This window comes from Sciurus carolinensis, chromosome 8 (assembly GCF_902686445.1).
Source record: "Sciurus carolinensis chromosome 8, mSciCar1.2, whole genome shotgun sequence".
Lineage (NCBI taxonomy): Eukaryota > Metazoa > Chordata > Mammalia > Rodentia > Sciuridae > Sciurus > Sciurus carolinensis.
The window spans coordinates 47802628-47916574 of NC_062220.1; the positions used below are offsets into that span (position 1 = coordinate 47802628).

The 113947-nt window shown below is 36.2% G+C and overlaps 1 protein-coding gene across 6 annotated transcripts; it reads left to right on the forward strand.

Annotated features, from left to right (window-relative positions):
* Positions 1–22129: 22129 nt before the first annotated feature.
* Positions 22130–91197, forward strand: Sgce (sarcoglycan epsilon). Of its 6 annotated transcripts, XM_047561852.1 has the most exons (13): positions 22130–22299; positions 37433–37540; positions 47281–47403; positions 49233–49390; positions 52980–53052; positions 57251–57449; positions 73393–73555; positions 75905–76116; positions 77054–77080; positions 77827–78015; positions 88067–88110; positions 88983–89017; positions 90917–91197. In XM_047561852.1, exons 1-13 carry the CDS (start codon positions 22191–22193, stop codon positions 90965–90967), a joined length of 1491 nt encoding a protein of 496 aa, XP_047417808.1. In that variant the 5' UTR covers positions 22130–22190; the 3' UTR covers positions 90968–91197. The 6 variants fall into 6 exon arrangements, with proteins under 6 accessions (XP_047417808.1, XP_047417810.1, XP_047417809.1 ...); XM_047561854.1 differs by lacking the exon at positions 88983–89017; XM_047561853.1 differs by lacking the exon at positions 77054–77080.
* Positions 91198–113947: the final 22750 nt, after the last annotated feature.

The window sequence follows — 113947 nt, forward strand, 5'->3', positions numbered from 1 at the left end:
TAACAACAGTGATGTGTTGGTGTGCAAGGGCTATCATAACAAAATACCTTAGGCTGGATAGGTTAAACAACAGGTATTTATTTCCTCCTGTCTCTGGAGCCTGGAGTCCAAGATCAAGGTGCTGGCATGCTTGGTGTCTGAAGAGGACTTTTTCCTTGGCTTGCAGATAGCTACCTCCTTGCTATGTCCTCACATGGCCCCTCCTCTGTATGGGTGTTCCTGGTGTCTTTTTTATTTTTTCTTAGAAGGATAACAGTCCTCTTGGATGAAGACCCCACCCTTCTGACCTCATTTAACCTGAGTTACCTCCTGAAAAGCCCAAACTCTAAATAAAATGACTTTGGGGGTTAGGGTTTCAATCTACAGATTTGGGAAGCAGGGGGAACAATCCTGTCTAAAATAAATGTATTAGATAAATTATATAGCTTGACTCTATATGGAATGTATAAGTGTAGAAAAACTATCTATTTCATCTAACCTACATTTTTTTTTTTTTCTGTCAACAAATACACCATATGCTACACACATTCTTTGGGGTAGAAGTAGAAGTCTACCTTTCAACTCTTGGGTGGGTGTCTGTGATAGTCCATCTATCATCTTATGGGTAGGAATGAATGCTCTCTTCAAAGCAGACCCCTAGGTCATCACAATGGATAGGAATTATTATGGGGGACACTGTCACAGTGAAACCCAGAATCACCAGCTCAGAAGCTTCATCTCCCAGTGTTAGGGGAACAAAGGGACAGCAGGTACTCTGTAGCAGAGCAACTTTCATCAAGCTCTGAATGACCAGGACTTTTACACATGGTGAGCCCTAATAGGTGGAGTGCACATGTGTTTCTGCTATGCCCTAGACACCTGGTTATAAATTTTGCATATGTAAAAATAAGTATGATCTAGTATGTCTCTTTTGATAAGAGCTATCCCTGCAATAGAGACTACTCTTTCATATTGGTGTTGATAATGTCCTGAGGACAGACTGGAGCTTAAGTTTCTTACTCAACTCATATGCAATCTACATAAGCTTTGTCTTAGACAGGTGGACTCCTATGCACATCTGCTTTGCTTTTGCCCTCTAAAGTTCCTGATGAGCATGAAGTAACTCATGTGCCTCTCCCAGAGGCACAAATCTGTTCATTTCTCATTGTCAGAACCAAAGTTGGGGTAGAGAAAAGGAAAAGGAAGGATAATTTTAACATAAGGCCCAAATTGCATTCTAACATCGCCTGGTTTCAATAAAGATGAATTTTAACTCACACCTAACTTCTTGTGTTCCTCAAAAGAGGAGAGAGGTTATTAGTCAACACTTGCCAACCTCAACACTGGGTTTGATGAGGTTGAGATGGTTGTAACAAGTTTAAACCTAGTTTTCAGAATTGGACATTATTTCAGGTTTGGACTGACAGGGTACTTTGAGGTGACAATCTTGTGGCCCTGTAGCTAGTAAAATGTCACTTCCCCTACTCTTAATCAAATCTTAAGAATTCCGGGAGGCATTTAGAAACTTGGGGTGGCACCAAATTTTGAATAATGCACCATCTTGAAATAAACCTAGGTCTAGAAGGTAGAATGTTGAACTATTTTATTAGACTCATTCTAATATCACGTTGAAGTAAATGCGGTTTAAATAATGTTAAACTGGTTAGAAATAGTGTAACAATGTGTTTTTGTTTACTTGTTTTCAGAAACAATTTTGTCTATGATGAATTTTCATGAAGGGTTGCCTCTAAATATAACTTCCACCTAATTTTTTCTTGGTTTTTGACATGGACAACTTAAGAAAATTAGCCAATGATATAATGTAAATTATAATTAATTTTTATTTAGGAATTTTTCTCATGTGAGCACTATAAGGCTATGTATAAAACCATAATTAATGATCTTCCCTAGGTTCACTTGCTATCTCTTTAGAAATATTCTCTTGGATCATAATGTTATTCTATAAAGTTTTATGAATTACTAGGTCCCAAACTCTAAATATACAAGAGTCTAAATCTGGGGATTATCTGGGTACAGAATTAAGGAATTTCATGTGCTAAAATTGTTGCTTGGGAGGATAATTTGGGAGGAAAAAGCCACCCAACCTTTCACTTGTTCATCCTTTCTAATCCTCAACTGAAAAGTACTAGTAAAAATAAATGTTTATGAGCTTTAGTGTATTCAAGAAAAATAACTCAAATGTCAAATATTATGCAATATCCTTTAGACAATTAAAAAGTGCCTGATCATAAATGATTCAGGTAAGTATTTTGCCTAAAAGCAGTTTGGGTAGTGCTTTTAGGGGTACTAGATAATCTTGGGGGTGCTCACTCTTAACTGCATTAGGTATCTCCATTCAAGATCTGTGTCCAGCATCGTTTCCCAAACCTAGTCTAATATCTTGTACATTGAAATAAATCAATACATTATACTGAACATACCCATCCATCTATCCATCCATCCATCCATCTGTCCACTCATCCAATTCTTCTCCACATAGTATTCAAAAAAGTAGGAAATTCAGTAAAGGGTAGGGACTATAACTTAATCTATCCAGGAAATTATTAGATATGGTGGTTGATAAATTAGTACTATGTTTGAATGTGGTTGTTCCCATTAAAACTCATATTTAGACTTAATTCTCTAATATAACAGTATTGAAGTGGTGGGGCCATTAAGTAAGATCATTAGGTCATAGGTCACCATCCTCAGAGAGGATTAATGCCCAACTGGAGGAAGTGGGTTAGGTCTCAAAGGACTGGAATAGTCACCCAAAGACTGGGGTTTTACAACACATGGCCATCACCACATTTGGTCTCTTTTTCACATAATCAATCCCCTTTTGTTTCTTTGCCATGTTAACTATGTTATGATATACTCAGTGGTCCCTCACCAGATGGCAGTGCCATGCTGTTTAGACTGTTCAGTCACCAGAATCAAATAAACCTTTCCTTTAGAAAGTGTCCAGCCTCAGGTATTTTGTGACAGCAACACAAAACAGACTATGATAGTTGTAAAATATTTTATAGGTACATACTGAGTATTTTTCATTCAGTTGTGTGTACTTTATTTTTATTAATTTTTATTAATTCAAAACCATTTACCTAAGTTATTGTTATTGTTATTTTGTTTACCTTCTTCATACTGATAAGTTCTTCCTTTTCATAGTTCTTGATTTATCTGAAACTTATTAGTGTACTTGTTGAGGTATGGATCAAAAGTGATTAATCACAACAGATATTTAATTGTTTTATGTTTTTAAAACAGTTATTTTTCCATATTGTGTTGCTTCTACATTGCGATGTTAGTATAATTTATTCAAAAAGGCAACTGAGCACTCTAGTCTGTGAAACATAGGCTTCTAATGAGGTTGATGAATGTACATTTATGTGTTTAAATTTAACACAGTGTAAATCTCATGTAAGAAATTATTTTGATTAATTAGTGGCATTCACTAGACTGGATAAGAGAAATTTCTTTCATAATTTTTTTAAAAATTCCATTTCTGTTTAAAATAAGTTAAATGTTAGGAACTAGCCCTGTGATCCAGCTACATAACCTAATTTGATAAAATCTTGAGGTTCAGCACCTTTCTTGTGGTTAAGTTTTGTTTAATTGTGTCAATTATGAAGAGGAGTAGGAGTCTAGATGGCAAGCAGTGTAGGTGTAACAAAACAGGAACGAATAATATGATCTCAATTTTCTTTCCAAGTGATTTAGCTAATCATTTTACACTGCATTATTTCAATTATCAGTAACTCACCAAGCAGGCATTTGATAGCTAAGTGGATCTTAGCCAACAACCTCCACTCCCAATTTCTCCAAGTTCACCCAGCAGCCTGCACACCATGGGAATCTGAGGATGCTGGGTGGATGGACAGCTAGCTCTTCAGAGCAGCCTTCTTCTGAGAGGACACAGCTCATAGTTGTATGTTTGTCATTAGTCTCAATTTTTCTTTTTGATCACCATCTTTCTGATAAACCAACCATGTTTATGTGACTCCCATGTCATGTGAACCCATCAATACTTTAAAAGTGGCAAACTAAGAGTGTCTCTTCAGATTTTATATATGCAGCCCATTACCTCAGACTGATGTCATTACATTTGAAAATCTAATGAAATGAGTACCTTGTGACTCCATTTGTCACTTTTTATTTAGATGAAAATCACTGTCATGCTGTTTTTTTTTAGTGTTCATTGGTATAAAAATAAATCTGCATGTTAGTTTTTGACACATCTCTACTGCATTTAGTATGTCTTCTTTTACTCCCTCACTAATGTTTTATAAAACTTTCTATTAATAAATTTCAATGTACTAGGTAAAATTGGTACTAAAAATAAAGTTTGCTTTATCACTGGAGTTGCTATTAATTGGTGGTTACTTGAAATCTTGCAATTTTGCTGCTGGAATAGATCAGTTGATTTCCTGGAGTGTTCTGGGTATACCATTGATACGGGATTCTGATTGATACATTCCTCATACACTACTCCCATCCCCAAATTGCCCCTCTCCCTTGCCTCCCACCTTCTCTGCCTATCTTCCCAGGTATCCCACTCTCCCTTCTTCCTATCCCTGAACCCCTTAATCCTATTAATAAATCTCAAGTATTCAAATCAAGTTGGTATTAAATGAAGTTTGTTTTATCATTGGAATCACTATTAACAGGTGGTTTTATTTATGTGTTAATAAAGTTGGAATAAATTAATTGATTTCCTGGGGTATTCTGGGCATATAATTGACATTGAGTTATGTGATTGATGTGTGTCCTGTATACACCACCCACATCCAAACTCATCCCACTGCCCGCCTCCTCATTTCTCTTCCCATCCTCCACCCTCCCCATTCCACTCCTCTCTACCTTCCACTCTCCCGTGGCTCCTCCCACCCAGATCCAATTAATAAATCTCAAGTATTCCAAGAAATACTAATACAGAATAAAGTTTATATCACTGGAATTGCTGTAATTGATTTTATTTTATATGTTAACCTTTCGTAACTGGAACATATTAGTTGGTTTACTGGAGTATTCTCAGTGTATCTTTGATACTGGTGTGTGTGACTGATGTGTTCTTCCTATACCACTCCCCACCCTAAACTCACACCATCCCATACTCCCCCCATTCTCCCATCCCCCTTCTCGTGGTCCCATTTTGCCTCAACTCTCCACTGTCTCTCCCTCCCTACTTCAATTAATAACTATCAACTATTTCAAGTAATTTTGTCAGAAAATTTATTATGTCACCAGAGTCACTATTAATTGGTTACCTTATTATTATATATGTTAATGATTTTTCCAGTGCATCTGGAATAAATCAGTTGATTTCTTGGGGTAGTCTAGGTATGTAATTGATGCCAGGTTGTGTGATTGATGTGTTCTTTATAAGTCACTTCCATTCCAAACACCCCACCCCTACCTTTCCCCACCTTTTCCCCACCCCCACCCTCTCCATTCTACCCACTCTTCCTACTTCCACTCTCCAACTGTCCCTTCTGCCCCATTCTAATTCATAAATCTTAAATATTCCAGGTAATATTGATAATAAAAATAAAGTTTTTATGTCACTGCACTAGAGTTGATATTACTTGGTGGCTTTACTTTATATTTCAATGTTTTAGCTGGAATATATAAGGTAATTCCTGGAGCAGTCTTGGCATGTCATTGACACTGAGCGGTGTGACCGATGTGTTCCTTACACTCCACCTTCATCCCAGACTCACTCCTACTCCCATCCTTCCCACTGCCTCTATCCATTCTTCCACCCTTTCTTGGGACCCCTCCACCATCTCCCAACTCTGTCACCCTCCCAACTCCAACTGACAGTCCTCAAGAATTCTAATATTGATATTAAATATAAAGTTTGTTTTGTCACCAAAACAATTGATGGCTTTATTATTAAACATGTTAATGTTTTGCAGCTGGAATGAATTGATTTCCTGGGGTATTCCGGGTATGTCATTGATACTGGACTGTGTGATCGATGTGCTCTTTATATACCATGCCCAAAGTCATCCCCTCCCACCTTCCCCACCCTCTTCCCATCCCTTGCCCTCCCTGCTTTCCCTCTAAATCTGTTCCTCCCTCCCCCTCCTTTTAATAAATCTCAAGTATTCCAAGTAATATGATATTAAAAAGGTTATGTCACCAGAGGTGCTATAAAAGTGTTACTTTACTATTATATATGTTAATGTTTTATAACTGGAATAAACTGACTGATTTCCTGGGGTATTCCAGGTGTATCATTGATACTGGATTGTGTGATTGTTATGTTCTTCATACACCACCCCCATCCCAAAGTCACCCCCTCACACCTTTCTGAGCCCTCTGCCCATTACCATATTCCCCACCCCCTCTTGTGATACATTTGCCTCTACTCTCCCCATTTTACACTCCCCATTCTAATTAGTAAATCTCAATTTTTCTAAGTGATATTGATTGACATTATAACAAAGTTTATGTCACTGGAGTTGCTATTGGTTGCTTTATTATCGTATGTTAATGAGCTCCTGGTGGAATAAATGAATTGATTCCCTGGAAGTGTTTTGGGGGTACATAAGTGACCCTGGGTTGTGTGATGTGTGCTTCATACACCACCCCTATCCTGAAGTCACCCCCTCCTACCTTTCTGACCCCTCTGCCCATCCCCCACATCCCCTCTTGTGATCCATTTGCCTCTACTCTACCCCATTTCACCCTCCCCACTCTAATACCTCTTAATTATTCTAAGTAATATTGATATTAATAATAAAGTTTGTTATGTCATTGGAGTCACTATCGGTTGCTTTAATGTTGTATGTTAATTAGCTGCTGGTGGAATAAATTAATTGATTCCCTGGAGGTGTTTTGGGGGTATAAGTGACCTGGGTTGTGTGATGTGTGCTTCATACACCACCCCCATCCCAAAGTCACCCCCTCCCACCTTTCTGACCCCTCTGCCCATCCCCCACATCCCCTCTTGTGATCCATTTGCCTCTACTCTCCCCATTTTACCCTCCCCACTCTAACTAGTTCATCTCAATTATTCTAAGTGATATTGATGGATATTAATAACAAAGTTTATGTCACTGGAGTTGCTATTGGTTGCTTCATTATTATATGTTAATGAGCTGTTGGTGGAATAAATTAATTGATTCCCTGGTGGTGTTTTGGGGTACATAAGTGACCCTGGGTTGTGTGATGTGTACTTCATACACCACCCCCATCCTGAAGTCACTCCCTCCCACCTTTCTGACCCCTCTGCCCATCCCCCACATCCCCTCTTGTGATCCATTTACCTCTACTCTCCCCCGTTTCACCCTCCCCACTCTAATACATCTCAATTATTCTAAGTAATATTGATATTAATAATAGTTTCTTGTGTCATTGGAGTTGCTATTGGTTGTTTTATTATTGTATGCTAATGAGCTGCTGGTAGAAAAAATTGATTCTCTGGAGATGTTTTGGGGTATGTAAGTGACCTGGGTTGTGTGATGTGTGCTTCATACACCACCCCCATCCCAAAGTCACCCCTCCCACCTTTCTGACCTCTCTGCCCATCCCCACATCCCCTCTTGTGTCTCTCTACTCTCCCCTATTTCACCTCTCATCTCTAATTAATAGATCTCAATTATTCTAAGTAATATTGATATTAATAATAAAGTTTGTTGTGTCATTGGAGTTGCTATCGGTTGCTTTATTATCGTATGTTAATGAGCTCCTGGTGGAACCAATGAATTGATTCCCTGGGGGTGTTCTGGGTGTATAAGTGACCCTGGGTTGTGTGATATGTGCTTCATACACCACCCCCATCCTGAAGTCGCCCCCCTCCCACCTTTCTGACCCCTCTGCCCATCCCCCACCCCCTCTTGTGATCCATTTGCCTCTACTCTCCCCATTTTACCCTCCCCACTCTAACTAGTTCATCTCAATTATTCTAAGTGATATTGATGGATATTATTAACAAAGTTTATGTCACTGGAGTCGCTATTGGTTGCTTCATTATTATATGTTAATGAGCTGCTGATGGAATAAATTAATTGATTCTCTGGAGTGTTTTGGGGTACATAAGTGACCCTGGGTTGTGTGATGTGTACTTCATACACCACCCCCATCCTGAAGTCACCCCCTCCCACCTTTCTGACCTCTTTGCCCATCCCCCACATCCCCTCTTGTGATCCATTTGCCTTTACTCTCCCCCGTTTCACCCTCCCCACTCTAATACATCTCAATTATTCTAAGTAATATTGATATTAATAATAAAGTTTGTTATGTCATTGGAGTCACTATCGGTTGCTTTAATATTATATGTTAATGAGCTGCTGGTGGAATAAATTAATTGATTTCCTGGAGGTGTTTTGGGTATATAAGTGACCCTGGGTTATGTGATTGATGTTCTTCATATACCAACCCCAACCTAAAGTTACCACCTCCCACCACTCCCCATCCCCTTCCCACCCGCTAGTGCTCTCTTCATCCTTCCTTCCACTCTCTGCCCTCCACAGTGCCCACCCTCCCCATTATTAATAAATTTAAAGTATTCCAAGTCATATTCAGATTAAAAATATATATGTTGCTATTTTGTCACTGGAATCTCTGTTAGTTTGTAGATATATTTTATATGTTGACCTTTGCAGCTGGAATATATACTTGATTTCCTGGAGTGTTCTTGTTATGTCATTGATACTGGGTTTTGTGATTGACATGTTCTGTGAACACCAACTCCTTCCCAAATGCACCCCACTCCCACCCTTCCCACCCTCCCTCTACCACTGTGACCTTTCTCCACCCTCCCCATCTCCCCACCTTGTGCCCTGGAGGTTGACGCTGAAATGATCAGGACACAGTTTGCACTTAACCACTAAATCTTTATTTATTGAATTTTTATTATAACATCAATGCAACATTAGTAAATACAGAGAAATATAGAGTAAAGAGAATACAGTAATGGTTTGAAGGAAGGGTAGGGATTGGGAGGTGGGGTAGGGTAAGGAGTGGGGCAGGGTTAGGGTGAAGGGGTGGGGGTAGGGAGGAGGGCTACTGACAGGGGCAAAAGCAAGGGTTTTTATTCATCACTTTCCTGAAACTTTCAAGAATATTAACCATCATCATTATCAATTTCATTCTAGCAACAAACGGTCAAAGGGCACATATCTGTCCAGTAACTCTCTTAAGATTTGCCTACAAATTAATCCCTGAAGTTAATACCCAGGGCCTTTATTAAATAATTAATCCAATCAACTGTGAACTTTCACTAGGGTTTAATCCAAGTCCAATTCATTCTGAGTAGGTTGATCTCCCTGCAGTTCCCTCTGAATTTATTTGAAATCTTTAGAGGTAAGAGGGATGGGGTAAAGGGTCATAAGTAAGTACACGTGTCCACTTATAGAGATATCTAATACATAATATTATCCTAACTTATCCTAAATAATCCCACCCACTTAAGATTAATAGTCCCTCCCACCCTAGACTACTATGATTATATATCCCCTACTACTTAAACTGATTAAAGAAATAAAAACAATGCAAAATTCCACAGACCAATTCAACAGCATTCTACAATCTGAAACAACAAAGAACTTTCAGTCCCATCAGACACGTGATCTCTCTAGATGAAAATGTCACATGGTACTTCTTTTCCTCAGGTGGTCCTTCACTGCTGCGGTCTTTCCAGCAGGGTGCTCTCTGTTGCCAATCTTGGAACTGGATCTGATGTGAGATGTCTGTGGTGGATGACGACTGGATCAATTCAGGAGCCCAAGAGGTACCTACAAACTTAAACAAAATTCCAGACTGCACCATTTAGATGTGTTCCTCTTATCTTCACATGATCGAATCAAATACGTCACTGCTCAACTAAATTGACCCTTTGTAAATGTATGTAAACCTTCTCTCTTTCAATATCCTAACATGATGACCTTACTTACTTATCTTCAGCCTTGCCTAACAATGGGAGCTTAGATCTTCTTCCTCGATTTAATTAAAGAATGCGAATTCTGATGTTTCATTTATCTATCTCCTTCCTTTTTTTATTTTGCTCCCTTTCTAACTTCTTTTCCTTTTCCTATGAATAAAGGCATTTTTGTTGGAAATGCCAAAAGAAAGTTTTAAAGTATCCAATTAACATGAATTTGATTAACAGAAACAAAATAAATCAATTGAGAAAGGAAACTTACCAAATTGAGAAAGGAAACTTACCAAATTGAAAAAGGAAACTTACCAAATTGAGAAAGGAAACTTAACCTAATTTCAATACTATAGAGCAATAAATGTAAGATTACTTATCCTTAACATCTAATATTGATAGTATATATAAGAGTAGAGCATAGTACACACTGCCAGAAAGTCAATCGCAAGCTTTAGTAAACAGTCTGACGTGTCAGGGATGTTGTGGGTCGTGAACCCAGCCAGCATGCTCTCCCTGATCGCTCTGCTGTTGGCCAACTTCTCCAGGCTTCTGCTTGCAGTGGTGGCAAATGTCCGTGTGCACATGCCAGGGCTGCAGAAAATGGCCCATTTCTAGGCACTCTGCAGCTTGAAGATCAATCAAACTGTAAATTTGACACACAACAATTTGAATTCAAATGTATGGAAGATGGATTGAGATTTGAGGTAAACTGAAGGGACGCTTCACAATAGTCCAGAAGCACAAATGCACCATTTTTAAAAGTAATCTAAAACACACGAGTGATTGACAAGCTTTCTGATTCCATTGAAGAAAATTAGGAAAAATTGTTTTAGACTCAATAGCCAATTAGGTTTGCTTTTGTGCCATTTTTTAAAGAAAGTCCAATTGAGAGAATTAAAATTCTATGTTAAAATTCAAGATTTAGGATGAATATGATGAATTATTGTATAAATACTCCAGTTCTGAGGAGCCTCTCATTCACAGTATTGTAAGTTCACAGTAAAGATATATCTTATGCTATATTTTTTATTTTTACTTAGTTTAACAGTAAGAATTGAATAGTACTTTGTCATTCAATGGAAACTTTTGAAAGCATAGCCACCACTTTAAAACACTGTTAAAGAACACTACTATAGATAGAAGTTTAAAGTATTTAAACATGCAAGGATAAGGGGTAGGGGTAATAATGAATATGTGAAAGAAGATGCTGATGAAAAGGAAACTTCACCATTAAGACTCCTCTTCAGGCAATTTGGAATATAAATCCTAGAGCAGGGTTAATGGCAGTAGTAGAGAATTAAACAGAAAAAGAGAGGTTAGAGAAGTGGTTCAAGGTAGTAGCAAGGGACCAGGCTAAAAGAAGTCAGGCAGTCCCAGGTTAGCACAGAGTCCAGGAGACACCAGAGGTGTCACTGGATTGAAGACAACTTTTGTGTTGTCAGTTGCTTTCTGAGGCCTTTCATCCATTGGCAGCTTGATCCTTTCAAAGTGATTACCCTCAGGTCATCTTCTCATTAAAGAAGTCCATATCCTCAAGACAGTGCCCAGTGCTCTACTTCCTCTTCCCTCCCATGCACAGGAGTGTGGGTCTGGGTGCGAAATCATTTCCCCTCTCCAATCATCCTAATGCTACAGTCTGATGAGGGGACTGATGATGGAATGCCCAGATGCATATGGAGGCAGAGATGTGGACAGATGCTTCCAAAACTTCAGCCAATTAACAACATTCATGAAAATTCTTTCTGAGGTCCCAGCACAAGTTGGTAACAATTAACTCAGAGCCTCTTGTAAGAGTTGGGTACGGGATTTAGGAGTCCTTTGATTTGCTACTCTTTAGCCCTCACGCATGGTTGAGAGGTGGTCACAACAGTACACAAACACCTAACACACCTGGAGCCACCAGCAGTCTCTGGTTGCCAGGTTGAACATTTTATGGAAGCCATTACTGGCATGATGATGGTAAGATGTTGTTTCAAAGCCAGAGTTCTTGGGTACACGTGATTTGCACCAGGATGTGAAGGCACACTCTTAACATGCAAGAGTCTGTCTGAGAGCACTTCCTTTTCAGGCCTGAGGTGTTACATGTCGCAGGGGTGTTCGCCTGCTTCTGAGAGAACCAGTCAACTTGCTGCTCCTTGAGAATTAACGGAACCATGAAAGTGGAGTTTGAAGATGGTGAAGTTTCTAAGGGTGCAGCAAGAGGATCACGGAAGCCTTTCTATACTGCACCAAAAAACTGTGGCTTCCTTTATAAGGCGTCGGTCCTCCAGTGGTGTATAGAGTCCCGAACTGCAAAAGGGTCATGTCCTCCTCCTCCTTGTCTCCCCCTCCCTTAAGAAAATCAGCATTTCCTGTGTTTGCATCAGCTTCTCTGTAAAGAAATTTGGCAGCCTATAATTTAGATGGTGACAGAGGTTTCAGCAGGTAAAACCCAGGCTTCCTTGGAAAGTAAACTTTTTAATTGGCAGTCAAGGTGGAAAACAGATAATTTGTGGGTAAATATTTTGAAGGTCTTCTGGTACTTTAGAATGTGTGCCAGTTCAGGGTAGCCCTGACCTTCTGTAGCCTTTCAGAGAGGATGTGGCTTGAAGATACAGTAGCTCAATTTAGCACACAGTCACTGGTTGAGAAGCTGCACAGGAGTAAACTTTGAGGGTGGAGATCCTGAAGGGGCATGACAGGAATTCACATGGTACTGTAAGAAGGAGGCGGTGGTGGCGGCGGCGGCGGCGGCGGCGGCTGCGGCGGCGGATACTGAGGTACCGGAGGCTGGCGGTACCAATGTGGATTCCAAGTGATCATGACAGGTACGTAGAGAGATCTTCCTTGTCCATCTCGTCCCACTGGGTACCACGCAAATCCTACTGGGTAGGTCGGGTACGTGGTGTATGTGGGGTACGACTGGTATCCAGGTACTTGAGGAACGTATTCGGTGTACGTTGCCAGGTGCGCTTGGTCGTCCAAATTTGGAATAGATAGGCGAGGATACTGATTCTGGATGGTGAAATTGTTTGGAGCTCGGCAATCATAAGAAACTTGCAGCTTCCACCCCCTCTTGACCTGGAGAACTTGGGCTCCGTTCGGTGCGATCGTGGGGGTGATGAGGCCATCCTTCACGTTTCTTGCCACGAAATCTCGGAGAGCTGCCATTTCAGGTTCAGACAGTGAGTACACGTGTCCACTGGGAATGCTGTGCGCTCCAGGTATCATCTCTATGTTGGGGTCAACCAGACGGTGATCTGGGTAGACGTGCTCATCGACTGGAGTGTACACATTCTGGACGTAGTAATACCTCACTGGTTGGTAAACTCTGTATCCGTCTACTGGGTAGTAAAGCGACGGGTGTGGTGCTGGTGGTGGCAGCGACGGAGGTATCGGAGAATACATCCGGCAGTGGTATCGGCAGTATTCAGAGTCGAAGACGATTGAGCGAGTGCTCCAAGTGATGTTGGGGTCATGTGTGCTCAGCCAGCGAACCCCCAGGACGACGGGAAAGAACGGAGACTGAGTCACGTCAAATGACAGCACCTCTCGGTGATCTCCCAGGTCAACTATCAGGTCGTGAGTTTCGTGGACTACTGGGCCCGATGCGATGGGGCGCCCATCAATCGCTTCCACGAGTATTGGCCAGTCCTTGACTCTCAGAGGAATTCCATTTTGAGCAACGTATTCGTGATCAATGAAGTTGCCAGAAGCACCAGAATCGATCATGGCTCGGACGAACAGGGTGTGTCTGCCCGGAAGATGGATCTGGAGCATCACTTGCAAGTGTGGAGATGAAGCATCATCTTGTGGGGACCTTATTAATTCCGGCCCGGTCGCTGAAGGTCCCTCTACAGCGGGGCCGGGGAGTTTCCCGCCGGTGAAGACTTTGAGGCCTTGGCAGGACAGTTGTCGGCGTAGTGCCCTCCATTCCCACAGTAGAGGCAGAGATTCAGCTTTCGGCGTCTTTCCTTTTCTTCTTGGGTCAGGCGCATGCGGGCACCTCCCACGGGCTCAGTGGGATCTACCTGGTGGTGGCTTGACACGTGAGGCAACACCAGCGCCCGGGGTGGGGAGCGTGGCTTGCGAGCAGCAGCAGCCCTGGCCAGCCTTCTCTCAATGTGAATGCACTGGCCGATCAGTGCGGACAGCGACTTGGCGACCTCGAGGTGAGAGAGCTCCTCCTGAATGTGGTCGCTGAGGCCCTCGTGGTACTGGTCAATCAGAGCAGGCTCATTCCAATCCAGGTCCTGTGCAATCATCTGGAAAGCGTTGGAATAGTCGATGACAGACCCCATGCCCTGGCGCAGACGTCTGATCTTGCGTTTGGCGGCCTCTCGCCTCTGAGGGTCTTCAAAGACGTGCTTCATTTCCATCATGAAGGCTGGGTAGTTGTGCATCAGGTAGTGGGATCGCTCCAGTTTCGCAGAGGCCCAACGGGCAGCACGGCCGGTCATCATGCTTGTCACGAAGCAAACACGGACACGATCAATTGAGAAATCTCTGGTGCTCTTTTCCATGAAGACTTGGCACTGGGACATGAAAGGAGCCAGCATGTCTGGGTTGCCATCAAACTTCTCTGGCAGGTCTTCTGGGCACTCTTCCTCGATGGGAGCAGGTGGGGCAGCAGCCGCTGCAGCACCTTGGAGCTCAATGTCGTCATCATCATCCTCAGGGATGGGTTCCACTTGCTCACGGAGAGTCGTGTTCTCCTCTGTGAGTTTCTGCACCTGGTTCTGCAGGTTGTTGTTTTCCTCGGACTGCCTGATGACCTTCTCTCTCAGGTTGTTGATCTCTTCGGAGAGCTCATCCCTCCTACGCTCCGTCATGTTTGGGACGCAGGGGCTCTTGTGGCCGCTGGGTTTGTTGTTGTTGTTGTTGTTGGGGGGAGGGGGAGGGGGAGGCGGTGGGCAGTCGGGACCCAGGGTGACGGTTGGTGTGGGAGGAGACCTCCCAGGTGTTGCTTCACTCCTGTGGGGATGGAGGCCTGGATCCTGGCCCCCTCTTCCACCCCTTCTTCTCTTTGTTTTCAAAACCCGCTTATTTCTGTAAATGAAGATAAGAGTACACATTCAACATATATATATATCCAAAGGGGCACAATGCAAAGAAGATTTAGTATTTAATGCATCTCCCTGTTCTACTTGTTTATATTAATAATTAGTCAACAAAGAAAACAATGCTCAAAAGAAAATGATGTCATCGATCAGGACTATAGATAATGAAAAGCACTCTTCTCATATGCAAATAACCTTTTCCTCCTCAAAAATCACCTTTTCATTGTGATCATCAATATGTAAACTTTAACATCAGCATGCTTACCTTTGTAGGTCATAAAAGAATGCTAAGACACAGCAAATAAGTAATTTTGTATGGAGGGAAGGAAGCAAGAAACTTTCAGGCAAAGATAGATACCAAATAAATTATGTGAAACAATTCCAAAATAACTTTAGCTATTAGGGAAATTAGGCGAAAACCAGTTAATATTCCAATCAATTAAACAACAACAAAACCACAAAAAACCAAAACACCAAAAAAAAAACCAAAAAACAAAACACCACCACCAACAACAAAAATAAACCCCACACAGCAGAAGAGATGCCTGTATTCATCAGCCCTGAAAAAGGAGAACACATGCTAGCCAATCGTCATGACCTCTGTCTACCTCCACAAAGCAGGTAGCTGATTATCAAATCAAACAACAACCACCACCACAAAAACCACAAAACTGTTTAATTAATTTTCTGACCATAATAACTTCCCAAAGAGTATTCTCTTTGGGTCAGAAATGGCACTTAATAGTAACGTGTATGTCAGTTTCCTTCCTCATTATGCAGTCATTCAACAAATATTAATTGATGCCTCCTAACATGAGCTGGGCTAGAAAATGGGACTTTTTTTCAAAGATGACCAATAATAGTTAATTATGATTTAATTATAATTTAATTACTTATTTATTAAAATTCAATTTAATTATATGGTGCAGATAAACCACATAGTGAATGTCCAACTGACAGTTGATACTAATAAGGTTAGTAATTGGAAAACAGAAAGATAACTTTCTGTTTAAATAGGGAGGAGCTGCAACTATAGCAACCTGGGGACATTTACATATTAAAGCTATTCATTTTCTTTCTTCTGTTTTTTTTTTCCCCCTTAAATACTGTGTTGGTCAAACAACTCTAGGGCTTTATTGGTCCTTCAGGTCACCAATTTGCAATCCCTGTTCTTAATCAAGATTTGTCAGCATAGCCCCACCCAAAGGTTTGTAATATTAAGGTGGGATAAAGTTATACTGGGGTGTGTGTGTGTGTGTGTGTGTGTGAATGAATGGATGTGTCTGGAGGTGGGATAGGGGGATCAAATGTTCTAATTATGAGTGTGATGATAATAAATCACACAATAAGTCATAATAAATTATCTTCCTGAAAAATAGGGTTAAATGCATTTAGTTATTTAATCATTTAAAATTTCAATAATTTCAAATTTCAAATCTGGAAAATTTAAATACATAATAAGTTTAAAACTTAATACATAACATATTAAAGTTTAAAAAGTTTTTAAAACTTTTTAATTAGAAAGTTTAATAAGTTTTAAAGAGTTTAACTTTTTAATTTGAAAAGTTTAAAACTTCAAAAAGTTTTGAAAGTTTTGAAAGTTTTAAAAGTTCAAAACTTTACAAAGTTCAGTTTTTAAAAAAGTCTTAAGCTTTTTAATTTAAAGTTTAAGGAAAGTTTAAAACAGCAGTCACAGCATGGCCTAGTTTTAAAGTTTTAAACTTTTAATTTAAAGTTTAAGAAAAGTTTAAAACAACATAAAAGTTTTTAAAATAATTTAATTTAGTTTAAAAAGTTTAAAACACTAGTTTAAAAGTTCAAAACTTTAAAATAAAACATTTTAAAACATAACTTGTTTCTCTCTGACCTATCAAAGCAAAAGTGGACATTAAATAAATTACATAAGGTAAAAAAACAAACATTTATTAAAGAAGTTAGGTGGAAAATAACTTATATTTCAACCTCTAGGGTATAAGAAAAAAGGGGATATGGTAATAAAACATCAGTCCTGGTGTCCCCGCCTCCCCCCTTTCCTAATACCCCTCCCTTCCCCTAGACCCCTAATGCCACCTCAACTCATCCATAACCTTTCCCCCTACATTCTTTGATGTTGATATGGCCTCTCTAAGGCGTGGCAATGGAGCAGGCAAGGTCCTTAAGGGACAAGGATTAGTGCGTCATTTGAATAATTTTAACCTAATTACTTTAGTAACTTAGGCTACAAACGCAATGAATAACTGACATTCAAGATAACATATTATCAAACTTAGAAAAAATTAAAGATAATAAACACATCATAATCTATGACAGTCTTATTTCCAGCTCTTCAAAAACAATAGATTAAGATAACAATGGCAAGCAAAATCACAATGTAATGCAACTTTTATTTATTAAATTAAGAGTTTTAATGTCCCATAAAAAAACAACTAATAAACAAAGGTCATGGGACTAAGAGGTCACTTTGGTTGTGTAGGCTAAAATATTTTAATTAAAACAGATAAGACTTCCTACAGGGCAGTCACAGCATGGCCTAGTGCAGCTTGACACAGGTCAGGAAGGTTAACCTACATGTCAATAACAAATGCTGGGGTGGGCTATATTTAAGCTGAGGTCTGATGATTTTAACATCTATAAAAAATAATGATGGGACATAAATTACATTTGGAAATCAGCAAATAATATGCTGTTTAGGGAAACAAAATCAATAAGAATTAAAATTTCAAATGCTTTTATTATTATAGGAAGGTAATTTATTAAGTGAGGAGACTGGACTTAAGATAATAGGGAGGGGCTACAATTATGTATTTGGGGATACATGACCCTCCACCTCTCCCTCTCAAGACATTAAGGTTTTTTGTTTGCTTTTAAAAAAAAATTTTTTTTTTGAGGCCTTATGTGGCTTGCAAAGTCACCAGTTTAAGACTTCTGACCCTTACCAAAATTAGGCCTCAAGCCCCCACTAGAGTTTGCAATTTTGGGGTGGGACTCTTAAGTCCAAGCAAAGTAGTTAACCCATTAAAAGTTAATAAAGTAGGAGGCAGGTGGTTAATAGTAAATTTAAGTATAAAAATGTTTTAACAGCAACTGGTACAGTACAAGTTCACGTGATGCCAGGATCATTTCAACTTGATTTGATTAATAAAACTCTGGCTCCTTAAAGTCCCTCTGACAGGGACTGGATTGGAGAGGTGGGGTCAAAGGTCCCATTCCTGAAAACTGAGAGGTCACACTGCAAAAAGCCAAGCTGCCTGGAATAGATATCATCTTAATTTATGATAAATATTTCAGTTTTAGTCAATTTAGTAATTAAGTACATTTGATTAATTATCAACTCTTCACAATTACTTCTAAAAACTTATTCCCCAAGTCCACCAAAGAGCAACAGTAGCCAACCCCCCCCAAAACCCATACACATATATACATCCCATTAGAAAACAAAACACCATTAAGCAACTCTTAATTGTTTTAAATTTTCAAATGTCCAATTTTTTAAAATATTATGTGCATCACTTGTAAAATGCAAATTCTATTAATATGCACATTTTTAACCAAAGTTCTGAACCTCTTTAATATGCAGACACAGAATTCCCAAAGAAGCAGACTTAAAGCTGTAATTATATGTACATACTTTCCATAGATTGTATACTTTTAGGGAGCTGAGGGACTAGGAGGGTGATAATATTTTGGAAGCCAAACTTTTATTTCTCCCCTTAAAAAAAAATCCTGGCTCATAGTTTGTAATATAGAACCAGGTTTTGAATTTCTTTATTCAATTAGAAATATTTTTATATGGTACACCTGACTGGCAATAAGTAATACAGATGTTTAATTATGCCAGCTGAACAGTCTATATTTTGTAACTATTTTATGTTACATTACACAAATTTTAAATGACAATGTGTACCATTAATAAACTATTTGCCCAAAATTTAAATTAGTTTTTTATGAAAAAAACTAATTACTTGGGATAACAAATAATTAGCTTTTTATGAAAAAAGCCAATTATTTGGGATAACAAATAATTAGCTTTTTATGAAAAAAGCCAATTATTTGGGATAACAAATAATTAGCTTTTTATGAAAAAAGCCAATTATTTGGGATAACAAATAATTAGCTTTTTATGAAAAAAGCCAATTACTTGGAATAACAAATAATTAGCTTTTTATGAAAAAAGCCAATTACTTGGAATATTTAAATAATTAGCTTTTTATGAAAAAAGCTAACTATTTGGAATAATTTACATTAAATTAGTGGCTTTATAATTACAGCTTTCATTGTTGAATTTCAAAAATACAAACTTTTTTTTCTTTTTCTTTTTCTTTTTTTTTTTTTAAGAAACTTTTAAATGTGTGAGAGGCTAAGGTACAACCCAGGACAACAATGCACCACAGTGCAATAAGAAAACAGAAAAGACCTGCAGACACCAAGCAAGAGGACAAATAAACCAATTTACTCTGGTCATTTAATACATGTTTAATGAATGCCTACCATGTGCCAGGCACAATTTATTGCAGGTAGGCAGGTTAGCCAGGGCTAATCCCTCAGTTTCCAAGGGGGGATGAAACCCCAGTTTCATAGACACACACTTCATCCTTGCTCAAAGGCCAAATCAGCAGCAGCCAAAATGCCACTTAAAACTCCCATGAAACAAACACAGTCCAAATTGTTCCTTGTTTTGTATTCACCAAAGCATTCAATTCCAGTAAGTCCACTGGTGTCTTTAAAAACAGGTAATGTGAAAATAATTTTTAATTTTATTTTTTATTTATAATAAAAACATTTGGCTAAATTGCCTTTAAAGGAACAGCCAAGTCAGTTTAGATGTTCCCACCATAAATATCAGTTTAAACTGTGGGATTGTTATTTAATATATGCAAAACACTTATAGAAAGTGCTTACAAATGCCAGGCATAATTGTTATTAATTGTTCTTATTTATTATTCTTGTATTTATTAGACACTAGTGGACAAAAAGCAAAACCGCGCAACAGAGAAACCGCAGGGGGGCGGGTCTGTGCAGCCAGGCTCAGGCAATGAAGGTGCGCAGGCGCATAGAACTAGGCTTAAAGGGAGGGGCTGGGGGCTCACACTGCGCAGGCGCAGGCAAGCTTTAGGGAAGGCGGGGCCGTAGGCCAGCTCAGAGGAGGCAGGCTCAGGGTGGAGCCAAGCTTTGGAGAGGCGGGGTGTCTGGGCAGGCCACTTCAGAGGAGGGGCCTGAGGGAAAGGCGGGGTCTGGGCAGGCCACCCCAAAGGAGGGGGACTCAGGAAGGGGCGGGGCCTGGGCAGGCCACCTCAGAGGAGGGGGCTCGTGGAGGGGTGGGGTCTGGGCAGGCCACCTCAGAGAAGGCAGGCCTTGAGGCGGGGTCTGGGTAGGCTGGCTCTAAGGAGTCAGCGCTGGGGAGGCGGGGCCTGGGGAGGCGCGCTCTGGGAAGGCGCGCTGCAGGGGAGGCGCGCTCTGAGTAGGCGCTGGGAGGGAAAAAGGGAGGCGCTAAGCGCGTTCTGAGCAGATACTGCAGAGAAGGCGCGTTAGGATGGGCGGGGCAGGCCTGAGACTGGCTGCTACAGGGCTGCAGAGTGTCTGCACGCCACTCCCAAGATCCCTCCCCCCACAAACCCCTCCCACCAGCCTCCAATAGCCAGATTCATTTCATGCAGCAAGAGCAATCACCCCCAGATCCAAAACCCGCCCCCCCCATACTCAGCAAACCGACAGTTTCCACAAACTGTTGCTGGACGCCAATTCGCGCCACCACGACAACTACACCGCCACTTCAATCAACATAACTAGGCAGCCTGCTCTGCCATCACCAAAAGTCAGCGCCCCTCCACTCAACTGCAAAAGCAGGAATGGTGTGGGCAGAATGTTAAACACTAATTTTTGCCCAAGGCTCCATTTTGTCTAACAGCACCATCATGCACAGATCCATCCTGCAGAGAAATACAGTGGGAGCCATTCCAAAAGGTGAAAGGGTGGGGTCCCCATCTAAGAAGCAGAGTAATTGTACTCTGCAGCCCTTGTCCCTCTATAGCTGGCTTATTTGTAGCGCCAAACAGCCTGCAGCTCATGTACCTCTGCAGCAGTTACCACTTCGCAGCGCATTTTAGGTGTAAATTGTTCTGCAGTTCATGTACCTCTGCAGTTCATGTGCCTTATAGCGCAGTGAAGCGCTATTGTAGAGCTAATGTCATTTTTGTAGCGCTTTTGAAGAGCTAATCTTCGGCAGCTCAGAATTTGAAGCGCATTTAAAGCGCAAGTCAGTCTTTAGTCTGCAGCTCATATATCGCTGCTGTCTGTACAGGTCTGTAGCGCATGAAGCGCCCATAGCGCATGAAGCGCCAGTCTGTAGCGCATGAAGCGCCAGTTTATAGCGCAAGAAGCGCCAGTCTGTAGCGCATTGAAGCACCCATCAGTTTGTAGCGCATGAAGCGCGAGTTTGTAGCGCAACTGAAGCGCTTATCAGTTTGTAGCGCATTGAAGTGCCAATTAGTTTGTAGCGCATATCACTTTGTAGCGCATTTGAAGAGCAATTTGCAAATTAGTCTGTAGCTCATGTGCGTCTGCAGCTCATTACTGTCTGCAGCTCATGTCTGTCTACAGACCGTATCTGGACTTGAGTCCTGAAAACCAAAGCCCTGAAGGCTTGGTTTCCCCACTCAGTTTTGGGGTTCTGCCAGTGAAGGCGTGGCAAGGTTTGCGTGGAGACATTCTGGGGCGCTACTCCATCTCCCGCAGCTCCCGATAAAAACGGGGAATGAATGTGATCTTAAAAAAAAAAAAAACATCCTCACCGCATACTCACCACGCGAGGACTCCTCTGCGAAGACAGGAAGGAAGGGGTCCCACACCTGGCCAGGCGTGGGCTCCACTGGGTGCTCCGCAGCCCGGAGTGGCTCCGGACGCGAGCCCGCTCAGCGGACCTTCGAGAGGCTCAGTGGACCCTCTCCGCTGTTCTTCCCAGGGCGCAGTCAAGGTTTCTTCGACACACACCAACCGAAGTTGAAGCGCGTGTACCCGGAGCGCAGACCGCCTGCCTTATATAGGCTGAACAGAAGAGGGGGGCGCCAAATCCCAGCGTGCTCTGCGGGCTGGGGGGCGGAGGGGGGTGCGGGGGCGGGAGGGATGGGGGGTGGGGGAGGGGGCCATGGCCACGCTTCGGTGGCCCGCCGCTAGAGGGAGTACGGGATTAGGGAGGGGGTGCAGGATGCTGATGCTGAACTGGCCAAGCTGGGAGGAAAGAAGAAAGGGAGGGGAGGGGAGAATCGAGGACGGCCGGCCTAGCCAGGCCAAGAATGCTATTGCCCTGGTGGTGGGAGCTGGGAGACCCCTGTGCTTGGACTGGACAGGGTCGGGGGACACGCAGGATGAGCCCCGCGACCACTGGCACATTCTTGCTGACAGGTTAGTGGCCTGCGCGCGATGTGGAGGTCTTGGGCCAAATAGGCCGCCGCCTCCCCCTCCCCCACTCGGGTTCGGGTACCCGGCTCGCCCTTTGGGCGCTAGCCCCTCTTGATGCCCCATTGTATTCCTCCTCCAGGACGACCTGTACCCTACTTTGGGGGCCCGTGGGTCCCTCCCCAGGATTGACCCCTGGCCTTTTCTTTTTCTTAGCACCCTGCCGGCCCCTCCCTGACCAGCGGGAGCAGAAATTCCAGCTCCAATTTCCATTCCCAGCACCCTCTCCCCCCAACCCTAGCCCCCTAGTTGGACCTCTCCTGATCTTGCAGCAAAGACCTGGGGGACCCTGCCCATTTTGGGGGGATGTTACCCCACTATTGGGGCTCCTTGGCCTAAATAGGAGCCAAAGGAAATAGGTGTCAAGCCGCGTCCCCCTCTACAAATAACATGTTTTCTGCTTTTCTTGAATCGGATTGAGAGAGAACACTAAAATCCGACATTTAAAACACCTAATTCACCCTTCTTCCTAAACGCATTTCTCCGCGGCGGAAATCCCATTTTTCTTGGGTTTTTACCGAGCAGGGAAGCGAAATCATGAGATGCCGGGCGCCAAACAGGGCATTCAGGTCAGGGTTAACCCGGGTTTGGGGGCCAGAGATGCAGCAAACAGCACCGCTTGCCCCTCCAAGTGCACTATTTTGAGAAAGCAAAAACAATTGAAAACATCTGTGGATGCTTCCACTGTGCTTGGCGGGCTTTGTAGGCTCTCAGCTACGGACTTTTGGTGGTGGTTAGGAGGTTTACGCAGAGACCTCGCTCTCCCTAAACATTGCATTTTTCTAAATCTTTTAGGGTGAATGAATGCATTTGGTCATGGTTACCGCACACCTAATCCTTTGAAGCGGGTTGCCGAGATTCAACCCCAAATATTTGCGTGAATATATACCAATAAACTTATTTTTTACGTTGGGGAAGACTGTTGATGAGAAAGGATGCTAAATAAAAACCTTAATGCAGGTTCCCATGTAAGCCGCCTCAAAGTGTTATGCATTAAGAAAACTGACAATCTGTTGCTAATCTTAGTAAAAGAAGTTTAAGTTAAGTGGGAAAATCAAATTGTCTACAACTGGTATTTCTGAAACACAGATGGAATATATTGGTCTTTGGAGACTAAAATTGAGACTACTTTAGTAACATTGTTGCAACTTATTTTATTCTTAGAGGACAAATGAGAATTTTACCCATTGTACGTAACGAGGTGGCAGGGACCACGCTTAAAAAGCGACCCTTTCTAGGAATAAACTAAACAGTCCATTAACTGAGATTTATTAGAAATAAAATGTTCACCATCAGGAATATGAATGAATAAAGTGCAGATTTCCAACAATGAAAGGTATTTTTCTAGGAAGTTGGGTGAACACAATTATACTTTTTAGAAGTGTCTTCTAATTTAATCTAAGGATGTTCACCCTCTTCTATACATAATAGGAGGATTTCTTATGTTTAGTAGAGTACTGTTCTGGTGACCACCCGACTGTCAAATTCTTAGCAGTTTGTTTTTTAATCTAAAGTTACTTCACCCAGTTGTTAACTGATAGAATTTTTTTCCTAAAAACCGAGGTTAAAAACTAGTATAGTTGAAAAATAGGGAAATTCAACTTTTAAAAAAACCCACCTGAGACTTTCAAAGTTAACCAATTTGATTATTTAATTTCAAAATGTTAGCCAGGATTTATTTTTGTAAAATAAAAAAAGTCATCAGCATTTTTGTCATAATAAAATAATTTCCACTCATCGTCTAAAATTCAGGGAAGAACCCCAGGAAATTGTAAAGAAGAAAATCAAGATTACCTGTAACCTTCTCATCCTGCAATAATACTAGTAAATACTATAGAGTCTGCTTTTTCAGACTTTCTCTATGCTTATATAGGTATATAAAGAATACATATTTTTCATGATTACTTTCTGAAAATTAAAAAAATGGGATCAAATTGATTTTTCTTCAGTGTTTTCCTTCCAAATAGCCTTTAAATATTAAATAATATTAAATTTGCAGTTTTTTGAATGAGATATATTAATTTTCTAATTAAATATTTTAATGAACATCCTTAGTATGTAAGTATTTAAAACCAGGAAACAGTAGAAATTCCTCTGTTTTCACTAATCTAACATATACACAATTGTTATTTTGGTGCATTTTCTTCTCTTGTTTCTCTACATTTGAAAATAATTTTTTTCACTTTGCTTAGAAATATATTTTTCCAAGGGAAAAGGCATATCAATAGATAACTAGTTTAGATAAAACTTTCTTGCTATCTAAACCAACACAACAATATTAAAAATAACAGACATCAATAGATACTTCAGATATTTTTGTGTTATCAAAAACTATTTTAAAATAAAAAACCCAATAAATATTAGTAGATAAGAACTTTAAAGACTGTTTTGACATTTAATATCTAAATGACTTTTAGATTTTCTCATTTATTCCCGACGTTGACTGTTTCCTACCCATTTTTACAAGGTTAAATGTAAAGTGAAAGAGGTGTTAGTAGTTATTATTTACTTGACCAAATAATAACTCAACTTTGTATATGGACATTTTATCCATTTTTATAAGAATTTGCTCTGGACGTATCAAGCTGTTGATTGACCATCTACATTTAACTTCCAGTATGGTAGGAAAATAGCATTTCAAAACAGAGGGATTTTCACTTGTCAAATAATAATCATATTTTCTTTTTGGGCATTTTACCTATGTTATGACAATTTGCCACATATCTATGAAGCTGTTGATTTACTGCATGTATTTTAGTTCTAGAGGAGTGGGAAAATCGTGTTTCAAAGGAAACTAGAAATTTCACATGTCAAATAATCACTGGACTTTCTATTTGGACCTTTTATCCATTTTTAAGTAGCAATTTGCTATGAATCTATGAACCTACTGATTTGTCACCTGTATTTGTCTTAATTTCTATTACAATAGGGAAAACTTATTTCTAAGCAAACTAGAGTTTTCATTTGTCAAATAGTAACTGGACTTTATAACTCTCATTTTATCCATTTTTATAACAGTTTGCCATAAATATAACAGCTATTGATTTATCTCATGTATTTAGCATAACTTCTAATATGGTAGGCAAATTGTATTTTTAAGCAAAGTGGAATTTTCACTTGTCTCACAGACATTGAAAATAGCAATGAATAGTATCAGAAAAAACTGGTTAGAGACAACCTCAAAGAGATAAAGATAACATGTTTCCAGTTTCTAACACTCTAATTTTCCACTGATGAAAATGGTCTTCTAAACAAAATTCTGAAGCAGTGAAGAAATTTTGTCTTGTTAAAAATTCTCAAGTCAAATATTCAGATTGTTTGTGATTCTGATAAGAGCAGTGTTTACAGAACACATTTTCTCCAAAATAATCAGCCTCTTTTTCTTTCTCGTTCTTTCTTTCTTCTAATTGTCCACACTTACTTTACTTCATCTCCTTTCTTAAAATTTACTTTTCCAAATTCTCTAAACACCTAATTGAATATTCTATTATTTATCTTTATTTCCTACTCTTAGTATAAAAAATGACTCTAGGTAAATAGATGATAAGGGTTCATGTGTCCGTTAGAGATTCTTGGACTTGAAAGGGAAATCTCTACACTTTGCTCCATTTTAGTATAGAGCTTCAGAGAACTATCAATGTGATAACTCTTTTCTTTCCATATTTTCCTAACCTCTGCAAGAGACAGACAGACAAATGGACACAAACATATAATATCCAACTGTTCTAAATTTAGGATTCAGTTCTTCAGTCTGTCTCTCCAATTTCCAGAAACATTAAGTAAAATAGTAAAATAAAATTTAAAAAAAGAAAGCCAGTGTTTCTAAGGATCAACAAGTCATTTCAAATGACTGTTTTTCTGCTTGGAGTTTTCAGGTTGATAGGAACAGATAGTCTCAATGCTCTTAAAACTATTTCACATGGTTTGCTTCTAAGCTAAATTCTCTCTACATAATTACCATGTTTAAATTTTTCAAATAATGTGACTGTATAAAATTTTAAAACAACCATGTATAACCTCCCCCCCCCAAAAAAAACACACACACACACACAATATCCACACCCTGACACTAGAGTAAACATTTCCAGTTATGTTCCTTTCCTTCTGGTCTTTGGTCTGTGCCCATGCATATTTTGATACAACTATAATTTTAATATGTATAGGTCTTTTACACTTTGTTTTGAAAGATAAGCAATTCTTGCTTTCAGCGAAGCAATTGTCAAGGCTGCTGGCTGCTCTTGTGTGTGGACTAATTAGCAGAATTGCTGGGTGAATGGGGAAGGCAGTTTGGAACCAGTACCAGTTAGGTGTGTGGGTTACTGGGTTTGGGTAAAGAGTAACCCTAGTAGGGTCACAAACCTTTGCCCCAGGTCTTCTTTTCTTTAGCTTTTGCATGAATGATTTTGACAAAGATCTAGGAGGCTTACTTTAAAATTCATGGATGACTAGAGAAAGGATAGCTGTTACAAATAGATAACAGAATTTAAAGTTAAACACCATTTAAATATGGTGCAATGCTATGCTGAAAGCAAAAAGATGTTATAGCAGTAAATGCATCATAATTGATATGGAAGGAAGGAGATGACTTAGTATGGTGGATGTTCTTTAGGGGAAAAAAAAGGCTAAATATGAATCAGTGACATGATATGGTTAAAAATATATATGAATACACACACACACACACACATATATATATATATATATATATATATATATCAGAGTTAGGCTATGTTAATAGTACAGTGTCCATATGTCACAAAAAATTAATAGTACCTTGGTCTAATCAACCACATCTGTAGTATTGTGTTCATTTCTGGCTGTCACATTTAAAGAGAGACGTTGACAAATTAGACAACTTCCAGAGCAGTCTGTGGGGATGGTGAGGGGTCTGGCAATTCTGTCATAGGAGGTATTCTCAGAGGGTCTGGAAGTGTTTAGCTCAAGCGGAGTAAAAGTAGAATGAACTCCCTTCTGTTTGCTTGGGAAAGCAGAACCAGCATCAGTGGGTAAAAGGTACAGATAGATTTCAACTTGAGACCTTTCTAACAGTTTGTGCTGCTCAACAAGAAAGTCAACTTTACTTGTTCTATTCTTTTACAATTGCAGAAGTATTCACCTTGCTTGCAATGAATATTTTCTTTGAAGGCCATGATAACATTTTCGTGTAGCTGCCATAGATACTTGTGGTGGAAACATTTTATTTGATTTTTCTCATCAACTGTGTAAAAAGAATGGTCTTATGTGTTGCAAGTTGATCTCTTACAACCTGAAAATAGCACCGACAGGGTAATTTAACACATTGTGTCCTCTCTCTTCTATTCCATTTTCAAACATGAAAATCTGAGAAGAAAATGAAAGATTCTTTTTCCCCTGCAAAGTGCCTTAGCTTGCGATCCAGAGTCAGTGCTTTTCTGTTATTTCTTGCTGTCTGTTGGAGCAGAGCAGGCTTCTCAGGCAGAGTGGCTGCAGATGCTGGGGTCGCCTAGGGGTACAGAGGAGCAGGCGAGATACTGGCTGCTGGTCCAGGACAGCTCAACCCTTGGCTGTTTCTTCCCTAGAGGAAAATATGGGGCAATTCTCCCTTCAGTAATTGCCCCCTCTTGTGATATATTTCCTTGCAGGACTTATGGTTATTGTTTTTTAGCTTTACAATAGCAAAACAACTTCACGTTCATATCAGAGTTGGTTTCTGACCACCTCAGGGGGCACATTCTTAGTGTCTCCAGCATGTCTTGGGACAGATTTTTCTTTTGTGTCTTCCTGTCTGCCTATTGATTGTTTATGTTGGTGATGTGATCTAACTTTGAAAATGTGATTGCTAAAACTTAATCTGTGGAGGATGCAAGGCTTCCTTCCAGGACCCCTTTTCCGAGTAGCACTCTGATTCTATAGGAACCATTTTTATGCCCGGGAGTCTTGCAAACTATGGAGGACTCTGATGAGAAATGTGAAGAAAGGAGAGACAATTCTGTCATCTTTGCTAACCAACTTTTATCTGCTGCTTTCACTCCTGCCTCACACCCAGAACTTTCTCCCCCACTTCAATTGTTAGATTATAAATACACTCTCACTCTGTCTGTGTGCAGTGTATTTTTAATGTTGAACAACTTTCTCTTCTTTTTATTCCATCTTTTGTGAAAGTGCCATGCACTTTTGTGGGGTTGTAATAATGCAAACGGCAGCTAGAGATGGCTTTCTTCCCAGTTGTTGAAGATGCCACAGGCATTCTTGGGCTGAGCTCATATTTCCGAGAGAGAAATGCTCAAAGGTGAGGTTCTGGCTTGTCAACATTCACCTGATCCACAGGCGGCTATTTGCAATTCCTTGAATGCAAGGGCTGTCTCCTGCACCAGAGCTTGGGAAGTAATGATCCACAATGTTTAAGTTGTGAAACTTAAGTTATCATGGGAAATACATAGGTAGTTTCAAAATATTCCTTAATGGCATAAATACTGTTAAATTCTCAGAAACATTAATATGTTGGTAAAACCTAAAGCATTCTTTTCTTCATGGGTCCCTCTCTGTTAGAATTTTTATTTTTTGTATCATTACCTAAGAATTTTAACACAATATTTATGCAATAGTGGTTTAAATTCATTTTAGTATTTAAAAATCACTCATCTTTAGCACATCTCACTTTCTATCTAATTACCTTAGGCTAATCAGATTTTTAGAATAGATCTTTGGCAGTCCGTACCACGGGAATCGCCACGGCATCTGTTGTGACATAGAAGGACAGACTTTCTTTTCTGATAAATGAAGCCGCTCATTTCAAAAAATGTTTAGGGTTAGGCAGCTTCGGTGTGAATTCTTTCTCATTCTTTAGCTTTGCACTCATTCATCTGGTCACCACTTCGATTATTATGGAGATTTGGGGTTCACTGCGAATTTGAAAGAAGAGATCACAGTTAATTTTTCAATAGCAGCTAAAGTGAATACTTTAGTTCCCTATTTCTTTAGTATAGGTATAGAAATATAATTGCTCTTTTACCTTGGAATGGAAAAGAAAAGAAAAAATCAGTCCCATGTTTTTTGGTTTTCCTTCTTAACAAATTAGCGTTTTTCCCTCTGCAGTAAAGTGACATCCACTTTTCTCTCTTATGAAATAGTTAATCAATGTAGCACCTTTAACATCTTTCATTTTCTGTAGTTACAGAGTTGATTCTACTAATCAAAGACCAGTACTGCAGAAGTGGAAACAGGGCAGGTTGCTACATGTTCATATCAGAATCTGAAATGTACGTTATTTTGTGTTTAGCCATTTTCCTTCTAAAAGTTCAGCTTACAGATACACCGATGAAAGAGCTCAAAGATGCAGATAAGGAGGTTTATTGTAGTATTGATAATGATAATGAAAACTAGGAAAAAAATCTTGATTATATTTTTGAATTAATAATTCTTTTACTTATTCTTTTTTGGAGGCGAGAGTGCTGAGTGTTTTTGAGATCCAGTTGTTAGAGGCTGGGGAATACACGGTTGCAATTATCACAGAACTTTTTACACTAGTGGAGCTGACAAAGATTAATCAAGTAACTTTTTCAAGATTAATTTTTGTAACGAATCATCAAATAATTGCACATGTAAATGTGCTGCTAGAACTGTGATAAGTGCTATAAACATTATTAGAACACCTAAGTAGAGGATTTGTTTGGATTTGGTGTCGGGGCTGCGGGGTGGTGGGGGGGGAGTAAGGCTTTTCCAAGGAAGTAGAGGAGTTGTGAAGGATGAATCAATGCTATGCTAGAGAGGTGCAGTGGGGAAGGTATATTTGAGGCAAAAAAGAAGAGGTCTGTAAGAGGCCCTGGGGCAGGTAGAGCATATCAAAAAGAAAGTGCTGAAAAAGTCCAGCCATGCTGGAGCAGAAAGAGAAGGGCGAGAGCAGTATGAATGAGCCTAGAGCCGAGGTCAAGAACAAGTCGTGTGGGACCTAGGAGACCACCTTAAAGGGTTTCATCTTTAGACTGAGGCCAACGGGAAGTCTTCCCGAGGGCTGTAAGCAGGACAAGATTAGATTTGCATTTCAAAAGGAGTACTTCAGCTTCTTTGTGAAGAGGTTGGAGGAACCCAAATAGATGCTGACCAGCCAGCGTTTTGAAGACTACAATAACCCAGGATAGAGACCATGACATTGTGGGTTATAGTGGAAAGAGGGAAATGAAGATAGGAGGAACACTTTGAAGTGTAAAAATCGATGCAAAAGGGTATTGGATTGAATTTGGGGAAGAGTGACCAGAAGTCAGGGATGATTTCTAGATTTCTGTCATCTGCATACGTGTAGATGTAATATCCTTCAAGGGAAGAATGCTGAGAGAGGGTCCAATTGTAAGGGAACAATCAGGGGTTCTTGTTTGGTCAGGATGAGTTCAAGGGGATGGTAAATAAATTGTGATTGAGACAACAGAAAGCTATGCAACCTTAAAAGATGGCGTCATGTAAATGGGTTCAAGATACATAATCTAAGTGAAAAAAAAATGTGAATCACATTATTTAAAGAAGAGCATGGTGTGTATTTATGTGTACAAATATATGTTGCATATGCATAGAATATTAAAAGATGCAAAAACTATTAAGAGCATGTACTGTAGGCAGTGGCATTAGTAGGACAGCCATAAGGGCGTTAGAGGGCATTTTTATAGTTTATACCTTCCTGGTTATAATATTGGAATGTATTACAATTAGAATGTATGACATCTATGATAAAGATAGTTAATGACAATATAAAGCAAACACCCAACATGAGAATCTCTTTCTTTTAGATGTTTCTTAATCAGAAATGTCACATAAGCATTATTGTATTTTTATTTTGAATAGGAGACTTTCCCTACAGCTTCACTTCCCTAACCCAATAGCTCATACGTACACTTTGCCTTTTAATCCCATTTCCACTAGAATGCACTATTACACTAGATTTCGTGTAGTCGAGCACATACTGTTTTGTTTTCTGCTTTTCACTAATTTTATTAATTTTAAAACAGTCTCACATTTTGCAAATGAGGGCATTAAATTGGAAAGCTATATGTAATATACCTTTTGTTGAAGGTCCCAATAGTACTCCTTTTTCAATCCATATTTCTGTGTTAGGTAGTACTACGTCTAGGAAGGAAACTCAAACTTTTCTCCGTAGGCTATTTGAGCAAAAAGACAAAAGCTAACAAGAGAAATGAATAACCTTTCCTTCTCCATTAATTAGTCTATCAAACCAACAGTTCCTATATTGGAAATTTAATTTTCCATCTTATTGTGATATTATGTTTAGTGCAAAGTTGAATCTTGTGCATATGGCTTTTTTTCCCCCCTTTTTTGCTTTTGTTGCATTATTTCCTCAGAATAAGTACCGAAGAATGTATGAGAGTCAAGGAGTATGAATATCAATATAATTCATTTCTTATTACATCTGTTTATCTCAAAAGGGTTAAACTGCAACCTTCAACTAGCAGGCCTATACTCAGTGCCAGGAAGGAGGACTTGCTGAGATGCCGACTTCTCAGCCCTGGGGGAAGCTACATGGTAGAATTTGGTACGGTCGTAGCCCCTGGGCTGTTGACCATGTTCCTGAGTAGCCTCTAGCATTTACTCTAGTCCACTTTAGAAATACTATCATTTTTTGTGTATCATGTTTGTGAAAAAAAAATGAGAATGCCATATAATGCTAACTGTAGTGATATTTTCCATTTGAAGACTATTTCTTAAAAATCACATTTATAGAAGTCCACATCTTCAAATTATTTGAACCATAAATATAATAGTTTTATTTTTTTGAGCATATCACTATGTGCTAAGCACTCTTCTAAAGATTTTTCTTGTACATCTTGTGTAATAGTCAATACCTGCATGATATGGGTACTAGTCTATTCTTACCAGATGAGAAAACTAAGTCACTGTGATATGAATTTGCCTCACAGACAAAAACTGGGATTCAAATCCAGATAGTCTGTTTCTAGAAACTCTGATAGTGAATGTTGCCTTTCTATACTCTCGTTTTATTTCATCCTAAAACCTTTTATATTTTAATCATTTTTTTTAGTACAGGGTAAAAATTACAAAATTCTAGTGATTTTTTAATTCTATAAAACAATTGCTTATATTCTTCCATGCCAGGCTTTTCTGTTTTAACAAAACTTGGAAGCTGCTTCTTCCAGTATTTTTGGTTTAAAGTCTTGCTGTTATACCTCTTTTAGGAATATCTTTTCCTGATATCTTTCAGAGGTTACAAGGGACAGTTTTCCTCAGCAAACTCCATTACTCCTTGTTCTCCCCTAAGTTCTCACTAACATTTTAGCTTCACTCTCTCAGTGAATTATTTTGTGTTTTGTTTTTGTTTTGGTGCACATAGTGCTTGGAATTAATTTCTACTGCGTAGCAATATCATTGCCTCCTTGCTAGCTATTTCTAATCCAGGTTGTTTTTCTAGAGAGAACAAGTTGAAGATGATTTATTAAATAATAATATATCAAATTACATAAAATATATGGTTTACAAATTGCTTTTTTATTTATCTGTTTAGGGGTAGTATTGATGGGTGGATGACATAGACTTTTCAGTCAGCCACGAGAGGGGTTCGAAATCCAACTTTACCCCTTAATAAACATATGAATGGTGGTAAGTTACATCATTTCCTGAGTCTTCTATCCTTATGGTAAAAGGTTTTGTTTGTTTGTTTTATACGTGGTGCTAGGGATCAAACGCAGAGGCTTGCACATGCCAGGCAAGCACTCTACCACTGAGCCACATTCTCAGCCCTGTAAAATGGAACTAATACTACCTATTTCATATAATTGATGTAAGGATGAAATTAGTTAATACGTGTAAAAATTCTTAGTATAGTATCTGTCAGTTTAGCACTCACAACATGGTAGCTAATAAGAAGTAATGGTAACTAACATTTTTTGAAGAGAAAAATATGAAAATATTTTTTAATATAAGGAGCAATTTTAAAAGTATTAAGGAGAGTTACATAAAGGAAGTGAAGAGAAAAATGTAGAGTGTAAAAGAGCAACATAGCCACTTAGGTGGGGGTGGTGAGAGAAGAGATGCAGAGTATGTGAGCTATGCAACCAACTTCTGAAAACAAGGACTTTGATTCCCTTAGAGTAGAATATGAAAAGAGATAAATGAAGCAGTGGACAGAGAAAGATTTGACAGTTTGCTTCTAAGGTGAGTGTGTTAATCAGATTAAATTTCATTTGGCATGTCCTGCTGTTTACTTGGACAGTGATGTCTGAGTAAGTTATTATTTATTATTTCTGTCCCTTGACATTCTGATTAGCTCATCAGTAATCAGTCACTATTCATAGCTCTTCAATTGCCTTTATTAAATAGCAATCCCCTCCTCCCGGAGTCTGCAAATTATTCAGGTTTGGGAAAGAGTAATATCTCTGGAGAGAGTGCTTGCCCCAGGCCAGATGAAATGTAGTCATGCTGCTACACGACTCAAGATGAATCACAGAATCTTAAGACAAACTTTAAGTATTGTGTGATATCTAGGGAACTTGAGGACACGGCAAGCACCTTCGGATTAGTTAAGATTTTGATAACTTTGGAGGGGAAGCACTGAAGAGTTGGTTGAATTGTATATAGGAATATCCAGGCTAGTCGTATGAAAGTTTTCTTAGTTTGGTATGTGTAAATGCAGAATGCATGGTATTCTTTGCTGTTGCTTTTATAAATTAAAGCAAAACTCACACCCAGATATAACTGTAGCATAGATTATCATGAACCTGGTAAGCACAGTGTAGTTCTCTCTTTCTTTTTGGGTTTCTGAGGATGGTCATGATCTTTGGAGTTAGTCCAAGAACCAGTCTATACAGGTTGACATTTCTTTACACATTAGATTTGATCTTGAAAAGTTGTATACAAGATAAATATTTTTAAAAATTGAGTCAGATTTTGCCATCCTAACAAAATTTGTTCTTACATTAAAAAAAAAAAAAATACATTGGCCCTTTTCTAATGAAAGTAAAACAACAAAATACCAGCCTTTTCCAGTGAGGACTCTCCACTTGTCAGTGTACAGATGACAGTAATTTCCTATACAAGAAGTTAGTCGAGTGCATCCATGATCTTCAACACACAATTAAAAACAAATAGTTATTTCCATATTATTGAGATTTCTCTAATAAGGAAAGGGACTTGAATGTTTAAGCAGCTATGTTACCCATGGCACTGTGTCTTGCCTTTAACGTCATTGCCTCGTGAGTAAAAACATAAAAAGTTGTTCTTTTATTTAGATTTATAGGACTTCAGTCTTTTGTGATCATAGTTAAACTTTACATGGATAGATGTGAAGTTTTAAAAATGAATGTTCTCAAAGCAATGTTGCCCTTGAAACAGAGCAACATCTTGAGAACGTATTTAAACTGCTATACCCTGTCTTAATTTTGCACAATTGAGATTCCACTCAGATTTGTTTTTTGCATCCTACGAAAACTAACTGGTCTGTTCTTGTACAGGATCTGGAAAGCATGAGTGATCATATGTTAGTTCAACATGTGATGTTAAATCTTGTGCTGGTTTAGTTAGGTTTTGAAAGCAAGAGTGTAGTACAAAAATCCCAGACTTAGGGTTATCCTAGTAAATCCTTCAGATCACTCATGAGGTATGATATTTGTAGTTTGGTGTGTATAACATTTCTTGTGTACAGCGTAGTCTGAGAAGCTGTGCTAGAATAAAGGAAGGAATGAAAGAGAAGTGCTTGTGTACTAGTCCCCAAAGAGGTGGGGAACTCAAGAGTATCTGCTTGCCTGCAGGACTTACTCCATTTTACCTTCAGATTAAGCCTCTAAAACAATCTTCAGACACATTAATAGATTAATTTGGTCTTGTAAAGATTGAATTGGAAAATATGCATGAAAGCACATTGTTCCAGATCTGGTGATAGTGATGCAGTTAAATCTAAAGGTTGCTTGTCAGATCCACGTACACGTACTTTGGAAAGTTGTAGAGAAGAATTTGGCCTCCTCCTTCCTGTCTTTCTGAGTTGGGCTTCCTCACTATCCAGCAGCAACTTGCATGTTTTTGCAAGTTGGCTGTATTGGATAGACCAGTTGGAGGTAGAAGGGTAGGGTTTTCTAAGTTCTAAGGTCAGCCTTGTTTTGGTACATTTAAGTTAATCACCTGAAGACTTGTTTATTTTATAACCTCAGTTTTGAATTGCACTCTTTTTTCATTTTAGAAGAGAACTTGCTCTTTCACATAATTTAGTTCAAGTTAAACAGTTTACTGAAAATTCAGATTGAAAAGGAAATACACATTTCATCTCTGATTTATTAAGGTGGGAAGCTCTAATGACATTAACTTTGCTGGGGTTCACTAGGTATTTCTGTCTTCATTTGTCTTTACTTTCTCATTCATGAAGTGTTGTCTTTATGTGTAGAGTATTTTCTTGGTCCTATCCAGTCTACTTTTTTCTTGGATTGTGTCCCATCAGTTATGCTCATTTTCTTTATCCTTAGTCTCTTTCTCTCTTCTTATATCTTTTCCTCTGTGTGTGCACAAAATCTGAGTTTCCCTGTACTAAAATAACCATCCCTCCTTTCCACCTTCTCTTCAACGGATCATTTGATCTCTTTGCTTCTCTGTTCTGGCTGGCACTCTTGAAAGATTAACTGTATTTGCAGCATCCTCATCTTGACCTTTTGCAGTTTGGCTTCTACCCGCATGACTTTATTGGAACTCCACTTTCAAGGAGTCACCAGTAACTTCTCACTTTTCAAACTAGAAATCTTTTCTAAGCTCTTATCCCCTTTGACCTTTTTGAAATAAGTGAGGAGGTTGATCACTCTCCTTCTTGACATGTCTCTTCTTTTGGCGTACATGACACTTCATACTCAGTTGTCCAACCTCTGACCACCTCTCTTTGCTGAATCATCCCCTGCTTTCTGTATGCAAGTGTATTTATTAACATGTTCTTCTTTCTGCCTTTCCTGTTCATTTTACGTTTTATACATTCTTTCTTACTGCATTTTAGTCTATGTGCTAGGAGAAGTCTATGGGGGTACACCTATGGGATTTTGGAACTGTGCTAAACCTAGTCTTACCTGCACTGGCTAGAGGAAGGGAGAATAGGCTGATGTTATTGTCAGGAAAATGGTGCTTGAATATATCAAATCTGAAAGGTAAAGGTGGAGAATTGGGGAGTAAGTCACAAGATTAGTAGTTTGGATGAAGAGAAACAGGATAGAAGAATGGGTCAACAATAGAAATACATATTTGCTCCTGATCACTTACATATGAGGCTTCATGTATATTACCCAGAGGCATGGTATTTTTAAGGAATTGTGCTGGAAGTTTGGCTTCCACAGTCATTTCTCTGGAAAATAACTTTAAATCTGCATTAGAAGCCCCATTATATTCTCTTATGAAACAAAGCTCTATCCTCATCTTTTTAGATGGTTTCACTTGGATGTCCAACTAGTACCTGATATTTAATAACCCCCAACTTAAACTAATCATTTTCTCCTGAAGCTGACCCTTGTTTCCTAATGGATCCTAGTTCTGTGTCATTCTAGATCAAAAATTCAAAGCCATCCTGGATTCTCCTTTAGCCCTATATCTTTATCTAACAACTTGAAAGAATGTTGTCAATGTCTTATAATTGGCACCATCTTTTCTTTCCTTTGCTTCAACCTCACAGCTACCCTACACTTTTGTGATAGCTCCCTATTTAGTATCCTTAACCCTAATCCTATTCATTGCTGCCAGTGTAGTTTCCGAACTCAACTGTGAATTTACTTAATGCAACATTCCTAGCCAGAGATCATTGCTTCTCCTTCAGTGTTCTTTTAGCACTCAGGTTTTCCATCATTATGTGTGTATATCATTTATATTATATAACACATATAGATTTCTGTGTATAAATTAGCAATCTTCATAGACTGTAAGCCCCTTAGGGGCAGGAACTGTGTCTTGTTTACTGGCAATCCCCATATGTCCTTTGATTGGCATGCGATGCTTGCTGACTGGAACTAGACAGTTGCTTGGCTGGAAGTAATCTGGTTCCAGTTAATAGTAGGTGATTTGTGATCCTCATTTTAATTTGACATTAATTTCATATTTTGTGCATTTGTTTTATTCTGAAAAGCTTTTTTATTAAGCTGGGCTGATGGCATAAATGGAACAGTTAACTGGAAGACCAAACAGGCCAACAGTTTTATTATCAGCAGAAAAATGGCTGCTGGGAAGAAAGATGGTGAGTTTAGGTTGTAAATGTAAATCTGTTTTGGGGAGTCAAAATTAAATGTTTGCTTTTCATATTCCTTTTGCATTTTTAGTCATGTGTGTGCATGTTTAAATAAGTCAATCTGAAAAAAAATAAAATTTTGTTTTCCTAATATTCTAAAATTTATGATCCTTTATGTTCGTAACCCATTATTTCCCCTGCACTAGTTTTGCTCTTTTTTAAAAACTAAAAATCTTGCCCGTATTTAACCTATGTTGCCCCTTATCCAGTCACTAGCTCTCCACTTTAAAAAATTGTCCCAGTGTGGTTAATATAACAACTTATTTGTAACACTGAAAAAATTAAGAAGTATACTTAACATATATCATTTTAAAACAGCATTTATATAAACAGAAAAATTATAAAATATTTTGTCTAATTTGGGATGATTTTTGTTGCAAGACCAAGTTGATGTTTTGCTATTAAATAATTAGTTGGTGATTACTTTCTGTTGGAAAGATGACCCTTGAATGATGGCTTGATCCTTCTAAATTTTTCTTCTCTAATCTACAAATATGTCCATTAGCAATATTTCATGACCTTTGAAATAATGCATTTTATTAGGGAGAAAAAGCCTCACTTAATCTCAATATTGGTTGTTTTCAAAATATCAATTATCATTATGAACTCTCACTGATTATTTCTTGATTACTTGTCCTTATGATCCCTACCTACAACATTGGCTATATGTGGTCATGAACATTACCTTCATAGTAGGCTGGTTTCTATAACTTTGGGGCAAAGTGTCTATAAAAATAAAGACTCTTTTTCTAGATTTCACAATATTTTGTACTCTATTACAGTCATCCTTGCCTTTTCCTTCTTCCTTTCCCTTTAACTTCCTTTTCCTAGAACTTCTGTCCTTTCTGAACATCCCCCTCCTGTTCCTCTTTGATTTATAAGATCCAGCTAAGTCATCTATTTTGGTGCTGTTCTTAGTGAAATGTATTCCAAGACCTTTACTTAGCATTTTCTAGAATCTCCAAGATGGCGGTCTTTTATCAAACTTCAAGCTCCCATTGGACCTCAAACTAATTTTCTCCTTGGGACTTGAGAGAGAACTATAGTTCTAAAAATACAAATGGACAATCCATCTTTACTGAAGTATCCTGTTCAGGTTTTCGTGATTTCTTATTTTCTGCTTCTTCTGATCTCATCTTTAGATTCTTCTCCTCCTTTCCTGGTCTCCTCATCCTATTTAAGTCCTATCATTACTATTAGCATTTCTTTCTTTCTTCTTTTCACCTGGGTCTCATGCATGTTAAGTAAACACTCTACCACTGAGCTACATCCTCGGCCACCTATTATTACAGTTCTGAATTTCCAAATAACTTATACAGAAAGCATAAGTTTCATCAGCTGTGTAAAAAAATTAATCATTTTTAAAGTTATAGTAACAAATACTTGTACCTTGTATAGCAAAGCCATTTTAAATGTTATATCAGATGTCAAATGTTCTTCTCAATGTTCTTGACCATGAATCTCAATCAACTCTTTTTAGTAATTGTAAGAGAGTTCAAAAGATTATGAGTGAAGAAATAGTAAAATAAATTAAACAACTGTATTTTTTTTGTGTGTGTAACTTTCTAAACAATATTCTAATTCTTAACCAAAGCAATAGGTAGTACCTTTTCTGTAAATAGAAATTCTGAGGAATTTGATTGCCTCAGACCAACACATTGAATACCATTCTACCTTGACACACATTAAGTAATTGTAGAAGTCATAAAGAGCACTCTAAATATGGTTTCCCTTTTGCTACCTCTGGCATGGGCGTGAAGAACTTAAAATCTTAAAGTTTATTGGTGGAATAATTTAAATAAATAGCAGTAACTCTTCACATTTATACTCCTTTACTTAAATATTTTCAAATTGTCCTTTTTTACTTAGGAAAACTCACATTGTAAGAGGAGTCAGCCTTAGAGATTTTTCTGATAAACTTTGTGTTTTCCTAAGAAACTAAAGCAAAGTAAAAAATGATTGTGTCTAGAATTAACAATTATTTTCAACTTAAACATTGTACTTTAACTGAATATCAGGGGAATGAAGTAATACATACTCTAGATAAACTGATATACTCCTTTTCCACCATCTTAAACAAAGGAGCCTCCTTGGTTTATTGACAGTCAAAGAACTACTTGACTTGAAGACAGGAGTCTTTCTCTAGATGATTTGATTTCCTCCTTGGTTGGAGAGGATGCAGGAAGTGCCCCTAGGGCTGAAAATATTCCTTTGCCTCTGAAGGGTGGCAGAATCAGGGGAAGAATCACAGAGTTCCAGGACTTGAAAGAACTATCTACCAGAGATGGGAGGTTCTCCTCCTGAACTCTGGAAGAGACTGAAATGTCTCTTTTTCTAACTTTCAGGAGTGTTTCTTTCTTTACAAATGTTTGTTTGAAATTTGATTGTCAACTCACTTTTTCCGATTGTGCAAGGTGTAATTAAGATAACTTTATGAAATAATAAACTTGGATTATCTAGTAGAATTCTGATTCTTCATAAAACAAGGAGAGAAATTAAAGAAAATTAAGGTGTTATGCAACATAATAAGCTTATTGTGTGGGATAAAATAATAGCATGTAAACTATCAAATGTATTTGTTTGCATTTTAAAGTCAGTTGACTACATTACTACCCTGATTCAAATCCTGACTCTTCTTCTTACTAGTTCTATGCGCTTGAACCCTCTGAGTTCAGTTTTATCTTCTGTGTAGTAAAGTGAAGGACTGACTCCTCCAGAACAAATGCATGCCAACTCTGATTGGTGGTAACTGTCAGGAATCCTGGGTTGAGTAGGAGGCTGAGGCCATATCCAAGTTGGAAGTAATGCTCTAATCTGTCTCTTAATAAGACATATTTGGCATGCCCAGACAGTATGACATCTAAAACCCTTTTCAACTGTTTAGAGTTCTATGAGAACAATGCTCTATTGATCACCAATTAACAATACTTTGCAACTCCTTCCCCATTGACATTTAAGAAACAAAGAAAAAGAAAAAAATACATGAAAAATAAAATAATTAAGATGTTTAATTCCAATTTGGAAAAATTAAGTCAGGGATTTTTGTAAGGGGGGAAAAATCTCACGAAGAAACCCTCCTGCTTTTTTGTAGAAAAAGATCCAAGCAATGGTTTCCCTTCTCATAAAAAGACAAGTGGCCGTATCTTTTAGAGAAATGAAGTTTACACAGGCAATCTAATCCGGTCCTTGTGATGAATTCTGCAGCCTAGGCATGGGCTCTGTGTGACTGAAACAAAAACAATAGCTGCCCATCTTCAGGTGAATGGCGGGCAGCACTTTGATGTTAAGTAAACTCAAAGGTGAAGGGCAGGCTGCTGAGACAGGCTTTTGATTCAAAGCCCAGATTTAAAAAGTTGAATTGATAAAACACAAGGTAAATCCTAGAAAAACAAAAACAAACAAAGGCTGTGTACTTGGCTGGATATTGGTATATCTTACAATACTTTGCTACAGCAATGATCTGATTTAATAATTACATTTCAATTTGACTATAGTAATAAAATATTAAAAAATAAATTAGGAGGGAACCCATAAGTATTTAAGACTCTGGAAACCTGAAACGAGTTCCCTTAATGCAGTATAGATAGCAAATGGGATTCATCTTTTGTAATCAGTGCCGGTGAATTGGTAGCTGCTTGGAGTACTATGTATGCAGGGCTCTGAGCTTTGAGCTCAAGGAATGTTAAAACTGTAACATAAAGCTTATTTTTCATGTCAGTGCTTAATAGTTTTAACTATCAGGACAATTGTGACTTGGTTCTTAGGTAAAATTTTATTTTAAAAGCTGTGTAAGGTAACTACTTAATGCTTTTTAAATATCTTAAACATATTTGAAAATCGTCATCATTCTCATTCAAAATTTTTTCCAGATAATACTTAACATTAAGGCAATGCTACCAGGAGGAAGGAGAAGGAAAGGGAAAGGGGAAATACTGGAGAATTATATTAGCCAAATTATATTGTTTATTGTGTGCATGTACAAATATGTAATAACAAATCCACCCTTGTACAATTATAATGCACTAATAAAAATATGGAACAAATTCCAACAGTAAAAATATAAATATAAAGAAAGCCACAATCTTGCATTAAAAAAGGCAATGCTGACTGTATAGAGGGATAAGAGGGGTGGGAGGGGTTGGGGGGGAGAAAAAAATAACAGAATGAATCAAAAACTATTACCCTAGGTAAATGTATGACTACAAAAACTGTTTGCCTCTATTTCATGTACAAACAGAGAAACAAGATGTATCCCATTTGTTTACAATAAAAATGAATTTTAAAAAAAGGCAATGATATGGATTATTGGGAAATGTGTACTATCTTATTTAAGTAATTTGGACTCAAATCACCTTTGTGATACTTCCCAATGAATAACTAACGTCCTAAAACTCTCTGAACATGAAAGGCAAATTAACAAAATTGAAATGCATTTAGAAATAGACTTGAATTTCTTGTTAAAAAGTTATTGTAGTGTATTACAATATTCTTAGGCTGCTTTTGATACTGCTAAGAATGATATAGCATGTAATCCATAGATTTTTGTTTAAATTATCCACATATCAAATATGTAAGAAATTATTTTATATAACATGTAAGGAAGTATTTTATCCAACACATTACATCTATTTTGATTTGACAGCTCATGTCTATATAATCTATAGATTGAATTAAGACTTTCAATTGTATACTCATTTATCTCTGAATGTATTTAATACACACAGTTTATGTTGTTATTGTCTCAAGTAATGGCTACATCCCAATTTATAGTATGATCATAGAAGTGTACCACATTAAGTAAGGACTAGGAAATATGCCACAAAAGGATCTTTGGGCAGCCAAAATAGACACTGCAAATGTAGGTTCTCCTTTTTTTTTTTTAAACATCTAGTAGAGTACTGCGTGTGTTCAAACAGCATGTATTTGTTCTTACTTTAACACACAATCCCATCTCATTTGGTAGTCTGGTTTCTAAACCTGCAGCAGATTAATAACAGCAAATTAGAGGGGACAGAGAAGCTGCTACAGGAAACATACTGATAGCAATGAGAAATGACAGCTGACAACTTGTCTACAGAGGAGAAAACAGAAAATCTATAAAACACACAACCTTAAAAAGCTTTAGCGGGCTAGGACCCACTAGTGTGATCAGTAAATGACAAGGCAACCCAACAGTCCATAAGGGCGTCACTGCATAATAGAGCAGAGTGCAATAATTGATGTGCAAGATGATGATCTTATACCATCCATCGGGGAAAAGGTTCGACCGCTGAGTACTTAAAAAAAAAAAAATCAGCTCTCTAAAACAATTCGTTCCATGGGGTGTCTGGTGAAATGAGATTTTCCTATATCCTGGTAAGCCTTAAAAATTAGAAAATGACGATATAAATGGATCTTTTTAAAGTGATTAATTCATTGGTAAAGCATGTATAAGAGAGAGACATACACATAATTGGTTCCTAATAAATGCCACCTGGACATGGATATTGACAATAATTTATGACTTTCAAAGATTTCAAAAGAGAGAATGTTAAGATTTAAATCTAGCTGGAACTTTCAAGGTCTCACTCTCGGCAGCTATTTTATCTTTATGGCCACGTATATGTTCTTGGTGACGTAGAAAAAGATCTGGTAAGTGTTCTGTGGAGTTTTTGAAGGGAAGGGACTGCGTGAATGTCTGTTCTGTGCATACGTCATTAAAAATGATCATTATGCTAACTGTGAAGTTATACGTCGTAGATTCATTAGCAGCGCACCACCACACCATAGTACTTTCAAAATTTAATGTTTACAAATGCATCCAGATTTGCTTTTGTTTTTAGGTAATTGTAAACACTCAAATGCACATCCTTAGGTTTTCATCATGGAGAGAAAATTTCCAACGGAATCTTAGTATGAGAAGACAGGATGCAATTTGGCTAGCATGAGGTCCCACTTTATTGCTACTGCTATCACAATCTGTTATTTGATTCTTGGCTCTGTGCTGTCACATAATATGCAGTTGTTGAAATGGTCTGCAGTTTCTATACCCTATGACTAAAACATACCAAGAATAGCTGTGTGAACAAGATTTTGGTAGCACAGTTAGGAGAGATATCGGAGCTCAGAGAGGATGAAATAATGACTCTGGCTACTTGCTGACATACCCTTTGGCTCTTTTCTACTCACAGATGTGATTTTTTCCTTAAAAAAAAAAATCTATTACTTATCTACTTGCCTTCAGAAGTTTTTAATCGGCAAATCTAACTATCTTTGCTATTTGAAGATGATGTTTTTGATCCCCTGTGGGCTGGACATTTGGTTTAATTGTTTTTCCCATTAATGGTGATAGATTTGCACGGATTTAGCCACACACTGGTTTCCAGTTTCATTTGTATCCAGTGGCATGTGTTTGCAGAGGTAATGGATTTGCAGCTGTAGAAGATTGCAAAACCATGCGATACACAGAGAGGCCAGACCCTGTGACCCCGGCTTGATTAGCATGGCACCATACACATGTATATTTCAGAGATTATTAGATCTTAGTGTTGAGGATTCTTAGGGTGTTTAAATTTGATTTTCAAGACTTGCTCTTAAGGAAAACAATATGTTTCGAGCTTACGGGTCGTGAGTACTGCCTAGGCATATATGATTGCAACATGTGTTAAGTGTTAGTAACAGCCTCTGTGGGTGTTGCTGCAGACCCTATCCGCATTATTGATATAGCTCATATTTAGAACAAGAGCCTGGAGCTTCAAATTGTCTGTGTCATTTGTTGTTTTTGAAAGGAAGGATAGGTGTAAATACTGCCCAAATAGCCTCTGTTGAAGAGCTATTTGTTTTGCAAGTAACAAATGGGAAAAGGAAAAGGAGAGGGCTCTTCTCTAAAATGTTGTGTGGGTGCCCATAATTCAAACTGATGCGACAGAAAGGAAGTATTATTTTCCCAAACAAAACATAGTGGCTTAGTCATTTTCCATTTCTGGATGATGAATGTGTCATACATCTGTATCATGTTTTTCTCGAAGTGAATGGCATACTATACTTAAAGTGAAGCAGGCTTTACTGTGGAGTTGCCAAGGTAACTGACCAGCAAGTATGCGGTTCAGGAGATTGCAGAAAGGCAATTGAGTACATATGAATAAAGAAATGTGCGTGTCATCTTAAAACCCAGGAGGGCCGTGGTAGATTGTGGCTTGACTCTGTAGATCGCAGAAAATTTTTTTTTTTTTTTTTTTTTTTTTTTTACGGAGGCAGCATCTGACCTGTTAGAAGGTGTCCTTAGAAAAGAGGGGATGTGGAGTAGCAGGTACCCTTTAATGGTTCCACTTCAGGTCCTGTGGAGGGCTGTATACAAAACAGAATCATTTTAGTATTATTTAATAAGAACAACTTTTCTTTTGATTTGTAAGCTAGCTTTAACCACTTTACAGCAGCAAAAACTAAGAAACTTGGTAGTTTGTGATGTAAATGGAGGATGGTAATCAGTAAAGTGCAGCACCTTAAATGAAAAATTAAATGTTTAGTCCACTCGCATGAGATGTGTTTGCCTCTGCAATGCTTTGTATTGGAGTGTATTCATCCATTCCATAGGCACATGCTCAACACTTTTATGTGCTGAGTATATGACAAGATAAACCATCACTGTACTTAATGGTGTTTTTAATCTCTAGAAAGAATAACTTAGATAAATTCAGAATAAATTCATTTAGATTACTCAAAGTGTTCCTCTGCTTTGGATGTATGGTTGTGATCTGAAATTTAAACACCTTTACTATAGAGTGAAATAACTTCTCAGCAGGAGTCCAGAACTCTCCATGATTTGACTCTTCTTTCCTACCCAGTTTTCCTTGCCCTTAAAACAAACAACAACAACAGTAACAAAAACCAACCCAGGATCTAGCATCGGTGGGTTCATTTTCTTCCTTGAAAGGGCCCCACAGTATCCTACTTATCTTGCACATGTGTGTTTTTTGCTCCATGTCTGAATTGCCCATCTCTAAGATCTGGAAACTTACTAGTCTTGGAGAAGCTGTATTGAGTTCCACTTCTTCCAAAGATCTTTTTCAGATCTTTCCAACAGCAGTTGAGACTGCTCCTCCCTTCCTTCTAGGTATTGCCAGACAATTTAGACCTCTGGAACAATACCTACAGAGGTATATGTTGGTCTCCCAAACCCGATGGTGAAATCATGAAAGCAGGAACAGGGGTCTCATCATCACATTCCCCGTAGCACTAAGTATTTAGGACGAAACACTGTAGTATTGACAAAAAAAGTCAAATTCACATCCTTACTGTATTTTTATGATTCATTCATCCTCATTATTTGGAATGGGATCACTCCTACAGGTGAGTTAACAGTCCTTGGGTGGAAGTCAGGCACTCTAAACTCCATGGGAAGAATGTTTATGAATACTAGTCAGGAAAGAGCGTCTCCCTACATACCAGTTAAACCTAACTTGTAGCTTCTTTTCTTCTTTCACATAACCTTTTGAAGTCATGTTTTTCATAGTCAAGTTATAGATATGTGAAGCTACAAGTCAAATATTTTAGTTGAGTTTGACTTTTTTGAAAGCCATCCACAGAACTGCAGGGACAAGTTTACACAGATAAAGAAATATTTTGAGGGAGTTCCTGTTTTTACATTGAAAAATTTGCTGTCAATGATCTTGCTATCCAGGGCTTTTAGTAAATTGTGAGCTTGGTGTGAGCAGCCTTGGGGTTCTTAAGGTTAATTACCACATTTACAAATCCATCAGTGACTAAGAGAAAGAACTGGCCCGATAGGGTTTATCTGTCTAAAAATTGCAGTTACTAGCCAATCAGGAAGATAGAAACCCAAAAGAGATTGTAGAGGTGACAAGGGTAATGGCAATAATGTGTTGGTGGAGATGATGATATCAGAAGAAAAACAATAGGTGGAAACTACTCAAACCAATTTGGCCATTTTAATGGACTCACATCTTATGTCTTAAGTAACAGTAAATCATGAAATTGGCCCCATTTCACTAAAAGAAATTGTTTGCACTGTATTGTATCGTGTAATTGTTATTGCTTATTTAGGATGTGGAATAGTATGATAGATTATGCTGTTTGAATTATTAAATGTCAAGATCAGGGGAAATGGAATAAATTAATATTTCTAAGAGAGATGAGGAATGTATACTCAGAAAAAAGAACCCAATGCATTTTTATAGGTATATTTGAGTAGTCTTATGTATTTTGATGGTATTATATAGTCTGACATGCTTTTTCTAGAAAATAATTCGTGTGGTATAGATTTTTACTGTTTAAAAATTACTCTAGGTACTTGCTTTAAAACAAAAGTAAAGAGGAAAAAATAAAACAAACCATGGTAATTATGTATCCGTTCCCATGATGTATTTGTTGGTAATAATTTCAAGTAAAAAGGAAATTACCAAAACAATTTATAGATTTCTTCATTTTTAATAACAATTAAAATATTAAATGTGTGTAATTTTATTAACAGTGTATAGCAAGAGTCTAAACATAAGCAAAATAGTTTGTCCATGTTTTATACTAAAATCATTTCCGTTTTAAAACAAATTGTTATTAACAGTGCTTTTTCACATTGTTTCAATTTTCTCAGAAGTTTCTATAGAGTGAAAACCTGCTTTTCAGTTCATGCTGAATTATCAAGGGTGCATGTCATTATTTGTCTGTCTCTTATCTTTCCCCTTTATTTTCAGTGTACACTATCTTCTCGAAGGTACATTCTGATCGGAATGTATACCCATCTGCAGGTGTCCTCTTTGTTCATGTTTTGGAAAGAGAATATTTTAAGGGGGAATTTCCACCTTACCCAAAACCTGGTATGTTGTTTGTGCAAAGGTGGTTAATTTATAAAATGTTTCTTTTTGTTCATTGTGCATAACCTAGTTGGTCTATGGTCAAACATTAACATTATTTGAAATGGTTTGGATATATGATGAATTTGCTGCATGTTATTTCTCATTTTAAGATTATTAATTTAATTTCAGAAGAAAATTTACTTTTGAATTTTCTTTTTTCTTTGTTATTGTTGCATTATAATTATACAGAATAGTGGGTTTTGTGACATATTTGAATATGAACACAACATACTTTGATCAGTTTTATTCCCCATATTTTTGAACTTTAAAGAAAACATATTTCTAAATTCTCAATCTTAAGTTTTATACCTCTGACAATTGATCTACCTGTGTTCACATTAGAAATAATTATAACTGTATGGTTGTGATTTTCCATATTAAGAATTACATTCATACATTGATTTTTGGACAACTATACATATGTTATATAAGAGAATGAAATATGGTGTTAGGTAAGAGTTCTTAAAAAGCTTTTATAATATGAGATAATTTTATAAAAATTCATAGTACTATAATGAAGATTAATTTTTCCTTCAAAGTAATACCAATTATGAAGTCTCATTTAATTCACTATTGGTTTAAATATGTTATTTTGAATTATCACAAATGCCATCACATTAATGAAGATATAGAGAAACTAGCAAGAGAAAACACATTAAATTATAACTCTCAAGTAACAAAAATGATTTTTCTGAAAATTGTAGTTTATTAGAACACATTTTAAACATTAGAATTAATATAAATATTTCTTTGGAGGATTATATGATGAATAGAGCTTCTGAAAATATTCATAAAATAAAGGTAGACATGTCCTTAATAGTATTCAAGAAAAAAGGTAGTATTTTCATCAATATTTAAAAGATGTATATGCTCCATTTGTGTACAGTGTGTCAAAATGCATTCTACTGTCATGTATAACTAACTAGAACAAATTAAAAAATAAAAACATGTTTTCTTATGGGGCATTCCCTGTTTGCAAAACTATATGACTAAACCTTTAGAACAATAGCTCTAGCACTTGAGTTGCAAACATGCAGTTAAGAGCAAAATTTCTGAACTCAGGCCGGATTAAGTTCAGGCAGAACTTAATATGACCAACCAGAACTTAATATGACCAACCATGGAGAAGTTACATAATATGAAAATTACATATTACATCATATGTATGTTTGAAAATCAGATGAGACAGTGCTTATAAAGCATTTAACAAAGGGCCAGGCACATGCTAATAAATCATGCTATCATTAATGTTTATTATTAGTAAGTGTCATTATTACAGTTGTTTTGGATTTATAACCTTTTGTTCATCCTAACATCCCAAGTTTTAAAATTATATTATTTTTATTTTGGCAATACCTTCTTAATTTTCTGGACATCTCTTAGCATTAGTTTTATTATATTTGGAGTTTCATGAAAGGGACGCTTCTCAAAAGAAGGAATTCATTAGTATGATTGATGATGATGTACAGCTAGTTCTATCACTGTGGTAACAGCCCTACTCTTAAGTGTTCCCTCCAAAAAATGTCCAAGAAAATTGTGTGAATTTGCTTTTTTTGTTGGATCATATTTCTAGACAAATTAAACAACCAAAATAATTTTTCATTACGTGGAGCCCTAATCTAAATTCCCAGATGGATTTTTTTTGTTTGTGTATTTAATTTGCTACAAATGTAAAAAAAAATTCTTTTAGACAGAATGTTTTGATTCAAACTATCAAAGCAACATGTGTGAAAGTAACTGCCTGATGTCTTAATTTTGTGTTTTTTTTTTTTTTTTTTTTTTTTATCTAGGGGAGATTAGTAATGATCCCATAACATTTAATACAAACTTAATGGGTTACCCAGATCGACCTGGATGGCTTCGATATATCCAGAGAACACCATATAGTGATGGAGTACTTTATGGTTCTCCAACAGCTGAAAATGTGGGGAAACCAACTATCATTGAGGTGATTTACTGAAAAATAATAAAATTGTGTGTGTGTGTGTGTCTGTGTAGTGCAAGAGAGAAAGAGAGAGAGGGAGGGAGGAAGAGAAAGTTTTAAGTATTGAAATTGAAGCTACATGGCAGTCATTTTTAACATTTTGTGCATGGAAACATCAGTTAACATTTCTGTTCATTTATAAAGTTTTAGCTTTTACATGAAAAAAGATAATTTAATTAAAAATTAAATGAAATTTTTGAAGAAATATATACTAGAATATCAATTCTATTTAAGAAACTAAATGCAAATTTAAAACACTTATTTACTTTGTATTTTGAATTCAGATTTCTTGTTCATTGAAATATAATCCTTCAGCTGACATCGTATTTGCCAAGGATTGTGTGGGTGCCTAGGGCTAGAAAGATGAATAACAGTTGAGTTTCTCCATGTTGGTCCAGGGCTTGGGGCAGTGAGATAGAAAGACTGTAATGACTCATGTAAGAAGAAGGTATTGAGGAATTCACTTCATAAAGTAGAAGGAAGGCTATCCTGGGAAAAGAAACAGCTCATCAAAATTCTAAGGGTTAGGGGATGGAGTTGTAGCTTAGTGGTAGAGCACTTGACTAGCATGTGCAAGACTCTGGATTCCATCTCCAACCCAAAAACAAAAAACAACAACAACAAAAACTTTTTGACCTTTGGGTATAAAAGAATTCCTTCCTTCTTTCCAGTACTGGGGATTGGACCCAGCCCCTTAATGCAAGTCAGACAAGAACTCTACCACTAAGCTACACCCACAACCCAGAATGTCTTCGAAAAGACTTAAATATTTTTAAATAAGAGAAGATGATGGATAAATTTCCTCATATTTGTAAACTTCCATTCCTCAAAAAAAATCATTTAAAAATAAGCCATAAACTGGAAGAAAACCTTTGTAATACATGTAACTAAGGCTGAGTATCTGAAATATAAAAAGAAGTTCTACTCTTAACCAGTAATGAGTAATATTTAAATTAAAACCACAATGATAATTTTACCATTATTAAATCCACTGCAAGTGGATGGGGAAATTGACACAACTACTTCGGAAAACTGCTGATTGTCTCACATATTTGAGTATCACTGTATCCTATGATTCAGCAGTCCCAATTCTATGTATACCCAGAAGAAGAAACACTTTCAGATGTTCACCTGGAGGCTTGTACAATCATGCTCATTAAACAATATTTGTATAGTAAGACACTGGAAACCCACAAAATAATAGAGACCTAAAGCTCAATCAACAAGAGAATAGGTTAATAAATCATAATATAGTGATGCAATGAATGGTGAGCCTAACAATAAACTTAAGCTTGCCCAGCAAAATGAATAAATAGGTTTGAAATACACTGTTGATTTTTTTTTTAAAGTACCAGAAGGCTAAGTATACATTGCCATTTTGGTAGAGCTCAAAAACAAGCAAACTAAACAGTGTATTTTAAGCATGTATGCATTTGTAATAAAACTGTATTTTGAATGAAAGGATTAACACCACGTTCACAATGACCACTTCTGCTTGGGAAGAGGCCAGGGACTAATGCAGAAGAGAACACATGTGTCCAGAAAACTTATTCTTTTCTTATATCTTGCTACTGAATATAAAGTCATCAATATGTGTCATGTAATATGCTGAAAAGATAATGGTAAAAATTTAGCATATTTTTCATAGAACACAAATAGCAATTTATTTGTAAATAGCTTATTTTTACATCTATATATTGAAATCAGTATGGTATTTTAAGAATATTATTCTATTAGTTTAGGCAAAAGTTTTGCATATCTTCACCTATTATTTAATGTTATAAATCTATAGATTAATTCATTCAGTGGATATTTATCTATAATATTTAGAATTTAAATATCTAAAATAGATCAGGCATTGTATTAGAAGTAGAGGATCAGAAATAACGCATACACACACCCCTCAACTTTGAAAGTCTTTATATCTTTGTAATATAATTTGACTAACTATAATTTGGCTAATGTTGTTACAGTACTTAAGTATCTTATTAGAAGTGGTAGGACTCCATTCTGTTATAGATGTTGAAATTAAACATTAAATATAAATTCAGATAATAAAATTCTTCCTCCTAATAAGAAATATTCTTCACTCCTTTCAGTAGCTTGTGATTTTAAAAAAACTCATTAGAGTTTATGAAACAGTAATGAAATTTGTGAGAGATATGGGAAGGTTAGCCATGAAAATATGGTTATTAATTTGAAAATTTTTTTAACTGAACCTAATTGTTTTTTAACTGAACCTAAGGTATTACATATACCTAAAAATATTCTCACTAAAAATGTTCTTTGCAGGGTAAACTGTTAAACCACGAAAATTCCCAAATAAAATCCATTACATGTATTTTTTATTGGCTTTGTTTGAACAATAATTTCTACTCTGCTTTACTGACTGGTCTTAATTTTAGTGTTCAGTGTGAGCCTAGCAGCAAGAAAGTGTTTAAATTCAATGGAAATTTCACGAACAGGAGACAGAAGTTCTTTTATGGAATAATATGCCTTTCAGAATATATACCTTTTAAATATTGTTTAAAGGTTTGGAATTATTTATTGCAAAATTCTGATTCTTAACTGTTCTAACTCTCAGTGTTTCTGATGATTGCAGTCTGCTTCTTTTGAAGCTCATCTGTGATATATAAAATCTTTGTTACTTGTTTTTAAATGCACAAGACTTTTCTTCTTTGTTGGAGCCAGTTTTATCCTACTTTTTTGTCTCACTGTCAACTACAGCTGAAATTACTGCCAGAAGTCTAGTGCTGGGATTCTAAGACTTTGACACAATCATTTGTTTTTTCGAGGTACTACAGATGTGTCTGAATGATTTAATATCTGCTATAAAGTTAATTATTCCTTGATTTTTGAAGTGATATCCTGTTGTTGGCCTTTGCTTTGTTTGTTGTTTGCAGTGGCATTTCTGAGTTGACTTTGATGTAAGTTCATTGGCTCTGCAAATGTTCACTAATATTTGCCTCCATGGAGGAATTGATTTGTGCTTTTGAGCATGTGCCATATAAGCTGTATAGACTATGATCCTTACTGTTTTACTCCTATATGTGAGATATGATTTCCAAAGCGTTATTTATAACCTTTTTTGACTGGTATGCAGTTTAGTACTAAATGCAAACAACACAAAGGTGTGCTTATTTCAAAGTGTACTTTCCATTAAATCCTTAAATTCCATTTAAAAGTACAAAAACCACATTGTTTAGGTTTTCTGAAATCTTAAAAAGTCACCAGTAAGTAATCTGTAATGGTTAATCCATGTGCTAATGATGCATCTGCATCGCTACCTGTACTTAATGGCTGTGTGTGAAAGGGTCTTTCTGCATTTAACTTTTTGTTTTAGCATGTTAAGTAGATCTGGCTAATTATTTATTTTCCTATAATATTGCTAAAAGCCCTGAGTTTTTATTGCCCAGAGAAGAAATATTTTGTAAGTTTATCAACAAATAATGAAAATGGAAAGAACGACAATTTGTTTTCCTTTTTGTCCTTAATGAATTTCATTTTACAAATAACATTTCACTTCTTTAATATGATTTTCCCTTTCTAATAGATAACTGCCTACAATAGGCGCACCTTTGAGACTGCAAGGCATAATTTGATAATTAATATAATGTCAGCAGAAGGTAGGTATGGAAAAATATGCTGATCATTTCCTTATTTACAAGAGCATTTCATTCTCTTTTGTAACTGTATAAAATATAGCTAAGAATTTTAAAACATCACAAACCTAATACAACTGATGAAATAGTAAATGTAGCAAAGAAAATCGAGACATACCTAATTTGTTGTAAAGCAACATGGTGTGTTACTGTGAAGAACTAAGGATAGGGGTGTGAACAGGTGGACCACTTCTCAAAGCCTTGGTTTCTTTATCTGTAAAATGCTACCAAGAACAGGGTTTCTCTAATACATCTGTAGAAAGGATTCTGTGAGTGAAGTCCTAAAATGTGTTTGACAAGGATCACCACATGCACAATCAGTAGTTATTAACTACTTCTATTATTTTACTTTAATATTTACAATAAGTGGTAGCTCGTTTGTATGTAAAGACAACTAATTTGAAGCAGTTTCCATGCTAAATTAACTTATTCTGTGCTAGCAATGGCTATAGTTCGTCAGCAATTTAGAGACACATATGCCCAAATTGTAAGTGATTTCTTAGGATTTTGAAGTTAGGGACAAAGGAACTTTACCAAGAATTATACTTGCAAATATTTTGACCCTACGTTGGCAGTTGGGAAGAGTGCATACCGTTAAAATCTTTGTAGTTGAAATTATTAAGTCATAGGATAATCCTACCTATACTAGACATGGTTTGTGAAGGTGACAGGAGAGGAACTAGCAGAAAAAAAATTTCCCCTCTGAAAATAGTAACAATTATGCATTCTTTATAGAGGAATTCTTGCTTCTGTTTACTCGAACAATTAAAAATAAGCATGCAAATACAAAACATTTTATTAGAATGTACTAATTTGAAATTCCTGATAATTCAGTAAGGGCTGGGTAAAAACTGCCTTTAGACCATATAGAAGAAAGCAATTTCATAAATTAATAATGCATACATGGAAAGGCTACTTGAAGACTTGAACCCCCTTTAGTGAAACATTCTCCAGGTGTTTTAGCAGTATCGATTGAGTACAACAAATGAATAAGTTTGATGACATTCATACATGAAAAGAAGGACCAAGGTCTAGTTCCGTGGGCCTAGACAGAGAACTCCCTGGCCATATTCCCACTTCCCAAGGACTTTTGATAGGTATTCACGCTTGGGTCAGGGAGATTTTTTGGTTTTGATTACAATTGTGATTGGATTTTTGTATTCAGTCTAAGATGTCCCTGTAGAATTAGGGTGCCCTTAATGAGCAGAATAATGACAATCTTAATTTTCTCTTCAGGAATACATCACAAGAGTTAGGCTGTTATATTGCAGTGGGTTTGGGCCATTGGTCCTCATCATTATGCTCTCAGAGGGGCTCAAAACTCTTTGTCAAATGTGGGAGTTCCTAATCCCTGAAAGACTGACTAGTCTACAGCTTGACCTTCCTCCTTGTCCAGCCTAGTCTCAGTAGAGTAGAAACAGAGAGAGCATAGGGCCTCTTAATAGGTTGTGTTATTGATATATGGGGATCATGCTCCACTGCCCTATATGTGGGGTTCAGTGACCCAAAACTGTTTAGAAACCACTGAACTAAAGGTCATTCATTTGTCCTTGCTGGTCTAGACAGAATACATGTGTGCACCAGGATGAACATCTTTAGCATGGCCTTCACTCATGCCGTTTGTCCCAGATATGGTTTAGAAAAAGAAATAACAACATTGTAAATCAGGGTAATCGTGCTCAGTCCAACTCCCTGCCCAGCTGTCTCCTGTTTTGAGAGACCTAATGGGAAATTAGTCGTGTAGACTCACTCAGCATGGAGCTCAAGGAGAGTACATAAAGTGATTCTCTAAATTGGGTTTAGCGCCTCAGAGGCCTGCCACCAATCTGTTGGCCTACTGTTCTCTTGGCCTCTGTGATTTCCGAATATAGCAGGCATGGGATTTCCCCAGAGTTAGAAAGCTGCTATGACTCATCTCTGGGAGACCTGACAGCAGCTCTTGGCCCAGTAGATGGCAGGCAGCTGCACAGCCCAGAGGCTCTGAGGGGTGTGGTGGTAGCAACAGGCTTTGGAGCAGGGATTAGAACTGGAGTCATGGAGCTAGGATCAAGAGAAACCAAACAACAGTTCTCCAAAAAGTAGCACTCATCATAAGAAAAACAGTTTACTTGCTTTTTTGAAAAAAACTAAATGTAAAAACATGGAATGAAGTGAATAGACTTGTGACATATTAAAAACTATATTCAGTATTATTTATAAATATTATTTGTCATGAAGAAACTCTTCTTTATGTTTCTTTTCTACATGAATATTTCTAGATATGGGGGGATATGTCCCATCATTAAGCTACTATTTATCTGTAGCAGAAAAGAAATATGTATAAAGAAGAGATTTATCTGCATGAAAGAGAACAAATAGATCATATTTTAGAAGGCTGTGATGGGCTGTGCATTAACAAAATTTTTTTTGTGTGCAAATCTAACAAAATCATAAAGAGAATAAATGACAGTATAGGAGATAAGTAAAGAACTTTCTGTGACTAGGGCCTTGAAGAGTTAAGTCTTTAAGAAGAAATAACCATGCTCTTGACAACTCTGTTGCAAACTCTGAAGCCAGAGTTTCTTTTCTGACTTCATCTCTGGCATCTAGAGTTCTTTAATATTGATAAGGCTTCATAAGAAATGAAATCATCAAGATTTCAGGTGCTTAGTATGTCCTTTTTATTTTTCATTTGGTAAATAGGAATAGAAAACTATAGATTCATGAAGTTTTTTGAAATAAATCAAAGGATACACATAGTGTAATTACTATTGAGGACTTTAAATCTTTGTAGAGTCTGGAAATATTCTCCTGTCTTTTTAAGGTAAGATTTCAGATAACCCATCTTTTCATATTATTATAATAAAACTCAAGTATTAATATTTTGTAAGTTCTTACTATGTGTTTGGAACTTTACTGAGTACTTTTAGACATAGTCTCCTTTAACTTAGAGAAAAATCATATGGGGTAAGTTCAAATTGTTGTAAGCTCTTGGATATCTCTAAAGATAAGGCTTCCCAGCTGAAAACATACAGAAAAATAGAAGAACCCACCCACCTTCCTATAGTGAGAATTATATGTTGTAATTCACCTAATTCTCTGAGTTTGGCCTGCCTTGTGAAATACTTTTTAAATTAACTTTTATTATTACAAAATAGTATTAAATAAAAAAGAAATATATTTTATCTTAATAGAACAATCAGAACTTAGGTTATAAACATGATTAGTAATTCAAGAGTAACACTTGAGAAACAGATATTTTTATATTTATTTAGAGGTTTTTACATTGACAACCTGAATTTGACATTGGGTTTGTTGAAATATTTTAAAGTGTTCAAAGGAAAATTCTGATGAAACTTTGGGAGGAAAAAAAGCTAACTAAATCTCCAACGATGTGAAACATGGAATTGCATGAGAACTTTATGATTTTTCTAGAATAATTAATTATAGCATGATCAAAATAGTAGAATTGCTCTGACATTTAGAATTCTTGTTGTATATATAATCAATGTTTATTGCATGAAAAAGGAATATCTTAGCATTCTCTAAACAATATTAGCAATATTATAAATTAAAAATGCAGATTTAGTGTTTCTCCTTTTTTTGACCACATCTTACAATCATAAGTTGCCTTTAGATGTTATTATATTGTAGATGAAGTTCTGTGTTTAAGGTGTGTGGTTTTTTTTTTGTTTTTTTTTTTTAGATAGATCATCTGTTATACAGAAAACCTTTAAAGTTACTACAGTTGTCCCTTGGCGTTCACCGGGGATTTGTTTCCAGACCCCATGGAATACCAAAATTTGTGAATGCTCAACCTTTATAGAAAATGGCAGTGTTTGCACATAACTTATCTCCTCTCTTTTACTTTCATTCATCTCTAGATTGTTTATAATACCTAATACAATATAAATGCCATATAAATAGTTGTATTTTTTAGGGAATAATGACAAGGAAAAAAACCTTGTACATAATCAGGACAGATAAAATTTTTAAAGATATTTTTGATCTGCAGTTGGCTTCATCCAAGGATGCTCAAACTGTGGGAATGGAGGTCTGATTGTTTTAATATCCTACTGTCAGGATTGTGACAGAACTTAACAGAAATCAAATTGTTCTTTTGTTTCCCTTTTAAAAGACTATTTTATTAATGTCATGCATGCCCTTTTTCACCAAAAAATAGACTTCCCGTTGCCATATCAAGCGGAATTCTTCATTAAAAATATGAATGTGGAAGAAATGTTGGCCAGTGAGGTTCTTGGAGACTTTCTGGGGGCAGTGAAAAATGTGTGGCAGCCCGAGCGCCTGAACGCTATAAACATCACGTCGGCCCTAGACAGGGGTGGCAGGGTGCCGCTTCCCATTAATGACATGAAAGAGGGGTAAGCAGACCTTTATCTCATTGCTTTAAATATGAACTTTTAAATATGGTGCTCTTATCACATTTACTGTAGATGGGAGATGGCCTATTGCATTTTTCTTTTTAATAAAGAACAGATATTGTAAAGATACACTAGCAATTTTCTATATTGACAAAAGAGGTTATATTAATGGTTCTTTAAATCTCAAGTTCCAGGTCCTGTGAAATCTAATTGTAGATCAGGATCAGCATAATAAATTATAGCACCAAGTCTTTTGTACCTTCTTTAGAGAAGCTGATTATTTAGGGCCCTGAATTTCAAAGGAAATTGATGCCCCAGTTATCAACCGTAGAAGGATGCACTGACTGCTGTAACTTTATTCTAGGAAACTATTTCTTTGCCTTTAACATTCTTTCCACCATGTGTCGGTGACTGATGGCTGGAGTGGATTTGAAACCATTCCTGTGACATGAGAGCCTAAAGCCTGGCCTTGTCACTCACAAGCTGGGTGACATCGGGCAAACGCTGAAGTCCTGTGGGCCTCAATTTCCTCTTCTGTTCCCTGGCGATGGCACTTTCTTGAAGGGTTGTTATAATGATTAAATGAGACAAAGCATTTGAAAGGGATTTGTCAATTCTCAAGCAGTATGAATACAAAATATGACCTGTAGCCTTGGAGGAGTCAAGGAACACTGCTGCCTGGGTAAATTGAAAGCATCAGTGTCAATATCGAGCCATACCTTCATCTTTAATTTCTAATCTGTAGGTTGATACAGAATTGCTTTCCCCCCAATCCTCCTTAAGTACAGTATGTGGAATAAATCACATTTTGCACAGCATGTCCCCTTTCTAACTTCTTCATCCATAATCCTGGTCACACTTTTATATAGGTGATATCTGGAATTAACTAGGATACCTGGATTAGTAAGAAGTAGATTTCAGGGCAGCTTTGAAGAGAACTTTGTTGGAAATAACAGAAAAGATCACAAATACAAATAAATGAAGTTTGAGGAAATAGGTAGAAGGGGGATGGAGAAAAGCAGTGGTCTGTGAAGTCCAACTTAATTTCAGAATTAAGTTTATCTTCTATGTGATAGCAATGGATTTTGAAGCCACTCAAGCACATGTAAGAAGTGCTTTGAGGAAAATAGTTGGTTTATCTCTTGTCTCTGTGCTGGTTGACTTTCTATATGAAAACATAGCTCTAAAGCTTAAATTTTCACTGTAGAGTTACAATATGAATCTCTTTTTCACTGAGTAATTAAAAAAAGTAGAACCAGGGAACCAGATTAGCAGGGAAATTTTCCTGAAAACATTCTTAAAATATGGAGCTTTTTCAATAGTTTTCTTATTGTGTCCCTTGATGATTGTTCAAACAACACCAAGCCAGGTATGGTGACACACACCTATAATCCCAGATACTGGGGAGGCTGAGTCAGGAGAATTGAAAGTTGGAGGCCAGCCTTGGCAACTTAGTGACGCCCTGTCTCAAGATTAAAAAAATGAAAAGGGGATGTAGCTCAGTAGTTGAGCACCTGGGGATCCAATTCTCAATACCGTACAAACAAACAAATAACAATAACAACAAAAACAAGTGCTGGAAAAGTATTGGAGAAAACAGAAGGAAAACCAGGTACTGGTAGAGTTTTTCATAGTTATATTTTCTCCTGGGCTCGCTCCTTCTCCAATCAATCATGCAAACCCCTCTTTTAGACTCTGAACTAAACTAACTTCAACTAAACAATCTCTAAACCAAAGTGACCTAAAGTGGTGCTTCCTAACCATGTCCAGGTTGAGAATCACCAGTAAAACATTATTAAAAAGACAGATAGGTTGCTGGCCTCTGATACAACTTAGAGATTCTGATTTTTTGAGCTTAGGGCTGGGCCTGAGCATGTGACTCTAAATTAAGAACAGAATTTTTGTCCTCCAAGTACTTGTTGAGAATTCAATCATTAGCTGACTGACCCCCAACACCTGCTAGAGGGTGGCATATGCTGTCAGCTATTTGAGAGAGTCAGTCCTGTGGCATTTATTTAGACTCTTGTCTCAGATCCCTTCCCAACTTGAAATGCTTTCCATGAGTTTTAATTTAATGTTAAGCCTTAACCTTTACAAAGTATTCATATGAGAAGTCTTTAAAAATAGAATTTCTATAAATTGTTCCCCATGCCAACTCTATTACTCCAGTGTTCCTATACAAGCCCCAATGAAATAGGATCTTACTTGAAGTATAATTCCAAAAGAAAAGTTTGTCCCTAGGAATGATTTTTCGTGCTTTCTTCAGTTGGCATCTAAGGTCATGGTTACAAAAACAATTTTTTTTTTTAGCTCTATTGCCTTATGTTTAGAAATACATTCTGTGCTTAACTTATTGTTGGTGCCTTCCTTCCTTTTTAATGATGTATATTGTGGTTTTACCTCACTTAATACATATTTAGCCTTTGTATTTTCTTTTTTTAAAAATGAAATACTGTAAAGACTAAGAGGTAGGATTAGAGATAGCCAAGAAATTGCATCCTTTGCTTTTCTAAAATTTATTTTAAAACATATTTGTATACTTCAGAAATATTAACTAAGCACCTAATAAATGTGTTCTGCTTAATGCTTAGCATAAGTCATGGCAGCCACAGTATACTAACTGCATATTTTTCCTATTTGGTATACATAATCAAATAAACAGTAGATGACTGAGGATAGCTCAGTCTACTACTACTACTAATAGTAGACCCCAAGTAATAGGATTTACTTGAATACCCTAAGTGTCCTTCTATAGCCTCAAGGGCTGTTAAATATCAATCATTAAGAACCCATTCCGCAGCATCCCAGTTCCTTATCCTTCTTGATGACCATTTTTTTTCATCTTTACACAACTCATTGACAGCTTTCGAACTTCTAAATCACACAGAAAACAATTATAAAGATTTATTTCAAAGTGAGTAAGCTTCTGCAAAGGAAGGTTGAGCCCTCTGAAAAGATTCATTTTCACTTGCCAGACTCATAACCCCAATGCAACTGTGCTGTCTCTGGGCATGTTCTTGGTGTTGCTTTTTCTCCTGACACCAAGCCAGAGGCTGAGGACTTGTGGATGTATTTAGCCTGAGATAGAGCTGGTGGAAAGAAGAGCGGGTTCATATTTCATTCTAGGCATGTCATAGCTGCCAACCACGGGTGAATGATGTGGTGTAAATGGTGCTATGAAGGGAATGATTGGGTGTGAGGATTAAAGAATATACTCACTTTTCATAAGAGATTGTCAAAGTTACCACTATTTCCTCTGGTTACCAAAGGATGTGGATCTAGCCCCAATCAACAACAGAGAATCCTAGTTTATTTTCTAAACCATCTCAAAAAATACTCCCTCTAAGAAATCATCTGAGTTTTGCCTATGTCAAAGTCCTCGGTGAGAAGTTACACTTGAGGAAGAAAATGTAAGTGAATAGCTGTCACATATTCGTCTAATGGAAAGTCATATCCTGAGCCAGTCTGTAGAGTTCTGAAATTATCCTCATGCTTGATAACTTACAGGATTACCTATTATCCTTAAATAATGTCCCTTCTATATTTTTGGCACAAATATCCTTTGTTTTCTGGAAAAGTGGTTATATGAAATAGGAATACTTGAAAATTCCTTTAAAACAAAAAATAGAAACCCATTTCAGTCCATTTTTATAGCAAAAATAAATCAGATCTATGCAACTACATGTTTTAATACCTACTCTTAAATTCTGCCATTTTTTCATAATCTTAAATTAAGTTTGTTTGTTTTTTCTTGTTCTTTTTATAATTTTTATGGGAGAACTTTATGTTAGTCCCTGGGGCACAGTGACTTTAAAAAAAAATGTAACTTATGCTCACAAGCTCATAGGGACTAGGTGAGTAATCAGATAATTGAAGTCGGTGTTGTGTTATGAGGTGTTCACAGAAAGGACTCCTTCCTCATTCTTGTCTGTGACTGGAAAGGTTCACAGAGTAAGTGAAGCCTGATCTGAGTTGAAAATATGAGTACCAGTTAGCCTGCAGAGAAGATAAGGAAGGAGAACTCTGGGGAGAGTGTAATGGAATTGAAAACCTACCTGGTATAGAAGTCAGGGAAAGGGATCCAGAAGTGATAGTTATGGAGAGGACAAAGACCAGAGACCATGTAAGGTCTTGTGGGTCAGGAGAAGTTGTGAGTTTTATTCTGCAGCATTAGGGACCATGGCAGAAAATGGTTGATATTTTAGTTTTCATTTTAGAAAGATCACACTTGTAGAATTAGGGGAAGACTGAATGAAAGAATGCTGCATTGAGATAGGTATCCGAACTTCAGGTGACCTAGTGACATTCGTGTTTTCTGTAGGGAAACACAAATGAGAAGAATGTGAGCATACAAGCAAATTCTTATAGGATTTAGAACCTTAACACCTTTAGGTCTCTAAAGGGTCACACTCCGACCATCAATAATGAGACTGACATTTTTACTATTTTCTGTTTTCTTTTGGGTATGCAGAAGCTCAGTGTCAATCTCAATGCACTGGTTTACAACAGAATTCTTACTCCCGTCATTTTTTTTCCTTATTTTTGTTACCTTGTCATTTGCTTATTTGATCATATGTTTTCTGTAATCTTATGAATATTTAGCTTTTTTTTTCATCTTATTTTTTGAGTGATTAACTGCAGATATATGCAGAACAAAGAAGTAGGGTGAGGGAAAAGGCAGAAAATGCTATGCTGCTACTATTTAAAAAAAAATCTTTTTAGGTGTAGATAGACCTTTATTTCATTCATTTATTTATAGGTGGTGCTGAGAATCAAACCCAGTTCCTCACACATGCTAGGCAAACACTCTACCACTGAGCTACAACCCCAGCCATTTTGCTGCTACTTTTGAGAGCTCAAGTGTTCCTGGGAACCTGGGACATGCATACGGACACATTCTTCTCTATTGGTTTTGTGTCTTTTTTATGCACAAAATAACAAACAAAACATATTCATGAGTTGGAAAATTAGGGAAAATATACAATCACTGGATTTATTTATCTGGTTGTTGATGCAAAAAGCAGAGCTTTGAATTCAATTATTTGCCTGTTACTTTGTCCTTCACATTGGATGTTCAAAGGCCTCAATAAATACATTCTACCTCAAGGAAGGGAAATTGAATTGTTCAAATTGGAAGAAAAATTTCTCCACAAGAAATAATTCTATCTAGCCATGCTTAATTTCCTACCATTTGGAAGCACCCTGTTTTGTTAACATTCATTGGGGGCCTTGCACTTGATAATAGAACCCCATCTCAGGCATTAACACACATTTGAAATTTTGAAAACACATATGTGCTAAGGTCAAAAAGTTAAAGATCATCCTCATTTCACTGCATAAAAAATTTTAAATTTCTTCATACCAAAAACCTAGGTAAAAGGAAAACCTTTTGAAAAATACAATTTTAGCATGTATAGCATAGAGTTGTTTTTATTACATAAGGCCTCATACAAATTTATATATTTATTTTAAAAAGCCAACATGTTCAAACTTACTGGTTCTACAAGAGAAACAATAAATTTACTTTTTTTCTTTTAACCTTTAAGGCAAATCCAATATCCACTGCTCTTGAGCACAACATTTGTGCTGTTTGTGTTTTTAACTGGTATAATGCTATTCATTCATTCAGCAAAGGGCTCCCTGAGGACAATGGCAAAGACTGGGTTTAAGAAGAAAGGTTACAGGGCTGTTGCTTCATTCCCTGTGGAAGGTGATGGTGACCAGAACCAGAGTTGTAGCAGCGAAATGGAACAAAGTGGACACATGTGCCTGAGAGTTATTTCAGGGTAAATGTCAGAGACTGATGATGGATTGAAATGCAGAGAGAAGGAGAGGAGTCAAAGATGATGGTGCTTGAGTTCATGACTTGAGCATCTGGGGATGCCAATCACAGAGGGAGAAGGAGACAGAAGGAGGAACAGGTGGAGGTGGGGTGGGGTGATGAGCTCAGTTTGGAACATATTAAGTTTGAGAAGTTTATGGATCATCCAAGTGCAGATGAAAGTAATCTGGCAGTACATGTCAACTGTCATAAAAATGTTTCCACATCTAGGCATCTTTTTTAAGATAGTAACATTAAAGAATATGCAGAGAGAGTCTTTGCAATATTATTTATAACATCAAAAAATTGGAAGCAAGTACATGTCCAACTCTGAAATAATTGCTGAATAAATCATGCGCACTTAAAAAATTATATTGCCATAAAGCTATAATTATGAAGACTACAATATGGAAAATGCTTATGATGCATTAAGCAAAAAAGCAGGATACAAAATTATATTTTAGAGATGATTGCAATTAGGCTAAAATGTAAGCATTTGAATAATATTCTGCAACGTACATTGGAAAATGAAAATAGTTAGCTTGGTAATGTAAATGAGTTTTGTTTTTATATCCTAAGTTTTCTGTAATATTTTTATATTGCTTTTATAATTTAAGGGGAAAAAACATTGCAAAGCATCAAAAACTCTTATGCCCATTTATGTTGTCTTTGAATTAATTAAAAATATTATTAATTATTAATGCAAATCACTGTCTTGTTCAAGCAAGAGGGCTGTTACCAGTTGCAAGAAACATCCATTTGTCTCTGTTTAAAAACATATTTCACAATTACCAAGAAAAAATATGGTGTTGGCCAGGCAGGTAATAAGAGGATAGAAATTGGCTTTATGTGAAGCTTAAAAGTATTAACTTGTTTAAATGGAATATGTTTATATTCAGTGATCATCTAAAAACTCTTCCATTAGTTTCTTACATCAGTTTTTTTCTGCATTTTTAATTTGGTCATTAATTTCAGTCCATTAGTTACCATTTGTTTCTCAAAGGTACCATAGTTTTTTAAAATGTTCTTTTAAATAAAACTCAAGTCCTAACATAAATTTGATGTAAAAAACAAGTGAATTTGCGTGATTGTATTCTGAAACAGTTGTCTCAGGGTCAGTCATGACTTCATAGTTACTACATAATAGCTTTGAATTTTTGTGGTACATTTTCATTTCATTTCATTTTAAAAATAACAGCTTATTAAGATGTAATTCTTGCGGCTGGAGTTGTGGCTCAGTGGTAGAGCACTTGCCTAGCACATATGAGGCACCGGGTTTGACCCTCAACACCATGTAAAAATAAAGGCATTTTGTCCATATACAACTAAAAAATACATATACATATACATATATACATACATACATATATGTATAAAGATATAATTCACATATTAAACCAGTCGCCTATTTAAAAGGTAAAATTGTGTGTTTTTTAGTAAAAATACACATTTTTATAATAATTTTAGAATATTTTTATCATCTCAAAATCCCTCATCTTCACTTCTATACTTATTAGCAATAACTTACCTGACCCCCACCCCCACTAGTCCTTGGAAGCCACAAATTTACTTGCAGTCTTATAAATTTGTCTTATAAATTTTGAACATTTCAGATGAATGGAATCATGCAATATGTGGTTCTTGTGACTGGCTTTTTAAATTTAGCATTGTCTTCAAGCTTAATTCATGTTGTAGATCAGTATTCTATTCTTCTTTATTGCTGAATATATTCTCGTATGGATATTCCTTGCTTTGTTTATCCATTTATAAATTGATGAACTATTGGATTGTTTCTGCCTTTTGACCATTATGAATAATATTGCTTCGAACATTCATGTGCAAGTTTTGGTGTAAACATTATTTTCATTTCTCTTGGTGGTATGGTAACTTGTATTTCACCTTTGGAGGAGGGGCCAGACTGTTTTCTCAAGCAGTTATACCAGTGTACATTCCACCAGCAGAGTAGGAGGATTCCAGTTCCTTCACATCCTCACCAGTGCTGGCTATTATCATTTTGTTGTTGTCATTAGTGTTTGTTTTTGTACTTTTGACACTGTGGATTGAACCGAGGGGCACTCTTATCACTTAGCAATATTCACAATGCTTTTTATTTTTATTTTGAGACAGGGTCTCATTAGAGCTCTACTAGTTGGAATAAAGTGGTATCTCATTGTGTTTCAATTTCTACCTTACTAGTAGCCAATGATGTTGAGCATCTTTCCCTATTTTCTTTAGAGATGTGTCTGTTCAGATTCTTTGCTATTTTAACAATTATTTGTCATTTTCAGTTATAAAAGCCCTTTATGTATTCTAGATACTAGTCTCTTATTAGATACATGTTTTGCAAGTATTTTCTCCTATTCTGTGAGTTGTCTTTACTTTCTTGATATTGTTTTTGGAAACAGTAAATATTTTAATTTTGATAAAGTTTACTCATCTTTTTTTTCAGTTGTTGCTGGAGTTTTTGATGTCATATCTAAGAAACTATTGCCTGATCCAAGGTCACAAAGATTTATGCTTGTTGTCTTCCTAGGATTTAATAATTTTCAGTCTTATGTTTAAGTATTTGATATCTATTTTATTGTTTGTTTTTTTGGGTGCTGAGGTTCGAACCCAGGGCCTTGTGCTTACAAGGCAAGCACTCTACCGACTGAGCTATCTCCCCAGCCCCTGATATCTATTTTAAAGAATTTCTAGGTTCATAGAAAAATTAAACAGAGATACAATGATTTCCCATATACACTCTGTCCCCAACATGCATAGCCTCCACCAGTATCAACATCCTAAAGCAGAGTGGTCTATTTGTTATAATTGATGAATCTTCAATTGATACATCATCACCCCAAATCCATAGTTTACACTGGTTTTCACTCTTGGTGGTGTACACTGTATGGTATGGACACATATAATGGCCTATGTACACCTTTATGGCATTTGCAGGTAAATGGATGGAGCTGGAAAATATCATGCTAGCAAAATAAGCCAATCCCACACAACCAAAGACTGAATGTTTCCTCTGATATGTGGATGTTAATACACAAGAAGGGTCGGGGGCTAGGGAAGAATATAGGTACTTTGGATTAGGCAGAGGGGAGTAAAGGGAGGGGATAGGTTATGGGGGTAGGAAGGATAGTAGAATGAATTGGACATTATTACCCTATGTGTTTTTATGATTACATGACTGGTGTGATTCTACAACTGGAAGAATGAGAAGTTATACTCCACATATGTATGATGTGTCAAAATGCATTCTACTGTCATGTATATCTAATTAGAACAAATAAAAAAATGTTGCTGTAGACATCTGTGCAGGTTTTTGTGTGGGCCTAAGTTTTCAGCTCTTTTAGGTAAATAAAATATTAAGGAGAGTGATAACTGACTCATAAAGTAAGAGTATGTTTTGTTTGGTAAGCAGCAACCAAACTGTCTTCCAAAGTGGATGTACCATATTTTATTCACATCAGCAGTGAAAGAAAGCACCTGTTACTCTGTATCCTCACCAGCATTTGGTGTTGACAATGTTCTGGATTTGGATGCATAGTGGGATCTCCTTGTTATTTTAGTTTGCATTTCCCTGATGACATGTGTGTGAAGCATTTTTTCATATGCTTATTTGCCATTATATGTCTTAAGTGAGGGGTATGTTAAGGTCTTTGGTTCATTTTTCACATCAGGGTTTTTGTTTGTTTTTTGTTTAAGAGTTCTTGTATAACAGGGTTTTGAAAACCAGATATGTGTTTTGCAAATATTTTCTCCCAGGCTGTGGCTTGTCTTCTCCTTCTCTTGACATGTATTTTGCGGGGTAGAAATTTTAATTTTAATGAAGTCCATCTTATCAATTCTTTGTTTTTCATGAATAGTTTTTTGGTCATTGTATCTAAAAAGTCATCACCAAATTCAAGGGCATATAGATTTTTTCCTGTTATCTTTAGTAGTTTTATAGTTTTTCATTTTATATTTAGACATGATCCATTTTGAGTTCATATTTGTGAAGGGCATACGGTTTGTGTCTAGATTCTTTTTTTTTTTTTTTTTTTTTAAGGCATAAGTTTAGATTCCAGCATCATTTAAATGTTCAAAAGACTTGATTTCTTCCAGGGTGTTTTCTTGACTCCTTTGTAAAAGATCAATTTTATGTGAGTCTATTTATGGACTCTGTTCTGTACCATTAACCATTTTCCTATTCTTTTGCCAGTATACCACCATCCTGATTATTGTAGCTTTATAGGAATTCTCGAGTTGTGGTAGTATCAGTTCTCCAACCTGGCTCTTCTACTTCAGTATCATGTTGGACATTCTTTGTAAATTTTAGAATAAGTTTGTTTGTATCCATAAAATAATTTGCTGGGATTTTTATTGGAATTATATTGGCTCTATAGATTAATTAGGGAAGGGCTGATAGCTCAGACGGTAGAGTGCTTGCCTTGCAAGCACAAGGCCCTGGGTTCAATCCCCAGCACCCAAAAAAAAAAAAAAAAAAAAAAAAAAATCAGGTGAATTCTTTATAGATTAATTAGGGAAGAATGACATCTTGACAGTGGTGAGTCTTCCTATCTATGAATATGAAATGTCTCTCTATTTATTTAGTTCTGTGATTTCTTTCATTAGAATTTTATAATTTTACTCATGTGTATCTTGTATACATTTTGTTAGAGTTATATCTAAGTATTTACTTTAGTGGAGTGCTAATGTGTTTTAATTTCAAATTCCACCTGTTCATGCTGGTTCATAGGAAAATAATTCACTTTAGTATATTAACCTTTGTAATCCTACAATCTTACTACTATACTGACTTCTTAGTTATAAGAGGTTTTAAAAATCTGTTCCTTTGTATCATCTCATCTGTTGAACAAAGACAGTTTTATTTCTTCCTTCACAATCTGTATACGTTTAATTTCTTTTTTATTGCATTAGTTAGGACTTCCAATATGATGTTGAAAGCTAGTAGTTAGAGGTGCCATCTTTATTTGTTCCTGATATCAGTAGGAAAAATCTGAGTTTCTCACTATTTAGTATAATGTTAGTTGTACCATTTTTGGTTCTCATTGTTTGTTTGCTGTTGATAATCTGTACTAAATTGAGGAAGTTCCCATTGTATTCCTAGCTTACTGAGAAATTTTTATCATGCATGCATGTTGGATTTTGTCAAATGTTGGATTTGTCAAATGCTAGGATCATGCTTAATAATAGTGCTTATTATATAATGGTTTTATCTATTAATAAGATCGTGCAAATTTTCTTCTTTATTCCATTGATCTGATAAATCATATCAACTCATTTTCAATTGTTGAACTAACCTTGCATAACTCCTTGGTCATTGTTTATAATTTATTTTATACAAAATTGAAATCAGTTTGCTAATATTTTGTTGAGAATTTGGTATCTATTTTCATAAGAGGTATTGGTCTTTGGTTTTCTTATAATGTCTTTGTCTCATTTTAGTATTAAGATGTAGGCCTTAAAAAATGGTGTAGAAAATATTCTCTTGACTATCTTCTGGGAGAGGTTTTAGAGAATTTGCACAATTTCTTCCTTAGATGTGTGAGAGAATTTAATAGTGAACCCCTCTAGGCTGGGTTTCTTTTTTATTTGGAAGCTTATTAATTATTGATTCAATTTCTTTACTAGATAAAAGCCTATAAATATTGTCTATTTATCCTTGTATGAGTTTTGACAGATTGTCTCTCTCAAGGAATTTTCTATTTCATCTGCATTATCAAATCTGTGGGTATAGAGTTGTTCATGTTATTATTTGATTATTATTTTATGCCCATGAAATCTCTAATGATATCTGTCCTTTATTTCTGATATTATAAATTCTCTCTCTTTCTTTGGTTTTCCTGGATTATCAATCTTATTGCTTTTTTTTTTTTTTCAAAGAACTAGCTTTGTGTTTCTTTGATTTTTCTCTATTGATTTTCTGTTTTCAATTTCATTAATTTCTTCTCTCTCTTTCTTTTTGATAGTGCCAGTTGAACCCAGAGGCAGTGTACCACTGAGCCACATCCCCAGTCTTTTATATTCTGATACAGTGTCTCACTACATTGCTTAGGACCTTGATAAATTGCTGAGGCTGGCCTTGCACTGCAGTATTCCTGCCTCAGCTTTCCAAGTCTATAGGATTACAGGCCTGTGCCTTCGTGCCCAACTTCCTTCTCTAATTTTATTGTTTCTTCTCTGTATTTTGGATTTAACCTGCTGTTGTTTTCATAGTTCCCTAAGCTAAAAGCCTACCTAATTGATTTTAGGTCTTTCTTTTTTCTGGTATATACATTCAATGCCATAAATTCATGCCAAGTATTGGTTTTGCTGCATTCCAAAAATTTTGATATGTTTTTGGTTCTATTTTCATTTAATTCATTTAGTTCAAAATAATTAAAAATTATCTTAAGATTCTTCTTTGACACATGCATATTTAGAAGTGTGTTTGCTTAATATCCAAATACTTTAGAATTTCCTAGTTATCTTTTATCTTAATGTCTAATTAATTCTACTGGGGTCTGAGAGCAGACATTGCATGCTATCTATTCTTTTCAATTTGTTAAGGCTTGTTTATGACCCAGAATGTTGGTGAATGTTCCATGAGACCTGGAGAAGAATGTTTATCACTGTTATTATTGGATAGCATACCCTAAAAAGATGTCTGTTTAATCTACTGATGATGTTGAGTTAACTATGTCCTTACTGATTTTCCACCTGTTGGATGTGTTCATTTCTGATAGAAGAATATGGATTTCTCTGTAATAGTGGGTTCATACATTTCTCCTTGCAGTTTTCTTCAGTTTTTGCCTCATATATATTGAGAATCTGTTATTTAAAAAAAAATTTTTTTAGTTATAGATGGACACAATACCTTTATTTTATTGATTTTTATGTGATGCTGAGGATCGAGCCCAGTGCCCCACACATGCTAGACAAGCGGTCTACCACTGAGCCATAATCGCAGCCCTGACAGTCTGCTATTTAACAATATACGTTAAGGATTGTTTTATGTTCTTGGAGAATTGATGCCTTTTTTAGTATGTAATATCCCTTTTTCCCCCCCTGACAACTTTCCTTGCTGTGAAGTCTGTTCTCTTTGAAATTAATAAAGCTGTTCCTACTTTTGTTTGGTTTTTGCTCAGGACTGAACCCAGTGCATAATAAGTTCATGTTCTACCACTGAGTTATAGTCCCAGCCCCATTCTCATTTTCTTTTGATTAGTGTTAGCAGGCCATACCTTTCTCCATCCATTTACTTTCATCGGTATGTTTTTATATTTAAAATAGATTTCTTGTAGACAATATATAATTGTATTTTGTTTTAAAAATCTCTGGCAATCTCTCTTTTAATTGTTGAATTTAGACCATTGCTATTTAAAATAACCATTAACTGAATTACTGTCTGCCATATTTCTTACTATTTTCTATTTGTTGCCCTTGTCCTTTTTCTTATTTTTGTTTTCTACCTATTTTGATTTTAATGGGGCATTTTATATGATTTCATTTTCTCTCCTCTTAGCATATTAATTGTGCTTCTCTTTCTCCTTTTTTTAGTGGTTGCCTTAGAACTTGCAATGTACATGTACAACTAATTCAAGTCCACTTTCAAGTAACACTGCACTACTTTGTAGTAGTACAAGTATCTTATAATAATAAAATAGTCCCTCTTCCTCCCTCACCTCTCTTGTAACATTGTTATCAATCAGTTGCTCATACATAGGCATCCATAAACACTTAGGCATACATAAGTGAGTATAGTGTTGCTATTATTATTTTGAATAAACTATTATCTATTATATCAATTAAGAATAAGAAAAACTGAAGTTTTTATTTTAGCTTCACTTATTCCTTCTCTGGTGCTTCATTTTTCTTTATGTGGATCTGAGTTTCTGACCTATGTCATTTTCTGTTCCTCTAATGAACTTCTTTTAACATTTTCTTATAAGGCAGGTCTATTTTATTCATTAGAGTCCTTGCACATTAATAGTAGTTGTTTTAAATTTCATATCTCATGATTCCAACATTCTTGACATCTCTGAGAGTCTGGTTCTGATGTTTATTTGGTCCCTTCAAGCTATGTTTTTAGTAAATTTTTAAATTTTTTTCCTGATAACTGGACTAATGTGGGTTAAAAGGAACTGATATAAATTACAGCCTTTAGTAATGAGATGTGGTGGCAGGGGAAGCATTCCATAGTCATGGATTAGTTCTCAGTCTTTTCATGAGCTTGTGTCTCTGAGCTGTGAATATCACCTGTGCCTCTCATGTGAACTACACTTTAGTTCTTAAAGGCAGATCTTGTTAAGAAGAACAGAATGGTCTTATGTATTTTAAAATTCCCTTTTCCTCACTTCCTGCTGGAAGCAAAAGCAGATTGTGAATATTACTGTAAGAACCTGGTAGAGCTCCTGGGGATAAAACTCACATGGGTGAGTGTATGTGTGGCAGTGGGAGGGGATCTTCCAATAACTGGGTCCCCCTGGAGTTTTTCACTGACAGACTTTTCTACAATGAGCCTCTGCTAGTTACAGTCCAGGTTTTCCTACCCCAGCATTGGTTCCCCCAGAGGTTTCAACTTACAAGATTCTTCTACAGTAAGTTGTGATTCTCTGAATATGTCTGTTGGTCTCTCCAAATTTGGGGGCAGCCATCGCCTTGTGACCTCACTTCTCTTATGGATCTAAAAATGATTGTTTATTTTTCAGTTGGTTCAGTTTTTTTTTTTTTTTTTTTTTTTTTTTTTGTGTGTGTGTGTGTGTGTGTGTGTGTGTGTGTGTTAATTTGATGTTAGTATGGTGTGGTGCCTTCCAAGCTTTTTATTTACTGGATCAGAAACCAGAAGTCTTCTTTGATCTATTTTGAGTTATTTTTGTATATATGGTGTGAGGTAGGGAGTCAAACTTCATTCTTTTTCACATGAATATATAGTTGTTCTAGCACCATTAGTTGTAAAGATTTTTCCCCATTGAATTGTCTTGGTATCAGTGATGATAATCAGTTTACTAAATATGAGAGTATATTTCCGACTCAATTCTATTTCATTGGTCATGTCTGTCTCTACGTCAGTACCATATTGTCTTCATTATTGTAACTGTGTGTAAGTTTTCAAATCTTACACACAGACTTGCAAGACTTAACTTGTAAGTCTTAACTCAAATCTTACAAGACTTAACTATAAGTCTTGCAAATTTATTTTTCTTAGTCATATTTTTTCTTTTTGTCCTACTCTGGATTTCTTGAAATTTTCATATGAATTTTAGGATCATTTTGTAAATTCTGCAAAGAGGACAGCTTCAATTTTAATAGTTTGATTTTATTTTATAATTAGCTATAACATTAAGAGAAGAAATAATTTTTATTTAGAGTAATTTCTTGGTTTTTCCCTTTTCTTTTGAATAGTCAGTGAGATTCTCTTATTCTCAAACTGCTCCAAGATTATTTAAATGCTACTGCCACTATATTCTGTTTTATTATGAAATCATGTCAATTAAGTAGAGTTCTTTCCTCATAATTGCTAACATACACACCAAGAATATAAATTTTGTTTTTCTTGTTTGTGGTTACCAAACAACAGTTCTTTAAAGATTGAGAAGGTCTTATCACAAGAGACCAAGTGCTAGGGGTTTGTATTGCAAAAGTGGACAGAATTGTTGAGTAGAATAACAAAGTATGACTGGAGCCTAATATGTCCAGGGATATAATTTCACAATCTTACTGTATATAATGAAATCAAGTAAAGATGGTTTACTTATAATTATTTATTATTTTAGTGATAGGGTTATTTTCTAACCAATTTAAGAATAATATTTAGTGTAAATAGTCTATGAAATATCGTGATCAGAATATGACCCACAACTATTTTGAATGAAATAAAAAGGATGAAATAAAATTTCTAGAAATTAATGTAGATTGCAGAGAGAATCTGGTACACCAAGGAACTCAGTAAATATTGGTTGAATAGAGAAATGACTGAAAGGAAGCCCTACATGAATCACTGCTTTTAAAGCCTAGGCTCTTACCTTAGGGATGATTCTAGTTAATCCCTCAATTCAAAAGGATAAATCCTGCTTTCAGGGGAGATTGTTTTTCAGTGTTTTCAATTTTCTTAAAGGATAACTTGAGAGTTTCACATTTTTACAGTGTTTATGTCATGGTTGGTGCCGATGTCCCATTTTCTTCTTGTTTACGAGAAGTTGAAAATCCACAGAATCAATTGAGATGCAGTCAAGAAATGGAGCCTGTAATAACATGTGATAAAAAATTTCGTACTCAGTTTTACATTGACTGGTGCAAAATTTCATTGGTGAGTTTTTGCTTAATTTTATTTTTGCAAATGTAATTAAGAGTGATGTGGCTGGACTTTATATTTGACTAAAACCTGAATAGCTTTTAGAAACAAATCCTGGGTTTACTTTGTTAACTGCAGTGAACTTCCTTGACTTTAAGGATTTGGTAAATTCGTTGACAGGGCCTCCATTTAGGAAAGAGTATCTCCACTATTGTTCTCACTCTACCTTTGAATAGTTGCTGAGGCTGGATTAGCTTGGCAGGTGGTCCAAATGAACCTGTTGGACTTGCAGGTTGTTGTTAATCAGCACAGATTATGGAGTCAGTGTGGTATGTGCAAAAAGTCTCTTCTGAAATTTGCTGCCACCACCTTACTTTGGAGGGAGAGAATGGAGGACAATAATAAATCCAAAAATAAGCCAATATTATGCTATCAATGTCCTGGAAACAAATTGTAGGAAAAGTTCAAGGGTCAAGAAACAATTCCAAGTGAGGAAAGTTAGTATCTTATCCATAGCCTTAAGAATAAATTCACAAACATCAAATATTTTTATATTTTATACCACTTTTTAATTTGCATACTATAAGATTTAGAAAAATGTGGTTTCATGTATATAATATTTTTGTATAAGTGCATACTAGTTGTATTATGTATCTCTCTATATAACATTTTGATCCTGCTAACTGAAAGTTACCAAAGTTGTTTTAATTCTTTTGTGACCTTTAGATTTAACTTTTGTCAGCTCTTTATGATTGGCAGTGAAGTGAATTAGATCTAAGTTTAAAGTTGACATTTGAACAAAGTTATTGACACATAAACACAACTGTCACTTCATGTCTTAGAGAGCCCACTGCAGGCAGCTTGCCAGGCTCCAGTACTGGAGAACATGTTACTCATGTTGCAACACTTAGCACTCCCTGTGGCCTTTTGCCCTGGACTACTCTTCTCATGTCCTTGGCATCGTAGAGAAATAATGCCCTTTACCTTCTTAAATCAAATTAAATTATTTTCCTGTTTGGGCTTATGTACATTAGAGGCAAATATTGAGTTTGTAAAGCTCAATATTTCAGTCAGGGTGCTAATCATCCAAGGGTGTGAAGGACTGAGCAACTGCCACCAAAACTTAAATAGATTACTCTCAACAGAGTCAGAAGGCAGACCCTACCGACACCATTTTACTTGGGATTGTAACATGAGCCTATATGCAGGAATATTATCTAATTTCTGAAAGTTTAAAAATGACTTATGCTTTGAAGATTTTAGTTTTTGTCATAAGGCTTTATAAATGGAAAGATTGGGAATTTTCATTTTTTAAAATTTTATACATATTTGTTTATATGCCACAAAAGATTTCAGAAGGCTTCAATAAAAGAGTCTAATAAATATAATAAATAGGGAATTTAAGTTGGGACCTAAACTTTACAATAGGCAATAAGGTCATTTTTGAAAACAAGTACCCTAATGTCCAGGATTAAAGAAAAGGAAATCCATCAAGTATTTAGTTCCCATTCTTAAAAAGTACACAGAATATTAATTCCTTGATAGAAATAAAGCATTGCATTATTAACAAAATTCTTCAAGTGAAGTCTTTTGGGAGAAGATATTATGCCATAATTGATTCTCCCCAGCATTTTTTTCTGGTAGCAAATGCTGCAACAAATTTCACATGTCTAACTTTTTAGCATCCTTTAACAACCATAGTATCATTAACTCCTACTCTGTTGTGAAAGCAGTTTTGCTAACATGGAGGTAAATTAACATAATGCAAGTCTGCATTTCTTGATCCTGGGATAAAATCTAGTAAAACTATAGCACTGGATGGGTTTCATGTTCTATTAATTGTCTTTTCTAAAAACGTCTGTCAGTTGAATGGCAGAAAGATCAAGAACACTTTGGGAAATTGTCCCTTTTGTTTTTCATTTTTTTCTTTTCTCGTCCCCTTTCACTAACCTGAGAAACTATACCTTCATACCAGTTTATCGTTTGTTAACATCTACACTAGAGATTTGTCACTAGAAAACAAGAAATTTACACAATACTGTAAAAGACTTCTGCTTTGGAGGAAAGAAAAAAAATCACACACATTACATTACACACATTTATTATGTATTTATACACATGGGGTAAATGTATATATGCTGAGGGAAGGATGCAGAAAATAGGCCAAGATAAAGCCTTTATTACTTTCATTCATTATCTCTCCCTGACTCCAATAAATAATTGGAAATTCAAGGTGATAACATAATTGGAAAAGATGACTTTTTAAGGTAATTTGTCAAAGAATGTTTTGGTGTGTCTAGATCTTAAATCTCATTAATGTTTGCAGCTATTAATTTGGTGTGTAATTGTCTTCTTTTGTATCAGGTTGATAAAACAAAGCAAGTGTCCACCTATCAGGAAGTGATTCGTGGAGAGGGGATTTTGCCTGATGGTGGAGAGTACAAACCCCCTTCTGATTCTTTGAAAAGCAGAGACTATTACACGGATTTCCTAATTACTCTGGCTGTGCCCTCGGCAGTAGCACTGGTCCTTTTTCTAATACTTGCTTATATCATGTGCTGCCGACGGGAAGGCGTGTGAGTACTTTAAAACACTAATAAAAAAAAAAATTAGAGAGCCTGCCAAGATAGCAACCTAGATGATTCCATTAAGAGCAGAGTTTCATTTAGTTCATATAATACTTTATAAATGAATTGAAATTGTGTTCAAGTCAAACTGTAGTACTTTATTCCTTTAAAATGAATTAGTTTTGAGTCTAGTAAACTAAATTAGGAGCCATAATTACTTTATTCAAAAATTATTAAGGCTAGATGTAAATTCATGCTGGCAAAACAGTCCCAAGAATAATTGAGACTAGATACTTTGGTTATACACAAGTCATCTTTTGTGAGCAGATACTGTGGAATCTATTGACATGGTAATTGCACTTTAAATAAATAAATTGTCTTAGTTTGATCAGAGTGATGGTCAGAATTCTTGAAATAATTCTGCTGTCAAACAGGGTGACACAATCTAAATGTTTAAAATATATTTAAAAAAATAGCTTAGGAGTAAATTAATGAAAATAATGTAAAATTTGAGTAATGAGTCTTCACTTCATGAATAGTTAGTACTTTCAGGACATCTATGTCAATTAAGGTAATCTCCTGAGATTATCTGGAAGTCAGGGTAACAAAGCAAAGGATAAAAAATTAATAAAGCAGCAAGTAACAAGTTCTTCCATTTTTACATGTAGCCTGATTTCATTATGTCATAGAATTTATTTCAATCAAGAGCTTGAGTCTTAATCTCCATTTTTTTTTTCCATTTTCTGTGTGTTTCTCATCAGTATTCCATCGCTGTGTGTGTATTCATCCAAGTAATATCATAAACCTGGTGGCAAATGCTGCCTGGTTGCATTTAAAAGTAACACCGTCAGCATTTCCACATCATGCAAGATCCCATGAGCATATAGTCTTAATGTTCCAAATATCAATGCTATTATTTAATTCATAAATTTTGTTTTGTTTCTAGGGAAAAGAGAAACATGCAAACACCAGAGTAAGTGTCTTCTTTCCTGTTCTTTATCATTTTTTCCACTTCTCCGTTGCCCACCACACTCCATACATGTGTGTCATGCTTTTTTTTTTCATTCATCATCTTTCATAGTTTATTTCATGAATGTGAAAGCTGCTTTCTAAATAGAGATATTTAGGAGGGGTAGAAACTAAAAATAAAAAGGGTTTGAAAACTAAGCTTACCTAGATAAAAGTTAAACCTAAAATATTTCAGATTCAGAATATTAACTTGCCATTTATATTATGTGATTTCCCAATCTGCATTTCTATAAACCAGAGAACAGATGAAAAGACCTTTCATACAAGTTTTCCTGAATCTACAGTAATAACTACTATAAAATGAAATTTCTGTGAGTATTTATAAATGCCCCACCAGAAGCAACAATATAAAAGTTATTGTAGTTGTATCTTAATCATAGAAACTAAATAGAAAACTAGTTTGTTACTAAGGGCTGTAATATTAACACAGTGCTTCTTAGTTTAGTTTAATTTGAGATTATTTACTTCAGAATCAGTTTGTAATTTTCAGTTCTGCTCTGTTAAAAGTATGTGAGATATATCTCCTTCCAGGAGAGTTTGTAGAATGCCCAAAGTGCAAAAATGTCTTGTTATTTTAGAAGAAAAAGCATTTTTATAACTTTTTAAAATTGATGAACCATCAAGCTAATATATGATTTTAAATATATGTTGTTGTTGTTGTTTTTCTTTTTCTTTCTTTTTTTGACATAGCATCCAATTGGTCCATCACAGTGCTATTCAGAAATCTACCAAGGAGCTTCGAGATATGTCCAAGAACAGAGAGATAGCATGGCCCCTGTCGACACTTCCTGTGTTTCACCCTGTAACTGGGGAGATCATCCCTCCTCTACACACAGACAGCTACGATAGCACGAATATGCCACTGATGCAAACACAGCAGTAAGTATCGCCTCGGAGCCAGAGCGACTCATGTGCCCACATATGCTTACTAATGTCTATGGAGACCAGCACTTTCCTTGCTTTTGCTTTTGTTTATTTATAATTGGAAGAGAAAACACAAAAAGTTCATTGATAATGTAGCTACTCTTCCCACTGACTTGATGTAAACTCTGTAGAAACACTTTCAGGAAATACCTTTTTGTTGTCAGTAATCCAAAAAAGACCACATTCACCTTAATGTTTAAGAAGTTGATACTGATATTAAACCATTATGTCTGTTTGCTTAAGAATGAGTTAATTATGAAAAGAGAGCCATGTATGAAAGGATAGCAAACTGATGGTTTTTTTAGAATGTTGGAAATTATTTGGTTTTGTTCCTCTTTTTTATTCTTTTTATTGTCATAGCCCTATGTAATCTAATTTTTTTTTTTTTGGTCAGGGTAAAGGATTTTTAGTTTTTTTTTGTGATCTGCTTGTATATCAAAATGAGCAGTTTCAATATGAACTATAAACATATTTTATTAGCTTAATCCTTGTCTAGTGTTGGAACGTCTGTGGTTAGAGAGCCTACAGGACTGTGAAAAGGATGGGTGTGGGAGAGGAGGCTGAGGAATTTTCTATGCCTCAAAGCTAGAGTTTGGTATATGAAATAGAGGGTAAAGCTATGATTTATTTTTAAGAACATTTTTTTTTAACCATATGTTAAAATTGCTTGAATTCAATTGCCCAAAGTACTAAAAGTCACAAAGTTGACTTTTGAGGTCCTCCTCCTTTTCTATATAAATGGAATGTATATGCAGAAAATATCTTTCTCTCCTCTCTCTCCTTGCTGCCCACACACCTTGGAATATAATATGAAAATAAACATGGTTTAAAAGTGTGTCTGGAAACCAGGCTGGGTACATTTTCCATCAAGAATGCTTATTGTAATAAGGTAAAATGCACCTAGTAGTTGAAGAATAAACAAGGGAGATAGATAGTATAAATAGTCAGCCTAGATAAACTTTGCCAAAATACTTTGGAAATTCAAATATGTTATAAATATCTTCCTAAAGCTCTCAAGCATCATTTACTCAGGGTCACATAGGCAAAGGATAGTGTGTGTGTGTGTGTGTGTGTGTGTGTGTGTGTGTGTGAATAATTAAAGATTTTTCAACAATGGGGGAAACTTACACATAGAAAATTTGGGGTTTTGGAAATATTATACTGGGTTGAACTAAGTATTTAAGTTTCAAAGAATTTAGTTGTGGTGAACGAAAGAGAGAGATTTCTATGCTCTCTAAAGATCAGTTGCCCTTCTATTATGGATATCATTAGTAAAATTTCAAGAATATTGTAATAATGCACAACTTAACCATCTCACTTGTCTTTTTGAAATTGGGAATTACTTTATCATTAATTTTCAAAATGAAAGGTATATGTCCTTTTTTGGAGACTAGGGATTGAACCCAGGGGAGCTTAACCACTGAGCCACATCCCCAGTGCTTTTTATTTTTATCTTGAGACAGGGTCTTGCTAAGTTGCTTAGGGCCTCACTAAGTTGCTGAGACTGGCTTTCCGTATTTTTTTTTAATACTAGTATTTCTTAAATTGTTTAGAGTGTCAATGAAAAACTAATAGATATTCTTTAAAATTGAAATGGTCAGCCGGGCGTGGTGGCACACACCTGTAATCCCAGTAGCTTGGGAGGCTGAGGCAGAAGGATCTCAAGTTCAAAGCCAGCCTCAGCAACTTAGTGAGACTCTAAGCAATTTAGCAAGACTCTATCTCAAAATTAAAAAAATAAAAAATGGAGCTGGGGATGTGGCTCAGTTGTTGAATGCCCCTGGGTTCAATTCCCGGCACAGGAAAAAAAAAAAAAAAAAAAAAAAAAAGAAAAGAAATGGTCAAATATACTTGGAAACCAGGTTTTATTTTTTTTTTAATTTTTTTATTTTTTTAAAGCTATGGGAATTCTCAGATCATTTTATGTGTGCTTTGTGAATCCATGGAACAGGGCCAGTATTAAGCTAACTCTTCAAAGAACACAGTTTGGGAAATGGTTCTATTGACAAAGTAACACTGCTAAAAAATTATAGAATACAAAACTATTTTAATGAACAGAGGAACTTGAATATGTTTGTAAATCATTAAACTCTCCTGCTGTGAAGTTTTAAGGGAAGAGAAAAAAGATTTAACATTTTTTAAGACTTCTATCATTTAAGACTTAGCATTTTACCCTTTCTAACCATATATATAAGAATAAGAATAGCTCCTTCAAAATTATTTTGAATCCTTGTGGCTAGGATTTTGCAATGTTTTACTAATATACAAGCAAAATAAAATTTCCTGTCTAGTTTACAACCAAATGTATCTTCCTGGTCCTTCCATAACCCCATCAACACTGTCATTATGTCGATCAGATCTATTTGCAAATGCAATAGGTTGTTATACTGAATTTGCAACAATTTCAACATACATGTGTTTTTAAGTTTGAAAACCTTTGTATTATTGAGATTTCTGCTAATGGAAAAGCTCCATTAACTAGCACTTCTATATAAATAGGGTACATAGATAATTGATGATGTTCACAATGATTATTCTGAGGTACTGCAGGATCATCAAGTGTGTCTGACTCATCAGAGGAAAATTAAATTACATTCGGTGTCGTTTCAGTTTTGAGTGTATATTATCTTTCTTTTATTCTTGGAAATGGATAATATGTGCATGGTCTCTATGGTAACTCCCTATAAGCCAGAATATGTGATTAACCTCATTTTCCAACCATGTCAGATAATAGGGGACTTATTGTATCAGGTTCATCATAGCTGTCCTTTACACAAATTCAACTTTTACTCTTCAACTGAAAAACATAGCTGTTTTTCTAAAAGTTTTATTTCAGCATCAAGTAGACACATAAATATTTTGGTCATTCGAATGAAACTGAATTGTCAGAACTAAAATGAGATATTGTATTTGATGACACATTACAGTACCTGATAACTAGGTGTATGCTTAGATAATGCTGCCTTATACTTATTAATTAACCCTTCCTAAAAAGGACCTGAGTTTCATCTTTACATATTCACAGTCATACTACATGTACTGAATTTATCATTCTCAAATAACTTGATAAGCTACAGGATGTTGTATTTAGTCTTCAGACTTGACCCCAGAAACATTCAGGCATAAGGATATGGCTAAATATTTTTGTGGATGTCTAAGCAAGACTCAAGAACATTCAAAGCTTTCCTTCAGAGTTGTATAGAGCTGGAATGTTGGTGCACGCTTGTTAATCCCACTACTCAGGAGACTGAGGCAGGAGGATCACAAGTTCAAGGACAGTCTGAGCAATACAGTGAGACTGTCTCAAAAAATAAAAAAAGGGTTAGGAATGTAGCTCAGTGGGCAAGTGCCTCTGAGTTCAATCCCCACTATTGCAAAAAAGAAAGAACGAAAAATATCATAGAAGTTAGTTTGGTATTTTGAACAAGTCGACCCATATCAGAGGTATAGAGAATTCATGACAGCAATGTAATGAGGGGCTGCCACTGTTGTCAATTACATAATGATATTTTCTTGTTTGGTCAAATGCTTTACAGGGCTCCAGGTTGGCACCATGATTATCCAGCAAAAAAAAAAAAAAAAAAAAAAAAAAAAGTGTTTAATCATTTGTAGATGATAAATTTGAGATAGTGATAAGAGACAAAGCTAAATTAGGTCAGTGCTGAGATTAGATTATTTACCTATCCTGATTTCTACTCAGGAATAGATAGTATGGTCATTTACCTCAGGGATCTCTGATCTAGCTTACAAGCTAAGTGAGTAGAGGGGTGGTAGAAAGGGAAGCTAGGGCAGAACTGGGAGATGTAGCACATAGAAAGGAGAGCTTTCATTTTCTAGTGTGCCGTTTGCTTTTCAAATTACAGAAACAATATAAACAGGCTATAAATTATCACATGGTCTTAGAAATATAAGGTCAATTTACTTTGCTCATATATTCATTCTTTAATATACATAGGTTTATTTTAGAATGATTTCAGAGGTACGAGAAAGCTGCAAAGACAATCCAAAGAGTTCTCAGACACTATCAGCCAATTCCTCCCGTTGTGAACCCCTTATAGTATCATGGCACATTCATGGTCACCATGAAGAACCTGTCATTGGTACTTTACTGTTACCTAGATTCAGACTTTTCTCTCTCTCTCTCTCTCTCTTTTTTTTTTTTTTTAGATTTCACTAGTTCTCCCACTACTGTTCTTTTTCTGTTCCAAGATTCTGTCTAGGACACAATAGTCATCATATCTTCCTAGTTTTCTCTGGTCTGGGCAGTTCATTAGACCTTCCTTGCGTCCCATGACCTTGATTGTGGTGAGAGACAATAGCCAAGTGTTCTGTAGAATGTCCCCATCCCCTTATCTGTTCAGACTTTCTGCATCATCTATACTGAGTTATCTTTGCAGCTATCTTTGTAGTGAATAAGATACGAATAGTAGGAAGAATTTTTTTCCCTCACAGACAGTCTCCTTATTTACAATTCATTTCTGGAAATCACACAGTAAAGTCATTCTTAAGTGTACATGGCTTTTGCCCAAAGAATCATTGTTGTGGTTATGGGTTACATTTGTGACCAAAGACTTAACATCAAAAATCTATAACAGATTTGGTTGATATACCTCAAGATAAACCTTTGTTAAGTATTTAAGTAAAAAACAATAAATTCTAACTCATAGGATTTTAGATATTAAAGTTGAGAGTCTAATGTAGTTGTTCCATTTTGCAGGTCAGTTGCAACTTCTACAATGCAGATCTCAGGACCCTGAGTCTGGAGATTTGGAGGCTAGTAGAGGTATATGTTATGGGAGAACAGGAAAGAGGTTGAGAATCCCTGATTTAAAGGACTTAAGTTTTAGGATTTGGAAATCCAGAGCCTCCGGTGTTTTTGGTGGGGGAGCGGGGGGTGGGAAGAAGTGTTTGTTTTTCACAGACCTCCACCTGGAGTTTTAAAAGGGGAACAGTTTTTCCTCAACTCCCCTGAGGCCTATGTGTGGACATATGAAAGAAGAGCAGGCAGTGGGTCTTGTCTAGAAAGTTTGACTGTTTGTAGATTTATGCATGTCAGTCTCTAGACTTTTCCACACCTCCTTAAACTGCTCAAGTTAAATATTGTGAGCAAGTGAGAGATTAGCTCTGATTAGAAAGCAGTGTCTGAATGGGATAGAAAAATGCTATACCTTGAAAAGCTACAAAACCCTCTGAAAGTGTAGTCAGTTGGCCATTTTTACTCTTGGAAAAGGACATTAAATGGAGGATCCCAAATATTCAATATTCTAAAATATAAGATAGTGTTAAATTTGCGAGGAATTATGTTGCCTTTTGGGAGGAAATCTGTCTCCTTATTATTATTTTCTTTTAACAACATCAATACCAACAGGTTTTTCCTGAGTTGGAGGTATCTTTATAGAGGATGGTTATATAGTGAATAATATGGGAAGGTGTGCCACATTTTCCAGGAAGATTTTAATTGACTGTACAAAAATCTTTCTTATTCATTAAATACCTGATCTAGGATAATTGGGTGCCCCTCAAAAACAGAAGGTAGATTTTGCCTAATCTTTTGTAAATTAACAAGTATAAAAGTAGAATTAAGTCTTCTAATTACAGATAGTAACTAATCATTGTAGTTTTATTGAAATATAGCCTTATTATATCTTCACTTTGGTGGTAATGAGAATCAACTTCTCATTCATGGTAAAATTCCATAAATAAAAAATTAAGTTTAAATAAAAGTTGAGATCAATTGAAGAGACTGTTTCAGGGGAACAAGATAATGGTTTCCTGTTGACAAAAATTATCAAGCAACCAGGAATATTTCAGAGTCATTGACTTTAAATTTTTTTTTTTAATTTAGTGAGTTTAGGGTTAAAAGTGATAGGTGCAATATCCTTTGATGGATTTTGACTCTATAGATTTATACTGCTTCAATGTAAAGCCGTGATAGGTTTTTATGCTTTTAAGCAGAGGGAAAAAAGTTAAAAGAAACAGATGAATGTTTCTCCTTTATATATCATGTAGAATTACACTATTTTTAATTAAAATCAAGGAAATTAAGAATTACAATATTTCTAATTTCTTTGTGATATTTCTTCTTCCCTCCCATCTTCCAGATAATATCCTGATTCCTTAACAAAAGTAGTTACAGACCCAAGTCACCTTTTTCACAGAAATATTTTTGTGGCAAAATCAAGGTTTGAGGAATATCAGTTTTGCTAAAATAATGAGAAATTCTCAAAATATATTACTATTTTAATTGTTAAATGTCATGAGATTTCAAAAGAAAAGTGTTTTGTATTCTACATAACTAATGTTATTTTCTTGCTATTCTGGCATAGATTCTGTGGCTTTATGCTAATTACTTTGCTTTTGAGTCTTTGAGCAAGTAGCAATGTAATTGGTTGATAATCATCCACCTTACTCATAGAATTACTCTACAGGGTATCCAAGAATGTCAAATTACCTTGAAACAATTGTACAAATAACAAATAATTGTGTACTCCCCCAAAATCACTTATTTCTTAATTTGCAAGTTATTACCTTTGCTTTCTTGAAGAATGAAGTTTTTGCAATGACTAATTTACACAATTTTCTGTTTAAATGCATGTAATTATGGCAATAAAATTAGAAAATAATTAATGCTAATAATTCCAAGAATTAGTTTTCTTAACTTTCTACGTAATGCTGCAGTTTACACATTATAACCTTTCAGTTTGTCCATTAGTAACTTAATTATTCTAAGTAGTTTTATGACTGTATAAAGGTCCTTTCTTCGAAGGATTATAGGGCCTCTATTTGAAGTCAACCCCCACTCTCCTGTATAATTGACTGTAGTAGCCTGTTTTCAGCAAGGATGGAAACACTCCCACTCTCTTGCTGCATTCTCTGTGTCTTAACTCCAGTAGAGTTAGTTATAGGCATTTTTCCAGTAAGCCTGAAGCAGTGCTCTTCTGAAGTATCCCTTCAACTCTTTAGTGGAATACACCACTTCGAATATGCCCATCATAGATACATTAACACTCTGACACTCAGACTCACAGGCAGTCACAAGTTTGGGCAGCAACAAAAACAGAAAGGTGTACACACCTTAGACGGGGACTTTGAATCTCAACATATTTTTGATTGAGCACCTTTTTGCACACATAAGCACTTTTGATGCATAACTCATATGTGAAATTACGGAGTGCATATGAATCATTCAAACATAGCCAACTGTAACATGCATTGCAGGTATTTTTAAGTCCCCAAACCAAGGTAATACACACACTTTCTCATGTATCTTTTCCAAATTTCTGGCTAGTTTTTGTGTGACATTTCTTAACCAACCATTTCTTGTCACCTAACTAAGCCCATTGTGATTTAGAAAGTTCAGCAGTTTTGTGGAAGAGGAAAATGTGGAGGCTAGAGAAGAAATGAGAAGAAATGACAGGGCATGGATTGACTGATCAGTGGTTTCCAAGCAGAGTTCCACAAAAGAGTATGTTGGGAGGGCCAACAAGAGGGGCTTCAACCACTCATTCAAATACTGATTTTGAATTTGGGGTATGCTTACTCTAGCTTTCGAGAAACCCATGTCTTTGTTTAGCAACCACCACTTGTGTCAGAACATCTATGTTCTGTGCTTTTCTGGTTCTGTGCTCTTTGTCAAAAATGGGTTGCTTTAATCCCTTAATGGACAAGGTAGAGCTGAAGACAGTAGTGAGGAAGTGCTTGTGTGTGGTGTGTGTAGTGTGCAAAGGGAGCACTCTATCAGTTTAGAATGTAGAATAAGCTCAGTCAATTATGCCCCTCCTCACCCCCAAATGCCCATGTAATTGCACTTTGACATTTGGAGTAAAAGTAGTTACTTTTCCATCTTTAAATCTGAACTTAGTTTCTTTTTGTGGTTTCTAACTTTACTTTTTTACTTTTGTGACCGAAACCGATATCCATTGTGTGGAATATTGAAGAACAAACCAAAAGAAATACTCCCTCAGACTTCATGAACATAAATGTGGTTAAGACATAACAGCAAAAAAAGAATGTCATCATTAGAATGAATTATTAAATAATTTCCTTAAATTGAATTAGAATTGATTTTGTTATTTCCTTAAACAATATATTTTGAAAGAAACTGAATTTTTAAAAATCACTCAAAGACATTAACTAGAGATTAAGAGTTTAAACAGTATTTATTTGGCATGCACTGTTTTTCACTTTAGATCATTGTGTTTGGAACATAATATTTGCCTGGCTGAAATGCTTCAAATCAAAGGTTTTCAAACTTTGTTTCTTGGAGGTTTCTTAGATAGGCGTTAGGGGCCAACATGTAGGGCAAAGGAAACAAAGCAGGCAGGAATCCTGGCTCCCTTGTTTCAACCCAGGGAAACCTCACATTTATCTCTTTTGTACATCAGTGTTCTGCTTAGGATTTCAATTAAAAGGAATTCCACTGCTGAAGAGAAACAAAAACCTGAAACTCTCTGGTTTGGATCAAACCTTACTCTGTAGCAAGAGCTGACTCCTGGAGTTTCTTCCACACAGAACTCAAATTGCACATTTTCTTAAACTAGTAGAGATGACCAGACTTGAAACACCAAATGGATATATCTGCATGCTAACAAATATATGTGTATTATGAGTCTTTGTGTCTTCATTAAAACATTGCATATTCCTGTTGGAGATATTAAGTAAAATAGAATGGTCCGTACTAATAAGGTACTTTGGGGCAACAAAATATTAAATGCAGAGAAATATAGTAACAGTCAGCCTGTGTATGAATGCTTACTAAATGGTAACCTAATTGAGGGTGGGGTACTTACAGAATGAGTAGGCATGTTATTTTTTAATTGAAAATAATATGATAAATATTTGGATAACATTCTTCATGGAAATTTTTCACTCATAAGAATAAACCATGTCTGCTGTAACCAATTTTGAGTTGAGTTTGCAAAGACAAATGGGTGCTGGTTGGATGTAGAACATGGTAGTGTCTGTGATGGTTAGTAGTTTTGTTTGAATGCTCTTCATAGAGACCAGATATATTGATGGCTGCCTCAGCTGCACCAAGAAACCTGAAACTCAGTTTGCAGGTAGATATAAGGAATATGAAATGTGTGTTATTTGAATGACACATTCAGATTTGGGTTTTAGAAGATCATTCTGACAGCAATACACAGAGTGGATTACAGGGAGCAGGAATATGAATGATGAAAGAAGTCGGAGGATTCTAGTGAGAAATGCTGATGATTTCAACCAAGTGGTAGTGGCCATAGAGAAGCAGGGGAGAGATTCAGCTGAAATCAGGAGGAAGATGTTAAGATTTCCCAAGTGAGGGCTGGGAATGTAGCTCAGTTGGTAGAGTGCAGGCCTCATGTGCACAAGGCCCTGGGTTCAATCCCCAGTGCCACCACCACCAAAAAAAAAAAAAAAAATTCCAAGCACTTAAATGTAGGAACTGAAGGACAGAGGGGTGACCTTTGCATTTTGACTAATGCATTTGGGTGTGTGACCACTCCCTAGCATGAGGATAAAAGAGCACATGTTTGGGAAAAGTGATTAAAGATGGTAATATGCTTTAAAAAGCTGCCATGACATGATCAGTGATGATGTCTGAATCTGTGTGTGTGTGTTTTCTAGATCTAGATCTGAAAGAATGCAGGTTAAGACCACGATTTCTGGAATCACTGTGTTTACATCTTTGTCCATTGCTTTCTAGCCACATGGCCTTGAACCTCTAAGCCTATTTCTTCATCAGTAAAATGGGGAAAAAAAAAAAAAAACCTACCTCTTAGGGTTGTTATAAGGTAATTTAAAGCATAGCATGTAGTAAGAATTCCGTGAATATTATCAAATATTACTGTTATTTATCCTTCTCAGACCTGTTTCCTCATCTATAAACTCCTGAAGTAGAAGGAGAAGTTGTAGTGGGTTACAGGACATGGGGTGCTATCTCCTGCAGTTTTTGGTCCTAATATGTCTGCTCTCTATTTACATGTGTGTAAACACTGTTTTACTCAATAATGTTAATCATTTCTAGGAACTTGCCACACCAGACTCAGATTCCCCAACAGCAGACTACAGGTGAGTACTAAAAATACTAAGTAGATGTTTATGGATGCAGCTAATAGATTAAAAGATAATTATGGCTTTATATAATTTATGAAGTTTTTATTTCACCAAGTAAGGCAAAACAGTTGTATCATTTCTTAATCAGACTTAGAACCTCAGAATAATAGCTTAGATTATTGCATAGATGGGCATCAGAATGATAAACACAGGGTAAATGATCTTAGAGCAAAAGCATCCATGGAGGTCCTGTCTAATTAAGGAAGACTGAATAAAATCCCCTTCCTTCAGCGGAGCTCCCTATTCTTCCCCTTGGTATGAAAGATTTTTAGCTTGGATGCATCCAGGATTTGTCTCAGTAAGTGAGCAGCTTGAAACTGATTCTTACAAAAGGAAACCATTGTGACTAATCACTGAGGCTTCAGGGGGATAAGTGAAAAATGGTTGGCCTGGTTTTAAAGCTGCTTTAAAAAGCTGTTATAACATGACCAGTGATGACAAGATGGCGGACAATTCTCCCTGGACTATTCTATTTCCCTAAGACTTGCTTTCTTTAAGTTTATTTCTTTCAAGTGTCCCTAAAAATTTTCCACAGCCAATTATTTCATTCATCTCAGAACCAAGTAGATAACTTATTCATGATTGTCTTCTAATTAGTGGTTGATTCCTAGTTCTAATTGCCAGGCAACCAGTAATGCCTTTGTAGCTCTTTTGGAAAAGCAAGAAGTTTAAAAATGTAAGTTGGGTGTGGAATTCTAAGTATAAATAGTGGCATTGTGGTAGGGAAACTATTAAGTAAGCCTCAAAAACTTGAGGCACATGTAGAAATGTATTGAATGTTTTCATTCAGAAATTATCTTCTCTGTTACTGCTTTCGGGAATTTAAGGAGATTTTCGTTTGACAACTTTTCAAAGATTTGAGGCAAGTATAATGAAATTTTTCATCAGATTTTAATTATGAGATTCTGTTTATCAGAATTTTCCCCCACAATTTTGATTACTTGTTTTAATTAAATGCTAATGTGTTCCAACAAGACTGTTCAATATATTGATGTGGCAGTGCTTATTAGTTTGTAAGCATTCAGGAGATTGATGAAGAAACAAACTTGGTTATAAATTTGTGTCACCTAAAGAAAGAAAAAAATGAATCCTCACTACCATTAATTTCATGGCTATTTTTTTAAAACAGAAAAAAATTTAAGGGAATATTTCTATAATAGGAATGGGGAGAACTTCTTCCTTATTAACCTCATAGACTTCTAGTTCTCCTGAAATGTTTATCTTCTGATTCTTGACTATTTCAGGGATGCAGTGAGAAAAAGGGAGATAATTTCTAGAAAAATAGTAAATAAAAAAATATTTTAAAGATCCATATTTTATTTATTTACTAATGAGAAGAAATTGAAAGCTTGAGTAGATAATATTAGGGATGATTTAATAGATGTTACCCATTTGATAATCACAATAGATTTTAGCAAGTAGATTTGTTAGTGTACTGCTTTTTAGTAATAGGGAACTTTTCCAAATACAAGGAGAATTTATGCCAGAGTAAATGTGGTAGGAGCCAAAGACTTTCCCTTAGGGGAGTTCAGGATGTTCAAATTAATTTTCTAAATTATTTTTCTAAAGCAGGTTTTGGGGAGCAGGCATTTTGATTGAGTGAAGAAAGCAATGATCTCCTTTTAGTTAGCACCATGGCTGATTGCCTTCTTGTTTTCTTATGTTTTTCTGCAATTTGGATCATGTTATTGACTGAAATGCACTTTCTCCTCTTGGTTGTTTTCTTGTTTTATCAATGAGGCTCCAGTGTCTAAGTGCTTTGGGAGAGAGGCCGCCCAAGCGTTTTGCATAATTATGAAAAATTATTGTGTTTCCACCTCTGACACATTCATAACTAAGTGGAATCAGGCCTCTTGGAGAGGGGAGCTAAATGGGCACAGTTTCATTCCTTGTTCCCATTCCGTTCATTTAAATGGAAAAAAATGAAATTTGTTTCTCTATTTCTAAATTATTCTGTTCTGTCTGCAAATGCATGGATTCAGTGCTGTTTATGTACTTTCATGGGTACGGTTGAGCCTTTCTGTTCTTTCACCCTGGTTACCCTCCCATAATGAGGCAGCTACATTTGTACATGATTATCATGAAACAATAACTGTCTTTTTCCAAGTACCGCCAAGCACTATGCTACGAAGGTAATTTAGGCATAGAATTTGTCTCTTGGACAGCAAGTAATTTTATTTGTAGCTACCAAATGGAAGTTATCAGGGGAGAGTGGATTTTGAAGCTTTTTTCATGTAGTTTGTTGTTTTCTTTTAAATTCTCATCTAAAGTTTAAGAAGTGAAGTAACTGCTGTGGTTGTATTCCTGGACTTGAGCACTAGCTGGGATAATAGAGCAGTTAGCAGCTGACAGTAGCACTGCCTTTTGGACTAGGCCCAGGCCATTAGATTTGATGTCCCTTCAGGTTTTCTCATTTTCTCTGCCCTTCCAACCCACATGGTATTTTTTTAAAAGCCACGATTAAAAGGTACAGTCATACATCCTGCAGTCAACCTCTTTCTGTTTGTTTATTGTGGGAGGAATTTTCAGGCCAAACCTTTTGAGAAATACAGAACATTCCAGTTTTGGTCCAAGAAGGGGAGGGGAGGACTAATTTAGAAATTGTCTTTTAACCAAATGCAAAGAAATAATGAAATGTAATTACTTTAAATTATGTTAAGAAGATAGAAAAATTCTTCTTGCCATAATTCATTTTGCCCCAAATCTAAAAGTGTCTGTATCTTGCCTAACTTATGCTTATATTCATTCTTGCACATTGCAGGTAAATGGTATCCCTGAAGAAAGAAAACTGACTGAAGCAATGAATTTATAATCACAATTATAGCAGTTGCATCTTATTTCTTTTTTCTTCCAATAATGCATGAGCTTTTCTGGCATATGGTGTGCATGTTGACAGTATTAAGTATGTACCAAATAATACAATATAACTTCGGTTTTACTAATGTATTTTTTTTGTACTTAAAGCATTTTTGACAATTTGTAAGACATTGATGACTTTATATTTGTTACAATAAAAAGTGATCTTTAAAATAAATATTAATGGAGCCTAAAGTCTGGTCAAATTTACTTCAGAACAGGTTCATATGTTCATCTTCATTCAACAAGATTTTATTAAGGAATTCCTCTGACTATATGAGGTGTCTATGCTTTTGTACTCTAAGTGAGCTACCCATTTAAATAGTGCTTTAACTGTTGTAGACTGTAAACCCTTTTTTTTGTGTGTGTGTGTTTTTTTTTTTGTTCTTGTTGTTGGTGGTGGTAGTGGGTTTTTTTGTGTGTGTTTTGTGGTACTGGAGATTGAATGCAGGGTCTTATGATGATAAGAAAGCACTTTACCACTGAACTCTATCCTCAGCTCTTATATTTAAAAAATCCACTTCGAGACAGAGTCTCATAACAAGTTGTCCAGATTGGCCTTGAACTTGCTATCCTCCAGCCTTGGCCTGCAGAGTAGCTGGGATTACAGGTGTGTACCACTGAGTCTTACCCCTGTTGCTTTTATATCTTACTTCTTAAAGTGTTCTAGAGGAAACCTAGTGTTAATGTATTTTATGGAACTGATAACATCTACTTCAAGCAGGGTATCCCAGGTTGCATACTCACCTGAGTTCATAATCAGATATTTGATTTTAGAAACAACCCAGGGGATATTTGCTCGGAAAGAGAATAGTTACTAATAGTGACATGGTTGAGCTCCACAGGGTCCCTCCTAGTAACTTTGATGTTCACGGCTTTACAGAGCTTCCTCATACCATGTTGGTCTCTTGGATGCTATCGGATCCACGTGACCATGAGGCCAGCTAGCAGGGCAACTTTTATTGCAAACTGGACCAGCTGGAAAAACTTCTCTTCTCTGCTCTGGGCACATTTTTGTGTTGCCTGTTAATTGGTCAGAGGTCACACAAATGTGATCTCAGTCTTATTCCAAAATCCAAAAAGATCACTTGTTTTTATTTTGTGCAGCAACTTGCCTTTCATTTAGAAGAATACTTTGTCATGTCATCAGTAGTGAACCCCCACTTCTTTCTGGGACTTACCAGAGAATGTTGGTTCTCTTGTTTCTTAAAGAGATATCTCTAACTCATTTCTTTCTAAGATAACCAGGGCATTTTCACTTGCTGCTCTCCAGGAGCAATCAGCTGTAGGTTGTAAATGTACTGTCAGGGTCACATTCTAGGTCATCAAGGCTCCAGAGGACTCCACTGTGACACAGAGACAGTGTTAACAAATTGTTGGCCCTGCCAGGTAAAATCAAAATGTTCTGGTTGCCCAAGTGAATAGGAATAAGGTAGTGCACCATCACTAAAGGAGGAACTGTGGATCAGGAATCAAGAACTTTACTTACCTCTTCTAGTAAAGTGCTATGGTGGGGATTGGAAAATGTAATTGGACTTATGATTGGTTTTTTAATGGCCATATTGAGGAATTGAGGATGAAACTATTGGCTTGCATCTTACAAATCATCAACAATAACCTTAATCTCTATAAATTCCCCTAAAAAGTGATCTTTCCTCTGACTTAATTTTGATGAAGAGGAAAAATTCAAATCATGTCCCCTTGATTGTTGCTAACCTGATAATCCTTAATTCATAGGTTACAAAAAAAATAGTGATTCTGCCACATATATTTTGCATTTTTATACAAGTAATCCAACAATAGTGTAGAGAACAGATGAATAGGTGGGCAGGGGGGGATGTGGATAGAACAGTTGCAAGGCTATTATAGATATAATTGGAGAAATGATAACTTTCATTAGGATAGCGTTAGGAGATTCAAGAACTATTTAAGAAGTAAAATAGAGAGTGGTCGATGGTACATTGATACTTTGGAAATGATGTCAAGGAACAAAAAGGGACCAATTCTGATGTGTGGGTTTTCTTGATCAAATAGTGGTGCTCTCTATTGTGATAGACACTGCTGGGTTAGAACCAGAATTGAAGATACTCATATGAGTTCAGTTTTATTCAAGGCAAACTTTAGGTGCCTTTGGGGGAGAAAAAAAAAAAAAAAACAAGAGAAGTAGGAAAGTTGAGATATGATTTGAAGCTTGGAATAGAGGTGTGGGCTGGTGCTGTGACTAATGAGTCACCTGAGCATAGGTAGTCATCGAAGCCATGGGAGTTGAGAAAACTGAGACTCACTATGTCCCCCGAATATTCCCCAGGTAGCTGAAATGCATTGCAGTTAATCCACCATAGGACAGGGCACATGAGGTTGGATAATTGCCAGAATCTAATTGTCATAAACAGGAATGTATTTGAATGAACAGTTCACTAATTAAAATGTAATATTGCTTATTACTTTGTAGAAATTTTATTCCTTTGTTAATAAATCTTACATTTTTCAAGACTGTCCATATGCTACAATTTCTGAGGTCAGATTGTCTCACTTTACATTTATCTAAGAGGGTGCAGTTCTTCTTGGTGAATTATGTAGTTTTTATGTTTAATTTTTAAGTGATTAAGATTCTCCTTATTACCTTAATTTGGGATCCAGGGGTGTTCCTAAAACAAGTTAAGTGGTAAGATGATGAGGAAAGATTGAGATCTGGTCTAGCAGAATAATAGATCCCTGCTTCTAACTTAAAGATTTTGAAATCTTTTTTTTTTTTTTTTTTTTTAGTTGTAGATGGACACAGTGCCTTTATTTTATTTATATATTTGTATGTGTTACTGAGGATTGAACCCAGTGCCTCACACATGCAAGGCAGGCACATTACCTCTGAGTCACAACCCCAGCCCAGATTTTGAAATCCTACTGAATCGACTTGACTATCAGGGCTATTTCATTCATTCATTGAATGAATATTTGTTTATGTTCTAGGCATTGAATCATGCTGTGGTTAATAAAACAGAGTGTTATAAAAGACCATAAACACAAGGTCTAGTACATTGGCACTAGCTGGTGCTAAATAAATATTTGTTGAGGGAATTAATCAAATGTCTGATCTAAAGGTTATGGAGGTTTAAAAAGAGTGTTGTAATAAAGAATGAGGAAAGGGAGCTACTTAGATTGAATGATCTTTAGAATATGTCTATCTGAAGAGAAAACATGTAAGATAAGATTGAAGAATGAGCATGTGCCAGTCGTGCTTAGCAGCCTCATCAGAGGAAACAGCAAAGGTAAAGTAGTAGAAGCAGGTGGTGGCAGGTTCTGCCCAGTATTGATTCATCCTTCTTTGGCAACCATACATGCATGTCCTTCTCTAGGCAATCATTCCCTGCCATGCTTGCAATGTGGTGCTTCCATTTGCCTTGGCAAGAGACCTGGCACGGGAGCTCAACTCTGGTTAATCAGAGCCCTGCATCCTGATGGACAGGGTTTAGACCTCTGATGCAGCAGAGCCTCTGAGAAAAGATTCAGTTTTTCTTTGATGACTGATAGGGGATGGGTTCTTTTCTGATGTACTTGAATCTTGGGTAAAAATGAAGCCAATGGTCGTGGGGAGGGAGGCGGGGAGTAACACAATGGCCAGAAGTCAATTCTTTTTTTTTTTTTTTTTTTTTTGGTACAGGGATTGAACTCAAGGGCACTCAACCACTGAGCCACATCCCCAGTCCTATTTTGTATTTTATTTAGAGACAGGGTCTCACTGAGTTGCTTAGCACTTAACTGTTGCTGAGACTGGCTTTGAACTTGAGATCCTCCTGTCTCAGCCTCCCTAGCCGCTGGGATTACAGGGATGCACCACCATGCCCGGCCCAGAAGCCATTTCTCTATGTGTGTTAGGCTGTAGGTTTGGGGGACACTTTAGTCTCAAGAACATGAAGGAGCTCTATAAATTTGAAGCATACTGTGTAAGGGGAAGTGAACTAGGGATAATTCTGGAAAGGCAAACAGACTTCTATTAGTTTTATATACTTGGATCAAGGAGTTTGGATTTTATTCTAAGAGCACTGGAAATAAAGCATTTGAAGTTGAAAAGTAACATCATCTAATTTACATTTGAAAATTATGCTGGGTCCACAAAGATGGTAAAGATTGCTGAAGATTCTCTCCTTAGTAAAGGAGAAAAGTGGCCAAAATTGTGAGAGTTAAAATTTTCAAAACTTTGGAAACTAGTCAAAGCCTTGCAGCAATCTGGGGAGGGTTTCTTTAAGAGAATCTTAGTAAGAACAGCAAGTTTCATGTCATTTTACTGCATTCCCATTCTCCCCTCTGCAGCTCCACAGAGTAGCTTTGCAAACTAAACAGCAGGCAACTATGGTGAAAACTGTCAAGGAGGTAGCCTCCAAACAGGACAAAATAAGGCTGGAGTGTCTTCAGAACTTGTGCTGAGGACATGTGCTTTATTTTACCCATGTGTGGATCCCTGGATGAACTACTTGCAAGCTGTCTTTGACACTGACTCAAGTGTTCTCTTAGAGAAAACTGTTTCCTTGGGACATTTGGTAAAAAAAATTCCAGGTGCCAGAGGTAGTTGGGGCAAACAATAGAGTAACCAAAAAGCGGGTAAGAAAAACCTGGGGAAATGAAATATCCATAGGACTTTTGGAAAGTTTTAACATTGTCCTGGAACCTATAAGGCTACAGGCAGGCATAGGGCTATATGCAGGCTCATGACTTCAAGTTCTGTGCAATCAGGTGGTGAACAGTAAGCAGAGTTATCACCAACCTGGTTGAGTCTTTAAAGGATTCCCCAACATGCACACAAAGCCCCTTGGCAAAAGCAGTTTAAGGCAATCTAAATATTAACTGACCACTAAAGTAACTAAGCAAAGACTAAAAGGCCACACATGACAGAACGCTTTAGGGGATTAGTTTGGAAAATTCACAAAACAAATAAACAATAAACCCTGGGGAGATCAGGAGCAAGAAGGAGAATCTGATTTTCAGGGTCGCCATGTTATATTATTAAAACATCCAGTTTCTCTCTCTCTCTCTCACACACACACACAAACAAGTGAAGAAATAAAGTTTTGCCAATACACAGTAAATAAAACAGTCAACAGAAACTGTCAAAAAATCAATGGAAAAACACTTGCTTAGCATGCACAAGGCCCTGGATTTGAACCCCAGAATCACTAAAAAGGAAAAGGAAAAGAAACTGTTTCAGGAAGCACAAAAGTTGCATCTACTAGACCAAGGTTTTAACACAGTTATTTTAAATATGTCTAAAGAACCAAAGGAAAAGAATGAAAACAATTTCTTACCCAAATAAAGAGAAATGATTAAAAAAATATATTCTGAAGTAAACAGGAAAACAACTGCAATGAAAACTTCAGCGATTCACTAGAAGAACAGTACTCAAACTATCATCATATTCAGAGTTACACTTTATTCCAAAAATGGACAAATGATATGAACAAATTATTAAAGCTCTATAAATGGTCAAATATGGAGATGTTCAAATTCACTCACAATTAGGAAAATTCAAGTTGCATTAGGATGCTATTTCCTACTTTTCAGATCAGCAAAAAACCAAAAAGGATGACAAAACTTTCTATCACTGAGGCTATAAGGAAACAAATATTTTAGATAATTGGTAGTGGAAAGGAAATTGATGCAATAGCTTTGGAGGAGAATTTGGAAACAGCCAAGGTAACTAGCTGTAGGTGTATGTCTTGACCCAGAAGTCTCACTTATGGTAATACACATCTCCAACAGTATTGAAATAGCTTTGTGCAGTTGTTCATTGCAGCAGTATTATTTGGAAATAACTTAAAGGCCCACATATAGAAAAGTGATGGACTAAGCCATGGAATATCCATATAATGATGTAAAAAAAGCTATCTCTAGTAATTGCTTTACAAAGTGATTTCCAAGATACAGTGTTAAATATATGCAAAGTAGAAAAAGTTTCTATAGTATATTATACCACCCAAAAAAGGAAGAAAAAAATAATGGGGAATGAGAAAAATATTCATGACTGTGCTTGTTGGTGGAAAAAAGGGAAAGAAAACAACCACAGGAAGGATAAGGAGGAAAGGAAAGGGTGGAAGGTGAAGGGTAACTCCTCTTTGAGTGTATTTTGGTGTTTTTCTTAGATTTAGAATCATATTAATGTTTCACATACTCAAATGAATAAAATAAGCAGATTAATGTCCCAAGGATATGAACATCCACAATAGGAAACAATCACAAACAAATCCAACCTATTTAAAATGAATAACTTAACCACACTTAAGTGGTGTGGTTAGAACTAACTTATATAACTGGAATACAGTGTTTTGACTGTCTTAAGACAAAAATGAAAAGAACTGTAAACAAGTAACACTCTAGTAGGTTTATTTTTTATAGCAATGTGGGTTCATGATTCTAAAAGCTATTTTTCTTTCAGGATTGTATAAACAAGGATTTTGTGGAGAGTAGGAGTTATATTTTTTACCTTTGGTAAAGAGAGTTACAGTAAGGAAAGGGGAAATGCTGAAATAAACTCTGCAGTATTGGACTGGTATTGGAGATCATCATCCTGAACCCCATAGTTTTATAGATTTTTCTTTTAACTTTTTTCTTAGTTGTAGAAGGACACAATACCTTTATTTTATTTATTTACTTTTTTATGTGCTGCTGAGGATTGAACTCAGTGTCTCACAGATGGTAGGCAAGTGCTCTACTACTGAACCACAACCCAGCCCAACTCCATAGTTTTTAATAAATTCATAGAAGTTGTGTCTGTGTGTGTGTACATGCATGTGTGCATACATATGTCTATCTAGTTGCTGGGATTCATCCAGAGTCCATGATACTTTATTACATTTATTTCACTAGTCAGATTGTCCTATATTTGGCCATGGTGAGTTCCCTGCTGACATTTGAGTTCTTTTGATAAATCTCCATTATTCTTTGAGCATCTTCTCTGGAACAGGTAGATATTTTGGGCTCATCTAGTACTTTCCTACTACAGTCCTGAAATTATCCATTTCTTCCAAGAGTCTTGGATCTAGAAACCAAGATTTGGGTGCTAAGTGTTGTAGGGTATTGTTGCTTCCAAGCCATCCTAGTGGACAGAGTTAGAAAAAAAAATACATGTGTGCGTGTGTGCCTGTGTATACATATACACACATATATACATACACACACACCTTCAATCTTTATAATAAATGTACACATGTGGAAAACATTAGTCTCATAGTCTCAAAATATCTCCCATTAATTTTCTAGCAGCTGTACTAAAATACCACAGATTGGGTTTAAAATGACAGAAATTCATTGTATTGCAGTTATGGAGGCTGGAAGACTGAAATCAAGATGCCTTGTTCCCTCTGAAATCCCTCAGGGAGAGTTCTTCCTTGCCTCTTCCTAGTTTCCTGCGGTCTTAGCAATCCTTAGTGTGCCTTGGCTTGAGGCTACAGCACCTGCATCTCTGTCTCTGTCAGAACAAGACGTTCTCCCCTTGTATGTCCATGTCCCTGTGTCTTTTCTCCTCCTCTTATAGCGACACCAGTCGAATTGGGTTGACAGCCAACCCTGCTCCATAATGACCACATCTTTAATTACATCTAAAATCTTATTTCCAAAGAAGTTCACATTTTCAGGTAGTGCGGGTTAGGACTTCATATTTTTTTCACATTTGATATATTAATTGCCAAATGCTTTTTAAAAAGTAAGGCCATTTTACACACTTACCTATGGATAAATGGGTTGGCAAAAATGACAAAATTAATAACATCCATGACTGGCGCTGATTTCAATCAATATTTTTTTGATTACCTCTTAGGATGAGCAATTTTGTCTTAGCATTCTGACCTTCTTCTTTTGTCATCATGGTAAAAAAACCACACATAACATTATGTTTACTGTGATAAACATTCTGAAATATACAGTTGAATAGTTGCAGCTATGCTTTAGTAGTATTAAGTACACTCACATTGTGGTGCAAAAGATAAAACCTTTTCATCTTCATACCTATTAAATACCAATTGCTCCCCACCTGGTAACCGCCACTCTATCACTTCAGCCTTCATAGGAGTGGAATCATACTATTTGTCTTTTAATGTTTGCCTTATTTAACAAGGTTTATCCACATTATAGCATGTATAGAATTTCTTTTAAGACTGCATAATACTCCATTGTATGTATCTTCTGTATTTTCTTTTTCCATTCATCTGTCTATGGACATATGGTTTGCTTTTACCTCTCGGCTATTGTGAATAGTGCCACAGCGAACACAGGTGTGCAAATATCTGTGTGAGATCCTACTTTGATCTACATCATTTGGGTGGACACAATTCAACTCAAGCAATTACAAAGGGTAAAACAGTAACTTTACTGTGAAGAAACTCAAAAAACTCTATTTTAACCAAGTGTTCTAAGTTAGCATGACCAATAATGGGACACGTTTGTTCCATGTGTCTCTTGATACGATGCACTGAACTTAACACACCACCATTTCTGTGGTAGTCCTGGCAATAATGCCTTTCATAAATCTAAATAAAACGAAATCCCACCGTACCAAATTTAAAGATGTTCTATAAAATAACAAGGTTCTATAAAATAACGAGTCTTACTCTTCAATACTATTAAGCTCATAAAGATCAATACTGAGGAACTCCAGATTAAACGAGACTAAATTATAACCAAATGCAATGTGTGAGCTCAAACTGAATCCTGGATCAGAAAAGGTGCTTTATTGGGACAATTTTAAAAATGTGAATAAGGTATGTAGATTAAATTATAGGATTGTATCAATGTTAAATTCCTAACATTCCTGGTTTTGATGTCTAAACTGAGATCACATAATGGAATGTCTATTTTGAAGAACAGAGGTAAAAGGGAATCATGTCTGCAGCTTACTCTCAGCTATTTTGGAAAACTGTGAAGATACATGGGTGGATTATAGACAGGAATGATGAAGCAAGTGTAGTAAAATATTAGTATTTTGGTAAATCTGACTATTTGGGAATGGCTGTACAATACTTAAAACTTTTTGCAATTCTGAGATTATCTCAAAATGAAAATTCTTAAAACCACAATACAAAGAATGAAGGGAAGGGCAAGAAATTAATGCAAAAGGGAAAGAGACACTGTTCTTGTGCTTAGGATGAAAGGAGAAATGAATAGAAGTGCTTGTCTTTGAGAAATAATTTGAACATAGAATTGGTAGAATTTTCTGATGTCAGGATAAAAGAAATGTAGGGAAAGGATGACTCAAGATGACTTCTGGAATTATGACCTTAGTTCTCAGATATCTATCTATCTATCTATCTATCTATCTATCTATCTATATATATATATATGTATATATAAATTTACTGAGTTTGTGAAGGCTAAAGAAAGAATAGAATCAAGGATAAAATCAAGAGTTCAGTTTTGAGGATTATTTTCTAGCTATAAAGGCCAACCCTTACTAAGGCAAAGAGCAGGGTTGACGTGCCATCTCAGAAATTTCAATACCATCTGCCAAATTTTTGTGTATATAAGTTTGTGGTAATCCTCTGAAACAAATTTTACGGGCTACAACAGACTGTCAAACATTAACTAGCCACGTATGCTAATACTTGGTTATGTCTATGTCAGTGCAAAGTGTTCAAAGGTTCTGCCATGGATGAAGATAATGAAGTCCAGGGGTCTTGTTCCAGGTGAATGTGTAACATGAGGCTATCTTAGACAAACCTGAAGAGGAGCAAACACATGTCAAAAGCAAATAGAGTTATGACCTAATTTATGTCTGGTGATCTCTTGTTTCTGAAAATTACTGGAACATTGAAATGAATAATTAAAATTGTTCCTTTTTTTATGTTCAAGTATCTGAATATTGAGACCATGAGCTTCCAGGTCAAGAAAGTAGGGTCATTGAGATAGAAGACTTCTTTATTGATTATCTATGCAATTGCTAGCAAGACATCATGTGTCCACCAACTCTGCATCAGAATGACTCACAAGCCTATAAGTCCTATTTTGTGAGAAATTACAAGTACCTAAAAATAAAAAAAATGGGATGGGGAAGTATCTTTCAAACAGAGTATATTAGATAGCTTATTTATTTTTTTGCTATAAAGTTCTTTTTTAAAATAATTTTTATTTGTTCTAATTAGTTATACATGACAGAATATATTTATGCATTTTGATAAATCATACAAAAAATGGAGTATAATTTCTCATTTTTCTGATTGTACATATTGTAAGATCACATAGGTCATGTAGTCATATATGTACATGAAGTAATAATATCTCTTTCACTCTACTATCCTTTCTACCCCCACACCCCTTTCCCTCCCTTTGCTCCCCTCTACCTAATCCAAAGTAATTCTATTTTTCTCTAGTGCCTGCCCCCATTGTGAATTAGCATCCACATATCAGAGAAAACATTTGGCCTTTGGTTTTTGAGGTTTGGCTTATTTTGCTTAGCATGATATTTTCCAGCTCCATTCATTTACCAGCAAATGCCATAGCACCTTGCCATAATTCCATTCTTCTTTAAAGCTGAGTAATATTCCATTGTATATATATACCACATTTTCTTTATCCATTCATCTGTTGAAGGACATCTAGGTTGGTTCCATAGTTTAACTATTGTAACTGGAGCTGCTATAAACATTGATGTGGCTGTGTCACTATAGTAAGCTGATTGTAAGTCCTTTGCGTAATGAGTTTCACTAGCTTATTTCTTAATGTGCCTGTTATATATTGCTACAATTTTGATATGTAACAAACTACCCCAAAACTCCATGACTTCAAGTAATAACTATTTTCTTGGCTCTTTTGGTGCGGTAGGTGGGGGGAGCTGGTGTTTTGGTGGAGACAGCATTGATGTGTTACTGCTGGAAGTATAAATTCCTAGGTCCCTAAGGAGAGCAATCTAACTATAAATATTAAAATTAAAAATGCATGTACCCTATAACCCAGTAGCTCTACATCTGGAAACTTATATGAGTGGAAAATGATATATAAATAAGGATATTTAGTGCAGTATTATATTTAATAGTACTTGGTTGAACTAACCATCAATAGGGAATGTGGACTGATGACATAACATATACTATATACCATCCATACCAGGCTATAGGAACAAAGAATGAGGAAATTATGCACTGATGGAAGAAGATTCAAAGGAATATTGCTAGGTGAAAAAAAGTGAGGAATCTGGTGCAGTTTATGCTAAAGACAGGAGAAATAGGGAGTATATGTTCCTATTTCCCTGTAGTGTGTAAAGGAACTTCATAAGAATTCAGAAGCTAGTTGGTGTGGTTGCATGGAATTAGGGAGCAGTAGATAAGAGAATTAGGCAGATGAGGGTCTGGGGAGGAAAAACAAAATTTTTCACTTTTTACCCTTAATATTTTTGCCTTTTGAACTATCTACAGATATTATCTGTTAAAAAATAAACATCAAAAAGAAGTAATGAAGGACTTGCCCTTTGAAGAAGCAGCTAGAGGGCAAGGCTGGTGGCAGTATACATTCCTATTTCTGCTGTCTCCACATAGCTCCCCTGGTATTTTAAAGATGACCAGAATGCTAAGAGAAGGAAGCTTGCCAATCCTCTGGTGTCTTCTTTCAGGTCTCTCCTTATAACTCCTTTGGTATTTTCAAAGCTAGCACCTTGCCAAAAATGAAGTGCACAAATGCTTCATGCGGGAAATGATGGACTTGTTGCAATTTTAATTTTTGTTCCCATAAAGTATCTTCCTTATATGTGACCCTGCTCAAATAATATTAGAACTCGAAGCAAGAATGAACAATAACCACTGGTATGGTAGAAGCAGTATGAAAGGCTCAACACTATAGAAAAGAAATAAAAACCAGACTGCTAAACATTAGAAAAGAAAAATAAGTCACAGCACTAAAGAGCAATAAAGAAAAAAAAATCATCAAGTAAGATGGAAGTAGTAAAACTAAAAAATGCATTTATCAGAATAAATGTGAAAGTATAAAACCCCTCTGGCAAATATCTGGTGCATAGTTATTATGTTTGGTTGGCTGAGAGTGAAAATTGAGGGACTAACTCTTAGGGGAGGTAGGGATAGGAGGAAGGTTTCCTCTGCATATTGAAATTCTAACCAGAAGAATCATCACATTGCTGCACTGTGATGAACTGAGGGGATGGTTAAGATCTGGCCAAGATTTTCCTCAGGAAAAAACTTTGAATCTGTTCTAATCACAGACAGATGGGGCATTGAAGGTCCAAATTTCTGCTCCATATAGCACAGACTCAATAATTTTATTCCATAAAATGTTCAAGGAAGTTGTAACCAAAAGTCCACTGCAGCACATTTCAGAAAGAGACAGAACTCCATAAAGCTTCCATAGAAGAACTAGCTCAGAGTGGTCCTGCTTCCTGAGGTACCCTCCAAGTTAAACTATGTATGTAACGGAGACTGAAGCACAGGCATGAGGCAATGTACTATGTGGGATCATAAACTACAGCCCAGCCACAAGCCGGAGAAAAAAATTAAAAAAAACTGTAAGGGTCCTTTATGTAAGGATAGGAAAAGTTGGTCTATTCTTTTTTTTTTTAATATTTTCTTTAATTTTGGTTTTAAATTTGTGGCATTTTCTTCGACTAAGAGAAATATTTCTCTTTTATAAACAGTATTATCGTATATACCTTGCTTTCTTTTGTTTATATGCTTAAGCTACTCTTTCTCTGTCAGAGATTATAGATAAAAGTTATATTTTCTTGCTTGCTTATTAAAAATTCTATGTTCACTGTACTATGATATATAGGTACACACACACACACATATGAATGACTAGTCCCAGGTTTTCTTAGAGGTAGCATATGAATTTACTTGTAAATTTGGGGGTTAACTACAAATTTTCCCCTCATTATTCTTTGTGACTGCCATAGAAGCATACTACTCGGATCTTCCTTTAAAGGTACCACTGGGAGGAAGGTAGTCCAACTACTGGACTTTGTGAGAAGTTCTGACTTTCCCTGGGCTGCTGATCCCAGGTCTAACTGGGCATGACAGGGGTACCAGAGCCAGTCCACTGCTTCTCAGTGTTTGACACCTCTGATAGGCGACATTGTATCTGGGTTCCCCATCATTCTAGCCAACTTTCCTGAAGCTGCCCTGCAATGTGAGGGACTTCTTGCCTCACTTTTCTTCAGGTGTCAGGTCTGCATTGACATCTGAATGCAAATGTCAGACCTGAATTGTGGGCTAAGGACTTTCTCTGATGAGCCTGGTACTTCTCCTTTACCCTTCACAGGCATTTACCCTAACAAAACTATTGCACATCTAATTCTATCTGCCTCTAGGGGACCTAAACCAACATCGTTGGTACCTTGATGTAGATGGTCTGAGATGTAGATGGTAAAATGAAATTAGGAAACTGGTTCACTTGTGCTCACTTGGCAATGAAGAGCCTTTAGTAAGTAGAATGTAGACTGTGGAGTCCTCCACAGAAAATGATGGCTTAATTGCTGAAGTTTTCACTGGTGGTGATTTGGTAAAATGTCCTGGTGGAGGGGAGAACTCTCATCAGTGTGACAGTTGAGGAACTTGACGGTTTGGGGAAGAACAACATCTACAAGAACAGTGGAGTTAGTAGGTTTTGTCAGTTGAATGTATGTTCTGCAGATGAATAATGAGAAACTGAGGACAGTTAACAGACATAGGCTAAGTTTTATAGCCACAGAGTTACCAAAAAGTAACTCACAAAGAGAGCCTTCTATTCTGCAGTGAGAAAACAGACAAGCTGAGGAGTAAGTTCAGGATTGATAACCTGAGTGATGGAGCCCCAGAGAGCTTTAAATGCTCAGATAAGGCAGGTCTGCGACAGTAGGTGATTACCTGTATAAGAAACCTGGGACCCTGCAACATAGATAGGAACATACGAAGACCTAGGCTTATTATTCATGATAAAGTCCATTGGCCTTCAAACAACACAGAAGGTGGCACATGTTGTCAGAGCAACTGTAACCACTGAAGTCCTAGGAAAAACCAAAGAAGTTTTGGTGACAAATAGACCTGACAGGTAGGAAACTGCTATGCTACTTAACATCTACAACCAGAAGGTAAGAATGAAAGAGAAGGAGGTTGAGAGAAGCAGCCTGGTAAAATGTCACAATCTCTTATTTAGTTCCCAGACTCTAAGACTTTGTTCAGATCTGGAACCCACTGACTGAAAAATTGTCCAAGAGAAAGGGTCCTAAGAGGCTGTGAAAAATATATACTGTAGAGTATATATGTACATTTTTCTCATGTGATCTTTTCTGTGAAAAGTGGGAGAACCAGACATTTGAGGACATTAACATGACATGCAGAGACCCAAAGTATTGTCATGGCTCTTAGTGAAGGGGGTGGGACAGGAGAGAGGACCTACTGGTTAAGTGGCAAATAGGGTACTGGCTAAAGTGAGTTCATAGGCCCATGGCTCCACCCAGTGCTTATGTCTCTGAGTGTATAATTGGAATTTACATACTTGGAAGCAGGGGTTAGCCCCAGCTGGATTCTTTGCCTATGGGGTGAGAACTATTGCAGAGCACAAGGCGAAGTGGAAGATTCTGATACCACCCCTCCGCTGGAAAATGAAGGTAAATTTCAAGCAATTTGTTTTCTCAGAGGTGACGGTAGTTATTAGTAAAACCATTAAAATTCCAAAAGGTGCAGAGATGACTTTTCATAACTCTAGTTAATTCACCAGTCTGGTCCTGCAGAAACCAGATGGATCATGTGGATGAACAGTACACTACAAAGAGCTCAACCAAGTGTGAACCCATCACATCTGTTGTGCCATACATGGTTTTACTACTAGAGCACACTGGTGAGGCCTCAGGTATATGTCCCCTGGTTTAGTGAATGTGCTCCTTCCATTTCAACCAGAAAAGCTTGCACTCACATAAAAGAAACAATATTCATTTGCATTTGGGCTATGGTGAAGTGGCTACCATACTGGAAGTCTTGGTAAAACACATGCACTCTAGAATTATGCCATTAAAATATTGATAGCCCTGGTACTGGGGATTGAGCCCAGGGGTGATTTATCACTCAACTGCACCCCCGGCCCTTTTAATTTTTTTTATTCTGAAACAGGTCTTGCTAAGTTGCTCAGGTTGGCCTGGAACTTTCAAGCCTCCTGCCTCAGCCACTCAAGTTGCTGAGATCACAGGCCTGTACCATGGCACCAGCTTTAAGTAAACATTTTAGGAATTCAGCAGTCAGGGGTGTGCCCAGACATGTCCACAACAACAACAACAAAACAAACACCAACCAACCCCACATTGCTGCAACTTGTATCATCGACGGCAAAGAAGGAAGCCCCTAGCGCATGGGAAGCTTCTTCAAGTACTGGAAGCAACATCATCCACACCTAAGGACACTGCTCTGGCCATACACCAAGTGCTAAAACAGGAAGCCAGTTTTTAGAAGGGCCCTAAGTATGAAAGGGCTGCACAGTAATAGAAAGCAATTATGGATTTGATTTTTAAAAAATTAAAATTTATGTAAGAAATTAAAGTTTTTCAAGATAAGAAGTAAGAAATTGCAACTAGGAAACAAAGCGTTACATGCAAAATTAGACCAAAGGTTGTCATACTTACTATACAAAGAATGCTTATGGATCACAAAGATAAGCCTTTATAGTACAAAAGGATAAAGGAAATGAATGGGCATTATACTAAGAAAAACAATTAAAAACTGCAAATAAAGTTTGATTCTCTCATTGACACAAAAACTGAAGTGATTGTTTTTTTTTCAAAAAATTACATATTAATATATGAATGTCCCTGAGCTTCAATACTATATTTGATATTATATTCTTTCTTGAACTTTACATAGCAGAGGTCTCTTTAATATTGCCTCTTTTTAGAACACTTGGGAAAGGGGATAAGGAGAGAGATAGTCTAACCTTTTGAATGATCTACTCAACACCTCTGAGTTCCATGTTCCTTCTTACTACTACCTGCACTGCCATTGGTAGCTGCCCATTTTGCACCAGATCATAGATTGGAAATTCAGAGATTCGAGCTCCCCTAAAGGTGATACTGCTATTTCTCCAAAGGTCTCCGTGTATAAGATAAGGCTTTAGTAGGAGGAAGACCTTCCTCCTTCCAAGTACCATCACACCATCACATCAGGTTGTTATAGTGTCTCATATTTTTCTGAAGGGCCAGGAAAACTAAGCCACAAGAAACAGCAATTTTCCTCAATCCTCCAGTATCCTCTGGCATACAAGAAAAATGGGCAGCTGAGAAGACATTCCAGTGGAGAGAGTGCATCTGACTCATGGTCTAAAGTGAGCCTCTCCCAGGCAGTAGCATGATGAAGTGGCAGTAAGAGGCAAGTATCTCAGAGGAGGTTACAGTTTTGTACTGAAGGCAAGTGTGCATCACCATCTTGAGGCTGTGGCCTGGCACTCTGCCCTCGGAGCAGCAACCCGAAAAAGTACAATAGACACTGATGTGGCTGCATCACTGTATTATGCTGATTTTAAGTCCTTTGAATGTAAACCTAGGAATGACTGGGTCAAATGGTGGTTCCATTTCAAGTTTTCTGAGGAATCTCCATACTGCTTTCCATAATGGTTGCACCAATTTGCAGCCCCACCAGCAACGTATGAGATGAGTGTATCTTTTCCCCTACATCCTCTCCTACATTTATTGTTGCTTGTATTCTTGATGATTGCCATTCTGACCAGAGTGAGATGGAATCTCAGTGTACTTTTAATTTGCATTTCTCCAATTGCTAGAGATGTTGAACATTTTTCATATATTGTTCATCGATTGCATTTCTTCTACTGTGAAGTATCTGTTCAGTTCCTTTGCCCCTTTATTGATTGGGTTAACTTTTTAAAGTTTTGAGTTCTTTACATATCCTAGAGATTAATGCTCTATCTGAGGTGTGAGTGGCAAATTTTTTTCCCATTCTGTAGGTGCTCTCTTATGTTATTGATTGTTACTTTTGCTGTGAAGAAGCTTTTTAGTTTGATTCCATCCCATTTATTGATTCTTGATTTTACTTCTTGCATATATTACTACAGCAATGCAGCCATACCAATGTTTATAGTAGTTCAATTCACAATAGCTAAACCATGGGACCAGCCTAGGTGTCCTTCAACAGATGAATGGATAAAGAAACTGTGGTATATATACACAATGAAATATTATTCAGCCTTAAAGAAGAATGAAATTATGACATTTACCAGTAAATGGATATAACTGGAGAATATTATGCTAAGCAAAATAAACTAATCCCAAAGGGAAAAAAGGCTGAATGTTTTCTCTGATATGTGGATGCTAATTTACAATAAGAGAGCAGGGAGGGGGAATAGAGGTATTTTGGACTAGACAGGGGAGTAAAGGGAGGGGAGGGGGCCTAGGGGTAGGAAGGATAGTAGAATGAATCAGACATTATTATCCTATAAGCATATATAGTTACATGACCTGTGTAACTCTACATCATGTACAACCAGATGAATGTGAAGTTATACTCTCTCTCTCTCTCTCTCTCTCTCTCTCTCTATATATATATATATATATATATATATATATATATATATGATGTGTCAAAATGCATTCTACTATTGTGTATAACCAATTAGAACAAACAAAAAACAAGTGAAATAGAATTGGTAGTTTGGGAAGAAATAGGAATAGATATTGCTAGAATTTTTGGTAATCTTAAAAAAAGGAAAATAATATTGACTGAGAAGGAAGGAACTCATGAAATGAATAGCCTTATTTTTATGAAGAGAATTGCAGAAAGCTGAATATTTGCTGTAGAGACATTTTATGAGCCATGCAGGAAGAATAATGGGGAGATAAGTTACTAAGTGTCTAAGCATGGGCACTAGGGTGAAATTAGTACTATTTGTATACTATTACTCATTCTGGCTCGTGTGGTCTGAAGACATTTTAATTTCAAAAAAGAATGTAAAGCAGCGTATAGGGCAAGGCGAACTATAACCAGACAACATCATCTGAAGTAGGAAAGGAAAGGATAACTGAAAACAAAGCTAATATAAGTAATGAATACGAAAGTGTCCCGGATTTGGGGATGAAGCACAAATTTATCTTAAGTATTTATCAGCAAAAATAAAGAGCCAAGTCACAGTGTCCAGAATGCAGTAGCAAATGAATGCTTCAGAAGAAGCACAAATACTCCAATATGGCCAGAATGAAATAATTGGAAGTCCACAAAAAGAGCTCACTGTGTAACATAATCAACAATATTCTTACAGTTGACACAATGACTGATTTCACAGAACTCTTTTGTAGAATTTCCTCCAATTCTGCTCAATGGCTTCAAATTCAAAAGAATTCCAGGGGAAAGTAGAGAAATTATTGTCCTGGTGGTCTTTGCTAGGTGCTTGATTGACTAAATTCTGGGGTATGTGTTAAAGAATCTGAGGAGGTAATAAAAAGCAAATTTTTAATAGTCCATTATAAAGTTTTGACACAATTAATCCCATTGATGATATATATTAACTAGTTGGGGTTCAGTACTGGATGTTCTATACCTAAAGTTTGAATATCCTAGAGTTCCAGGAAAAGAGTGGTACCAATGGGACAGTGAGCTGGTGTAGGAGTGACATCTTTTGGGGAAACTTAAGAATATAACACTCTACAGTTAGGCCAAAATTCTCTTTAAGGAAAAGAAATTGAATCTATGCTCCTACACAGACAGAGGGGCCGCTTAGTTTCCAAATTCCTGCTCATATAACCCAGTCTTAATTGATCTTAGCCTGGAAAATATTTAGGAAGGCATAACATAGTGGCCATTAAGAATATTTGTCCCTTTTCCCTGATTCCCGAAAATTATCCTTAGAAAGCCTCGCTTTGGTACTCTAGTTTCCTGATGTTCTTCCAAGTTAAATTATTTGCAAAATATACATGAAAGTATTTGATGAAGTGAACTTTTGTATAACATTAGGAACAAACTGAAATTTGGAAAACACCTTGGTTTTTCTAAATTATAAAACCTCTCTATATACTCAAGATATTAAATTTTTGTCAAATAGTCATATGCTAAAATTTTCCAGGTTGTATTTTTTTTTCTATTTATGTCTTTTGGCATGCTTAAGTTTTGAATTTTCATGTAATGTAATGTAGCAATTCTGGTTTTACCTTTTGATTTATTCTTAATGGACTATTATTCATCTAGAAATGAGATAGTCACTTGCATTTTATACTTCTTATTTTACATGTCTTCAAAACTGTTAATCATTTTCACTTATTTTGGTATAAAGAATAACAATGGGAATACTTTCCACCGTGATGTTCTGCCTCACCTTGAGACCCGAGGAATGAAGCCTGCTGCCCGTGGACGGAGACCTCTAAAACATGACCGTGGAGTGTTTCACTGACTAGTTCCAGATTTTTAAAAGTTGGATACAGCATCCTCATACACAGAAGCAGCTGGCACCTTTTGAGTTAAGGAGCTACAGTCTTGCTGGTTCCCTCTTCCATCCACATCTCATCAGAATGCCCTGTGCTGCCCTGCCAAAGTGTCTTCTCCTTCCTGAGGTTTAAGTTTGGCTTTTGTCCCCTAGTTTATGGCAGATTATAATTAAAGTACTTTTTTCAAGGGAAAAAAAAAAAAGAATAATAACAATGAGAATCCACTCTTCCTACCTCCATAATTAAGCAATTGTACCGAGACTATTTAAAGAATATTTCTTTCTCCATTAATAAAAAACAAAGTTGTTACTTTAATATCTTTTATAATAAAATCCATTTTTGTAATAAATATAACAAATAGAATAAATATAATAAAATTCATTCCCATGCTTCCTCTCTCTATATATATATGTGTGTACACACACACACACACACACACACACACACATATATTCTTGTCTATATTTCAACCCGATGTGATGGTAACTTAAGGTGGGTAAATATTCAATTGTATGTCTACCCCTCCCATTACTCTATTTAAAACTCTGCCTGTATATTCTGACCCATGTATCACCTCTTTAGAATTTCCACTGTAAATTTTATAGTCTCTGAGAAGGAGCCCCCACTCCATTTCCCTTGCATATGCATACACTTTGAAAGTGATGAACCCTCAAACTTCAAACAAATGTTTTTCTATTACTTTTTCTAATGCCATTGTCTTAAGATGGGCATAAGATGGAAAAAAGCAAGAAAATAAGTGGCAAATTCTTAGTTCTAGTTTAGTTCCTGTTTTCTCTCTATACCAGAAATAACCACTCTTTTCTCCCGAGTTACCCACTTCCTGAAAACAAAACAATCCCACCCCAAAAATCTCTTGCTACTCAAGATATTAATTTTCTTCTAGTCTAGGTCTCATAAAGAAGGACGTATTCCTTCTTTGAAACTGTGACTTATCAAACAAAATAAACAAATACTACCTTGTTTTACTTGATTTTATGCAAAAAATCGAGTAAAAAAAAAATCAAGTACTTATTGAAGGCAGAAAGAAATAAAATGAAGAAAATAATTAAAATCCAAGCCAAAACAAACGAAAACCACAACGGCCCGTCTCTGGCCTGTGAATGGATGCTGGAACTGAAAGTGAAGGGCCCTCCGCTGGCACTCTGCCCCTGCGGCTGCTCTGTACATCAGGCGTAGAACTGAGAGCATGCACCACAAACCCGTTTCTGCCATCATCAGCCACAGCCGAAGAAACTACAGAGAGACCATACCATGGTGTCTAACTGGAGCCTAAAGTAAAGTGTGCTTGCCGAACTGACACCCAAAGACACATCTACAGAAGAAAAGGCTTTTACTACAAAAGTTACCTTTTAAAAGTGATAGAAGCAACTAAACCACCAGATGTGCTGTATCAATGTGGAGATAAAAGAAGTATAGAAATCAAGGTAACGGGATGGTTCCAAAGGAAAATAATAATTTTTTGGCAACAGACCCCAAAGAAAAGGGTATTGATGAAATGCTTGATTAGAACTGATAAGGAAATTCACTGAGAGATAAGAGACAGTTCAATGAAGTAGGAGAAAATTTTATGATATGAATGAGAAATTTAGCATAGAGATCATGAAAAAGAACCAAACAGAAATTTTGGAAATGAAGAACTCAATAAGTGAAATTAAAAAAAAATATAGCTGAAAGCTTCAATGATAGTCTTTCTTTTGCTCAATTCAGTCACTGAGCTGAAGACTATCAGAACTTGGAGACAAGTCTTTTGAAATATCCTAGTCAGACCAAAAAAAAAAAAAAAAAAAAAAAATTTAAAAAGTGAATTTAAAAGTGAAAAATTTAAAAAGTGAAGTAAAAAAAAATTTAAAAAGTTAAAAAAAATTTTAAAATTTAAAAATGACTAACTGAGAGTTAGTCATGGGACACATTAAACAAACAAATGTTCAAATTTTGGGAGTTCCAGAAGCTGAAGAGAAAGAAGATAGAAAATCTTTCAATAAATTAATATCTGAAAAATTTCCCAAACTTGGGAAAGATGTGGTTCAGGTCCAGACATACCTAAGAGGTCTACATAGACTTGACCAGAAAAGAACACTGTAGAAATGGACAAAAACTGAAAGAATTCATACCCACCAGACAGCCTTACAAAAGATGCTTAAGGGAGTCCTCCATTTAGAAGTGAAAGAAAGATAACTACCATCTTGAAAGCAAGAGTATAAAATGCACTAGAAAAGCAGACCAAATAAAGAGAAAAAGAAAAGAATTAAACCTTATCAATACAGTAAAACCAAACCAAAAGATGAAGAGAAAAACAACAAAGGATATTCAAAAGAACTAGAGAAAATTAACAAAATAATAGGAGTCATTCTCATCAATAATAATCTGGAATGTAAATGACTAAGTTCTCCAATTGAGAAAATACAGACTGACTGAATGGATTATGAAAATGAGACCCAATGAAACACTCCCTATAAGAAACACACTTCGCCATTAAAGACACACACAAACTGCAAGTGAAAAATTGGAAAAAAATACTACATGCCAAAGGGGAAAAAAAGTTAGCAGGAATAACTACTCTTTTATCAAACAAAATAAATTTTAAGACAAAAACTATAAAAAGAGAAGACCATTATATGATCAAAGGATTAATTTACCAAGAAGATATGATTATAAATATATAACTAATGATGAAGCACCAAATTTTATAAAGGAAACATTGGATCTAAAGGGACAGAGAGGCTTCAATAATAATGGGGACTTCAAAATCCACTTTCATCAATGAGCAGTTCATTCAGACAAAAATAAATCAACACAGAAACTTCAGAAACAATACTATAGACCAAATGGACTTAAACATTTATTTACAGAACATTTGATTAACAGTTACAAAGTACACATTCTTCTCATCAGCATATATAACATTCTTAGCAGTCTCAACAAATTTGAATACTTGAATTCATAGCATATGTCTTTCTTGAATACAATGAAATAAAACTAGAAACCAACAACAAAAGAAACTTAAAAAAATTACACACATATATGAAGACTAAACAAGGTGCTATAGAATAGTCAATGGGTCATTGAGGAAATTAAAAGGAAATTAGAAAATTTCTTAAAACAAATTGAAATGGAAATACAACATACCAAAATTTATGGAATACAGCAAAAGCAGTACTTAGAGGGAAGTTCTTAGTAATAGGCTCTTCCATTAAAAAAAAAAAAAGATTCAAAATAAACAGCCTAATGATGCAAAGAAGGAACGAGAGCAAATCAAACCCCAAATTAGGGAAGAAAAAAAAAAGATTAGAGTAGAAATAAAGGAAATAAAGATACGAATAAGTAAATGAGTTAGGTTTTTAAAAGGTAAACAAAAACTGACAAACCAAAAGTTAGACTAATCAAGAAAAAACAGAGAAGACCTAAACAAATACAATCAGAGATGCAAAAAGATATGACAATTGATACCACAGGAATACAAAGGATCATTAGGGGATTTATGGACAACTATATGTCCATAAGTTGGAAAACAGAATAAGTGGGCAAATTCCTAGATACCTCTAACTC

Coding starts and splice junctions, on each gene's coding strand:
- Sgce (XM_047561852.1), top strand. CDS start 22,191: ATGCTATTGCCCTGGTGGTGGGAGCTGGGAGACCCCTGTGCTTGGACT. Junction 22,300..37,432: donor TGGCACATTCTTGCTGACAG/GTTAGTGGCCTG, acceptor TATTCTGAAAAG/CTTTTTTATTAAGCTGGGCT. Junction 89,018..90,916: donor CAACTTTTCAAAGATTTGAG/GCAAGTATAATG, acceptor TGCACATTGCAG/GTAAATGGTATCCCTGAAGA.